This window comes from Mobula birostris, chromosome 5, assembly GCF_030028105.1.
Source record: "Mobula birostris isolate sMobBir1 chromosome 5, sMobBir1.hap1, whole genome shotgun sequence".
Lineage (NCBI taxonomy): Eukaryota > Metazoa > Chordata > Chondrichthyes > Myliobatiformes > Myliobatidae > Mobula > Mobula birostris.
The window spans coordinates 8870250-9014428 of record NC_092374.1 but is presented as its reverse complement, the minus strand read 5'-3'; the positions used below and the strand labels follow the sequence as shown (position 1 = coordinate 9014428).

The following is a 144179-nucleotide window of genomic DNA, read 5'->3' as shown; positions in this document are numbered from 1 at the left end:
GCAGCGCCTGAAAAAGGTATATAAATTACGTTACTTTATACCTTATTGTCGCCAAACAATTGATACTAGAACATACAATCATCACACCGATATTTGATTCTGCGCTTCCTGCTCCCTGGATTACAAATCGATAGTAAACATTAAAAATTTAAATTATAAATCATAAATAGAAAATAGAAAACTGGAAAGTAAGATAGTGTAAAAAAAAACCGAGAGGCAGGTCCGGATATTTGGAGGGTACGGCCCAGATCCGGGTCAGGATCCGTTCTGCAGTTTTATCACAGTTGGAACGAAGCTGTTCCCAAATCTGGCCGTCCGAGTCTTCAAGCTCCTGAGCCTTCTGCCGGAGGGAAGAGGGACGAAAAGTGTGTTGGCTGGGTGGGTCGTGTCCTTGATTATCCTGGCAGCACCGCTCCGACAGCGTGCGGTGTAAAGTGAGTCCAAGGACGGAAGATTGGTTTGTGTGATGTGCTGCGCCGTGTTCACGATCTTCTGCAGCTTCTTCCGGTCTTGGACAGGACAACTTCCAAAGCAGGTTGTGATGCACTCCAGAAGAATGCCTTCTTTGTTTATATATTTAGGTAATATAATCATTTTTATAGAGTTAATTCGACCAATTAATGATAACGAAAGAGGTGACCAATTTAATAGTATTCTTTTTACATGATTCAACAGAGTAAGAAAATTTTCTTTAAGTAGACACTTACAATTTCTAGTTATTGTTACACCTAAATAAGTACATTGGTTTCTTACAATTTTAAAAGGAAGGTTAGAATTTGTTGGTGTCAAATTGTTCAAAGGGGAAGGTTCGCTTTTATGTAAGTTTAATTTATAACTTGAAAGCTGGCTAAAGCAGGAGAGTAAAGAAAGCACATGGGTAATGAAGTCTCAACATTAGAAATAAAAAGCAGCAGATCATCAGCGTACAGCGAGACTTTATGAATAGTGTCTTTCCATAAAATACCGGTGATATCATTAGATTCTCGAAAATCAATGGCTAAAGGTTCTAAGGTCAGATCAAAAAGCAAAGGGCTCAACGGACAGCCTTGTCTGGTGCCACGTTGAAGCTTAAATGGTTTGCAATTATGAGAATTAGTGATAACCCTAGCAGAAGGGGCTAAATAAAGTAATTTAATCTATTGAATGAAAACTGGTCCAAAATTAAATTTTCTAAAGTTCTAAATAAATAATTCCATTCAACTCTGTTGAAAGCTTTCTCAGCCTCTAGGGATACCACACATTCCGATACCAGGTTAGAAGGAGAATAAATAATATTTAATAACCGGCGAATATTAAAGTGAGAATATCAATTTCTGATAAATCCGGTTTGGTTATCAGAAATGACAGATGGTAAAATATTTTCAATCTTATGGGCCAAAACTTTAGATAAGATCTTAGCATCAACATTAAGTAAAGAAATTGGTCTATAAGAACAGCATTCAGTTTGATCCTTATTCCTTTTAAGAATGAGCGAAATGGAAGCCTCATAAGAAGATTGAGGGAGTCTGACCGACTTAAACGAATCCGAAAAAATTGAACAGAAATGAGGTATTAGCAGTGAGGAAAAGGTCTTATAAAATTCTTCAGAAAATCCGTCTGGACCTGGAGCTTTCCTCAAATGTAATGAGCGCACAGTTTCAACAATTTCCTCAAAAGAAATAGGTTGTTCCAACAATTTTCTGTTGTCGGCAGAAACTGTAGGAATACTTAATTGATCTAAAAAAGTGTTCATTCTAAGTGTTAGAAGATTCAGAACTCTAAAGTTTAAAATAAAATTCAATGAAAGTATCATTTATTTCTAAATAATCAGTTGTCCTGTCATCGTTAGCTTTGCATATTTCTTTAATCTGTTGTTTGGTTCCAAAGGTTTTAATTTGATCAGCCAATAATTTACCTGTTTTATCTCCATGAATATAAAATTGACTATTATCTTTTAGGAGTTGGGTTTCAATTGGATTCGTTAAAAGAAGATCATATTTAGTTTTAATTTCAACACGTCTTTTATATAAAGCAGGTTCTGGAGCCAAAGCATACTGTTTCAGCGGATTAGCTATATCACTTCTCTCTTTATTAGCTTTCTTCTTAATACTTGCAGTAGAAGAAATAATTTGTCCTCTAATATACGCCTTAAAGGCATCCCATCTGATAATAGTAGAAGTCTCCTCTAATGTATTCTCTTAAAAAAATGTAATTTGTCTCTCCATAAACTTTAAAAAATCTTTATCAGATAACAAAGTTAGAATAAATCGCCAAAATCTATTTGTTTGAAGAAGACCAGGAAGATTTAAACATAGGAACACAGGAGCGTGATCTGAAACAGCAATCTTTTTATATTCACAGGATCGAACTAACGGAATCAGTTGGCTATCAATAAAAAAAAATCAATCCGGGAATATGTATGATGAACATGGGGGAAAAAAGCCAATATTCCTTATCTACTGGATGAAAAAAATGCCAGACACCAACAATGCCACATTTCATTAAAAAAAGATTTAATAAACACAGCTGATATATTTGGTATCATTGGTTTAAAAGATAGAAACACAGAAACATAGAAAATAGGTGCAGGAGTAGGCCATTCGGCCCTTCGAGCCTGCACCGCCATTCAGTATGATCATGGCTGATCATCCAACTCAGAACCCTGCACCAGCCTTCCCTCCATACCCTCTGATCCCCCTAGCCACAAGGGCCATATCTAACTCCCTCTTAAATATAGCCAATGAACTGGCCTCAACTGTTGCCTGTGGCAGAGAATTCCACAGATTCACCACTCTCTGTGTGAAGAAGTTTTTCCTACTCTCAGTCCTAAAAGGCTTTGCCTTTATCCTCAAACCGTGACCCCTCGTTCTGGACACCCCCCCCCCAACATCGGGAACAATCTTCCTGCATCTAGCCTGTCCAATCCCTTTAGGATTTTATACGTTTCAATCAGATCCCCCCTCAATCTTCTAAATTCCAACGAGTACAAGCCTAGTTCATCCAGTCTTTCTTCATATGAAAGTCCTGCTATCCCAGGAGTCAATCTGGTGAACCTTCTTTGTACTCCCTCTATGGCAAGGATGTCTTTCCTCAGATTAGGGGACCAAAACTGCACACAATACTCCAGGTGTGGTCTCACCAAGGCCTTGTATAACTGCAGTAGTACCTCCCTGCTCCTGTACTCGAATTCTCTTGCTATGAATGCCAGCATACCATTTGCCTTTTTCACCGCCTGCTGTACCTGCATGCTCACTTTCAATGACTGGTGTATAATGACACCCAGGTCTCGTTGCACCTCCCCTTTTCCTAATCAGCCACCATTCAGATAATAATCTGTTTTCCTATTTTTGCCACAAAAGTGGATAACTTCACATTTATCCACATTAAATTGCATCTGCCATGAATTTGCCCACTCACCTAACCTATCCAAGTCACGCTGCATCCTCTTAGCATCCTCCTCACAGCTAACACTGCCGCCCAGCTTTGTGTCATCCGCAAACTTGGAGATGCTGCATTTAATTCCCTCATCCAAGTCATTAATATATATTGTAAACAACTGGGGTCCCAGCACTGAGCCTTGCGGTACCCCACTAGTCACTGCCTGCCATTCTGAAAAGGTCCCGTTTATTCTTACTCTTTGTTTCCTGTCTGCTAACCAACTCTCCACCCACACCAATACCTTACCCCCAATACCATGTGCTTTAAGTTTGCACACTAATCTCCTGTGTGGGACCTTGTCAAAAGCCTTCTGAAAATCCAAATATACCACATCCACTGGTTCTCCCCTATCCACTCTACTAGTTACATCCTCAAAAAATTCTATGAGATTCGTCAGACATGATTTTCCTTTCACAAATCCATGCTGACTTTGTCGGATGATTTCACCGCTTTCCAAATGTGCTGTTATCACATCCTTGATAACTGACTCCAGCAGTTTCCCCACCACCGACGTTAGGCTAACCGGTCTATAATTCCCCGGTTTCTCTCTCCCTCCTTTTTTAAAAAGTGGGGTTACATTAACCACCCTCCAATCCTCAGGAACTAGTCCCAAATCTAACGAGATCTAAAATGAACGATCTAAAACTGGATTTAGGAAACAATTAAAGTCTCCACCCATCAGCAAGGAGTACGGACTTAGATCTGGCAAAAAAAATTTCAAAAACGCTCAAAGAAACCTGGGTGATCTATATTCGGAGCATATACATTGGCAAATACCATTAATTTGTTATTTAGTTTCCCTGATACTATAAAAAAATGCCCATTAGTATCAGAAATTACTTTATGTTGAACAAAGGGAACTTTATTATCTATAAGGATCGAAACCACTCTTGCTTTGGCCTGAAATGAAGAATGAAAATGAGATCCTCTCCATTGATAAAAAAGCATGAATTGTCACAATTACGTACAAGTGTTTCTTGAAGAATAACAATGGGTACCTTAAGTTTTTTAATATAGGCAAAAATCTTATTTCTTTTCACAGAGTGATTTAGTCCTTTTACTTTAAACTAAGTAAATTAATACTTCAATCCATTTTAAGGCTCTTTATAAGAAAGATTAAAATAGCAATCAGAAAAATGTATATCAAACCCAAATAATAAACCTTGAAATATATTAACTAAGCAACAGAATTGACTAAATTCCCAAATCAGCTGGAAGAAAAAAAGACTCTCCATCCCTCCCCCCCCCCAAAAGAAAGAAACTCGGTCATAGGGCAACCGGTATCTACTTCCTCTAAACACATTCTCTTAGAAAGCCTGTTGGAACCACTCCAAGAATTCAATGTTATTTACTTTCCAATCTAGACTAAATAATACAGTGAGAAACAAGCTTAGACGGGTTTATGAAACAGAAATAACAATTATTCATACTAAAAATATTAAACAATAATTTTTTAATATGTAGTATTTCTGCTTTTGCAAGATTTTTAGTCTATTCAATATATATACAATCATTCACTTCTTTTAAAGGCTAAAGATTCTTGCGCCTGTTCCTTCGTATAAAACCATTTAAATGATCCGTCTTCCAGTGTAATCCTCAGTCAAGCCGGAGAACGAAGAGAGGCTTTAAAATTTTGACTGTATAACTCCATCATAACTTTTTTGAACTTAGCACGTTCTACCATAACTTCTGAATAAAAATCTTGAACAATACGTATCCTTTGATCTTGATAGTCAGTCATACCTTCTCCACGGGCAGCACGAATCAGCCGATCCTTTATTTGAAATTCATGGAAACATATAAAGACTGATCTTGGTTTAGATTTTGAAGCCGATTGGTAGATAGGTGACCTGTGAGCATGACAAATCAAAGGCAGAGACTTTATAATATCAGAGAATAATTCCATCAAAAGATTTGCAAAGAATTCTTCAGGATTATCTCCTTCCGTTTGTTCTTTAAATGCCAGGATTCGTAAATTGTTCCTCCTACTTCTGTTTTCCAAATCAATAATCTTCCGTCTCATCATTTCATTGGTCTTAAATTGTTTTTCATATAGCTTTTACATACCATTCATTCTCCCGACCAGTAAAGTAATAACATCTTCATTTTCCTTTATCTTCCTATCATGTTCGGTTAGAATTGCTTGAATATCTTCTAGTTCCGTACCTATTTGTTTAATTTCAGTGCTGGTTTCTTTTCTAAACTTTCAATATTTGATAGGTTTCAGTGAGGTCATCCCCTCATTCTTCTGAACTCCATGGAGTACACGCCCTGCTTAAGGAGAGACTTCCTGCTGCTGAATCGGCGTTTCAGTTCCCTATTCTGCCACTGAGATTACTGGCGCGGTGTTGCAAGGTCCACAGCCGACCTGGGTACCCTTCATCCACCTTCAGCATGAACGGTCACCGTGGGAACTATTACAATCAGGATCCAGTCTGATTGCTGATGGAATATCTCACTCCAGTTTAGCTTACCACAGTAGTGTAGTGGTTTGCGTGATTCTATTACAGCTCGGTGTGTCGGAGTTCAGAGTTCAGTCCCAGTGTCCTCCGTAAGGAGTATGTACGTCCTCCCTGTGGAATGCAGCGGGTTCCTCCGGGTGCTCTAGTTTCTTCCCACAGGCCAAGATGTACCAATTAGTAGGTTAATTGCCCTGTGATTATGTTTGTGGTAAATTGGGGTTGTCAGGGTTTGCTGGGCGGTATGGCTGGAAGGGTGGTATGGCCTATTCCACGCTGTATCTCTAAAATTACGTCTCTACAAAGGAGGTGTAAGGAGCTCCGGCCCTCTGCTCGTCTGCAGATCACCCTCGGGCAAGGTGTAGAAGCTGGTTAGCCACCCTAACAGCCCCCCCTCCAAATCTGGAGCAGGTGGTGGATGGTCGTACAAGCAGCTGGTGCAGATCACAAACCCTGGTTATTCAAACAATGACACCAAGCAGACAATCTCTGAACAGTATTGATAATGTCTGGGGTCACCCATCTTTTAAAGACACTTCCCAGAAGAAGGCACCTAGGCAGAAAACTTTGTGAAGACCAATCATGAACATGATACCATGATCACCCAGGTCCTGCGACACGTCACATAATGAAGTTGACGTTTTCTAAAATAAAAATTGTCAAAATTTCAATGAATTTAATTTGATTTTCTTTCCTCCCCCAAGTCCCGGCCACCATCCTGAGTCTAACTCTTGTGACTGATGATACTGGAGCCACCCTCGTGTGCAAGGCTGAAGGGAACCCCCCTGCAAACATCACGTGGATTGACCTTGAGAACAGCACACTGCCCATGAGCAGCAGCGAGATGAGAGTCACCGGAGATCTGGAGAGTGTGGGAAAGCTGGTACTGCCCAGGCCGAGAGGGAGCTACCGCTGTGTGGCTGCGAATCAGCACGGAAATGACACCCGCGAGATCCACCTAGCCAAGAGGAGAACAAGTGCTTTGATGCTGGCTCGCTACATTGTAGTGTCCACTTTAGCAGTCGTTAATTTGGTTGTTTTTGTTGCCTGGTCTTTGAAGAAAGGTGATAAATCCAGTGAGTGGTCCATCCTTCCTGGGTCTGGGACATTTCAGAGGCCATTCAGTCCATTAACCCAGTTCCACCATACTGATGGCCCATATCTATTTTACGTCCTGTCAGCCCCTTGGTTCTGAGCACAAATGCAACGGCTCATGGAAACATCCACTCATCACAATTTATAAATTCTCCTATCAGGTGTGGAGAGAGTCCAACTACAGAAAAAAGAAACAGAAGGGAAACTAGAATCCACCTACCTCAGTGAGAGGAAGAGCTTCCTGCCCTACCTCTGGATGGACTGGATCTGGTCCATAGTCATTCCCCTTTGATCTGAAATCTATGTCACAAATGCAACTATCTCACGTTCTCTCTTTCACGCTCTGTCTCTCTCTTTTGCTCTTTCTCCCAGGCGCAATCTCACTCATGCACGTTCTATCTCTCTCTCATTCTCGCTGTCTCTCTTTCTCTCTTTCTCCGTCGCTCTCTTGTTTTCTTGCAGTCTCTCTCTCTCTCTTTCTCACACTCTATCTCTCTGTCTCTTGCTCTCTCTCTCGGGAATGTTTTCTTATGCATGCTCTCTCTCTCTCTCTCTCTCTCTCTCGCTCCCCCTTCAGCCCTTCCCTTCCTGCCCCCCTTTCATCCAATTGGCTATACACTCCCCGTGGGTTTTTATCGATATGGAAACAAGTTTGATACATGCATAGCAACACACAAAGTGCTGGAGGAGCTCAGCAGATCAGGCAGCATCTATAGATGGGAATAAACAGTCGATGTTTCGGGGTGAGACCCTTCCTCAGGACTGGAAAGAGAAGGGGCAAGAAGTCTGAATAAGAAAGTTCGGGGAGCTATGGAAGTCGTACATGGTGGCCGATGATAGGTGAAACCTGAGGAAGGGATGGGGTGAAGTGAAGAGCTGGGAAGTTGGTTGGTGAACGAGATAAAGAGCTGCAGAAGGGGAATCTGACAGGAGAGGGTCGAAGACCATGAAAGAAACGGCAGGGGGAGAAGTAGAATTAGAATTGACTTTATTTTTAACATCCTTTGCATACAAAAGGAGTAAAAATTTTTATATTACGTCTCTGTTTAAATATGCAGTGTGCAATCATAGTAATGTATAATTTATAGTAAATAGAACAGTCAATGTAACATAGAAATACACTGAAATCAGCGTGAGTTAATAAGTCTGATGGCCTGGTGGAAGAGGCTGTCCCGGAGACTGTTGTTGCTGGCTTTTATGCTGCGGTACCGTTTCCCAGATGGTAGCAGCTGGAATAGACCGTGGTTGGGGTGACTCAGGTCCCCAATGATTCTTCGGGCCCTTTTTACACACCTGTCTTTGTAAATGTCCTGAATCATGGGAAGTTCACAACTACAGATGCGCTGGGCTGTCCACACCACTCTCTGCAGAGCCCTGCGGTTAAGGGAGGTACAGTTCCCATACCAGGCAGTGATGCAGCCAGTCAGGATGCTCTCAATTGTGCCCCTGTAGAAAGTTCTTGGGTTTTGGGGGAGCCCATACCAAACTTCCTCAACCGTCTGAGGTGAAAGAGGGGTGGAGGTGAGGGAGCCGGTGATCTGACAGGAGGTCCAGGATCCAGGTGCACAAGACAGGGTGAAGGCAGAGGTCTCTGAGCTTCTTGTCGCGCCTGGATGGAATTATGGTGTTGAATGCTGAACTGTAGTCCAAGAACAGCATTCTCACGTAAGCATCCTTCTTCTCCAGATGTATAAGGACGGTATGTAGAGCAGTGGCTAGTGAGTCGTCTGTCGGTCGGTTGTGTCGACAGGCAAATTGTAGGGGGTCCATTTTGGGTGGTAACAAGCTGCAGATGTAGTCCTTGACCAGCCTCTCAAAGTATTTGCTTATTATTAAGGTGAGAGTGACAAGACGCCGGTCTTTCAGTCTTTTTGGTATAGGGACAATGGTGGATGTTTTGAAGCAGGAGGGCACTCGACACTGGGAGAGGGAGAGATTAAAAATGTCTGTAAACACACCTGCCAGTTGTGCTGCTCACATCCCGAGTACTCGCCCTGGGATGCCGTCCGGTCCTGCAGCCTTGCGACTGTCCACTCGTTGGAAACAGCTGCGTACCTCAGCCTCAGAGATGACCAGGTTGCAAGTTGCAGCGGCGGCTTTCCTCGGAGGCTCAGAGTTAGCGTCATCGAACCGAGCGTAAAAGCGATTGAGCTCAGCTGGGAGACAGGCCGCGATGTTGGAGGCACCACTACGTTTGGCTTTGAAGTCGGCGATCATGTTAAACCCCCGGCACAAGTCCCGTGTGCTATTCATTGTGAATCTTGACTTAATCTTGTCCCTGTATTGTTGTTTCGCAGCCCTGATAGCTTTGCGCAGATCGTAGCTGCTTTTCTTGAGCTCCTGCTGATTGCCGGCAGTGTAAGCTCTAAGTCGCGCGGTCAGTTCTGCTCACACAGAACTATTGATCCAGGGTTTCTGGTTCGGGAAGACCCCGACCGACTTCTGGGGGACAACGTCATCGATCCACTTCCGCATGAGGCACGTGACTCCATCCATGAACTGGGGGACATCTCAACATAGAAGACATTCCAGTCGACATCATCGAAGCAGTCCTGCAGCTTGGAGACCGACTGGTCGGACCAACAGTGGACGGTTTTAACTATGGCCGCCTCTTGTTTCAGCTTCTGTTTGTAGATCGGCAAAAGCAGGATCGAAGAGTGATCTGATTTTCCAAAAGCTGGGCGAAGGAGAGCTTTGTAAGCGTTGCTGAAGGGAGCGTAGCGGTGGTCAAGTGTCCTATCTCCACGTGCGCTCACCTGGATGTGCTGACAAAACTTCGGAGAGAATTTCGTCAGCGACACTTGATTAAAGTCACCAGAGACGATGAAGGCAACCTCTGGGTGTGCACACTCCAGCATGTTGATTGTCTCGTACAGTTCCTTGAGAGCCAGGTCAGTATCAGCCTATGGCGGAATGTACACCGCTCTGATGATAATAGCCGTGAACTCCCTAGCCAGCCAGTACGGTCTGCACAGCAGCACCAGGGTATTCCAGGTCTGGGGATCAAAATCATTTGAGGGCATGCGCATTCTGGGGGTCGCACAAGCATTGTTGACCGCCATGCATGCTCCACCTACTTTACTTTTCCCAGAGTGATTTTTTGATCTGTCCACCTGAAACGGGGAGAAATCCAAGGGCTCGATAGCGTGGTCCGGTATCTCCTCCATCAGCCAGGTCTTCACGAGGCACGTGGAGCTGACGGGCAGGTAAGAAGAAGAGGTGCAGGAGGGGATCAAAAATGGGGAATAGTGAAGGAAAGTGGGGGGGGGGCAATTGCTGGAAGTTCAAGAAGTCGATGTTCATGCCATCAGGTTAGAGGTAAGCCAGACAGGAGATAGGGTGTTACTCCTCCAACCTGAGTGTGCCCTCAGCGTACTAGTATGGGAGGCCATGGACTGACATGTTGGAATGGGATTGGGAAGTAGAATTGAAATGGGTGGCTCCCGGGAGATCCTGACGTTTCCTGCGGGCAGAGTGTAGGAGTTCGGCGAAGTTGTCTCCTAATCTACGTTGGGTCTCAGCGATTTATAGGAAGCCACACCGGGAGCACCAGGAATAGTAGATGACCCCAACTGACTCACAGATGAAGTATTTCTTCACCTGGCAGGATTGTGAGAGAAGAGATGTAGGGGCAAGTGTGCCACTTGCTATACATGCAAGGAGAGGTGCCAGAAGGCAGATCAGTCGGGAGGGACGAGTGGACAAGGGAGTTGTGTAGGGACTGATCTCTGCGGCAAGTGGGTGGGAGGGAAAGATGTGCTCAGTGGTGTGATCCGTTGGCGATGGTGGACCTTACAGAGAATGATATGCTAGATGTGAAGGCTTTTGAAGTGATAGCTGAGGACAAGAGGAACCCTATCCCCGGTGTGGCGACGGTGGGATGAGGTGAGGGCAGATGTGCATGAAATGGAAGAGATGCAAGAGAAGGCGGGTTTAAGGTGGAGGAAGGGACACCCCTTTCTTTGACGTAGGACATCTCAGTTTTTCTGGAAGGTAAAGCTTCAACGTGCAATGCAGTGGATACAGAGAAACTGAGCAAGGGGAATAGTATTTTTACAAGTGACTGGTTGTGAAGAGATATAGTCAAGACAGCTGTGAGAGTCAATGGGTTTGTAAAATATAACATCTTCCAGTAGATAGCTGGGACCCATGCAAGTGCTCATGGCTACACCTCGGGTTTGAAAGAAGTGGGGGAGCCGAAGGAGAAATTGTTGAGGGTGAGGAGCAGTTCCGCCAGATGCAGAAGAGTGGTGCTGGAGCGGAACTAGTTGGGTTTGCTGTCCAGAAAGAAATTGAGCGCTTTACAGTCCTCTGGGAAACTTACAGGCTGTCGATAGAGTAGCAGCGTTTTTATAGTTGCTCCTACTCTACTTAATTTACTGTTTCCAACTTGTTTTGAAAACTTACTTTTAAACGCAATATTGTTTTACTATGAGGGGTGCCAAAGCTACTAAAAAGAAGAGTACCCTCCTATAACTTTGGATCTATTATGGAGACAATTCGGAAACATAAAAATGAACTTTCGGAGAAGTTCCAGCAGAAATTCTGGCAACTCAGCGCTGAATTTAATGAATGGATGTAAAATTGGATTCTATTCAAAAAACTTTGTGAACACGAGAAATGGATAAAAAAGAATGAAGACACTTTGACGATGTTGGATGCGAAGACTGATGACCTGGAAAAGATCCGTGATAAACAGTCAAAGGTTAACGAAAAATTAAGACAGAAGATTATCGACTTAGATAATAGAATCAGAAGAAATAACATATGAATTCTGGGTTTTAAAGAGGTAGTGGAAGGCAATCAGCCTTTGGAATTTTTTGCAAACCTTACGGCTAACTTATTTCCGAATATTTTAAAATCTCCACCTAAAATAAACTGAGCTCAGTACCAAGAGAACGTTCTCCTCCAGGAGAACGACCCCGTTCAGTGGTAATTTGTCTTCACGACTTTTAAACAAAGGAATTTTTAATTCGTGAATCTCGTCAGAAAGGTATGATTGATTATGAAGGCCAGAAGATCAGAATTGTGGAGGATTTTTCGCCCGAGGTGTTGAATGAACACTTCAAGTTTAAAAAGGTTATGTCGGAATTGTATAATAAAGTTTTTAAATCCTCTCCTCGTTACCCTAGTTGTCTTAGAATCATTTCTAAAAATGGCTCTCAGAAACGGTTCCATTCGACTCGAGAGGTGCAGGATTTTTTAATTTCCGAATCAGTATCAGAAGTTTAACTGTTCAATAATTGCCTACATAAATGTATATTCCGTCTGCCTAATGGATTCTTTTTTCAGAATCAGCAGTCTAACTTTTCATTACTTTCTTTTATGAACATTTTTTTAAACTTTTGGTATACCTTCATATCTAATTTTTTATGCTTTAATTTCTTTGCTTAGAAAATTAAGGATTTAACATCAGTAAGCTTTCATTGAGTTAATACTTCCCAGATTAATATGTTCTGAATTTTTAGTTCTTTTAAATATTTTATACTATATTTTTTCATGAGTTTTTTTAATAAATTTAATTTTGCTCTGTTTTTTTTTGTTCTGTCTTGTTGGAATGCAGGTAGCCTTGAAATTTTTTGGAGCTCAACCAGTAGATTGTTTTGGGAGCGTAATGTTGGTAGGCTTAGCTGTTGACTACCCTCTGGTCGACTTTCTCTCTTTGGGTGGGGGGGGTGAGAGGTGGGTTTCTTATTTTCTATCAGCTGTTTGGTTCCCGTAGCTTCATTTGTTGCTTGGTTACTTTATCTTAAAGCTCATTGTTTGGATTTAATATACATTCCAGCGATTTTTATTCTAACCTCTCTTTTAAGCAATATTTTAAATGGACCATACTATTAATTTACTTAGTTTTAATGTGAAAGGATTAAGCAATCCTGTGAAATGTAGTAAGATATTTAATTATATTAAGAAATTGAATGTCTCAATTTTTTTTTACAAGAAACACATGTTCGTAAATGTGATAATTTACGTCTTTTCAGCCATTGGAAGGGCTTATTTTTTTCATTCCTCCTTTCAGGCTAAGGCCAGAGGATTTTCGATTTTTATTGACAATTTAGTTTCTTACGTTCAACATAATGTTGTGTCTGATACCAATGGGCATTTTGTTATAGTGTCAGGGAAATTAAATACTAAATTAATGGTTTTTGCTAATTTGTATACCCTGAATATAGATGTTCCAGGCCTTTTTGAACGCTTTTTTTTTCACTTTTACCAGTCTATATTCTCTGGTTTTAGGAGGAGACTTCAACTGTTGTTTAGACCCTGTTTTAGATCGCTCATCTTTCAAACGATTCACTTTTAGTAGATCTGCCTCTTTTATCCAATCTTTTCTAATGAAATGTGATATTGTTGATGTTTGGCGCTTTTTGTATCCAACAGATAAAGAGTACTCATTTTTTTTGCATGTTCATCATGCGCATTCCAGAATTGATTATTTTTTTGTTGATAGTCAATTGATTCCATTGGTTCGATCCTGTGAATATAAAGAAACTGCTGTTTCAGATCATGCTCCTGTGTTTTTATCTTTAAATCTTCCAGGTGTCTCCCAAATAAACAGATTCTGGCATTTTAATCCAACTCTGTAATCTGATAAGGATTTTTAAAAAATTTTGGAGAGACAAATTCCTCTTTTTTTGGAGAGAATACGCTAGAAGAGTCTTATTTTATGGGATGCTTTTAAGGCTTATATTAGGGGACAAATTATTTCTTTTACCACAAGCGGTAAGAAAAAAAGCTCATAAGGAGAGAATTGAATTAGCCAATCATTTGAAACAATTAGACCAAAAATATGCTTTGGCTCCAGGTTCTGTTTTATATAAAAGACATGTTGAAATTAAAACTAAATATGATCTGCTTTTAACTTATCCAATGGAAACTGAACTTTTAAAAGATAAAAGTCAGTTTTATGTTCATGGAGATAAAACGGGTAAACTATTGGCTAATCAATGAAAGGCCTTTATAGTTAAACGCCAAATTAAAGAAATTTGTAAAGCTAATGGTGTTAAGAGGCCCCATGTGTCACCTAGGCACTAAGGGTTCAGATGACGAATGGTGATAAAACACCTGATCATTTAGAAATAAGCGATACTTTTAGAAAATTCTATTCTAAACTTTATAGTTCTTATCCTCCTAAGGATAATACTGTAATGAATAATTTCTTAGATCGATTAAACATTCCTACACTTTCTGATGATAATCGAAAATTACTGGATCAACCCATTTCTTATGAGGAAATTGCTGAGGTTGTTCACTCTTCGCACTCGGAGAAGGCTCAGGGTCCTGATAGATTTTCTGGAGAGTTTTATAAGGCTTTTCCTCTTTGCTTATACCTCACTTATATTCAGTCCTTTCGGACCTTTTACATTAGGTAGGTTGCCACAATCTTTTTATGATGCCTCTATTTCGCTTATTCTTAAAAAGAATAAGGATTCAACTGAATGTTCTTCTTATAGACCAATTTCTTTACTTACTCTTGATGCTAAAATTTTATCTAAACTTTTGGTTCGTAGGATTGAAAATATTTTGCCATCTATTATTTCTGTTGATCAGACTGGATCTATCAAAAATCAATTCTCCCACTTTAATATTCATCGTTTATTGAATGTTATTTATTCTCCTTCTAAAGAGATATTGGAATGTATGATAGATTTTGAGAAAGCCTTTGATCGGTTTGAATGGAATTATTTATTTAAAACTTAGAAAAATTTAACTTTGGGCCCGATTTTAATCAATGGATTAAATTACTTTATTTATCTCCCTTCGCTCAGGTTCTTATTAACTCTCAGAATTCTAAACCATTTAAACTTCAACGTGGAACTAGACAAGGTTGTCCTTTGAGTCCTTTGCTTTTTGATTTGTTCTTAGAACCTTTAGTTATTGCTTTCCAGGAATCTAATGATATCACTGGTATTTTTGTATTCATTTCTTTTAATCTTTTTTAATTACAAACAAAAAAACAACAAAAAAAGCACATCTACAAAAAGCCCGACCTTAACAAAATCTAATTAAATATTGAGCAGCAAAAGGGAGAAAAACATAAAGGCAAAAATAAACATACAGAGCCGAGGTGCACCGCACCAAAAAACCTCAGTCCTCACCCCATGAGAAAGTCCAATACAGGGCCCCATATCCTTTCAAAGATGTCTCCTCTGTCCTCATTACATAGTCTCAGTCTCTCCAAATGTAAAGTATTTGCCAGTTCTCTCAGCCACAGATCGTACGTAGGCACAGAGTCCATTTTCCACATTTGCAGGATTAACTTCTTAGCAATCACCATGCCAAAGAATACAGCCTTTTTTTCATACTTTTTGCCTGAAGATAGGGAGCTTGTTGCTCCAAGGATGACTATAAGTGGGCCTGGTTCCCACCGCTTGCCAAAAGCCTCAGAGAAACTGTGAAAAATACTTTTCCAGTATGTATAAAGCTTACAAGATGACCAGAATGAATGTGACAAGTTACTGTTCACAGATTTACATCTATTATAAACTGGTGAAACATCAGGGTAGAAACTGTGCAACTTTGCTTTGGAGTAATGTATTGTTTTAAACTGTATAAGTCTGTGTCTGGCTTTGACCGAACAATCACGAACACTCTTTAAACACTCATCCCAGACCTCCTCTGTCAGTTCTGTACCCAATTCATCCACCCATGCCTGTTTAAGACCTGCAGTATTCACCCGAGCTCCATTGTGTAGGATCTGATAAAAACAGGATACCGCACTATGAGTAACAGGATCAAATTTATTTATTGCCTCCAGGGACTCATGTTTGTCTAAAATTTTGAAGTAAGGTATATATTTCCTAACAATCTCGAGTTTGTAAATATCTAAAAAAAAACTAGATGTAGGGATATTGTAAACTGCTTGTAACTGCGCAAATGAGGCAAATTTTCCATTAATATATAGGTCACCTACACTCCAGATGCCTCTCTGTTTCCAGGTAGAAAAAAATAGTATCATTCAGGCCAGGCAAAAAGGAATGATTGTTACAAATCAGAGTATTAATATAAGTTTTTGGAGCCTTAATGTGTAGTTGAATCTGCTTCCAAATTCTTATAGTGCTGCCAACCACGAAGCTGTTACTAAAATGTGACTTATTAACTGCAGTGGGGCTATTAAGGAGAGCTGGTAAGGAAGTCTTCTTACAAAGCACTCGCTCTATGAGTAACCATGCTGGGCATGAGTCTTAGGTAGAGGGTGGGCCTTTTTTCCACCATGCAAGAATGGATAGGTGGGCAGCCCAGTAATACATTTTAATGTCCAGTAGGGCAAAACCACCTGCTTCCTTGGGCTTTGATAAGTGCTTTTTAGTAATTCCAATGGCTTTATAATTCCAAATGAAGAGTATAATAATTGAATCCAATGGCTTAAAATATGACAGAAGAATAAAATGTGGAATTGACTTGAAAAGATGAAGAAATCGTGGCGGTACAATCATCTTGATTGCGTTAACCCTCCCCACCAAAGAAATTGGAAGGGTTTTCCAAAAGTCAATATTGCACTTAACCTGCTCAACTTTGTTTCGTCAATTTACTTGAAAAAGGTCATCTGGGTTTTTTGTAATAGTCACACCAAGATAGGAAAAATTATCATAAGTTATTTTAAAGGGAATGGACTGTAAACACACTGTATTAACCTCTGCAGTAACTGGCATTAGTTCACTCTTACCCCAATTAATAGAGAAACCTGAGAAACTACCAAAATTATTAATTATTGACAGAAGGGCGGGTATTGATGTTTGTGGGCTTGAAATATATAAAAGGACATCGTCAGCATATAACTAAAGGTGATGTTAATGTCCATGCATATCAATGGGAGATATCAAAGGGTCCTGTCTGATGCTGACAGCCAATGGCTCAATGATAACTGCAACCAAAGACGGAGAAGGGGGCAGCCTTGACGAGTCCCACGATGAATTGCAAAAGGGGAGGAAATATTCTGATTCGTGATAATAGAAGCAGATGGGTGTGAATAAATTATCTCAATCCATTTAATGAAAGATGGTCCAAATCCAAATTTCTTAAGTGCAAACATTATATATGGCCATTCCACTTGGTCAAACACATGTTGCGCATCTAATGATATGACTACAGCCTCTTCTGCATGTTGTGTATATAAAATATTGAAAAGATGACGCAAATTAAAATGCATATGTCTACCTGGCATTCAAAGGTAAAAATTCACTCTTATGAAAGTTTAGTTTATATCCTGAAAACTGAGTAAAGCAGGAGAGTAAAGAAAGTACAGAAGGTAAAGAAGACTCCACATTAGAAATGTAGAGCAAAAGGTCATCAGCATAAAGCGAAACTTTGTTGGTAATTCCCCTCCTTAAAATCACGGGTATCTGAGATGCAAAGGGATTTGGGAATCCCTCCGAAGAACACCCGAAAGGTTACCTTGCAGTTTGAGTCAGTGGTGAGGAAGGCAAATGCAATGTTAGCATTCATTTCATGAGGGCTAGAATACAAGAGCAAGCATGTGATACTGAGGCAAATTTGGCAGAACAGTGACAGAAGAACTTAAGAAGTGTGAAGTAATGCACTCTGCGCCTCATTCTTCACTTTCTCCCTTGACCCAGTCTCCTCTCCTACCAATTTCCTTCTTCAGCCCTTACCTTTTCCAGCTACCACCTCCCAGAGTCTCACTTCATCCTCCTCCCCTTCCTACCTGTTCTCATCTCTCACCTGCCAAATTGTACTCCTTTCTACCCCCACCTTCTTATTTTGGATTCTTCCTCCTTCCTTTCCAGTCCTGATGAAGGATCTTGGCGTAAAACGTTGACCATTTATTTTTGCAATAGATGCAACCTGACCTGCTGAGTTCCTTGGGATTTTAAGAATAGAACAGAACTTCATTTTGCTGAAAGACAACAAATTTTCCAAGATCCATGTCTGCAATCGCCGTTTTTTTGACTTTGTCATGTTAGGCAAAGATCGCAAGATTATATATCTGCAGACCCCCCGCTGGCCCTGACGCTAGCAGGCATGAACTTCAGATTGCGGCTTCTGCCATTGATCTCGCCGGCTCCAGCACTTCAGGGCATGTTCAAAACCCGGACTCCAGCAACGACCATGGACACCTTCAAAGCGATTGCGCAACCACCAACTGCGACTCCAGCCTTGAACTCCAGGCCGGGTCTTTATCTGCTGCTATTGTGACTACCGTCTCCCCTTTCCCCACCACCACTCTGCAACCCCGTCTCCCTCAGATCCCACCGTCAGCTCTTGGGTACTCAAAGGCTCCATCTTCCTCTCACCCCAACCCTCCCCTCTCCATTGACACCCCCAGCCTCCCCCTCCCTCCTCTGATCCCAGCTCTCATCCGTGCCAGGTCTTTACCATCCCCTCCGACCTTCAACTGTTTGAGGCAGAACGCTGTGTCCTCAGTAAGGGCCTCACCTTTGTCCCTGTTCGCCCACACCTCAGCGAGTTCCGTGTTCGCCATGATGCGGAACTTTTCTTCCACCGTCTCCGTCTCCGAGCCTACTTCTTCTGCAAACACTCTTCCACCCCCACCGATGACCCCTTCTCCCGTCTTCAACCCTCCTCCTCTTCATGGACAGCCCGCTCTGGTATTCTGCCTGCCTTGGATCTCTTTATTGCTAACTGCCGACGGGACATCAACCGTCTCGACTTCACCGCACTTTGTCCCCATTCCAACCTTACTCCTTCGGAACGCTCTGCTCTCCACTCCCTCCGCACTAATCCTAACCTTACTATTAAACCCGACGATAAGGGGGGTGCTGTTGTAGTCTGGCGTACTGACCTCTACCTTGCCGAGGCACAGGGACAACTCGTGGATACCTCCTCTTATTTACCTCTCGAATGTGACCCCACTAAGGAGCACCAGGCCATTGTCTCCCACACCATCACCGACTTTATCCGTTCAGGGGATCTCCCATCCACTGCTACCAACCTTATAGTTCCCACACCTCGCACTTCCCGTTTCTACCTCCTACCCAAGATCCACAAACCTGCCTGTCCTGGCAGACCTATTGTCTCAGCTTGCTCCTGCCCTACCGGACTCGTTTCTGCATACCTCGACACGGTTTTATCCCCCTTTGTTCAATCCCTTCCTACCTATGTTTGTGACACTTCTCACGCTCTTAAACTTTTCGATGATTTTAAGTTCCCTGGCGCCCACCGCTTTACTTTCGCCATGGATGTCCAGTCCCTATATACTTCCATCCCCCAATAAGAAGGTCTCAAAGCTCTCCGCTTCTTTTTGGATTCCAGACCTAATCAGTTCCCCTCTACCACCGCTCTGCCCCGTCTCGCGGAATTAGCCCGTTTCCGACACCTCCCTCCCCTTTCTAGATCTTTCTGTCTCTGTCTCTGGAGACAGCTTATCTACTGATGTCTACTATAAGCCTACTGACTCTCACAACTGCCTGGACTATTCCTCTTCTCACCCTGTCTCTTGCAAAAATACCATCCCCTTCTCGCAATTCCTCTGTCTCCGCCGCGTCTGCTCTCAGGATGAGGCTTTTCATTCCAGGACGAGGGAGATGTCCTCCTTTTTTAAAGAAAGGGGCTTCCCTTCCTCCACCATCAACTCTGCTCTCAAACACATCTCCCCCATTTCACGCACATCTGCTCTCACTCCATCCTCCCACCACCCCACTAGGAATAGGGTTCCCCTGGTTCTCACCTACCACCCAACTAGCCTCTGGGTCCAACATATTATTCTCCGTAACTTCCGCCACCTCCAACGGGAACCCACCACTAAGCACATCTTTCCCCCTCTGCCCCCACCCCGCTTTCCGCGGGGATCGCTCCCTACGCGACTCCCTTGTCCATTCGTCCCCCCCATCCCTCCCCACTGATCTCCCTCCTGGCACTTATCCTTGTAAGCGGAACAAGTGCTACACATGCCCTTACACTTCCCCCCTTACCACCATTCAGGACCCCAAACAGTCCTTCCAGGTGAGGCGACACTTCACCTGTGAGTCAGCTGGGGTGATATACTGCATCCGGTGCTCCCGATGTGGCCTCCTATATATTGGCAAGACCCAATGCAGACTAGGAGCTCGTTTTGCTGAACACCTACGCTCCGTCCGCCAGAGAAAGCACGATCTCCCAGTGGCCACACATTTTAATTCCACATCCCATTCTCATTCTGACATGTCTATCCACGGCCTCCTCTACTGTAAAGATGAAGCCACACTCAGGTTGGAGGAACAACACCTTATATTCCGTCTGGGTAGCCTCCAACCTGATGGCATGAACATTGACTTCTCCAACTTCAGCTAATGCCCCACCTCCCCCTCGTACCCCATCTGTTATTTATTTATATACACACATTCTTTCTCTCTCTCTCCTTTTTCTCCCTCTATCCCTCTCATTATACCCCTTGCCCATCCTCTGGGTTTCCCCCCCGTCCCCCTTTTCCTTCTCCCTGGGCCTCCTGTCCCATGATCCTCTCATATCCCTTTTGCCAATCACCTGTCCAGCTCTTGGCTCCATCCCTCCCCCTCCTGTCTTCTCCTATCATTTTGGATCTCCCCCTCCCCCTCCCACTTTCAAATCTCTTACTAGCTCTTCCTTCAGTTAGTCCTGAGGAAGGGTCTCGGCCCGAAACATCAACTGTACCTCTTCCTTGAGATGCTGCCTGGCCTGCTGCGTTCACCAGCAACTTTGATGTGTGTTGCTTGAAATTCCAGCATCTGCAGAATTCCTCGCGTTTTTGAAAGTTTCCAAGATTCTGGGCGGTGTCCATATAAGACAGGTGACCCCAGCTATTATCGATACTCTACAGAGATTGTCTGCCTGGTGTCAGAGGTCACATAACCAGGAATTCTGATATGCTCCAGTTGCTCATTCAACCATCCAGCACTTCCTCCCATGGCTTCATGTGACCCTGATCACGGGCTAAGCAGCTGTTGCCCAAGGGTGACCTGCAAGCAAGTGGAGGGAAGGAGCATCTTACACCTCCTTGGGTAGAGACTTATCCCTACTCGGCCACCTAAGTATTAGTATGTTCCCACTTATTTTCACAGAGACCATTGTTCCTCCTTTGCTTGGGAACCATTCAAAACAAGGTTCTGAGCTTTCTGACTTAATCCTGGGCTAGTTATCATTAAGTTCCCATTTACTTTCACATCATCTGCTAACTGGCCCAAGGTTGAGTACACATGCTCAGAACATCTTTTGGAATTGTTCCAAGGCAAAGGAGGGAAAAAGAACTGAGATTTGAGGGCAGAAACCACAATAGGATATGACTAGAAGGACATGGATGGGAAGGGGATGTGTTGGCCTTGATCTCATCACAGCATGACAAAGAATGGGAAATATTGCTTTTGTTATACACAAGTCAGTGTTACACAGCTGAGGGAAGAGACTTGGACACAAGACCATGAGTCATAGGGGCAGAAATGAGCCATTCAGTCCAGCATGTGTTCTCTGCCGTTCCTTTATGACCAATTTATTAACCATCTCAACCCTCATTCTCTGATTTGCCCCAGTAACATTTGACACCCAAACTAGTCATGACCCTGTCAATCTCTGCTTTGTCCATACCCAACCATTTAGTCACCACAGCCATCTGTGATGATGAATTCCACAGATTAACCACCCTTTGGTTAAATAAATTATTCTTCAACTCTGTCCTCATTGGTCATTCTTGTATTTTGAGGCTCTGTTCTGCCCTCTTGTCCTAGATTATCCCACTACTGCAAACATCCCTTCTATGTCCACTCTACTTACGACTTTCAACATTCAATACGTTTCAATGGGAACTTCCATCACTCTTCTAAGCTCCAGTGAGTACAGGCCCAGAACCAACAAATGCTCCTAATACATTAATTGTTTCATTCATAGGATCGTTCTCGTGAACCTCCTCTGAACCCTCTCCAAGGTGCAAAGCAAATCTCCAAGAAAAGAACGAAGAACATTGAGCCATGAACTCTGGTGCCAAAGCAAATCAATCCCATCGACCTGAACATGGTCTACTTCTCTCCATTCCCTGCCTTTTCAGGCGCCCACTTGAATATCCCAAATGCCATATCTTGTCTGGTTCTAAAACATCACTGGGGCAGTGCATTTCAGGCACCCCCCGCTGAAGGGTCTCGGCCCCAAACGTCAATTCTTTATTCCTCTCCTGCTCGTTTCTGCAGCACTTTATGTGTGTTCCTCAAGACTTCTAGCATCTGCACAATCTCTTGTGTTTATCTTTTAAATCTTCTTTGAACTTTCCATCTCTCACCTCACCCTCGCATGTTTCATGCCAATCCTGGGAAAAAGAACTTTACAGCTTATCCCATCTATGCCAGTCATAAATCTATATTCTTCTATCAGGTTACGTCTCGGCCTCTTATTCTCCAGAGCAATAAATAAAGTTTGTCCAGCCTCTCTTTAGAGATATTACTCTCTAATCCAGGCAGCATCCTGGTGAACCTCTTCTGCACTCTGTGCAAAGCCTCCACATACTTCCTGTAATGTGGCAACCAGAACTACATACAATTCTCCAAATATGATCCAACCTAACTTTTATACTCGATGTCCTGACTGATGAAGGCAAGCATGCCTTATACTTTCCTCACTCTATTTATCTGACCGGGTGCATGACATCCTGGTACGAGAGGGAAAGCAACCAGAAGTCATGATACATGTTGGTACCAATGACATAGACAGGAGGAGGGATGAGGTCCTGAAATGTGAGTTTCGGGAACTAGGCAGAAGGCTGAAGAACAGGACCTCAAGCGTAACGTTCTCAGGATTGCTGCCAGTGCTACGTGACAGTGATGGTAAGAATTGGAGGAGATGGCAGTTGAATGCGTGGCTGAGGAATTGACGCAGGGGGCAGGGTTTAAGATTTTTGGATCACTGGGATCTCTTCTGGGGAAGGTGGGACCTGTACAGATTGGATGGGTTGCACCTGAACTCAAGGGGGAGAACTATCCTTGCAGGTAGGTTTGCTAGCATGGTTCGGGAGGGTTTAAACGAATTTGCAAGTGGGATGGGACCTGGAGCGATAGAGCAGGGGAAGAAGTGCATGGAGTAAAGCCAGATCTGACATATAAAGAATCTTTGAGGAAAGAGAAGCAGAATAAATGGTGTAAAGGTAGTAAGGTAGAAGAGCTAAAGAGCGTGTACTTCAATGCAAGAAGCATCAGGAACAACGGTGATGAACTGAGAGCTTGGATACATACATGGAATTATGATGTAGTGGCCATTACAGAGACTTGGCTGGCACCAGGGCAGGAATGGATTCTCAATATTCCTGGATTTCAGTGCTTTAAAAGGGATAGAGAGGGCAGAAAAAGGGAAGGAGGGGTGGCATTACTGGTCAGAGATACTATTACAGCTACTGAAAGGGTGGGTAATGTAACAGGATCCCCTTTTGAGTCAGTATGGATGGAAGTCCAGGTTGTTAATAAAAATCATGAAAAGTGGAGGTCCCAGAACCGATCCTTGTTCTGGGAAGGGAGCAGTTACTCTATTGGGAGTATTCTATAGGCCCCCTGGTGGCAGCAGAGATACCGAGGAGCAGATTGGGAGACAGAATACCAAAGATTTCCAACAGGTTCGTAAGGCAAGATTTTCCCTTAAGAAACCATTCTGACTTTGTCTTATCTTGTCCTGTGTCACCAAGTACTCCATAACCTCATCCTTGACAATTGACTCCAACATCTTCCCAACCAGGCTAACTGGTCGATTGTTTCTTTTCTGCTGACTTCCTCTTTTCTTAAAGAGTGGGGTGACATTTGCAATTTTTAGTCCTCTGGCACCAGGCTTTTGATTTTTGAAAGGTCATTACTAATGCCTCCACAATTTCTACCACTACCTCTTTCAGAATCATAGCATGCAGTTCCTCTGGTCCAGGTGACTTATGTACCCTTAGGTCTTTCAGCTTTTCTTTCACTTTCTCCCTTGTAATAGTAACTGCCTCTCTTCTCTTCCCTCACACCCTTCAACATCTGGCATACTGCTGGTGTCCTCCACAGTGAAGACAAATGCAATATACTCATTTAGTTCATCTACCATCTGCTTGTCCCCAGTTATTTTTTTTGTCTGGCCTCATTTTCTAGTGGTCCATTATCCACTCTCTTCTCTTGTTTTATTTTTTACATACTTGAAAAAGCTTTTACTATCCACTTTGATATTTTTTGCTAGCTTGCTTTCATATTTCATCTTTTCCCTCCTAATGATTCTTTCAGTTGCTTTCTGTAGGTTTTAAAAGCTTCCCAATCCTCTACCTTCCCACTAATTTTTGCTTTGTTTTATGTCGTCTCTTTTGCATTTACATTAGCTTTGACTTTGCTTGTCACCCACAGATGTAATATTTTGCCATTGAGTATTTATTTCTTTTTGGAATACGTATATCCTGCACAGTCCTCATTTTTCTCAGAAACTCATTCCATTGCTGCTCTGTTGTCATTCCTGCCAGTAACTCCTTCCAATTTACTTTGGCCAACTCCTCTCTCATATAACTGTAATTTCCTTTACTCCACTAAAATACTGATACGTCAGACTTTACTTTCTCCCTATCAAATTTCAAGTTCAATTCAATCATATTTTGATCACTGTCTCCTAAGGGTTCTTTTACCTTAAGCTGCCTGATAAGTATAGCTGATCCCCTAGTAGACTTAACAACAAACTGCTCTAAAATGCCACCTCTTAGGCATTCAACAAACCTACTCTCTTGAGACCCAATACCAACCTGATGGCAGTAAGAGTAATGCTATTAGCACCAGTGACCTGGCTTCAATTCCACGGCTGCTTGTGAGGAGTTTGTATGTTCTCCCCATGACTGCATGGATTTCCACCGGGTACTCAGTTTCCTCCCACAGTCACCGCCCACAGACGTACAGGTTAACAGGTTAATTGGCCACGTGGGTGTTAAAGAGTGGAACAGACATGTTCAGCCAGAAGGGCCTGTTACCATGCTGTATCACTAAAGAAGAAATATTAAAAAACACAGCTTGGATGCCATCTGCCCTGACTTTCAGTACCAGAATGTGCAACTTGTTCTGAGGCTTTGCTTAAGTCCATGTAAAACATGTTTACTGCCCAGCCTTCATCGACTTTCTTAGCTAAAAATACTTGGATTTGCGACAAATCTTTCCCTCTGAACTAAAGCATGTTGATTTCTCTTTACCAGTCCATGCACTTCCAGGTGAATGTATATTCTGTCTCTTAGGTCCTTTTCCTGTCATTACCAGACTACTGATGTAAGGCTGAGTGGCATGTAGTTTAAAGAAAGAGCATTATCTATTCAACTGCCGTTTGGGACCTCAGGTGTTTCTCATGAAGATGCAAGAACGAATGTGGAGCCTCCGTCTTCTCCCTTGCTTTTCATAGCATCCTGAGAAAATCCCATCAGGCCCTGGGGATTTGGTCACGTTAATGTGTGCCAACACCATGGAGGTCTAGCAGTTAGCATGATGCTATTACAGCTCGGGGTCTTCCAGATTTCAGAGCACAATTCCAGCTCCATCGGTAAGGGGTGTGTACATTCTTCCCACTAACCACGTGGGTTTCCCTCAGGGCTCCTGTTTCCTCCCACAGTCCAAAGACAGACTGCTCAGTACATTAGTTGGTCACTGTAAATTGTCCTGTGATGAGGCTAGTGTTAAATAGGCGTGTTGCTGGATGGTGTGGCTCCTTGGGCAGGAAAGGCCTGTTCTGAGCCTTATCGCTAAATAAGATATATAAGTGAGATCTCCTCCTTCCTTCTAGAGACATGTTCCAAAGGCTCAGTGTACTCTTCCCCTAACTCTCCACCCTCCACATCCTTCCCTCTGGTGGAAACCAATGTACGGGTCTTTCTTTTTGTTAAATTTAAAATGGCTTCTCTTGTTATGTTATACTGAGGAATGCTAGAAAGTCTCTAGCTAGACATTTGCTTGGGATATTAGAGATAGCAGGGTGCTATTAGCCAATGGGTGGTCATGTATCGTTTTGTTTTCGGATACAATGCTGTATCATATGATTGGGGACGGGGTTTTTGGCGGGGAGTCGGAGGAGAGACTGGGAGGACGGAGGAGAGACGGGGAGTCGGTGGAGAGACGAGGAGGACGGCGGGCGTGCGGGGGTTTTGGGGGGAGTCGGAGGAGAGACGGGGAGGACGGCGGACGTGCGAAAGGGTCCGGTCGATCACTCCGGGTGGTCCTGATCCGTGAGTCGACAGGATCCAGGTGGTCGTCTGAATTGGATTGAGCTCCAACAGCAGCGCGCGAAGAACTTGGACTTTGATAAGTGTTGGCGCCTTTTTTATATTTTTTTGTATCAAGTGTATATTAATGTCATAGAATTAATGTCATAAAGATACAAATGTGATGTGTTGGAGAAGGTGCGGCTCCAAGGAGGCAAATTATTTTCATATTTTTTGGGATTGCCCTAAATTAAGTCTATTTTGGGAAGGTATTCATAGAAAATTAGTTAAGGTACTTAGGTCCCAGATACCTCTGAACTTTGAGACGCTCTATTTGGGGCATGTATTGTTTCTTGAACAGAAGGAAGATATAAAGTTGCTGCAGGCCCTCTTAGCGGCAAGTAAGAAATCAATCACTAGAAAATGGCTAAATCCAATACCACCTACATTAGAAGATTGGTACGAAATTATCTTGGAAATATTTAAAATGGAAAAGTTGACTTACTCCCTGAGATCTCAAAAAGAAAAATTATATCAAATCTGGAATAAATGGATTGAATATATAACCCCAATGCGAGCAGACTTTAGATGACTCTCCTAATGATTTAAACTGTTCTTCTTATCAACACAGTAATATTGCTAACGTAAGCACCCCTAGTCTAAATGTTTGTTTTTTTTTTGTTTTCTTTTGGAAAATAGAGAATTAACACAAGTAAAGGGAAAGATTTGGGAAAGGGATGAAAAAATTAAGTAAATAAGTACATAGGGATTGGATAATTATGTCTGCGGGCAGGAGCAAGCATGAACAAATTAGGATATAAACACCTACAATGGTTGATACATAGGCTTATATACAACATTTTGGATCAGTGGAAATGGTCCAGAAGGGTTATATGGAAACTATTATTACCATTTTTCTTAACAACTAATTCCATTACTTAGCCTAATAGGTTAGATTTACCACAGTACATAATTATCTATTTAAATGTTTATTTTCCTTTTATATCATCTCAATGTGTACTTAAGAATGTATAAATAATTGTTGTTTTATACATATAAAAAATGGAAAAGGTTATATGTGTGAAAAAAGTACATGATATTTGTGAATTCCTTATCCAAATAAAAATAAAATTAAAAAAAAAGAATTAGTAATATCTATAAAGTGTATTTGTTAAAATTTACTGGGTGTGCTGGCTGATGACTGATGTTTAGGATTGATTCGGGCGGCGACCGACACTGTGGGAAGTGTTGAGGCAGGTGCTGGGCGGGATTTCCCCTAGACATATACGAGCCAATATAACGGAACGTTACAAGTGGGGGCTACCGTCCTGGATTTGGATTTTCGGTAAAGTTGTACTTGTCGTTGCGGTAAGTAGTGTGAAGATGGATCGAGATAGGATTGTAACTTGGTGTGAATTGGAGGAGGTACCGGTGAATCATGCGTGCGTGTTAACTGGGGTCGATTATCGCATTCCAGCAGATGTACTGGTGCGAGGGTTGAGTCTGATTAAAGGTATCGGGCAGGTAGAGCTTGTAGCTAGAAGGTGTGGGAAAGAACTGGAGTCCAGCTGGAAGTTGGTGCAGACGAGTGCCGACGTCATGACGTTGGAACTACCAGCGACAGTCTACGTCCAGCGGGAGGCAGGGCCGTGGGATCTCCACACCCTCCCGGAGGACGAAAGTGAGGAGGTGCCGGAGGAGGAGCTAGATGACGCCCCAGGAGAGGTGCCAGTAGCCAGGGTTGGAGGTGTGGAGTGGGAAGGTTTGGCCAGGCCCCGTCCCCATGGACGTGCTGAGACTGCCAAGTTAGCGGCTGCCATTACCTCCCTGGCGAGAAGGGTTGAGGGGACCCGCCCGAAGCTGAGAATTTTCTCGGAAGCCAGGCCCACCCCGGAAGGGGAGGAGGAATATGAGACCTGGGTTGAGGATACATCCCAGTTGTTAGAGGTGTGGCCAGTTTTGGATGAGGAAAGGAGACAGCGATTGATGGAAAGCTTAAGGGGCGGGGCGGCCCGTGTTTCCCCGCGATTTGGGAGCGGAACGCCCTTCGGCTTCCCTATCGGAGTGCTTGGACGCTTTGGAGGAAGTGTTTGGACTGTCGGGAGATCCCTGGAAACATTTAGCGGGGTTTCAACAAATGGGGCAGAGAAGAGGGGAAAAGCTCTCAGAATAAGTTTTCCGGCTGGAAGGGAAGCTTACGGGGCTGCGGTGCCGAGGGGTAGTGAGGGCGGACGAAGTGGCGAAGTTGAGGATGAGCCAGATATGTAGAGGTTCCCGGGAGGATGACAGGGTGGCTTGGAGTATCCGGCAGTCATTTAAGCGGAGCCCCCCTCCATCATTCGGGCAGCTGACTAGAGAGGTACGGGCAGAGGAGAGTGCTTCGGGCCGACCAGGGGGCTCGGACCCCTGGGCCAGGGCTTCAGCGGTTCAGGAGGTGGTAGCCGGGGTGAGATCAGAGAAATCCAAGGGGTCCCGGGGGGGGGGGCGTATCAGGAGGAGAGAGGCGGCAGGTAGCGGGTGCTATAACTGTGGGAGAGAGGGGCATTTCCGGCGGGAATGTGAGTGGCCGGGGGTGTGCTACCGCTGTGGGGAAGCGGGTCATTTGCGGAGGGATTGTGAGAGACGAGATGCTCCGAGGGGGGAGGGCTCCCGGGCCACTAAGAAGGGAGAGGTGTCGGGAAACTTAGGAGAGGCTCAGTGAGGGAACGGACTGGAGTCTCGGGAGGAACACGTTCCCAGAAAACAGCTATGGAACCCCAGAAAGAACAAGCCCAAATTCCTGATGGACTGGTGGGACCCCGTTCCAGCGTGTCCCTACGGATAGAGGGAATCTTTGCGAAAGCCATCCTTGACACCGGGTCGCAGGTTACCTTACTGTACCGGTCATTCTACAACAAATATCTGAAGCATTTGCCAGTAACTCCGTTTAATGCATTGGAGATTTGGGGCATAAGTGATGGTGATTACCCGTACGATGGATACTTGTCAGTGAGATTGGAATTTTCGGAGGGAGATGTGGGAGTGTCGGAAGCCTTTGAGACGCTGGTGTTGGTTTGTCCGGACCCGGTGGAAACCGGTGGCGCTGCCCTGCTAGTGGGGACTAACTCCCCTCTGGTGCGACGGCTTTTGGGAGCTTGTAAGGAGAAGGCGGGGGAGAACTTTCTGGAGACCCTCTCGGTACACCCAGTGTTCCGAGTGGTGTACGAAGGAGTGGGTGACCCCCAGGGTCTGGATCCTGAGTGCAAACGAGGGCGGTGTGGTGCACTCAGGCGAGGCCTAAGGTGATACGGCCAGGGGAGGCGGCATTAGTGATGGGGACTCCCAGATTCCCCGGATTACCGCCGGGCGAGGCCCTGCTAGTAGACGCCCCCGACGACTTGGAAGGGGAGTCCCGGTTCCCGGCTGGGGCGCTGGTGAGACCTGAATTGCAGAGGCCCTCAGCTGTACAGGCACGGCGGATGGGGGCGATTGTAAGGAACATTACGGAGCGGGAGATCACCTTTAACCGCGGGATGCCCCTCGCGCACTTGTTCCCGGTGACGGTGATGTCCAGCGCCCCCGTGAAGCCCACTGGAGGAAAACTATTGGGAAACGAGGGGGCGGCTGACCGAGAAGGCCTTTAATTTTGAAGACTCCCCTGTACCGCCGGCGTATAAGAGCAGGCTGGTGAAGATGCTGAAGTTAAGGGATGTCTTTTCTCAGGACGAGTTTGATGTAGGGTGTTCCAAGAGCACTCGGCACACTATTCGGGTGACAAATGACACCCCGTTTAGGGAGAGGTCGCGGCGGTTGGCCCCAGCAGATGTGGAAGATGTGCGGCAGCTGAAAGACGTAGGGATTATTGCGGAGTCCCGAAGCCCCTATGCGCCCCCATAGTGGTGGCAAGGAAGAAAAATGGGAAGGTACGCATGTGCATGGACTACAGGACCCTGAACCGGCGCACTGTTCCCGACCAATATACGGTCCCGAGGGTGGAAGATGCCTTGGCCTGTCTGAGTGGGGCGCCGTGGTTCAGCGTATTGGATTTGCGGAGTGGGTATTACCAGATTCCGATGAGTGAGATCGATAAAAAGAAAACGGCCTTTATCAGCCCCCTGGGGTTTTTCCAGTTTGAACGAATGCCCTAAGGCATCTCGGGGACCCCAGCCACCTTCCAGCAGCGCATGGAGCGGACAGTATGGGACATGAACCTGCTGGAGGTATTGGTGTACCTGGACGACCTGATAGTGTTTGGATCTACGTTGGAGGAACATGAGGAGCGGCTGCTGAAGGTGCTGAGTCGGCTGAAGGAGGAAGGGTTAAAACTTTCCCTGGATAAATGTCAGTTCTGCAAGACGTCAGTCAGTTATGTCGGGTACATAATCTCGTGCAATGGAGTGGCCACTGATCCGGGTAAGATAGCCGCAGTCACCACCTGGCCGAGACCTCAGAAGGTGAGCGCCTTACGCTCGTTTTGGGGGTTTTGTGGATACTACCGGCGATTCGTGAAAGGAAATGCGAAAATGAGTCATCCATTGAACCAGCTGTTGTGTGGCTATCCACCAGTGGGGAGAAAGAGGAAGGGAGACCGAGGGCCGGAGGTAGGAGGATACTTGAACCCGGGGGAGCCTTTTGGATTGAGGTGGGATGCTCAATGTGAGGAGGCGTTCCAATCTCTGAAAAGGGTGCTGACACAGGCCCCAGTGTTGGCATTTGCTGATCCCCGGAAGCCGTATGTTCTACACACTGATGCCAGTCACGAGGGTCTGGGGGCTGTCCTGTACCAGGAACAGGGCAATGGATTGAGGCCGGTGGCGTTTGTCAGTCGGAGTTTGTCGCCATCTGAGAGAAACTATCCCACTCACAAGCTGGAGTTCTTGGTGTTGAAGTGGGCGGTGGTGGACAAGTTGAGTGACTACCTATACGGGGCCCAGTTTGAGGTGAGAACTGATAACAACCCCTTCACTTATATCCTGACCTCGGCGAAGCTGGAGGCTACTGGGCACCGGTGGTTAGCAGCCTTGTCTGCCTATGAGTTCAGCCTGAAGTACCGCCCGGGGAGTCGGAACATCGATGCAGATGCCCTGTCTCGTCGGGCACGGCCGAGGAGTGGAAGAGTGTCCCTGCCCAGGGAGTAAAGGCCATGTGTCAAGTTGGAAGCGACGGGGAAGTAGGAGCACAGATGGGAACGGATCGGGCAGTAGATCAACTGGGGGCTGACGGTGACGCGCTACCCACTGTTTACTGTAATGTGACTGCTCTGAGGAACAGGCGGCTGCCGGAGCTGAGTCCCCAGGAAGTGGAGGCGGCTCAGCGTGATGACCCGAGCATTGGCGCTATCTGGTACGCCGTTAGCCAGGGTGATATGGGGCAGGTGTAGAAGGCGAAGCATGCCTCCGTTCCCCTACTACTGAAGGAGTGGCCTCGGTTGAAGCTGAAGAACCACGTCCTGTACCAGGTCACGTCGCCTCCGGACCACCCCCGGCACTGGCAGCTGGTCATGCCTGAGAAGTATCAGAAGACTGTGCTCCAGGCTCTACATGATGATTCTGGGCACTTAGGGGTAGAGAAGACCTATGGATTAGTCAAGGACCGGGTTTACTGGCCCCAGATGAGGGGGGAGGTGGAAGAATACTGTAAGACCTGTAGTCGTTGCATCAGGAGGAAGACCTTGCCTCCGCAGGTGGCTCCTCTGTCCCACTTGCAGAGTGCAGGACCCATGGACCTGGTATGTATGGATTTCCTGTCTATTGAGCCGGACACCAGCAATACCGCGAATGTTTTGGTCCTCACGAATCACTACACTAGATATGCGCAGGCTTTTCCTACTAAGGATCAGAAAGCGACTACAGTGGCGAAGGTGTTGTGGGAGAAGTACTTTGTTCATTATGGCCTTCCCCGGCGGATCCACAGTGATCAGGGACGGGACTTCGAGAGCAGGCTTATCCATGAATTACTGGATATGCTTGGGGTTGAGAAATCCAGAGCCACCCCCTATCACCCGCAGGGTGATCCTCAGCCCGAGAGGTTTAACCGGACCCTGCTGGACATGCTCGACACCTTGGAGATTGGACAGAAGAGTAAGTGGAGTCAGCACATTGCCCATTTGGTTCATTGTTACAATTGTACTCGCAATGATGCTACGGGGTACTCGCCCTACTATCTGATGTTCGGACGGGAAGCGAGGTTGCCTACTGATCTGTGTTTTGGGACTGGAGCGGGTGAAATACCTTCGAAGCCATGTCTGATGTACGTGTCCGATACGAGGAGAGAGTTGAAAAGGGTGTACGAGTTGGCTGAGGCGGCAGCCACCAAGCAGAACCAGCGGAATAAGAAGAGGTATGATCAGAAAGTAAAGTTCGTCCAGCTATTGACGGGAGACCGAGTCCTTATCCGGAATTTAGGACTACCTGGTAAGCACAAGTTGGCGGACTGTTGGGCAGCCACCCCCTATGTGGTAGAGAGTCAGATGCCGAATCTCCCTGTTTACCGGGTGAGACCTGAGGATGGGGAGGGGCCTGTCAAGGTACTCCATCGGAACCACCTGTTGCCTCTGCGTCGAGAGGTGAAGGTAGACTCAGAGCTCGAATGGGAGTTTACGCCTAGTACGAGGACTCTGCGAGGGCGCGGGGCGAGGGAAGAGCCCGCTGTGAAGGAGACGGGGCCGATCCCCACCTCGAGAAGGGATACGTCATCGGAAGATGATGATTCAGACGTGTGGTACCTGTTTCCATTCGTTGATTCCCCAGTGCCGGGAGAAGAGACTCCTGGCCCTTCCATCACTGAGTTAGGGGAACCGAGGGAGGGTGTTGCAGAGCCGCTTGTATTACAGCCGGGATTGGGGGAGGAGAGGGTGGAACCAGAACCTGAGGCAGAGGGCTCACAGGGGCTGAGGGGTCCCGGTGAGGGGGAGGGTCCGACAGATAGGCCCGGGAGGTCACCTGGGGTGTCTGAACAGGGAGAGTCAGCAGAGGAAGTCCAGAGGCCTCAGAGGCGTAGACATCCCCCGGAGAGACTGACTTATACAGCGCCGGGAGAGCAGGGTGTGATCTCTACTGCCCTGGGAGGTTATGTCACTGCTTTGTGCACCTGGGTTGGGTTTTGTGTTTTACAAGGAGCACTGGTGAACTCTGTTAACGTCATGAGGGCATGACTTTTATTGGTGGGGGGAGAGTGTACGGGGTCTTTCTTTTTGTTAAATTTAAAATGGTTTATTTTGTTATGTTATACTGGGGAATGCTGAGACAGTCTCTAACTAGACATTTGCTTGGGTTATTAGAGATAGCAGGGTGCTATCAGCCAATGGGTGGTCATGTGTCATTTTGTTTTCCGATACAATGCTGTATCATATGACTGGGAACGGGGTTTTTGGGGAAGGAGTCAGAGGAGAGACGGGGAATCGGAGGAGAGACGAGGAGGACGGTGGGGAGACGGGGAGTCAGAGGAGAGACGGGGAGGACGACGGGGAGATGGGGAGTCGGAGGAGAGACGGGGAGTCGGAGGAGAGACGGGGAGGACGGAGGAGAGACAGGGAGTCGGAGGAGAGATGGGGAGGACGGAGGATGGAGGAGAGACGGGGAGTCGGGGGAGAGATGGGGAGGACGGAGGATGGAGGAGAGACGAGTCGAAGGAGGGACGGGGAGTCGGAGGAGGGACGGGGAGTCGGAAGAGGGACGGGGAGGACGGCGGAAAGACGGGGAGGACGGGGGAGAGACGGGGAGTCGGGGGAGAGACGGGGAGGATGGAGGAGAGACGGGGAGTCGGGGGAGAGACGGGGAGGACGGAGGAGAGATGGGGAGGACGGAGGAGAGACGGGGAGGACGGTGGAGAGACGGGGAGTCGGAGGAGAGACGGGGAGTCGGAGGAGAGATGGGGAGGACAGTGGAGAGACGGGGAGTCGGAGGAGAGACGAGGAGTCGGAGGAGAGACGGGGAGGACGGAGGAGAGACGGGGAGGACGGCGGAGAGACGGGGAGGATGGAGGACGGAGGAGAGACGGGGAGGACGGCGGAGAGACGGGGAGGACGGCGGAGAGACGGGGAAGACAGTGGAGAGACGGGGAGGATGGAGGACGGAGGAGAGACGGGGAGGACGGTGGAGAGATGGGGAGTCGGAGGAGAGACGGGGAGGATGGAGGACGGAGGAGAGACGGGGAGGACGGTGGAGAGACGGGGGGTCGGAGGAGAGATGGGGAGTCGGTGGAGAGACGGGGAGTCAGGGGAGAGACGGGGAGTCGGAGGAGAGACGGGGAGTCGGAGGAGAGACGGGGAGGACGGTGGACGTGCGGGGGTTTTTGACGGGGAGTCAGAGGAGAGACGGGGAGTCGGAGGAGAGATGGGGAGTCGGGGGAGAGACGGGGAGTCGGAGGAGAGACGAGGAGGACGGCGGACGCGCAAAAGGCTCCAGTCGATCACTCCGGGTGATCCTGAGCCGTGAGTCGACAGGATCCGGGTGGTCGTCAGGAATCGATTGAGCTCCAACGGTAGCGCGCGAAGAACTTGGACTTGGATAAGTGTTGGCGCTTTTTTTTTCATTACTTTCCTCTCTGTATCAAATTTATATTAATGTCATAGAACTAGTAATATCTATAAAGTTTATTTGTTAAAATTTACTGGGTGTGCTGGCTGATGACTGATGTTTAGGATTGATTTGGGCGGCGACCGACACTGTGGGGAGTGTTGAGGCAGGTGCTGGGCAGGATTTCCCCTGGACATATAGGAGCCAATATAACAGAACGATACACCAATAAGAAGTATTCATTTACCTGGAACCCAACTCATCGGGGTTTCCCTTTACGTCCCTGAAGGAATCTTCTCATTTCTTAGCCACTCTCTTACTCCCCATGAACCAGTCAATAGTTGTGGGATGTCCATTATACTGACTGCCAGCATTTCAAATCCTATTTTTATTCCCTCCCAATTTCTTTCTGAAATTCTCTTTAGTAGATGTGAGTGCATTCCAACATGCTATTGTCCTCTGATGTACCCGAGCAGACACAGGAATGAGCAACAACAACATCCAGCCCTGCTTGTGACACCCAGACCTCAGGAGTGAGGGAGGACAAACTGTAGTCAGTAATCTCTTCAGCAGATTTCAGATGCAATTACTCCTCACCTGTTACTTTGATGTTTCCATGAGCAATTTCATATTTTCCTGCCTTTTGTGAAATCGACATGACAATATTACGTCTTTCCTTCTGTCTTCTTTATTTAGTTATTAGATGGGATTATTTGAAGCATTGTTCTCCCATGGGTCCCCCAGAGGTTGGTAGCGATCATCTTTGTTCTCCACGATCTGATTTGTCAACCTACATCCTGATGGATAATTTATGTAATTGAAAAGTGTCAATTCCCATTCTTCCAGATGATGCTGATGTTCCCCTTGTATTCATGGAAAGGGGCAGTGAAAGAGCAGAACAGAACCAAGGAATTCTCTTGTCTCCTTATCACCTTGCCGGAAATCTCCATGATCCATCTATTATTGTCAGCGGCTGTGAAGACAGAAGTGTGGTGTTAACACTGAGCTGAGGCCACAGACACTTTAGGAGTCATACTATAAGACCATAAGACACAGGAGCAAAATTAGATCATTTGTCCCATCGACTCTGCTCCACGATTCCACTATGGGTGATTTATGTGCCCACCCTGGGTCACTGCCCTGTTGAAAGAGGGCTGAATTATCAGAGAGTTGTGTTGTGTCACATTCAATAGATAGTGAATGAATCGAATTGAATTGAATTGACTTTATTTCTTACATCCTTCGTATACAGGAGGAGTAAAAACCTTTATGTTACGGCTCCGTCTGAATGTGCAATGTGCAAATTATAGTAATTTGTAATAAATAGTATGTAGAGTAAGATATACAACAGAACAATCAAAAAAGCTTAGAAATACAATTGTGTCAGTGTGAATTAATCAGTCTGATGGCCTGGTGGAAGAAGCTGTCCCTGAGCCTGTTGGTCCTGGCTTTTATGCTGGTGTACCGATTTCCAGATGGAAGCAGCTGGAAGAGTTTGTTGGTTGGGGTGACTCGGGTCCCCAATGATCCTTCGGGCCCTTTTTATACACCTGTCCTGAATATTGGGAAGTTCACATCTACAGATGCACTGGGCTGTCCGCACCACTCTCTGCAGAGTTCTGTGATTGAGGGAAGTACAGTTCCCATACCAGGCAGTGATACAGCCAGTCAGGATGCTCTCAATTGTGCCCCAGCAGAAAGTCCTATGATTTGGGGGCCCATACCAAACTTCTTCAACCATCTGAAGTGAAAGAGGAGCTGTTGTTTTTTTTGCAACACAGCTGGTATGTATAGACGTCGTAAGATCCTCGGTCGTATGTTTACCGAGGAACTTGAAGCTGTTCACCCTCTCAACCCCAGATCCATTGATGTCAATAGGGTTGAGCTTGTCTCCGTTCCTCCTGTAGTCCACAACCAGCTCCTTTGTTTTTGCAACATTGAGGGAGAGGTTGTCTTCTTGACACCACTGTGTCAGGGTGATAACTTTTTCTTTGTAGGCTGCCTCATTATTATTTGAATTTAGGCCAATCAATGTAGTATTGTTAGCAAAATTAACTGGAGCTGTGGGTGGCGACACAGTCATTGGTGTACAAAGAGTAAAGGTTGGGGAGGGGCTTAGGACACATCCCTGGGGGGCTTCTGTGTCGAGAGTCAGAGGGGCAGAGGTGAGGGAGCCCATTTTTACCACCTGCCAGTGATCTGATAGGAAGTCCAGGATCCAGCTGCATAAACATAGAAACATAGAAAATAGGTGCAGGAGTAGGCCATTCGGCCATTCGAGCCTGCACCGCCATTCAGTATGATCATGGCTGATCATCCAACTCAGAACCCTGAACCAGCCTTCCCTCCATACCCCCTGATCCCTTCAGCCACAAGGGCCATATCTAACTCCCTCTTAAATATAGCCAATGAACTGGCCTCAACTGTTTCCTGTGGCAGAGAATTCCACAGATTCACCACTCTCTGTGTGAAGAAGTTTTTCCTCATCTCGGTCCTAAAAGGCTTCCCCTTTATCCTCAAACCGTGACCCCTCGTTCTGGACACCCCCCCGCCCAACATCGGGAACAATCTTCCTGCATCTAGCCTGTCCAATCCCTTCAGGATTTTATACATTTTAATCAGATCCCCCCTCAATCTTCTAAATTCCAACGAGTACAAGCCCAGTTCATCCAGTCTTTCTTCATATGAAAGTCCTGCCATCCCAGGAATAAATCTGGTGAACCTTCTTTGTACTCCCTCTATGGCAAGGATGTCTTTCCTCAGATTAGGGGACCAAAACTGCACACAATACTCCAGGTGTGGTCTCACCAAGGCCTTGTACAACTGCAGTAGTACCTCCCTGCTCCTGTACTCGAATCCTCTCGCTATAAATGCCAGCATACCATTCGCCTTTTTCACTGCCTGCTGTACCTGCATGCCTACTTTCAATGACTGGTGTATAATGACACCCAGGTCTCGTTGCACCTCCCCTTTTCCTAATCGGCCACCATTCAGATAATAATCTGTTTTCCTGTTTTAGCCACCAAAGTGGATAACTTCACATTTATCCACATTAAATTGCATCTGCCATGAATTTGCCCACTCACCTAACCTATCCAAGTCACCCTGCATCCTCTTAGCATCCTCTTCACAGCCAACACTGCTGCCCAGCTTCGTGTCATCCGCAAACTTGGAGATGTTGTATTTAATTCCCTCATCCAAGTCATTAATATATATTGTAAACAACTGGGGTCCCAGCACTGAGCCTTGCGGTACCCCACTAGTCACTGCCTGCCATTCTGAAAAGGTCCCGTTTATTCCCACTCTTTGCTTCCTGTCTGCCAACCAATTCTCTATCCACATCAATACCTTACCCCCAATACCGTGTGCTTTAAGTTTGCGCACTAATCTCCTGTGTGGGACCTTGTCAAAAGCCTTTTGAAAATCCAAATATACCACATCCACTGGTTCTCCCCTATCCACTCTACTAGTTACATCCTCAAAAAATTCTATGAGATTTGTCAGACATTTCACCGCTTTCCAAATGTGCTGTTATCACATCTTTGATAACTGACTCTAGCAGTTTCCCCACCACCGATGTTAGGCTAACCGGTCTATAATTCCTTGGTTTCTCTTTCCCTCCTTTTTTAAAAGGTGGAGTTACATTAGCCACCCTCCAATCCTCAGGAACTAGTCCAGAATCTAAAGAGTTTTGAAACATTATCACTAATGCATCCACTATTTCTTGGGCTACTTCCTTAAGCACTCTGGGATGCAGACCATCTGGCCCTGGGGATTTATCTGCCTTTAATCCCTTCAATTTACCTAACACCACTTCCCTACTAACATGTATTTCCCTCAGTTCCTCCATCTCACTGGACCCTCTGTCCCCTACTATTTCCGGAAGATTATTTATGTCCTCCCTAGTGAAGACAGAACCAAAGTAATTATTCAATTGGTCTCCCATGTCCTTGCTCCCCATAATCAATTCACCTGTTTCTGTCTGTAGGAGACCTACATTTGTCTTAACCAATCTTTTTCTTTTCACATATCTATAAAAGCTTTTACAGTCAGTTTTTATGTTCCCTGCCAGTTTTCTCTCAAAATCTTTTCTCCCCTTCCTAATTAAGCCCTTTGTCCTCCTCTGCTGAACTCTGAATTTCTCCCAGTCCTCAGGTGAGCCACTTTTTCTGGCTAATTTATATGCTGCTTCTTTGGAGTTGGTACTATCCCTAATTTCCCTTGTCAGCCATGGGTGCACTACCTTCCTTGATTTATTCTTTTGCCAAACTGGGATGAACAATTGTTGTAGTTCATCCATGCAACCTTTAAATGCTTGCCATTGCATATCCACCGTCAATCCTTTAAGTGTCATTTGCCAGTCTATCTTAGCTAATTCACGTTTCATACCTTCAAAGTTACCCTTCTTTAAGTTCAGAACCTTTGTTTCTGAATTAACTATGTCACTCTCCATCTTAATGAAGAATTCCACCATATTATGGTCACTCTTACCCAAGGGGCCTCTCACAACAAGATTGCTAATTAACCCTTCCTCATTGCTCAATACCCAGTCTAGAATAGCCTGCTCTCTGGTTGGTTCCTCGACATGTTGGTTCAAAAAACCATCCCGCATACATTCCAAGAAATCCTCTTCCTCAGCACCCTTACCAATTTGGTTCACCCAATCTACATGTAGGTTGAAGTCACCCATTATAACTGCTGTTCCTTTATTGCACACATTTCTAATTTCCTGTTTAATACCATCCCCAACCTCACTACTACTGTTAGGTGGCCTGTACACAACTCCCACCAGCGTTTTCTGCCCCTTAGTGTTATGCAGCTCTACCCATATCAATTCCACATCTTCCAGGCTTATGTCCTTCCTTTCTATTGCGTTAATCTCCTCTCTAACCAGCAACGCCACCCCACCTCCTTTTCTTTCATGTCTATCCCTCCTGAATTTTGAATATCCCTGAATGTTGAGCTCCCATCCTTGGTCACCCTGGAGCCATGTCTCTGTGATCCCAACTATATCATAATCATTAATAACAATCTGCACTTTTAATTCACCCACCTTGTTATGAATGCTCCTTGCATTGACACACAAAGCCTTCAGGCACGCTTTTACAACTCTCTTAGCCCTTATACAATTATGTTGAAAAGTGGTCCTTTTTAATGCTTGCCCTGGATTTGTCGGCCTGCCACTTTTACTTTTCACCTTACTACTTTTTGCTTCTACCCTCATTTTACACCCCTCTGTCTCTCTGCACTGGTTCCCATCCACCTGTTGTGAACTAACCTCCTCTCTCCTAGTCTCTTTAATTTGATTCCCACCCCCCAACCATTTTAGTTTAAAGTCACCTCAGTAGCCCTCGCTAATCTCCCTGCCAGGATATTGGTCCCCCTAGGATTCAAGTGTAACCCGTCCTTTTTGTACAGGTCACGCCTGCGCCAAAAGAGGTCCCAATGATCCAAAAACTTGAATCCCTGCCCCCTGCTCCAATCCTTCCGCCACGCATTTATCCTCCACCTCATCGCATTCCTACTCTCACTGTCACGTGGCACAGGCAGTAATCCCGAGATTACTACCTTTGCGGTCCTTTTTCTCAACTCTCTTCCTAGCTCCCTATATTCTCCTTTCAGGGCCTCTTACGTTGTCCTACCTATGTCATTGGTACCTATATGTACCACGACCTCTGGCTCCTCACCCTCCCACTTCAGGATATCTTGGACACGATCAGAAATATCCCGGACCCTGGCACCAGGGAGGCAAACTACCATCCGGGTCTCTGGACTGCGTCCACAGAATAGCCTATCTGACCCCCTTACTATCGAGTTCCCTATTACAACTGCTCTCCTCTTCTTTTCTCTACCCTTCTGAGCTACAGGGCCAGACTCTGTGCCGGAGGCACGGCCACTATCTCTTCCCCCAGGTAAACTGTCCCCCCCCCCAAAAGTACTCAAACAGGAGTACCTATTGTCAAGAGGCACAGCCACCGGGGTACTCTCTATTACCTGACTCTTCCCCTTCCCCCTCCTAACCGTGACCCACTGGTCTGCCTCCCGTGGCCCCGGTGTGACCACCTGCTTGTAACCCCTATCAACTCCTCACTCTCCCTGACCAGACGAAGGTCATCGAGCTGCAGCTCCAGTTCCCTAACGCGGTCCCTTAGGAGCTGCATTTCAGCGCACCTGACGCAGATGTGGACGTCCGGGAGGCTTGGAGACTCCAGGGCCTCCCACATCTGACACCGAGAACAGCAAACTGCCCTCACACTCATACTGCCCCTCTCCACAAATAACAACAAAAAATGAATATCAAACCTTCCTCGCCTTGCCCGTTTCCGCCTAAGCCTGGTGAGCCGAAGCCCTTAAGCCTTCACTCTACTCCCGGCACTCCGCCGCCCGCAAATTCCGCTGCCCGCTGTATGAGGCTCTGTTCCTTTTAAAGCTTCCGCGCTTCACTGCCCGACGTCACACGCCTGCGCAGTCCCGCCTCTCTGAACGCCGATGGGAAAAAAACGAAAAATTCAAAAATGGCTTCCTCCGCACTCCTGCTCCAACTCTCAGACTTCCTTCTTTGAATCCTGCGAAAGGGTGAAGGCCAAGGTCTCTGAGCTTCTTGTCGAGCCTGGAGGGAATTATGGTGTTGAATGCTGAACTGTAACCCAAGAACAGCATTCACACATAAGCATCCCTCCTCTCCAGGTGTGCAAGGACAGTGTGTAGAGCTGCATCTTTTGCGTTATCTGCCAATCGGTTGTGTCAGTAGGCGAATTAAAGAGGGTCCAGTGTGGGTGGAAGCAAGCTGCAGATGTAGTCCTTGACCAGCCTCTCAAAACCTTAGCTTATTATTGAGATGAGTGTGACAGCACGCCAGTTGTTCAGACATGTTACCTGGGTCTTTTTTGGTACAGGGATAATGCAGAGAAATAGAATGGGAGACAGCAGCACCCAAGGAGGTTCTCCTTGCCTGGGCTATGCTAGCTCTTCACTGGAACCATGGTTCTCACAGCTCAAAGCTGAGATGAAATGAAGACTCAGTGTGACGGAGAGCACCTGGCAAGCATACTCCTTATACATACACACACACAAACACAAATACAGAGTGACACACAGACACATACACACACAAACAGCCACATACAGACACAGACACACACCCACAGACAGATACAGACACACACGCTGTGCAATCTGTGACCCTGTTACTAATCAGTGCCACAAAACAAAAGACTATACACTGCATACAATTAAAAGATCATATTTATGATTCTTAATCTGACTGAAGGGTTAGTAAAGAAAAGAACAAAAAAAGGGCCCATTTTAATGAAACAGCCAAATGTGCGCAAGTTGGAGCTCCTAGTTTCTCCAAAGTCACCGACCCTCAATCGATCTTGCTCCTGGCTTCGTTGAATCATGGCCCTGCTCTGGGTCGAATCCGACAACCTCTTCTCTCCTGTATCTTCCCTCTTCACCCCTCTCGTACAAAAGCCCCAAGCCCAACTTTAGTGTCCGTCACCCGAGAAACCTCACCTTAATTCGACCATCTTAATTGCATGGCACACATTTCTCCTCATCTCTTTTCTTCAACAATAACCCGAACAAGCTGAAAACAGAACAGACTGCTCTCACAGAATTGCTAAATGAAATACATACAGCATAACAATAAAAATATGAACCAGGGCATTACAGGAAGCATCCTCTCCACATCCACTCTGTCTAGGCATTTCAACATTCAATAAGTTTCAATGAGATCTCCCCATCCCCCATTCTTCTAAATTCCAGCAAGTACAGACACAGAACCATCAATCACTCCACAGGTGAAAAGCCTTTCGATCCCAGAATCATTTTTGTGAATTAATATTATCAGCACATCTTTCTTACAAAAGAGGTTATTGTAGGTTACAGGGAGATGTTGATCAGTTATGGAAACGGGCTGATGAGTGACAAATGGATTTCAAGACAGGTGAGTATACATAGAATATAGAATAGTTCAGCATAGTACAGGCCCTTCAGCCCACATTGTTGTGCCAACCCTCAAACCCTGCCTCCCATATAACACCTCACCTTAAATTCCTCCATATACCTGTCTAGTAGTCTCTTAAATCTCACTAGTGTATCTGCCTCTACCACTGACTCAGGCAGTGCATTCCATGCACCAACTACTCTCTGAGTAAAAAACCTTCCTCTAATATCCCCCTTGAACTTCCCACCCCTTACCTTAAAGCCATGTCCCCTTGTATTGAGCAGTGGTGCCCTGGGGAAGAGGTGCTGGCTATCCACTCTATCTATTCCTCTTATTATCTTGTACGCCTCTATCATGTCTCCTCTCATCCACTTCTCTCCAAAGAATAAAGCCCGAGCTCCCTTAATCCCTGATCATAATGCATACGCTCTAAACCAGGCAGCATCTTGGTAAGTCTCCTCTGTCCCTTTTCAATGCTTCCACATCCTTCCTATAGTGAGGTGACCAGAACTGGACACAGTACAGTACTCCAAGTGTGGCCTAACCAGAGTTTTATAGAGCTGCATCATTACCTCGCGACTCTTAAACTCTATCCCTCGACTTATGAAAGCTAACACCCCATAAGCTTTCTTAACTACCCTTTTCATTGTGAGACAACTTTCAGGGATCTGTGGACATGTACCCCCAGATCCCTCTGCTCCTCCACACTACCAAGTATCCTGCCATTTACTTTGTACTCTGCCTTGGAGTTTGTCCTTCCAAAGTGTACCACCTCACACTTCTCCGGGCTGAACTCCATCTGCCACTTCTCAGCCCACTTCTGCAACCTATCAATATCTCTCTGCAATCTTTGACAATCCTCTACACTATCTACAATACCACCAACCTTTGTGTCGTCTGCAAACTTGCCAACCCACCCTTCTACCCCCACATCCAGGTCGTTAATAAAATCCACGAAAAGTGGACATCCCAGAACTGATCCTTGTGGGACACCACTAGTCACAATCCTCCAATCTGAATGTACTCCCTCCACCACGACCCTCTGCCTTCTGCAGGAAAACCAATTCTGAATCCACCTGGCTAAACTTCCCTGGATCCCATGCTTTCTGACTTTCTGAATAAGCCTACTGTGTGGAACCTTGTCAAATGCCTTACTAAAATCCATATAGATCACATCCACTGCACTACCCTCATCTGTATGCATGGTCACCTCCTCAAAGAACTCTATCAGGCTTGTAAAACACGATCTTCCCTTCACAAAGCCATGCCGACTGTCCCTGATCAGACCATGACTCTCTAAATGCTCATAGATCCTATCTCTAAGAATCTTTTCCAACAGCTTTCCCACCACAGACGTAAGGCTCACTGGTCTATAATTACCCGGACTATCCCTACTACCCTTTTTGAACAAGCGGACAACATTCGCCTCCCTCCAATCTTCCGGTACCATTCTGTTGACAACGAGGACATAAAGATCCTAGCCAGAGGCTCAGTAATGTCTTCCCTCACCTCGTGGAGCAGCCTGGGAAATGTTCCTTCAGGCCCCAGGGACTTACCCATCCTAATGTATTTTAATAATTCCAACACCTCCTCTCCCGTAATATCAACATGCTCCAGAACATCAACCTCACTCATATTGTCCTCACCATCATCAAGTTCCCTCTCATTGGTGAATACCGAACAGAAGTATTCATTGAGGACCTCGCTCACTTCCACAGCCTCCAGGCACATCTTCCCACCTTTATCTCTAATCAGTCCTAGCTTCACTCCTGTCATCCTTTCGTTCTTCACATAATTGAAGAATGCCTTGGGGTTTTCCTTTACCCTACTCGCCAAGGCCTTCTCATGCCCCCTTCTTAAGCTCCTTTCTTGCTACCCTATATTCCTCAATAGACCCAACTGATCCTTGCTTCCTAAACCTCATGTATGCTGCCTTCTTGCACCGGACTAGATTTTCCACCTCACTTGTCACCCATGGTTCCTTCACCCTACCATTCTTTATCTTCCTCACCGGGACAAATTTATCCCTTACATCCCGCAAGAGATCTCTAAAGATCAACCACATGTCCATAGTACATTTCCCTGCAAAAACATCATCCCAATTCACACCCGCAAGTTCTAGCCTTATAGCCTCATAATTTTCCCTTCCCTAATTAAAAGTTTTCCTGTCCTCTCTGATTCTATCCTTTTCCATGATAATGCTAAAGGCCAGGGAGCGGTGGTCACTGTCCCCCAGATGCTCACCCACTGAGAGATCTGTGAGCTAACCCGGTTCATTACCTACTAGATCTAGTATGGCGTCCCCCTGGTCGGCCTGTCCACACACTGTGAAGTGAAGTAAATGAAGTGATAAATTATGGAAAGTCAAACCAGATAAATGGTAGTTCACTAGGGAGGGCCATGGTACAGACGGACCTAATATATTGCAAGCAGCATCTCAGGTAGACGGGGCGGTTAAACATGTGTTTAGTATGCAGTCCTTCACCAGTCAGGGCATTGCTTTCAGGAGTTGGGGTATTTATGTTGGAGTTGTATTTGTCATCGGTGAAGCCACACTTCAAGTATTGTGCATAGCTTTCATCACACTGTTATAGAAAAAGATGTGCTTGAATTTTAAAGAGTGCAGAAAAGATTTACGAGGATATTGCCAGCAAAAGAGGGCTCTATAACAGGAAAGTTATAGAGAAATGTGGCATTAGCAGCCAACCACTTGATTCGCAGAAAGAGAGCGCTTCGCACAGATCAGGAAGAGAAGTTTGAAAGAGGAGCATTTTGCGGGACTCGGTGCATTAGTGGCAAACCAATCAATTCACAGATAGAGAGAAAGAGCTTTGCATAAGTCGGGGAGAAGAGTATAAAAAAGGAGCATTTCATGGACTCAGCGCATTGGCAGTGGACCAATCGATTTGCAGAGAGAGAGAGCTTCGCACAGGTCGGGAGAAGAGTTTTTTTGCGGGGTTTGACGTATTAGTGGCAGACCAGTCAATTCACGATTAATTTGCAGGAGCAAATAAAAGTAAAGCAGGGTCTAAGCATAGCGGCCATTGTGTGAGTGGACCAGTATAGGAGTGGGAACTTCTGGCTTCAGCGAGGAGGCACAGGTAAGTAGCAGGTAAGGCTTTTTTTTTAATAAAAAGACACTAAATTACAGCTAATTAAATGTAGGGATGATGCACACTCAGGAGATGTGCTGTAGCTGCACGATGTGGGAGCTGGTGGACTCCATTGTGGTTCCTGCTGACCACATCTGCAGCAAGTGTTGGCTGCTCGAGGAACTCAGGCTCAAAGTTGATGACCTGGAATCTGAGCCTCAAACACTGTGGCACATCAGGGAGGGGGAGAACTGCCTGGATTCTCTGTTTCAAGAGGTTATTCACCCATTAAATTAGCTACCTCAAATTCGGTCTGTGGTCAGGGACAAGAGGGTGTCACTGTGAGTGAGATGGTTAGTGAGATCCAAAAGAGAGTTCTGGACAGCTTTAGCCCTCAAATTTATCCAACAGGTGAACCACCTCACACTTACCTGGGTTAAACTCCATCTGCCACTTCTCAGCCCAGTTTTGCATCCTATCAATGTCCTGTTGTAACCTCTGACAGCCCTCTACACTATCCACAACACTCCCAACCTTTGTGTCATCATCAAATTTACTAACCCATCCCTCCACTTCCTCATCCAGGTCAATTATAAAAATCACGAAGAGTAAGGGTCCCAGAACAGATCCCTGAGGAACTCCACTGGTCACCAGCCTCCATGCAGAATATGACCCATCTACAACCACTCTTTGCCTTCTATGGGCAAGGTAGTTCTGGATCCACAAAGCGATGTCCCCTTGGATCCCATGCCTCCTTACTTTCTCAATAAGCCTTGCATGGGATACCTTATCAAATGCCTTGCTGAAGTTCATATACACTACATCTATGTCTCTACTTTCATCAATATGTTTTGTCAAATCCTCAAAAATTTCAATCAGGCTCATAAGGCATGACCTGCCTTTGACAAAGCCATGCTGACTATTCCTAATCATACTATGGCTCTCCAAATGTTCATAAATACTGCCTCTCAGGATCTTCTCCATCAACTTACCAACTACTGAAGTAAGACTCACTGATCTACAATTTCCTGGGCTATTTCTACTCCCTTTCTTGAATATGGGAACAACATCTGCAACCCTCCAATCCTCCGGAACCTCTCCCATCCCCATTGATGATGCAAAGATCATTGCCAGAGGCTCAGCAATCTCCTTCCTCACCTCCCACCTGAGGTACATCTCATCCAGTCCCGGAGACTTATCCAACTTGATGCTTTCCAAAAGCTCCAGCACATCCTCTTCTTTAATATCTACATGCTTAAGCTTTTCAGTCAGCTGTTAGTCAGCCCTACAATTGGCAAGATTCTTTTCCGTCTTGAATACTGAAGCAATGTATTCATTAAGTACTTCTGCTGTCTCCTCCGGTTCCATGCACACTTTCCCAGTGTCACACTTGATAGATCCTATTCTCTCACGTCTTAGCCTCTTGCTCTTCACATACTTGCAGAATGCCTTGGGATTTTCCTTAATCCAGTCCGCCAAGGCCTTCTCATGGCCCCTTCTGGCTCTCCTAATTTCATTCTTAAGCTCCTTCCTGCTAGCCCTATAATTTTCTAGACCTCTATCTGTCACAATGGGGTGCTGGAAACAGACCCAAATGCAAAACACAGACACTGAAGTACAAGGAACAGGACTTGACTAGAGTAGGGACGTGACAGGATTCGGGCAAGGAGCAGGGACAAGAACGCAGACTTGGGCTAGGGAAAGCGGGACCAGGACTAGGAACCATGGACTAGGAGACAAGGTATGGACTCCGAGCTCGAGACTGGATAAGGACCCAGTACCTGGGTCTTGCCTCGGTTTCGGACCCCGGAACCAGGCAAGGACATGACATGGCTTCAGAACAGGATGTGGCTGGGGTCTAGAGGTGTGAGCTTGGAGACAGGCTAGGGTCTTCGCTCTTGAGGATTGAGGCTTGGGTTCCTGGGTCTGGAACTGGGTGGCGGGATCCTGGGTCTGGAGCTGGGCTGTGGGATCCTTGAGGCTCGGGTTCTTGGAGCTTGGCTGCGGGATCCTCGAGGCTCGGGTTCCTGGAGCTTGGCTGCGGGATCCTCGAGCCTAGGGTTCTTGGAGCTTGGCTGCGGGATCCTCGAGGCTCAGGTTCTTGGAGCTTGGCTGCGGGATCCTCGAGGCTCAGGTTCTTGGAGCTTGGCTGCGGGATCCTCGAGGCTCGGGTTCTTGGAGCTTGGCTGCGGGATCCTCGAGGCTCGGGTTCTTGGAGCTTGGCTGCGGGATCCTCGAGCCTAGGGTTCTTGGAGCTTGGCTGCGGGATCCTCGAGGCCTGGGTTCTTGGAGCTTGGCTGTGGGATCCTCGAGGCTCGGGTTCTTGGAGTTTGGCTGCGGGATCCTCGAGGCTCGGGTTCTTGGGTCTATGGCAGCATCTATGGAGTGGAATAAACAGCCGGTGTTTTGGGCTATTTGTTGGGCTTTTCCGAAATACGGAGTTTCTGCAGCATTTTGTGTGTGTTACAAATGAGAAAATTTGCAGGTGCTGGAAATCTGAGCAACACACACAGGAATGCTGGAGGAACTCAGCAGGCCAGGCAGCATCTGTGGAAAAGATTCAGCCTGTGACCCTTGGTCCCTGAGGAATGTTGTTTTGTTTAGCTGTATACGTGTGCAGTTGAATAACGATACACTTGGACCTGAGCTTCGTGTGTGCCACTGCGAGATGCAAATCTGTTTAGTTTAGTACTGTCACATGCACCAAAGTACAGTAAAAAACTTTGTTTCCAATGCCATCTATAAAGGCCATTTCATTACAAGGCAGTACAAGGGAAAACAGTAATGCAGAATGTAGTTACAGAGAAACGAATTGCGGGCAAACAAGAATGTGTGATGTCATAACGACCTAGACCTGAGGTCAAGAGTCCATCGTATCGTACTAGATAACTGTTCAATCATCTTATAACAGCGGGATAGACTTGCCTTTGAGCCTGGCGGTACGTGCTTTCAGGCTTTTGTATCTTCTGCCCAATGGAAGAGGGGAGAAGACAGAGAGCCCAGTGTGGGTAGGATCTTTGATTATGTTGACTGCTTTACTGAGACGGTGGGAGGTATCGAGCAAGTCCATGCAGGAGAGGCTGGTTTCACTGATATCCTGAACTGTGTGCACCACTTGTTGCAGTTTCCTACCATGCTGTTATGTGTCAGATAGGATGCCTTCTTTGATGCATCAATAAATATCGGTGAGGGTCAGCAGGTAAATGCCATATTTCTGTAGCCTCCTGAGGACATCTCCCAAGCTCCACTTCCATCCAGGACACACAACAGTGTCACTGTGTTCGCAGAGCCCTCAACATTGTCAAGGACTCCTCCCATCCGTCCCATAATCTTTCTGACCTCCTACTGTCAGGAGCAAGGGCTGTTAGGCTGGGGAAGAGCTTCCTTCCCAGGCTGTGAGACTTCTGAATCCCCTGTTGCCACCCAGTACACATTATTTATCGCAGTGCCAGTAACAGTAATACAGTTGTATATTTAATTATATGTCGTGTATGCACTTTATATCAACTTGTACATCTACAGAATACCTTAATCTTCTGATATTATTGTGTTAATATTATTTTCTCTGCTGTTTGTGATATATGAACTCTGTTTTGGTCCCTGAGGAACATTGCTTCAGTTAGCTGTAAACATGTATAGTTGAATGACAGTATACTTGGACTTCAAGTTGAGGGTTTGGAGGACTTTCTTGGCTATGGCTTCTACATGGTTAGAGCAGGACACACCATTGGTAAAGGTCACTCCCGGGGGCTTGAAACTTTTGGCTCTCTTAACCCCAGCACTGTTGATGTAAACAAGAGCCTGTGCACCCCCCCCCCCCCGAAGGCGATAACCAGTTTTTTAGTTTGTTGGTATTGAATGAGAGATTATTATCATGACACCATGTCACAGAGCTCTCTATCTCCCTCCTGAGATCCTGCCCACCGCAGTGATATTATCTGCTAACTTGTAGGACAGGGGTTCCCAGGCTTTTTTACACCATGGACCCCTACTATTAAGCAAGGGGTCTGTGGAGCCCAGGTTGGGAACCCCCATTAGAGGGAGTTGAGCAGAATTTGGCCACACAGTCCTGAGTACACAGGGAGCGGGGGTGGGGGGTAGGGGGGCTGAGGACGCAACCTTTTAGAGCATTGGTGTTGAGGATAACAGTGGCAAAGGTATTGTTGCCATCTTTAATGATGGCAGTCTGTTGGTCAGGAAGTCAAAATTTGTTGCAAAGGGGTGGGATATTGAGTTGCAGAGTCTCGGAGTTTAGAAATGGAGGAAATAAGATGCAGGACAGATGGAGGAAAAACTATCCACATGACTACATGAACATCAGCTAACCGTAAGCAGACATGATCCTCTGTCACTCATTTCAGCACATGAAAACCAAGAAGGATACAAGTTTATCTGAGAAACTACAAAAATCCTGCCAGAAGCACAGGAGAATTTTTAGAAGTGAAAGACACGTCTGACCATGGGAACCCATTAGAGTCGGAATAAGTACATGGATGGGAGGGGTATGGTCCAGGTGAGGGTCCACTGGACTAGGTAGAATAGATGGGCTGAAGGGTCTGTTTCTGAGCTATAGCACTCTCTGACTCATAACCAATAACGTTCTTTATTTCTGTTCACCTGTCAAACATCGTCCCGCTAATACCTGTACAGAACAGAAATGTCTTGCACTAACATTTCTGAGTGAGCAGCAGTTAACGATGAGTTCAAGTTACAACAGTGCAGTGGGTACAATCCAATATTATCACCCAGTAGAAGAACCCCATTCCACACAAACACAAAAGTCGGTGGCACAGTTGCTTTTATAGTGTCAGTGACTTGGGTTCAATTCTGGCGTCTGTAAGAAGTCTGCACGCTCACCCCGTGACCGTCTGGGTTTCCTCCCACATCACAAAGACAGACGGAACTGGGTGGCACGAGCTCACTGGGCCTGTTACCATGCTCATTCTCTAAATGAAAAACTAATCAAAAAGACAAAGGCCATTGGCTTGTGAAGGGAGGGTCTGCTTTATGCATTGTTTGGAATGTCTTTGAGAAAACCCAAACATTTTTCAGAAGTTTTCCCAGTGCTGAATGCCAAAGAAATAAATAAATAATGAATGAAACACACCAAGAATTAAATATTTGACACCCAGAGGAAGTTTTGTTCAACTGAAAAGCGGGTGAATGGAAATATATTAATCTTTGGGGTGGTCTCGAAGCGGAAACACTTTTGCTAGTAACTAAATTATCTATATGTGGTGCATTGAACTCCAGCGAGTACAGGCTCAGAGCCACCAGATGCACCTCATATGTTAACCCTTCCATTCCTGAACTGATTCTCATGAACCTCCTCTGGACTCTCTCCCACACCCGTAAATCCTATCTTTGATAAGGGACCCAAAACTGCTCAGAATGCTCCAAATGTGGTCTGAACGTTGAAATTCAGTTTCCACTGGGAGGAATTTTTTTTTTAAAACACCTAGAAGCTGCAGAAGTTGTTAGAGAACTCTCATCTGGCCGCTTTCTCCTTAGGTCTGATGTCTGGCACTCTGGCTCCACTCAGCCAAGGCTCACCAGCATCTTCCCACAGGGATCAATTCTGGCCAGATCCTGCAGAAGTTTGCAACCTGTCTACCAAGCTCTGGAACCACACCGCTGGGCAGGACGTCACATCCTGCTAGGGTAGAATCTATGTTCTGTGGGAAACCGCTTCACCGCTCCACGTGTGTCCACTCGTCCACTTACTTCAAGGATCTTAAAAGCAGTCGTTCATCCTCAGCACTCTCTGTGCTCACACACACTTAAATATGCACACAGTGATGTACCCACTGGGAAACAGCTCACTGAAATACAGTACACACAGATAGAAATGCACTGATATACTGATAAATACACACACACACACACACACCTGTAAACAGCTCACTGAAATACAGTACACACAGATAGAAATGCACCGATATACTGATAAATACACACACACACACACACACACACACGCACGCGTAAACAGCTCACTGAAATACGCACAGATACAAATGCAGCTATATACTGATAAATACACACACACACTCATACTCACTCTCACACATTCATACTCACACTCACACACACATGACATGCTTGTAAACAGCTCACTGACGTACACTGACTGATATAGAAACACACTCTCACTGACATGCATAGGCTGGTAAGTAGGTTTATTGACATACATATACTCTCAGACACACATCATGAACACAGATGTGCATCTACATATGCACACACACACTGGTAAATGTACACATGCTCTTCATACACACTCACAGACACTCATTACAGATGTGTTCATTTATACACACACACGCTGACATACTCACAGGTAAACCCACACGCAGACATGCTCATATACACATACACACTAACATTCACACTCAGTCTCTCTCATACACCGTTTGTCCTGAAAGTAGATTCGATTTGGCTGAAGTAGTCTCTGCAGCATTAACTCAGCGTTAGTTTGGCCACTCATTTATCGCTAACCTCCGTGTCCTGCTCAGGCACACAGGACACTGCCACAAGCGAGTCATTGTCTTCAGTCACGTTCGCTTCAGGCGTGCAGGTCTGCGCAGTAAGAAAGGCGCTCTCCTCAGTTGCGTTCGGTTCTGGCGTCTGGGACACCGCCTGAGAGGCGTCTTCTGTGACTGAATTCTCCTCAGGCGTCTGGGACACCGCCATAGGAGAGGCGTTTTCTGTGACTGGATTCTCCTCAGGCGTCTGGGACACCGCCACAGGAGAGGCGTTTTCTGTGACTGAATTCTCCTCAGGCGTCTGGGACACCGCCTGAGAGGCATCTTCTGTGACTGGATTCTCCTCAGGCGTCTGAGACACCGCCTGAGAGGCTTTTTCTGTGACTGGATTCTCCTCAGGCGTCTGGGACACCGCCGTAAGAGAGGCGTTTTCTGCGATTGAATTCTCTTCAGGCGTCCGGGGCACTGCCACAAGAGAGCCGTTTTCAATCACGTTCACTTCAGGCATCCAGGTCTGCGCGGTAAGAGAGACGCTCTCTTCAGTCGCATTCGGTTCAGGCATAAGGGGCACCACCTCAAGAGAGCCGTTCTCTTTGGTCCTGTTTACCACTGCAAGAGAGGAATTCTCTTCAGAACAGATTATCTCAGAAAATGGGGAGGAATCACAGAGCCCCAACCTTCCTCCGCACCACCCCCAGCACCACCTTCCAACTTCTACCCCCGCCTTACCTCCCCCACTCCACACCTGAGCTCACAAAGTCAATAGTGAGATTCCACACCCTACCCTCCGCACTCTACCCCCCGTCTCCGGGCTCAGTCCATCCACTCCCGGCAACTCCCGCGTACATTCTGTCCTTTCCTCCACACCTTCCACCTGCATTACGCTCCCCCTTGAAATTTACCAAATACTTTTTCCCGGCACTTTCTACCACAGAATACTCTGTTTAAGGAACTGTGGAGCGGTTTAATTGTTAAACCAGGTTACCTGGTGACGTCTGCTGCAGGCGCACACTAGCTCTTGAATACTCTGATGAATTTGGCTGGGCCCTGGGTGATAAGCAAGAAACCGAATTAAACCTTCATTGCTGTGTGGGGCACACAATATCCCTCGTTACCCTGAGACCAGTGCTATTTCGGGCTCATAAACCTCGCTGTATTCCAAGCACCACGCCTCAGGTAAAGACACAGTAACGGTTAGCGTAACGCTATTACAGAGTCAGTGACAGGAGTCCAATTCCAGCCGCTGCTGTCTGCAAGGAGTGTGTTTTCCAAGGGACCGTGTGGGTTTCCTCCCACATCTCAAAGACCTACGGGTTAGCAGGTAAATTGGTCACACGGGTGTAACAGGGCGGCAAAGGGGCCAAAAGGGCCTGTTACCCTGCTGGATCTCTAAATAAATAAATAAAATAAATCTTGCTATAGGTGAAGAGGCATCTCGGTTTCTCGGCATGTGAACCCAGCAAACTAGCAGGCAGGTGCAACGAGGTGTCAAGAAGACAAATTGGCCTTTGTTGGAAAGGGATTTGCGTTTAAACGCAGAGAGCTTTTGTTAAGTTGCACAGAGTTGGTGAGGCCACAGCTGGAATACTATGCAATGCTGTGGTCCCTCTAGTCCAAAAAAACAGGGATAGAGTAATGTTGGGCGCAATGCCGAAGAGATTCACCAGGCTCATTCTGGACACAAAAGGGTTGTCCTATTTAGAGAAGTTAGGCAGTTTGGGTTTTTAATGCTTTAAGTTTAAAAGGAAGGGTGTTGTTATTGATCCTGAGAGGCTTGATGGGAAGATGGTACGTAGAAAGTGAGACATTTTAACCAATGGGATATCTTAAACAAGGGGACCTATTTACAAGAAAAGGGGCTGCTCACTTAAAAGAAGGTTCTTTTTTTTTTATCAAGGGCAATGAATCTCTGGAACCCTCTACCCAGGAGGTTTAGGGAGATTGTCATTAGAGTTATTTAAGTTCTGATGCAGATGATAAAGATTAGCTTTATGTTTCGAACATCAAAAGGTACAGTGAAGTGCATTGCCTTGTGTCAGATCAAATCAGACAGGACTGTGCCGGGCAGCCTGCAAGTGTCACCATGCTTCTGGTGCCAACATACCATGCCCATAACTCATTGGCCCTAACTCATACATCTTTGAACTGTGGGAGGAAACTGGAGCAGCCAGGGGAAACTCACATGATCTTTAGGAACTGCATGCTAACCACAATGCTACTGTTCCGCCCATAAGAGCTGACTGCGGACTAGAGGGAACAGGAGCAGGAGAGGGGTTGAGGCCACTAGGGATCAGTAATGATCATGTTGAGAGGTGGGGCTTGAGGGGCCGAGTGGCCCACTGGTGCTCCTACTGTCATGCGACACGTGGTCTTGTTTTCATTTTAGTGCTGAAATACACCTGACAAATATTCGCCTTGGTCAACACAGGTGAATTGGAGTTATTGACGCAAGACTCAGTCTACCAGGTAGGTTGGAAGAATGCTCCTGTGAGAGCAGTGACTAAGTCATTAGAGTTACTTAACATTGAACATTGAAATTCCTAGATAACCTACTAAACACTGAAAGGCCTAGATGGATTGGATGGACAGGATGCCTCCTATAGTGGGTGAGCCTAGGACCAGAAGGCACAGCCTCAGAATAGAGGGACATCCATTTAGAACAGATAAGGAGGGATTTCTTTCGTGAAGCTGTGGAATTCATTACACAGGCGGCTGTGGAGGCCAAGTCATTGGGTATATTTAAAGGGAAGGTTGATAGGTTCTTGAATAGTCAGCGTGTCAAAGGTTATGGGGAGAAGGCAGGAGAATGGAGTTGCGAGGGGTGATAAATCAGCCGCGACAGAATGGCAGAGCAGGCTCGATGGGCTGAATGGCCTACTTCGGCCCCTTTGTCCTGCGGTCTTATGAAGTGGAGAGCAGAGAAACTTGACGCTGGGAATCCAGACATAGCACTCCCACAGATGGGCGTGCGTTGCTCAGAGCAGATTGGTGTGGATTGTGACGGTGTGCTGAGGGCCCTCAAAGGTGCAGTTTGAGCAGGGTCTACACGACGACTGAGAACCCTTAACCATGGGTGTAGGAGCCAGAGAGGTGGGTGAGTGGGCTGCGTCACGAGTTCTGGTGAGCCATGTACTGGGTGATTAGAAGACAAAGTCAGCAAGGAGACAAATTAAATAATTGAGTCTGGAGGTAGCCGTAGAGATAGATGGGGGTTTCAGGAGTGGACTGCCTGGGCTACACGACAGTGGAGAGGACCCAGTGTAAGGGGGAGACTTTTAACTGGGTATACATCTCATAGGATCAGGTTTGTTATGTTATACAATGTTACATCACACAAGATATATGGTTAGTGGCCACTTTAATAGGTACACCTGTACACCTGCTCATTTCTACTAATATCTAATCAGCCAATCATATGGCACTAACTCAATGCATAAAAGCATGCAAACATGGTCAAGAATTTCAGTTGTTGTTCAGACTCAAAATCAGAATTGGGAAGAAATGTGATCTAAATGGCTTTGACTGTGGAATGATTGTTGATATCAGAAGGGGTGGTTTGAGTATCTCAGTAACTGCTGATCTCCTGGGATTTCTACACACAACTGTCTCTAGAGTTTACAGGCAATGGTGTGAAAAACAATAAAACATCCAGATATGTGGGTGAAAATGCCTTGTTTATGAGAGAGGACAGAGGAGAATGGCCAGACTGGTTCAAGCTGACAGGAAGGCAATAGTAACTCAAATAACCGCACATTACAAAGTGATGTGCTGAAGAACTGAACAGATATTTGCATGAATGGACAGGTGTACAGGTGTACCTGATGAACAGGTGAACAGAACGTGATGTCAGAGGGCTGGCTCACAATGCCTCCTCCCTGCTAATCCATTTGGAGGCACAGTGGGAGCCACCACACCGATGGAACACTCTCTATAATTCCCACTCTTACTGATCCCCAAGGTATTCTCCATAAAGTGTGTCCAGTTCTATTAGTACGTTGCTCCCGACATTCTGCCCCTCTGATGACCCTGATTAGCAGATTGATTCCATTCCCATGAAGCCAGTTGAGTAGCACCTTTCCCTTGGTAATTCCTAATTTGGTACATTAATTTAACTTCAACAACAGTTTGGTACACAACAGAGAAAGATGACGATTTTTGCTTCATACCTTCTGCGCGTTGGGTTAAACTCTGCTCTTCCTGGAAGAAGAAAGGAGAGATTGTATTGTAAGTATAATCTTACTACTGATTACACATAGAAACATAGAAAACCCCCAGCGCAATACAGGCCCTTCGGCCCACAATGCTGTGCCGAACATGTACTTACTTTAGAAATTACCTAGGGTTACCCACAGCCCTCTATTTTTCTAAGCTCTATGTACCTATCCAGGAGTCTCTTGAAAGACTCCATCGTATCCGACACAACCACCGCTGCCCGCAGCCCTTTCCGCGCACTCACCAATCTCTGCATAAAAAACTTGTCCCTGACATCTCCTCTTGCCCCTGACATGTCAATGTACCACATGTTCACCCTGGTGACTTAACTTGGTGCATCAAATGTTCGTAGTTGAAGAGAAGGAGATAAAGATGAGCTTTATTTGCCATGTGTGCATTGTGTCAAAGACCAACAGTCTGCGGTTATACTGGGGTCAGCCGGCAAGTGTCACCGTGCTTCTGACGCCAACATAGCGTGCTCACAACTGACTCCAACCCATGCGCTGGCGCAGTGTGATGGCGTAGTTAGTGCAGCGGTGAGTGTCACGCTTTGCTGCACGAGCTGTAGGACCAGGGTTGATTCCCGCCGCTGTCTCGAAGGAGTTTGTATCACCTCCCCATGACCGTGTGGGTTTTCTCTGGGTGCTCTGGCTTCCGCCCGCGATCCACACACATCCGAGTTAGGGTTGCTGAATTGTGGGAATGCCATGCTGGTGCCAGAAGCATGGTGACATCTGCAGGCTGCCCAGCAGAATCGTCGCAGATTTGATTTGACACAAACAATGCCTTTCACTGTACGTTTCAAAGTCAAATAAAGCTAATCTTTTAACCTTTATCTTTGGACTATGGGAGGAAACTAGAGCACTCTGAGGAACCCCAGGCATACATGGGAAGAATGTATAAACTCCTAACAGTCAGCAGTGGGAATTGTACCTGGGTCGCTGATGCTGTGAAGCACTGTGCTATTTTACTGCACTACCCATATATGTCTGGCCAGACATACAATACTGTGCAAAGGTCTTAGACATATATGTACTGTATGGCTCTAGTGCCTAACCTTTGCACAGTACTGTAGTAATCTTATGTACTGCACTGTACGGCTGCCACGAGAAAACAAATTTCATGACACATGTGAGTGATGATAAACCTGATTCTGATACGGGTCTCTGTTGTGGACTGAGAGTGGGAAGGGGGCAGGGAGAGGGGAATCATGGTTAGGAAAAGGGGAAGGGAGAGGGGAGGGAGTGGGAAGCACCAGAGAGACATTCTGTAATGATCAACAAACCAATTGTTTGGAATCAAATGACCGTGCCTCATGACTTGGGACTGGAGGTGCCTGCGCCCATGCCACCCTCCACCCCTGGCACTCCTTCTCTGCCACCTGTCCCACACCCCTCCCGTGACGTTCCACCCTCATCATTCCCAACGTCCTTTGCTCCCACCAGAGTTACAAAATCTCTACACATAGTACTGTGCAAAAATCTTGGGCACCTGAGCTATATATATGTGTCCAAGTCTTTTGCACAGTGCTGTATGAGAAATGAATCCCAGAAAGTGGGTTAGATTAGTATCCTTTGGGAAATAACTTACTTCACAGCACCCAAAGCCCCTCCACCAGCAGGACACAACCAGTCACAAGTCTGATGGGATAGATTCCTCTTGTCTGAGGAGTGCAGCGCCAAAAGGACTTAAGAAGCTTGCGACCAACCCAGAACAAAGGAGCCCACTATCCACAATGAACCCTATCCACTACCTCCACCACTAAAGTGCACCCTTTGCCCCCTCCCTCCCTCACTTTTTAGCCACACCAACTCATTCCTCCGAGGTACTTGATGCAGAGGGTGGTGAATCTGTGTAACTCTTTGCCCCAAGGGCTGGTAGAGGCTGGCTCACTGGAAGTATTTAAAGTGGAGGTGGATAATTTTTTTCATTTTTATTTATTGAGCTGGAGCATGGAACAGGTCCTCTGGGCCCTTTGAGCCAAGCCGCTCAGCAGTGCCGACTTAACCCTGGCCAATCACGGGACACTTTACAATGACCAATTAACCCACCACCTGGTCGGTCTTTGGACTGTGGGAGGAAATTGGAACACCCGGAGGAAACCCACACGGTCATGGGGAGAACGTGCAGGCGATGGTGGGAATTGAACTGGGTTGCTAGTACTGTAAAACACTGCACTAGCCACCATGTTACCATGCTGATAGAGAACTAGAGGAGTATGGAGAAATGGCACAGAAAAGGACAGCTTAGCTCAGCTACAGTCAGATTAAATATTGGGGCCAAGTTGCCGGCACTGGCTCTTATGTTTCTGGTGTGCTTTCCCCTTGCTCCTCTACTCTACCCACCACTCTCCATCCTCTCTCCTCCTCTTTCCTCTCTGGGTCTCCTATTTCCCAATGACCATGCGACTCGATTTCCTCCCTCCAATTTCTTTGGTCAGAGGCTAGTGAATCTGTGGAGTTCATTGTCACAGACGGCTGTGGAGGCCAAGTCAACGGGTACATTTAAGACAGAGGTTGATAGATTCTTGATTAGTCAGGGCATGTAGGGATATGGGGAGAAGGTAGGAGATTGGGACCGAGAGGGAATTGGATCAGCCATGCTGAAATGACAAAGCAGACTCGATGGGCCAAATGATCTAATTCTGCTCCTATATCTTAATAGTCTCATGGTCAATTCATGCACTATCACCACACTCCCATTCATCCAACACAAATTCCCCAACCCCACTTGCCTATTCCCAGCCATTCCCAAGTCCTTTCCAATTTATCAGATTCCACCTAGGAATCCCTCCCATTTCCCACACCTAGGTCCCTTCCTCCTGGTCTTCACTTCGTCCATCGTTCCTCCACACTTCCCCCCCCCCCCACCCTTCTTCACCGGCCACCCCAGGCCCTCCCTTATATTTCTTCCTCTTCACTCCTTCCCCTTGACTCCAATCACTCCTGTAACCCGGAGCCTCTCTTCCCTGCCCTCCCCATCCAGAAGTGTGCATTCACAGAACCCTCAGCATCGTCAGGGAGCCCTCCCTTCTGTTTAACAATCTCTTTGATCTACCATCAGGCAGAGGGTATCGTAGTGTAACAACAAGCACCGTTAAGCTGGGTAACAGGTTGTGAGACTCCTGAATGTCCTGTTACCACCCAGCACACCTTATTTATCAAAGTTGTATACTTAACGTTCTTTTGTAGATGCACTTTATATCAATTATGAATTATTAAATTATCTCTTAATATTATTCTATATGCTCTGTGTGACTGTATGGACTGTGCTTTGTAACTTGGTCCCTGAGGAACTTTGATTTGTTTGGCTGTCTACATGTGCATTGTTGAATGACAATAAACTTCAACTTGAACCAACTCTTCCTTCCAAACCATATTCACCATCTAAAACGTATCTTTGAAATAAATCCAGTGTGACCTGACCCTCTGGTGAGGTTGTCAGCTCCCAGATCCCTTGCCCCCTACAAAAAGTAACTCACCGCTCCTCCTCCTCAGGATCACTAAGACAATAACAATCAGAATTATCGCGAAGATGCTTCCGACCAGAATTCCGATGATGTAAATGAGCCGGTGTTGGCTCTGCGCGGTTTTGGGCAGGTGGACGGACTCCGTGTTGTTTCCTTGGTCGTTTACCACCAGGCAGGTGTAATTTCCCCCCAGCTTTGGGTGACGTAGCTCTCCCAGGGTCTGATACTTTCCCGGTCCTGGTGTGACGGGAGTGTCGCTGCCATTCACTGGAAGCCTCTTGTTGTGGGGGTCGATCCAAATGATGTTTGGGGAGGGTTGCCCCTCTGCCAGGCATTCTAGAGTAGAATGGGTGGTGTTGATTACGTTAACTGAGACATGCAGGATGATAGGGGCACCTGCGAAAGGAAGAACACAGGGTTAATATTTAACTACATAAAATATTCAAATCATTGTTTACTTAACAATTCCTGTAGAACCGTTGTACTAACGTGCAAGGCACATGCCTCTGCTCACAACAGGAATTCTGCAGATGCTGGAAATTCAAGCAACACATATCAAGTTGCTAGTGCAGATGCTGGAAATTCAAGCAACACACATCAAAGTTGCTGGTGAAGGGTCTCAACCTGAAACATCGACTGTACCTCTTCCTAGAGATGCTGCCTGGCCTGCTGCGTTCACCAGCAACTTTGATGTGTGTTACATGCCTCTGCTTTCTGGGGAGGCTGTGGAGAGCTAGACTGTGCATATCCATACTCGCGTCATTCTACAGATGGGCAGTAGAGGGCACCCTAACAAGCTACAGAAAGGGTGGGTAATGTAGCAGGATCCTCTTTTGAGTCAGTATGGGTGGAAGTCAGGAACAGGAAGGGAGCAGTTACTCTATTGGGGGTATTCTATAGGCCCCATGGTAGCAGCAGAGATAACGAGGAGCAGATTGGGAGGCAGATTTTGGAAGGGTGCAAAAATAACAGGGTTGTTATCATGGGTGACTTTAACTTCCCTAATATTGATTGGCACCTGATTAGTTCCAAGGGTTTAGATGGGGCAGAGTTTGTTAAGTGTGTCCAGGATGGATTCCTGTCACAGTATGTGGACAGGCTGACCAGGGGGAATGCCATACTAGATCTAGTAGGTAATGAACTGGGTCAGGTCACAGATCTCTCAGTGGGTGAGCATCTGGGGAACAACCACCGCTCCCTGGCCTTTATAATTATCATGGAAAAGGATAAAATCAGAGAGGACAGGAAAACTTTTAATTAGGGAAGGGAAAATTATGAGGCTATAAGGCTAGAACTTGCGGGTGTGAATTGGGATGATGTTTTTGCAGGGAAATGTACTATGGACATGTGGTTGATGTTTAGAGATCTCTTGCGGGATGTAAGGGATAAATTTGTCCCTGTGAGGAAGATAAAGAATGGTAGGGTGAAGGAACCATGGGTGACAAGTGAGATGGAAAATCTAGTCAGGTGGAAGAAGGCAGCATACATGAGGTTTAGGAAGCAAGGATCAGATGGGTCTATTGAGGAATATAGGGAAGCAAGAAAGGAGCTTAAGAAGGGGCTGAGAAGAGCAAGAAGGGGGCATGAGAAGGCCTTGGCGAGTAGGGTAAAGGAAAACCCCAAGGCATTCTTCAATTATGTGAAGAAAAAAAGGATGACAGGAATGAAGGTAGGACCGATTAGGGATAAAGGTGGGAAGATGTGCCTGGAGGCTGTGGAAGTGAGCGAGGTCCTCAATGAATACTTCTCTTCGGTATTCACCAATGAGAGGGAACTTGATGATGGTGAGGACAATATGAGTGAGGTTGATGTTCTGGAGCATGTTGATATTAAGGGAGAGGAGGTGTTGGAGTTGTTAAAAATACATTAGGACAGATAAGTCCCCGGGGCCTGATGGAATATTCCCCAGGCTGCTCCACGAGGCGAGAGAAGAGATTGCTGAGCCTCTGGCTAGGATCTTTATGTCCTCGTTGTCCACAGGAATGGCACCAGAGGACTGGAGGGAGGCGAATGTTGTTCCCTTGTTCAAAAAAGGTAGTAGGGATAGTCTGGGTAATTATAGACCAGCGAGCCTTACGTCTGTGGCGGGAAAGCTGTTGGAAAAGATTCTTAGAGATAGGATCTATAGGCATTTAGAGAATCATGGTCTGATCAGGGGCAGTCAGCATGGCTTTGTGAAGGGCAGATCGTGTCTAACAAGCCTGATAGAGTTCTTTGAGGAGGTGACCAGGCATATAGATGAGGGTAGTGCAGTGGATGTGATCTATATGGATTTTAGTAAGGCATTTGACAAGGTTCCACACGGTAGGCTTATTCAGAAAGTTAGAAGGCATGGGATCCAGGGAAGTTTAGCCAGGTGGATTTAGAATTGGCTTGCCTGCAGAAGGCAGAGGGTGGTGGTGGAGGGGGTACATTCAGATTGGAGGATTGTGACTAGTGGTGTCCCACAAGGATCTGTTCTGGGACCTCTACTTTTCGTGATTTTTATTAACGACCTGGATGTGGGGGTAGAAGGGTGGGTTGGCAAGTTTGCAGACGACACAAAGGTTGGTGGTGTTGTGGATAGTGTAGAGGATTGTCAAAGATTGCAGAGAGACATTGATAGGATGCAGAAGTGGGCTGAGAAGTGGCAGATGGAGTTCAGCCCGGAGAAGTGTGAGGTGGTACACTTTGGAAGGACAAACTCCAAGGCAGAGTACAAAGTAAATGGCAGGATACTTGGTAGTGTGGAGGAGCAGAGGGATCTGGGGGTACATGTCCACAGATCCCTGAAAGTTGCCTCACAATGAAAAGGGTAGTTAAGAAAGCTTATGGGGTGTTAGCTTTCATAAGTCGAGGGATAGAGTTTAAGAGTCGCGAGGTAATGATGCAGCTCTATAAAACTCTGGTTAGGCCACACTTGGAGTACTGTGTCCAGCTCTGGTCACCTCACTATAGGAAGGATGTGGAAGCATTGGAAAGTGTACAGAGGAGATTTACCAGGATGCTGCCTGGTTTAGAAAGTATGCATTATGATCAGAGATTAAGGGAGCTAGGGCTTTACTCTTTGGAGAGAAGGAAGATGAGAGGAGACATGATAGAGGTGTACAAGATAATAAGAGGAATAGACAGAGTGGATAGCCAGCGCCTCTTCCCCAGGGCACCACTGCTCAATACAAGAGGATATGGCTTTAAGGTAAGGGGTGGGAAGTTCAAGGGGGATATTAGAGGAAAGTTTTTCACTCAGAGAGTGGTGGGTGCATGGAATGCACTGCCTGAGTCAGTGGTGGAGGCAGATACACTAGTGAAGTTTAAGAGACTACTAGACAGGTATATGGAGGAATCTAAGGTGGGGACTTATATGGGAGGCAGAGTTTGAGGGTCGGCACAACATTGTGGGCTGAAGGGCCTGTACTGTGCTGTACTATTCTATGTTCTATAAGTTGCATTGCTACATGGTACGGAAATTGCACTGCAGTGGACAGGGAGGCTCGACAATGGTTAGATCTGTGAGGGGATCCTGGAGTGCCCCAATTAACTGTTTGGAGAGAGACGTTCATCATTGTTGGTTTGTCTGGGAAGGAGAGAGAGACAGAGTTAATTACCACCGATATGTTGCTTTTGAAAAGAGAGAGAGAGAGAGATGAAGATTAACTGTTGGACTGTCACTTTAAGGCATTGGAAGTAACTTCGGATTTCTACTGAGTTTGGAGTTGGAGACAGCACTGAGCAGCTCAAAGGTTGCTATGGTGACCAAAGGCAGATTGTTGATGTTACTTTCAAGGACTTGTTGCCTGCTTGTGCACTGCTTTACAGACAAAGGAGGGAGGGACTCTTTGAGTGACAGGTGATGCTCAGCCTGGTGAAATAAATAGGGGGTCAGATGATACAGACCTCAGACACATGATCTGGACACTGAATGAGCATTGTTCTGCCCGCAGAGAAAGTGGGTTTTGGAGGATCGATCAGGTGGATCGATTCCAAATTGCCATTCCAGTTTGAGGAGAAGGGGTTGACCGGTGGGGAGTTGTCTATGTGTCCACCCTTGCCGGGGTGATAGCTCCACCACAGAAGACCGGTCCCGCTGGTTAAAGTCACAGTCGGTGACTTGTAAAGGATTTCAGAGGACGATGAGAAGATTGACGGCATCAGCTCACCTGAGGACTCAACTCACTCTCTCTCTCTCTCCATCACTGCTCAACTAAATACCACGACCTGAACTGAACTGAACTTTACTCAACATCGTAAGACTGTATCTTTTTACCCCAGACTTAAAGAAGCTTGGTTTTTTTATACATATATATTCCACACTTACTTTTATATATAATCATTGCTAACCTGTTTGATTTATCTACATTTATATTACTGTATTGCGTAGTTACTAATAAATATTATTAGTTGCTAGCAATACGAGACTCCAAAGTGTTTTCCATCTGTGCTGGTTCTTTATTCCCGTCATAGGGTACATGACAGATCAAAACTGTGTAAAGCATCACTGGCACCATCTTACCTGCTATCAAGGACGTGTATACAGAAAGGTGCAGGGAAAAGGCCAGTAATATCATGAAGGATCCCACCCACCCTGCTCATAGACTGTTTGTCCCACTCCCATCAGAGAGGAGGTTATGTAGCATCCACTCCAGAACCACCAGACTTAAAAACAGTTACTTTCCCGAAGCAGTAAGGCTGATCAACATCACCACCCACTAACCCACCCCCCACCACCACTACTTTATCATCTCCTGTCAGAGTCACCTTATGTCCAGACATTCCTGTGCCTAGCATAACTTTATGGACATAGTCAATCTATGTATATAATCTGTCCTATGCATTTATATTTATTGTGCTTTTTATTATTGTCTTCTTTATTTTATTGTGGTTTTTGTGCTGCATCAGATCTGGAGTAATGATTATTTTGTTCCCCTTTACACTTGTGTACAGGAAATGACATAAAACAGAAACGAGGAAATCTGCAGATCCTCGAAATCTGAGCAACACACACACAAAATGCCAGAGGAACTCAGCAGACCAGGCAGCATCTGTGACCTAAAGCAGTCTTGAATCCTGACCAGTTAATTTTATGAATCTAATACAGAGGTATAAAAATTGGATTGCATCTATTTTTGATGTGCTAAAATATTGTTACTCTTTAAACTGAATTTACTTAAAAATAGTGATAAGTGTCAGAGTTCAGCACAGAAACAGGCCATTTGGCCCACTTAGTCCATGCTGAAAACATTGATCTGGACTGGGACTATCACCCTCCATAACCATACTATCCATGTACCTATCTAACCTTCTCTTAGACACTGAAATCGAGCTCGCATGCACCACTTGTGCTGGCAGCTCATTCCACACTCTCATCACCTGAGTGAAGAAATTTCCCCTCTTGTTTCCCTGAAACTTCTCACCCTTCACCTTCCCATGAACTCAGGCTGTAGTACCACCCAAGCTCAGAAGAAAAGGTCTGTTTGCTTCTACCCTAGCCCTCATAAATCTGTGTACCTCTATCAAATCTCCTCTCAATCTTCTACATTGCAAGAAATAAAATCCTAACCTATTCAATCTTTACTTACAACTCAGGTCCACTTAGGTCCTCCAGACCCAGCAACATCCTTGTAAATTTTCTCTGTACTCTTTCAACCTTACGTACATCTTTTCTGCAGGTAGGTAAACAAAACTGCACACAATACTTCAAATTAGGCCTCAACAACGTCTTGTACAACTTCAACATAATATCCCAACTCCTGTACTCAATGTCCTGACGAAGGGTCTCGGCCCGAAACGTCGACTGTACCTCTTCCTAGAGATGCTGCCTGGCCTGCTGCGTTCACCAGCAACTTTGATGTGTGTTGCTTGAATTTCCAGCATCTGCAGAATTCCTCGTGTTCCTGTACTCAATGCATTGATTTATGGCCAATGTACCAAAAGCTTTCTTTACAACCCTATCTACCCATGAAATTTGTCACTTTCAATGAATTATGGACCTGTATTCCCAGGTCCCCTTGTTCTACCACACTCCTCAGAGCCCCACTATTCACTTTGTGATCTACCATGGTTTAGGGGAAACGTGGATTATCCTGATGTAGGGTAAAGGTAGTTGAGTAATTATATCCCCATTGAATTGGTTCACAATATGCATGTTCACTGCCATGAGTCTTGCTGCATCATTACACTGAGGCCTAATTTGTAGTATTGTGTGCGGTTTTAGTCACCTACCTACAGGAAAGATATCTATAACAGGGGTGTATCGACGGAAAATAGTGCCTATGGCAAGCACTAAAATTCCGCCACTGTCCAAACATCTGACACCCATCTTCTAAATAAATTTACCATAATATCAGTTCAAAAATACAAGTCAAGCTCGTTAATCATTTAGTTAACAAATTATGGCACTACGTGAAAATTAGAACTGCACCTTCCTTGCTTTCACTGATGCAAATTGGTCTATGATGTGATCAAAGTCAGTTTTTTCATCAGAGCAAGATCACAGAGTCTGCTTTGACCCATGGAGGCTCTCAAATATGAAAGTATTAGTTTTAACTTGCTGAATGATCTCTCACAGCTGGCGATGGTAACTGTGATGGTTAGCATTATCTGAATAGCAATGCGAAGATTGGGGAAGATGCTCTCATCTCCACACTGAACAATAAATTCATGAAACTCTTCAGGTCTTGATATTTTCATGTTGACCGGCCTTGATAGCAACATTCTGCAATCCAAAATTTCTTCATATAGCTGCTGTCCATCAACATCAGAGCTGTACAATTCACCCAAATTTTCACACTTCTTCTTTAGGTCGTTACCGTCGGCACCGTAACACAGTCCCTCAACATCGAGAAGGAACCCAAACTTGGTGTCAGTGTTGTGCAAATGAGCGAACCTTTCGTCCATTTCTCTGTGAAGATGGTCGAGTGTTCCCTTCATGACTCTTTCCATTTCCTCCTTAGCTGTTAACCCAGCGTCTCTCGAGTTCTCATCAGCCATTCGTTTCTTTCATCTCTGACATCTTTCAACTTCAATATTCCATTCTTGACAGAGACCGACTCCTTCTTCGAGTGACTCACTGACCAACACTTCTCTTTCATCATAAAAATTATCTTGGAGTGCTTTCAAATCCGGGGCAGCATCGTGGAAGTTCATGCTAGGATCCTGCAACCTGTTTTGAATATGGTCAATGCGAATGAGCACTTTGTTCCAAAATCCTAGCAAAATCAGAAAATCGTAACTCAACATGCGGTTGTACAGCTGCCTTGCATCACTTCTTGATTCACTGGACTCATTTTCATTGTCTATCATGTCCTGGAGAACTTGAAGTATCTCAAGGTACTTGTTGACGGGCTTCACTGCTTCTGTCCTTGCACTCCACCTGGTTTCGGACTCGGACTTAACACCCACAGGCACGGCGTTTTTGAGTTTTTCCCAGCGCTGTGTTGAACGAGAGAAAAACACTTATAGAGCTTTGATGGTTCCAAAAAACGTGACCATCATTGTATCCTGCTTGGCTGCATGTACACCCACCAAATTGAGTGAGTGATTGTCGCAACTCACAAACACTGCCAGCGTTGTCATAGCTCTGTGACCGACAATCTTGTAGCTCCATTTCATCCTTCTCTAGCTGTTTCAAGAAGTCTTCAACCAGGCTCTCAGCATCCTTCTGGCTTATCTGGATAAAACCAAGGAAGGACTCAAACACGGACAGTTTTCCTCTCAAAATCAACTTCCACATACCTCACTACTTCTGACATCTGCCCACGGTGTGCCTGATCAGGAGTTGAGTCGAACATGAGACCATAGTACTTGGCTTTACGAATGCTTCTCAGTTAACTCTGGAGAACGGTGGATGCCATCATGTGGATGAATTCATTCTGGACACCCGGTGAAAGATAAGACATGGGTCCAGGATGACTTTCCAAATGAGTGAGGTGTTCCTTTATGACAGGGTCAAAGATGGCCTATAGTTTCAGTAAGCCAAAGAAATTTCCCACATTGGAGTCACCGTCTAGCTGAAGTAACTCCTTGTGTCGTCGCAAAGCCAGGTTCTGAGTCGCAAGGAATTTTATGCAGCCAAGGATTCTTGTCAAGGTATCACACCACTTCTGCTTTTCCTTCTCAATCTGTGACTGAAATTCCGCATCAATAACTCCTCTGTTTCCAGCTAAATTTCTTTCCACTGTGTGAAGCATTCCCGATGATTCTTAGCATTTTCATGAACATTAATCCTTTCAGGTGCTTTCCACAGGTTGAATCCACTTTCCTTCTCCAATGAGGATGGATGGTCTGACTGGGAATAGAGAAGACAACAGACACAAAATGCAGACTTCTTAGAAGGGGAATAGACCAGCCACGAGCGAATCACTTCCTCACCACGACCATTTCCCAATTTCCTCTTGAACCAAGTTTTGTTCATTGAACGGTTACTTGTTGGTAGGAAAGGCCCCTCACTGTTCTGAAAATACTTTGAACCCAGCTTTATTATTTCTGTTCTCATGCGTCAGGCAGAATTGCTTTTCCAGTATCCTTGTGGAACTTCAGAAGTCCAATGTCATGCTGTTCAGTCACCTCTGGTAAGACAGTTCGAGGCTCTTTGACACCATCCAGTTCACTAGGTTCAATGTTGCCCAGGTTCAATCTCATCAGGTAAAATCTCGTCAATAAACTCAACATCACCACCACCATCGTCTTCCCCTCCTGTCATGTCCATGTTCTCTGTGGCAGCTTCACTCTTAATCTCGTCATACTCGGATTTATCTGACTCGACTTCCTCCTCAGCTTGTGACCCATTTGTACTTGATCCACCTTCGGATTCTAACAAACTTGTAGCAGGTGCAGGCGACTCCGTGGAATGTGTTGAACTACTTGTTCCAGGCTTTTCAAAGAAAGGCATGAAGAATTTGCTCGACTTCTTGGCTTCCTCCGCCTCCAACTTTCGTCTCTTCCATCCTTCAGCTCCGCTTTCCTTCTTCTTCATGAAGAAATGTTTCACAGTCTTCTTACACAATGCTCTGAAATAAGGCCATCCTAGTGCTTCTCACCCATGATAATCAAAGACAGATCATACATCTGAAGAAAGCTCTTTTTTCACTATCCGAGGATGGCTTGTCTGACTTTAATACAAACTGCTCAGTGGCGCCCCCCCCCCACTTCAAGTGGTGCCCAGGGCACGTGCCATACCTGCCATACCTCAGAGACGCCACTGATCTATAAGATTTAAGGAGTACAAAGGAAATTAAAATAATTTTCCCATGACTTGAGAATCTGAGTTATAGGTTAGGACTTTATTCCATAGAGCATAAGAGAATGAGGTGAGATTGAATAGAAATACATAAGATTATGAGAGCTATAGATAAGGTAGTGGCCAAGTGGTTAAGGCATTGGACTAGTGACCTGAAGGTCGTGAGTTCGAGCCCCAGCCGAGGCAACGTGTTGTGTCCTTGAGCAAGGCACTTAATCACACATTGCTCTGTGACGACACTGGTGCCAAGCTGTATGGGTCCTAATGCCCTTCCCTTGGACAACATCAGTGTTGTGGAGAGGGGAGACTTGCAGCATGGGCAACTGCTGGTCTTCCATACAACCTTGCCCAGGCCTGCGCCCTGGAGAGCGAAAGCTTTCCAGGCACAGATCCATGGTCTCGCAAGACTAACGGATGCCTTTAGAGAAGGTAAATGCAGACAGGGTTTTTCACTGAGGTTGGTTGGGACTAAAACTAGAGGAGTGAAAGATGAAATATTTAAGGGGAACATACAGGTAACTTCTGCAGTCAGAGGGTAGTGAGTGCGTGGAATATGTGGCCAGTGGATGTGCTTTCGATTTTAACATTTAAGTGAAATTTGGATAAGTACGTAGGTGGGAGGGATATGAAGGTCTTTATAATAATGCTTTTCTAAGTTATGTGTCTAAACGGAAGGTTGTAAGAGAAGAGGGTGGAGACCAGTACCACCACGTATTGGGGAAGCCTGGTGTTAGAGAAGAGATCTTGCAGGAGCAGCTTCTTTGTGCAAGAGGGGAATGTTCTCTTAAGCCGAGTCACAACTAGGGATAGTGCCAGGAGTTGGAGACAGGGACAAGAATGGAGAAGGAGAGAGGGAGAGACAGGGAGACAAGGTGAGGGGGGAGAAAGAGAAAACGGTTGCATGAAATACTGTCAGATACCCGGCATTGCAGAGATCGGCTTATTACGTGTATGATAACTGCTGCGTTGTTTTCAGAACTCCTCCCTCATTAATCGTAAACATGAGGAATTTTGCAGATGCTGGAAATCCAAAGCAGCAGACAAAATGATGGAGGAATTCAACGGGTCAGGCCACATCTACTGAACGGAAGAAACAGTCAAAGTTTCAGGCCGAGACCCTCTAATCAGGACTGGAACAGTAGGGGGAAGAAATCAGAACAAGAATGTGGAGGGAGGGGAAGAAGTACAGGCTGTCAAGGGTTAGGTGAGACCAGGAGAGGAGAAGATAGGTGGTTGGGGGAGGGCTCGATGAAGTGAGAAGCTGGGAGGGGATAGGTGGAAAAGGTAAAGGGCTGGAGAGGAAGGAATCTGATAGGAGAGGAGAGTGGACCTTGGGAGAAAGGGAAGGAAGACGGGGATAGCAGCAGCAAAGTGGACAGTGGAAGAAAAGGAAGGATGCAATGAGCTCATCAGAGGCTGACACTTTCTCAGATGTTGCAATTCAACTAACGCCTGATCTACCCCCTTGGTGAGCGATCCTGATTCCTTTCTCTGTGCCCCACTCTAACAACTTTCTACAGGGGTATCACTGAGAGTGTCCTGCCTGGCTATGTCATTGTGTGGTACTGGAGCTGCAAGGCATCAGACCGCAAGACCCTACAAAGGATAGTGAAAAGCACCAAGAGGATCAGTGGGGTCCCCCTTTCCTCTATTTGTAACAGTTACCGGGGGTGTGGGACAGCAGGGGCCCAAAGTATCATTGAGGGTCCCTACCACCCATCCTGCAATCTCTTTGACCCACTACCATCGGGCGGGGGGGGGGGGTAGTACAGGAACATCAGGACTAGCACTACCAGAGTGGGTAACAGCTTCTTCCCTTCACCTATGACACTAGTGAATGCCCTGTCACCACTGATGTCTCATCACCAGGAGAGCCAGCTGTTTACTGTTTACCTGTGCTGTGCACTACATGCATTTTGAATTATATTTTATTAACTTATCTGTGGTAATATTTTGTTTTATGTGCTGTGTGTGATATATGTATTGTGGGAAGACCATGGTCCAAAGCAATGTTGTATACATGCACAATCAGGTGACAATAGACTTGAACTGACAGAGTGGATGAGAACCTGGTTCTTCCCAGTTTCCAGGGCAGCACCTATTCCTCATCACTAAAGAAAACCATCATCTGCTCAATGACTCGTTTCTAAATTGGTGGATTAGTTTACTATTGTCACATAAAGATAAAGATTAGTATTATTTGTCACATACAGTGAAAAACATCCTATCAAATCCGCGAGAATTGATCGTGATGAGGGCCGTCCATATGTGTCGCCACACTTCCACTGCCAACAAACTTCCCCACAACTTACTAAATCTAAACGGTACACCTTTGGAATGTGAGAGGAAACCAGAGCACCCGGAGGAAACCCTCGCAGAAAGGGGAGAACCAGGGCTGGACTTTAGGCAGGGAGAGGCTGGGCTGCAGCCCAGGGGCTAGAGCTGCAGAGGGGCCCCAAAATAATTAGCTATCGTCATGGCAGACAAAAAAAAATATGAGAGTGGAGCACAGAAAAGAAAAAAGAAAGAAAAAGAGGACCGTGAGAAAGAAGCATTAAAAAGACATTGAAATTGACGGAATTTTTTAAACCTGTTCTCGATGATGCAGCAGCACCATCGCTCTTGTCACAGTCTGAGACCGGTGGACAAATGGAGACTTGTTCAACAGCTAGTGCTAGCACCAGTGTTAGCACAGGACCACCGTCCTCGCCACAGTCAGCAGCTAACGTTGAAGACGCAGAGAGCATGACTTTGGAATTCCCGACCACAGAGGCCTCCGAACAACCAAGTTGGGCCGCCATTAATGTTAACATTACCGCTATTGAGGATCCTTACAGCACTGATCCTGCTCGCTGGGGAAAGGAAACGTTAGATGATTCAGTCCGAGTGTACTGGGCTAAGAAAGGGCCGGAGTCCTGCCAGAATAAGGATGTGGATATCAAAGCTTTGGAATGAGTATACAAACAGCAGAGACTTTTATTCTCCGAATTTCACTTCAAACGCAAGCTCGTAAATGGTGAGCACATATCACGGCGATGGCTTTTATATTCCCCTTCCACGGCTGTGTGTTTTGTTTTGCATGCTGCATCTTCAGTGATGGTAACTGTCAGTCCATCTTCGAAACTGGCTTTAGCGACTGGAAACATGCCGCTGAGCACACAGCAGAGCATGAAAATAGCGAACACGACAGGAAAGCAAGACTGACCTATGTTACACTAGTGCCTGACAGCAGAAGAATAGATACAGAACTGCAAAAACAATATCCCTTCTCTCTCTGTACAAGATCTGCACAAGAGAGCGTCTGATCTCCAAAGCTGACCTGGAGTTAGACTTTGTGGAGGAGATTGTCCATTTCAGGGAAATTGTAAGTGGCAAAGATATTTCATCTGCAACAGAGCTTTTATGCTTCCTCAGAGAAAAACACTTGCAGGTCATCTTCCCAAATGTGTGCATTGCTTTGAGGCTTTACCCGACTCCCCCTGTCACAAATACAAGTGGTGAGCGATCTTTCTCCAAGCTCAAGCTAGTGAAGAATAGGCTCAGATTCACAATGGGACAGGACAAGCTGAGTCATCTTACTCTGATGTCACTTGAAAGTGATCTTGTTCGGAAACTGGATTTTAGTGATCTGATCAAGGACTTTGCTGCAAAGAAATCCAGAAGAACTAGGCTTTAATTTTGAAAAACAAGCATCTGACTTTGTAAACTCTAAGCTTGTGTGTCAGTGCTGTTCCTGTTTTTGTGGCAGTAGGCTAATAGTTGACTGTTTACAAACCTAGTAAGTAATAAGTGCTCTTTACTCTGCAAGCCACGCACAGTACAGCAATAGGTTAGTATGTGCTTGATCTCATTTTTCAAAAAGAGTGTTGGGGTATTGTCAAGTTTCCTAGTTTGCCACAGTGCCATCTCCCTTGGCCTTTTTGTCTCTCAATTCCATTTTACTTTCTCAGAACACACGTTTGAGAAAAATACCTAGATAAAAATGCTTTGACATTGTTCGAGAAATAAGGCCTATGGTATGTGCAGCAATAGCTAAATAAAGATTTAAGATTGGGTACATCATACTTCGTCTCCCTCATAACTTTACTAAGCCAACTAAGCCTAGGTCAATTTTTGAGTGCTTTAGATGCTGTCCTTCAAACTAAGAATCTGCGTTACTTTCTGTCCTCCCTCTTAAGGCCTGTAAGCTTATAGCCTACGTATTGTACTAAACCAATGTCTTGGTCCACAGTTTTGATATTTAGACCAGTACGACCTTTGCTCTTGTTCTTGCCTTTTTTTGCTTGGTACAGCAGCATTTTATGGTGTCAGCAGGGGCCCATCAGGGCCTCCAGCCCAGGGGCCCTGGGGAGAACGTACAAGCTCCTTACAGACAGGATTTGAACTTCGATCAGTGTTCGCTGATGCTGTAATAACGCTATGCTAACTGCTTTGTTACTGTGCCGACCTGTACCGAGGTACAGCGAAAACTTTATTTTGCATACCATCCATACAGATCATTTCATCACATCAGTGCATTGAGGTAGAACATGGGAAAAAATAACGGAATGCAGAATAAAGTGTTACAGTTACAGAGAAAGTGCAGTGCAGCCAAACCACAAGGTCAAGTGTCCAACTGTCATTCAATAATTGTATATTTCTCAAAACTTTCTGTGTATAAAAGACAGGTGAATTCACACAGTTTCTTGTTTTCTGCCCTCAGCGCTGGGGAATCAAGAACTAGAGGGCGAAGGTTTAAGGTGAGAGGGGAGAGATTTAATAGGAACCTGAAGGACATCTTGTTCACCAGGATGGTGGTCAGTATGTAGACTGAGCTGTCAAGGTGGTTACTTCAACAACGTTTAAAAGATACTTGGACAAATGCAAGGATAGGAAAGGTTTAGAGAGATATGAGTTAAGTTCAGACAAACGGGATGAGATAGTCAGCACAGACTGGTTGGGCTGAAGGGCCGGTTTCTGTGCCGTATGACTCAGACACGTTGGCTGCTTGGTTTGCCAAAACTGGAAACCTCGGCTCCGATACATCCCTCAGGCAAGAGTTCTCATGCAGTGAGAATGGGGGATCCCATAAGTTGGGGCCTTGACCACTGGAGCCCCACTCTGACCCTCCACGTCCGCACAGACACAGACACACCCTATCCACTCTCATTGACTGGATACAGTATCCGGAGGAGGCCAGACACATGACCTCTGATGATGGTAGTGTGGGGAATCTACCTGGCACTAGAAAGAGTGCAGAGAATATTTACGAGGATGTTGCCGGGACTTGAGGGCCTGAGTTATAGGGAAAGGTTGAAAAGGTTAGAACTTTATTCCCTGGAGCGTAGGAGAACGAGGGGAGATCTCACAGAGGTACACAAGATTATGAAGGGTATCGATAGGGTGAATGCTTGCAGGCTTTTTCCTCTTATGTTAGGTGAGACTAGAACTAGACATTATAGGTTTGAGGTGAAAGATGAAGTATTTAAATGGAATCTGAGGTGGAACCTCTTCACTCAGAGGGTGGTGCAAGTGTGGAACAAGCTGACGGTGAAAGTGGTAGATCTAAGTTCAATTGTAACATTCAAGGGAAGTTTGAAGAGCTACAATACATGGATGGGAGAGAAACGGGTTGATATGGTCTGGGTGTAGGTAAACGGAACAAGGAAGAAAACTGGGCTGGCATGGTCAAGATGGGCCAAAGAGTCTGTTTCTGTGCACCATAACTAATAGTTGTTATATTTTCTTGATATGGAGTAGTTTGCTGCACTGTTTTAGAAGGCAGCCACAGGTCAGTCACATGAAGTCGAGACTGCTAATAAACAGAAGACTTCCTTCCCTGTAGGATATTAGTTATAGTCATAGTCATTGAGTACTACCCCAACAGAAACAGGACTTTCAGTCCATGTGGTTCTTGTCAAATTGTTATCCTGTTTAGTCCCAGTGACCCACATCTGGACCATCGCCCTCCATACCCCTCCCCTCCATGTACCTATCCAAAATCCTCTTAAATGTTGAAATTAAACCGTCCCACCACTTCCACCGGCAGCTCGTTCCACACTCTCACCACCCTCTGAGTGAAGAAGTTCCCCTGAAACGACCCAGATTGGATTTTTTTTTAGGACAATCGATTTCTTTCTTGACTTTTGTAAAGATTTACTGAAATAACTGAATTTAAGTTCCATGGCTGTTGGGTTACGTTTGAGTTTCCATTGTTGGAGGACTGTCTCAGGACTGTAGCTGCTGTGTTAATGAAGGCTGGAGGACGAGCAGTGTGGAACGATCGAGCCTGGAGTGAGGCAGGCATGGCGCCTGATGCAGATGATGGAAGCGTCTCATGGTGGTAGAAGCAGTCGACCTTTGGACTGACTTGGAAGCTGAATGATATTGAGTGAGTCCTTCAGATGCATACAGCTCACACGCCGGACACAAGAGGCAGGGAGGGGTCCTGGTGGAAGCCAGGGCTCAGAGGTCATGGTAGGAGGAAGGGATTTTACCTTTTGTCCATAAGACCATACAACACAGATGCACAATTAGATCATTTGGCCCATTGAGTCTGCTCCGCCATTCCATCATGGCTGACTTATTACCCCTTCCAACCCCATTCTTCTGCCTTCTACCTTAACTTTTGATGCCCTGACTAACCAACAGTCCATCACAATTCACTTTAAATATGCCCAGTAACTTGGCCTCCACAATGGTCTGTAGCAATGAATTTCAGATTCACTAAAATAAATTCCATCTAATCTCTGTTGTAAAAGGATGTCCCTCTGTTCTGAAGCTGTGCCCCAGTCCTGGACTCTGGCAGTATATGAAGCATCCTTTCTGCAACACAATCATTCTTTTTCTTTCTAGGCCTTGCAACATTAGGTTTCAATGACGCCCTCCCCTCCCCCAGTCGTTCTTCAGAACTCCAGGAAGTAGAGGCCCAGAGCCATCAAACACTTATCTGTTAACCCTTTTGCTCCCAGGATTATACTTTATCCACGTCAGCACATCCTTTCTTAGATATGGGAGAGGGGAGAGGGAGGGGGAAAAGAGAAAGAGGAGAGAGGGAGGAGAGGGGGAGAGGGGACAGGGGGAGAGGGGACAGGGGGGAAGGGGAGGGGGGAAGGGGAGGGGGAGAGGGAAGGGGAGAGGGAAGGGGGAGAGGGAAGGGGGAGAGGGAAGGGGGAGAGGGAAGGGGGTTGAGGGGGAGAGGGGGAGAGGGGGAGAGGGGGAGAGGGGGAGAGGGGGAGAGGGGGAGAGGGGGAGAGGGGGAGAGAAGGGAGAGAGGGGGAGGGAGAGAGAGGGGGTAGAGAGTGTGAGTGGAGAGAGAGGGAGAGAATATGAATGAGAATGAATATATCCAACATCTATGATATTTACCCAATATTTCCAGTGTGATCCCAGGGTTGGACTCAGCCTTGAAGGTGCCCAGGCCCTGCCGTTTAATTTCCACACGGCAGAAGTATTGATCGCTGTCATCCAGCGTAGCATTCTGCAGCTCCAGGGCGGCATTTCCCTTTCTCGGGTCCCCAGCCAGTTTGTACCGGCCTTTGATATTTGTGTGAACTTCATTCTCAAACTCCTTGCTGCCCTTGCTCCTGTTAGTCACGTTGAACAATACCGGCCCTTCGTAAAACACCTTTATCTTCCAGATGATGACAATCTCAATGGTCGTGTACTCAGTGTAGGGAGACTTTAAAGTGCAGGGCAAAACCACCGAATGTCCGACAGTACCTTTCACTCTCTTCGGGACCTCCACAGACACGGAGGCTGGGTCTCCTGTAGGGATAAAGAGTCTGAGCATAAAGGACATCTCACCTTGGACAATCAACAATGTCACAATGCAAGAAGAACACAAACAACAGAACTACAGTACATGATAAACAAATCAAACTCCAAGTTCAAGTTTATTGCCATTTAGCTGTTCATCACCAGGCGAAACAATGTTCCTCCTGACCAAGGTGGACAACGCAGTACTTACGACCAAAGGAAGAAGCTGTTTCCTATCCTAACAGTCCTTGTCCTAATGCTACAGTACCTCATGCTTGATGGTAGGGGTGTTCAAAGAGATTGTTGGACGGATGGGAGGGACCGCTGACAAAGCTAAGGGCCCTGCACACACAGTGCTCCAGATAAACATCTCGGATGGGTGTAAGAGAGACCCTGATGATCCTCTCAGCTGTCCTCACAATCCTGTGTAGGGACTTGAGGTCAGGTGTCTTGCAATTCCTGTACCAGACAGTGATGCAGCTGGTCAGAACACATCTCAATGTTCTGTAAAGGTTCTGGTGACTCTTCTGTCCAAGATCACAGGACATTGAAGGGAGTTGTGAACACAGTCCAGCCCAACACACAAACCAGCCTCTCCTCCCTGTACTCCATCCACATGCTTGATTTTCAGCATCTGCAGGTTTTTTCCCAATGAAGCTGGGACCAATTCCTGAATGTAGAGTTGAGATAAAACATGGACATACAGACACACAGCATGGGAACACACCCACCTCCAGCTTTCCATCAACTCCCCCCTTGATTCTACAATCCTCCTACACACTACACAGACTAGAGGCAATATGTAGTGGCCGATTAACCAATCAACCTGCACGTCTTTGGGATGTAGGAAGAAATAGGAACTTCCAGGGGAAAGACCATAAGACATGGGAGAAAATTATGCCATTTGGCCCAACAATTCTTTTCCACCATTCCACCTTAGCTGATTTATTGTCCTACCTTCTCCTCATAGCTTTTGATATACTTACGAATCAAGAATCTATCAAACCCCACTTTAAATACACCCAATGACATGGCCTCCAAGAGCTGTCTGTGGCAATGAATTCCACAGATTCATCACCCTCTGTCTAAAGACATTCCTCCTCATCTCTGTACTAAAGGGACGCCCTTCTATTCTGAGGCTGTGCCCTTTGATCCTAGACTCTCCCACTATTGGAAACATCTTCTCCCTGTCCACTCAATCCAGGCCTTTCAATGTTCAATAGATTCCAATGAGATTTCCCCCGCAACCCACCGCTCATTCCTCTAAACTGCAGTGAGTACAGGCCCAGAAATATCAAATGTTTCTCACATGTTAACCCTTTCATTCCTAGGATCATTCTCGTGAACCTCCTCTGGACCTTCTCCAAGGCCAGCACATGCTTTCTCAGATAAGGGCCCAAAACTGCTCACAATATTCCAAGTGTTGTCTGACCAATGCCTTAGAAATTCCACACAAGCAGCACCAGAGGTCAGGATTAAATCCTGGTCACCTGAACTGTGGAGCAGTGCACCAGGTGTACTACTGTGATGTTCGGAGAAAGAGGCTGAGGCAGATACAATTCTAACGCATAAAGATATCTGGATGAGTAAATGGATTGCTTTATTATTATCACGTGTCCCAAGATATAGTGAAAATCTTTTGTTTGCGTGCAATCCCCAGAGATCATTCCATACACAAGTACAAAAGGGAAAAGAGAGAGCAGACTAGCTCGGAGTTTTGGAGTTGGGAAGTTACGTTATGGGTATTGGATGACACAGATGTTCGGGGTGTTGTGGATAGTTGGGAGAGCTGTCGGAGGTTACAGCGGGACATCGATAGGACGCAGAACTGGGCTGAGAAGTGGCAGAAGGAGTTCAACCCAGATAAGTGTGAAGTGGTTCATTTTGGTAGATCCCATTTGAAGACAGAATATATTATAAATGGTAAGACTCTTGGCAGTGTGGAGGATCTGAGAGATCTTGGAATCCATGTCGATAGGACACTCAAAGCTGCTGCGCAGGTGGACATTGTTGTTAAGAAAGCCTATGGAGTGTTGGCATTCATCAACCATGGAACTGAGCTCAGGAGCCGTGAGGTAATGTTAGGGCTATATAAGACCTTCGTCAGATCTCACCTGGAGTACTGTGTTCAGTTCTGGTCACCTCATTACAGGAAGGATGTGGATACTACAGAGAGAGTGCAGAGGAGACTTACAAGGATGTTGCCTGGACTGGAGGGCGTAGCTTATGAGAATAGGTTGAGTGTACTTGGCCTTTTCTCCTTGGAGCGACAGAGGATGAGAGATGACCTGATAGAGGTGTATAAGATGATGAGAGGCATTGATCATGTGGGTAGCCAGAAGCTTTCTCCCAGGGCCGAAATGTCTAACGCAAAGGGGCATAGTTTTTTGGTGCTTGAAAACAGGTATTGAGGGGATGTCAGGGGTAAGTTTTTCACGCAGAGAGTGGTGGGTGCGTGGAATGCACTGCCAGCAGCAGTGGTGGAAGTGGATACAATAGGGTCTTTTAAGAGCCTCTTAGACAGGTACCTGGAGCTTAGGAAAATGGAGGGCTATGTGCTAGGGAAATTCTAGGCAGTCTCTAGAGCAGACTACATGGTCAGCAGAACATTGTGGGCTGAAGGGCCTGTAATGTGCTGTAAATTTCTATGTTCTATATATAAAACATCGGTGAGACCTGTCTTGGAGTACCTTGTACAGGCGAATAAACTTCTCAGCCTTCCAGCTGGGTACAGGTATCAATTATAACCGAAGTTTCGATGACAAACTCTGCCATCAGGGATGAAGATGGCAGGGTTTGCCATCGAAAGGTCGCTACTTGTACCGGGCTGGAAGCCCGAGACGAGTTACTTGTCATATATGCCAGAAAAGCACTAGATCCTTTTTACTTTCTACAGGAAAGATAGTATTAAACTAGAAAGAGTGCATAAAAGATTTCTCAGGATGGCACCTGGAATTGAAGGTCTGACTTACAAGATGTTCCATAGACTAGGACTTTATTTCCTGGAACGTAGAAGATCGAGGGGGTGACCTGATAGAGGTACACAAGGTCATGAGGGGCATAGACAGAGTGAGGGGCTACCAAAAACAAGACAGAATAGGATTAAGATCAGAGGCAAGAACTTTAAAAGGAACATGAGGGCAGCTCTTTACAGAAAAACTGGTGTGTATTTGGAATGAGTTGTCAGAAATAGTGGTTGAGGTGGACACCCATGCAAAATTTAAAAGCTATCCAGATAAGTACATGGGTAGGGGAGGTTTAGAGAGATCTGGGCCGAATGCAGGCAGATGGGACGAGCTCTCAGGGCAACGCATTCCGGATGGACAAGGCATAATCAGGTTTAATATCACTGGTAGATGTCGTGAAATTTATTGTTTTACATTGCAATACGTAAAAATAAACAGAAACTACAAATCTGAATAAAATATATCAAAAATTTAATTAAGTAAGCAGTGCTGAAAAGAGCAAAAAACAGGGAAAACTAGTGAGGTAGTGCACGTGGGTTCATGGTCCATTCAGAAATCTGATGGGGAGGGGAAGAGGCTGTTTCTGAAATGTTGAGCACAGGTGTTTTGGGCCGAATGGTCTGTTTCCCTGCTCTAGACTGTATGGCTTTAATAAAGTGTGGAAGCTACGGAGAAAGTGCAATGGGTAGGGGTGGAGTATAGGGCCATGGCCCTAATGCGGGCACTCAGGTTCAGAGCAGGCAGGCAAAGCCGTTTCTCTGCTGTATCTTTCTGAGAGTCATGGACTAAATATGGCAAGAGGTTGAGTCATGGGGAACTTAGAATGAGTTCCTGTGACTGACAGCCCATGCTTTATTCAGCGTGTTCTGCGGGTTGCTAATCACAAGACGCGACTTGGATAGGAAACTCCCACAAACTCCCAGCTGCACTGAGGCATTCCGAGGACCTGCAATGACTCAGAAAGCTTTTCTCTTGAGGAAAGGATTTTCCCCACTGCTCGCGTCAGTCTCTCTTTTTCTCTCTCTCTCTCTCTCTCTCTCTCTCTCACACACAGCTTTTCTCTTGAGGAAAGGATTTCCCCCACTGCTCTTGTTAGTCACTCTTCCTTTAACACACTTTCTTTCCTGCTCCTCAGTGCACCGTGTTGGTGAAACGGCCCTCGTAAACTTCCACGGGTCCCACAGTTAGGAAAACCACAAGTGGCTTCCGGTTTAATCTAACTCCACGGCCTGGCCAACGTTTCCATTCTCATTATTTGACCCCTGATCCCAACCTCTCCCCACCAGCCAGGGGCCATAAGACATAGCAAGAGAATTCGGCCATTCAGCCCATCAAGTCTGCACCAATATTCCATCATAGCTGATTCCATAGATGTATAGTGGAGTGTATAGTGACTGGCCGTGTCACAGCCTGGCACGGAAACACCAATGCCCTTGAATGGAAAACCCTACACAAAGTAGATCAGCCCAGTCCATCACGGGTAAAGCCCTCCCCACCATTAGGCACATCTACACAATATGATGTCGCAGCCTTCTATCATCAAGTAACCACCCAGGCCTATGCTCTCTTCTCACTGCTGTCATCGGGAAGAAGGTACGGGAGCTCAGGACCCACACCGCCACATTCAGGAGCAGTTATTACCCCCTCAATCATCAGGCTCTTGAACCAAAGAGAATAACTCCACTCAACTTTACTCATCCATCACTGAACTGTTCCCACCAACAATGGATGCACTTTCAGGGACTCTGCATCCTAACCCTAACACTTACTGCTTATTTATATTTTATTACTTTTTTTCTGTTTTATATTTGCACAGTTTGTTGTAATTTGCACATTGGTTGTTTGTCCGTCCTGTTGGGTGTGGTCTTTCATTGATTTTATTGTGTTCTTGGATTTACTGTATATTGTATGCCTGCAAGGAAACAAATCTCAGGGTTGTATAGGGTAACATATACATACTCTGATAATAAATTTACTTTGTACTTCGTACTCACAACTCCATTCTCTTGTCTTCTCCTTGTAACCTTTGACACCCTTACTTATCAAGAATTTATTAACCTCCACCTTAAAGATACCCAAAGACTTGGCTTCCACATCTATCTGTGGCTATGAATTCCACAGATTCACCACCCTCTGGCTAAAGAAATTCCTCCTCATCTCTGTTCTAAAAGAACATCTTTCTATCGGATGTGCCCTCTGGTCCTTGACTCCCCCACTATAGAAAACATCCTCTCCATGTTCCCCTGCTATAGGAAATATCCCCTCCATGTCCACTGTAAATATTTGATAGGTTTCAATGAGATTCCCCCCTTCTAAACTCCAGCTGAGTACAGGCCCAGAGCCATCAGTACATCAGCCGTAGTGCAGGGCTATGATAGGAAACTTTGTCACATGGTGTGAGCAGAATTACCTGCAGCTTAATGTGAAAAAGACTAAGGAGCTGGTGGTAGACCTGAGGAGGGCTAAGGCACCGGTGACCCCTGTTTCCATCCAGGGGGTCAGTGTGGACATGGTGGAGGATTACAAATACCTGGGGATACGAATTGACAATAAACTGGACTGGTCAAAGAACACTGAGGCTGTCTACAAGAAGGGTCAGAGCCGTCTCTATTTCCTGAAGAGACTGAGGTCCTTTAACATCTGTCGGACGATGCTGAGGATGTTCTACGAGTCTGTGGTGGCCAGTGCTATCATGTTTGCTGTTGTATGCTGGGGCAGCAGGCTGAGGGTGGCAGACACCAACAGAATCAACAAACTCATTCGTAAGGCCAGTGATGTCGTGGGGATGGAACTGGACTCTCTGACGGTGGTGTCTGAAAAGAGGATGCTGTCCAAGTTGCATGCCATCTCAGACAATGTCTCCCATCCACTACATAATGTACTGGGTAGGCACAGGAGTACATTCAGCCAGAGACTCATTCCACCGAGATGCAACACAGAGCGTCATAGGAAGACATTCCTGCCTGTGGCCATCAAACTTTACAACTCCTCCCTTGGACAGTCAGACACCCTGAGCCAATAGACTGGTCCTGGACTTTTATCCTGGCATAATTTACATATTATTATTTAATTATTTATGGTTTTATATTGCTATATTTATATTCTATTCTTGGTTAGAGCAACTGTAATGAAAATCAGTTTCCCTCGGGATCAGTAAAGTATGACTATGACTATGACAATGATCAGACGCCCCTCACGTGTCCTTTCATTCCTGGAATCATTCTCATGAACCTCCTCTGGACCCTCTCCAATGTTAGCACATCCTTTCCTAGATAAAGGGCTGAAAACTACTCACAAAACTCCAAGTGCAGTCTGACCAATGCCTCAGAATGCCTCAGCATTACATCCCACATTCTAGTCCTCGGTGAAAAAGGACCAAAGTAGGTCATGGTGAATTTTAACAGTGGAATAAAATAAGAGGTTGCTGGGAACTTGGAGACTTTCCCCAAGCTTTCCCTCATACTCCAAGCACGTGCTTGAGAGGAGTCTTTTGCAGTTCTACACGCAGACCGAGGCTGCCCGTGGAGTGATGCACCCCTTCAAATCCGTCGTACCAATGCCCCTCACTCACTGAACATAGAACAGTCACAAACAAGAGAAAATCTGCAGATGCTGAAAATCTGAGCAACACACACAAAATGCCGGAGGAACTCAGCAGGCCAGGCAGCATCTATGGGAAAGAGTATAGCCGATGTCTCAGGCCGAGACCCTTCATCAGGACTGGAACACAGTTGAAGCATTCCTGCGCGGGTCTGGAGCAGAACTTGAAAAACCCAGTCCCCATAAAAGAGAGATACCGCCTAGTGGAGTGCCCATCATGGAAGTGTTCTGAGTCAGAATGGTTAGGCTTTGGCTCAACAGGCTTTGGCAAGAACAGGCGAAGGCGAGGTAAGTTTATTTCCTTTTCTTATTTAACTCTTGAAAGTATAGGGGGTATGTCTGCAGGGTCAGTGTTTTGTTCTGGGTGTCAGATGTGGGATTTCCAGGAGACTTTCCGCCTCCCTGATGGCCACATCTGCGCCAGGTGCATGGAGGAGCAGCTCCTTAGGGACAATGTTAAGGAATCAGAGCTGCAATTCGCTAACCTTTGGCTTGTTAGGGAAAATAAGGGGATGATAGACAGGAGTTACAGGGAGATAGCCACCTGAAGACTACAGGAGATAGATACATGGGTGACTGTGAAGAGAAGGAAAGGAAAACGTCAGATAGTGGACAGCACCCCTGTGGCCGCCCCCTCAACAATAAGTACTCCATTTTGAGTACTGTGTACCTGAGGGAAGCAACAGTGGCTGTGCCTCTGGGACTGAGATTGGCCCTGTGGCTCAGATGGGTAGGGAATGGAAGAGGATAGCAGCAGTAATAGGGGGCTCTATAGTTAGGGGACAAATAGGCGATTCTGTGGACGCAAAAAAGAAACACGAATGGTAGTTTGCCTCCCAGGTGCCAGGGTCTGGGATGTTTCTGAACATGTCCACAATATCCTGAAAAGGGAAGGTGAACAGCCAGAGGCCATGGTACATATTGGAACCAACAATATAGGTAGGAAGAGGGAGGAGGTCCTGAAAACAGACTACAGGGAGTTAGGAAGGAAGCTGAGAAGCAGGACCTCGAGGGTGGTAACCTCAGGATTATTTCCTGTGGCACGCCACAGTGCGGATTGGAATAGAATGAGGTGGCAGATAAATGCGAGGCTGAAGAATTGGAGCAGGGGGCAGGGATTCAGATTTCTGGATCACTGGAACCTCTTCTGGGGTAGGTGTGACTTTTTCAAACGGGATGGATAGCATTTGAATCTGAGGGGTCCAATATTGAGAGTGGTTTAAACTAATTTGGCAGAAGGGTGGGAACCAGTATGATTGAGCTGAGGATGAGCCAGCAGGTTTACAAGTAGATGATGTCATCTGTAATATGAATGTAGGGGACAAGCCATTGATGGGGTACAAATGCAGATAGTGCAAAGAGTTAAGTTGTACCACAGTTAAAAATTCAAAAGGGCGAAGAATGCAGGACTGAAGGTGACTGTCAGGAGAGGGAAGGGGAATAGACAGAATGAGCAGAGCACCCCTGTGGCCGATCCCATCAATAATAAGTACATCGTTTTGGATACTGTTGATGGGGATGATCTACCAGGGACAAGTTGCAGTGGTTGCGTCTCTGGCACCGAGACTGGACCCTCAGCTCAGAAGGGAAGGAGGGAAAAGAGGAGAGCAGTAGTGATAGGGGATTTGATAGTTAGGGGGACAGATAAGAGGTTCAGTGAAAGAGATCGAGAATCCTGGAGATGGTCGGTTGCCTCCCTGGTGCTGGTCCGCGATATCTTGGATCGAGTTCTAGGTATTCTCAAGAGGGAGGGTGAGCAGCCAGATGTCGTGGTCCATGTAGGGACCAATGACGTGGGTAGGAAGAGTGAGGAAGTCCTGAAAGGTGAGTTTAGGGAGTTAGGCACCAAGTTAAAGGACAGGACCTCCAGGATAGCAATGTCAGGATTGCTACCAGTGCCACGTGTAGGCGGGTTTAGAAATAGTAAGATAGCGCAGATCAACACGTGGCTGAAGACATGGTGCAGGAGGGAGGGCTTCAGATTTATCGATAATTGGGCAGTTTTCCAGGGAAGGTGGGACCTGTTCCAGCAGGACGGTTTACATCTGAACTGGAGGGGGACAAATATTCTTGCAGGTAGGTTTGCTAGAGAGTCTCCGGTGGATTTAAACTAGATACAAGGGGGGAGGGGAACCATAGTGTTGGAACAGGTGTAGGGGAGAAGGAAGAAAAAGAAAATAGTAAAGTTGTTTGCACTGTCAGTGTTAAACAGAGAGTAAGAGGTGGAAAATTTCTTAAATGCATTTATTTTAATGCCAGGAGCATTATAAGAAAGATGGAGAGCTTAATGCATGGATTGATACCTGGAAGTATGATGTGGTAGCAATTAGTGAAACATGGTTACAGGAGGGGTGTGATTGGCAACTAAATATTCCTGGATTTAAGTGCTTCAGGTGTGATAGAATCGGAGGGACAAGAGGAGGAGGTGTTGCATTGCTTGTCAGAGAAAATATTACGGCGGTGCTCTGGCAGGATACATTAGAGGGCTCATCTAGAGAGGCTACTTGGGTGGAACTGAGGAATGAGAAAGGTGCAGTAACACTTATAGGGGTATATTATAGACCCCAAATGGGGACCGAGAATTGAAGGAGGAAATTTGTAAGGAGATAGCAGATATCTGTAGTAAGCATAAGGTCGTGATTGTGGGAGATGTTAATTTTTCACACATAGACAGGGAAGCCCATACTGTAAAAGGGCTGGATGGTTTGGAGTTTGTAAAATGTGTGCAGGATAGTTTTTTGCTGCAATACATTGAGGTACCAAATAGAGAAGGGGAAGTGTTGGTTTTCCTGTTAGGGAATGAGATAGGTCAGGTCACGGAGGTATGTGTTGGGGAGCACTTCGGGTCCAGTGATCACAATGCTATCAGTTTCAGTATAATTATGGAGAAGGATAGATCTGGACCCAGGGTTGAGATTTTTGATTGGAGAAAGGCTAACTTTGAGATACAAAAGGATTCAGAAGGAGTGGATTGGGACAATTTGTTTTATGGGAAGAATGTAACAGAGAAATGGAGGTCATTTAAAGGTGAAATTTTGAGGGTACAGAATCATTATGTTCCTGTTCGGTTGAAAGGAAAGATTAAAAGTTTGAGAGAGCCATGATTTTCAAGGGATATTGGAAACTTCGTTCGGAAAAAGAGAGATATCTACAATAAATACAGGCAGCATGGAGTAAATGAGGTGCTCGAGGAATATAAAGAATGTAAAATGAATCTTAAGAAAGGAATCAGAAAAGCTAAAAGAAGATATGAGGTTGCTTTGGCAAGTAAGGTGAAAATAAATCCCAAGGGTTTCTACAGTTATATTAATAGCAAAGGGACAGCGAGGGATAAAATTGGTCCCGTAGAGAATCAGAGTGGATGGCTATGTGTGAAGTCAAAAGAGAAAGGGAAGATTCTGAACAATTTCTTTTCTTCGGTATTCACTAAGGAGAAGGATATTGAATTGTGTAAGATAAAGGAAACAGGTAGAGAAGTTATGGAAACTATGATGATTAAAGAACAGGAAGTACTGGAGCTTTTAAGGAATATAAAAGTGGATAAGTCTCTGGGTCCTGACAGGATATTCCCTAGGACCTTGAGGGAAGTTAGTGTGGAAATAGCAGGGGCTCTGACAGAAATATTTCGAATGTCATTAGAAACGGGGATGGTGCCGGAGGATTGGCATATTGCTCGTGTTGTTCCATTGTTTTAAAAGGGTTCTAAGAGTAAACCGAGCAATTATCGGCCTGTGAGTTTGATGTCAGTGGTGGGTAAATTGATGGAAGGTATTCTTAGAGATGGTATATATCATTATCTGGATAGACAGGGTCTGATTGGGAACAGTCAACATGGATTTGTGCATGGAAGGTCATGTTTGACAAATCTTATTGAATTTTTTGAAGAGGTTACTAGGAAAGTTGATGAGGGTAAAGCGGTGGATGTTGTCTATATGGACTTCAGTAAGGCCTTTGACAAGGTTCCACACGGAAGGTTAGTTAGGAAGGTTCAATCGTTAGGTATTAATATTGAAGTAGTAAAATGGATTCAGCAGTGGCTGGATGGGAGACGCCAGAGAGTAGTGGTGGAAACTGTTTGTCAGATTGGAGGCCGGTGACTAGTGGTGTGCCTCAGGGATCTGTACTGGGTCCAATGTTGTTTGTCATATACATTAATGATCTGGATGATGGGGTGGTAAATTGGAGTAGTAAGTATGCAGATGATACTAAGATAGGTGGAGTTGTGGATAATGAAGTAGGTTTTCAAAGCTTGCAGAGAGATTTAGGCCAGTTAGAAGAGTGGGCTGAAAGATGGCAGATGGAGTTTAATGCTGATAAATGTGAGGTGCTACATTTTAGTAGGACTAATCAAAATAGGACATACATAGTAAATGGTAGGGCATTGAAGAATGCAGTAGAACAGCGGGATCTAGGAATAATGGTGCATAGTTCCCTGAAGGTGGAATCTCATACGGATAGGGTGGTGAAGAAAGTTTTTGGTATGCTGGCCTTTATAAATCAGAGCATTGAGTATAGGAGTTGGGATTTAATGTTGAAATTGTACAAGGCATTGGTAAGGCCAAACTTGGAGTATTGTGTACAGTTTTGGTCAGCAAATTATAGGAAAGATGTCAACCAAATCAAGAGAGTACAGAGAAGATTTACTAGAATGCTACCTGGGTTTCATCACCTAAGTTACAGAGAAAAAACAAGTTGGGTCTCTATTCTTTGGAAAGTAGAATGTTGAGTGGGGACCTGATAGAGGTATTTAAAATTATGAGGGGGATAGATAAAGTTGACGTGGATAGGCTTTTTCCATTGAGAGTGGGGGAGATTCAAACAAGAGGACATGAGTTGAGAGTTAAAGGGCAAAAGTTTAGGGGTAAGATGAGGAGGCAGGTTTGATGTTGTCATTTAAAGTTAAATTGGATAGCTATATGGACAGGATAGGAATGAAGGGTTATGGGCTGAGTGCAGGTCGGTGGGACTAGGTGAGAGTAAGAGTTCAGCACGGACTAGAAGGGCTGAGATGGCCTGTTTCCGTGCTGTAATTGTTATATGGTTATATATGGTTATTTAAATGTAGGCAGTATTCGGAATAAAGTGGACGAACTCGTGGTGCAATTACAGATTGGTCAGTATGACATTATGGGCATCACTGAGTCATGGCTGAAAGAAGGACAGGCAGGAGGGCATAGGCTCTGTTGGTAAGAGATGGAATTACATCTTTAGAAAGAGGTTACATAGGGTCAGAGAATGTCGAATCTTGTTGGTGCAAGGGTGAAAAAAGATTATGGGAATCATATATAGGCCTCCAAATAGTAGCCAAAATGTGGGGTTGAGATTGCAAACGGAGCTGGAAAGGGTAATAAGGGTAATGTGACAATTATAATGGGGGACTTCAATATGCAAGGGGATTGGGAAAATCAGGTTGGTGTCAGACCGCGAGAGGGGAAATCTGTCTACGAAATGGCTTTTTTACTTCAGTTTGTGCTTGAGCCTACTCAGGGAAGGCTATCTGAGACTGGGTGTTGTGTGATAATCCGGATTTTACTAGGGAGTTTAAGGTAAAGAAATACTTGGGAGGCAATGATCATAATATGATTGAATTCATACTGCAGTTTGAGAGGGGAAAGGTAAGGCAGACGGAGTAAAGGGAATGACAGAGGCACGGAGAGGAGCTTGCCCAGGTGGAATGGAGGGGAATACTGGCAGGGATGACAGCAGGGATAAGAAGTTTTCTGGTAATAGTTCGCAAAATGCAGGATAGGTATGTCCCACAGAGGAAGAAGTTCTCAAATGGCAGGGCTAGGCAACAGTGGCTGACAAGGGAAGTTAAGGACTGCATAAAAGCCAAGGATAGGGCATATAATCTAGCAAAAGTGAGTGGGAAGATGGATGATTGGAAAGTTTTTAAAATTCAACAAAAGGCAACTAAAAAATGCCGTAAGGGAAAAGATGAAATATGAGGGGAAACTAGCCAATAATATAAGGCAGGATACCAAAAGCTTTTTCAGTTATATAGAGAGTAAAAGGGAGGTGAGAGGTGATATTGGACTGGAAAATGATGCTGCTGAGGTAGTAATGGGGATAAAGAAATGGCAGATGAACTTAAATTGTACTTTGCATCAGTCTTCACTGTGGAAGACACTAGCAGTGTACCAGAGGTCTGTGAGTGTCAGGGAGCAGGAGTGAGTGCCATTGCTATTACAAAGGAGAAAGTGCCAGGCAAACTGAAAGGTCTTAAGGTGGATAAGTCACCTGGACCAGATGGACTACATCCCAGAATCCACAGAGAGGTTGCTGAAGAGATAACAGATGCGTTGGTCATGATCTTTCGACAATCACTTGATTCTGGCATGGTTCCAGAGGACTGGAAAATTGCAAATCTCTCTCCGCTCTTTAAGAAGGGAGGAAGGCAAAAGAAAGGAAATTATAGGCCAGTTAGCCTAACCTCAGTGGTTGGGAACGTGTTAGAGTCCATTATTAAGGATGAGGTTTCAAGGTACTTCGAGACTAATAATAAAATAAGTCAAAGTCAGCAAGGTTCCTGTAAAGGGAAATCTTGCCTGACAAATCTTTTAGAGTTCTTTGAGGAAGTAACAAGCAGGGTGGACAAAGGAGAGGCAGTAGATGTCATTTACTTGGACTTTCAGAAGGCATTTGATAAGGTGCCACACATGAGACTACTTAACGAGATGAAATCCCATGGCATTACGGGAAAGATACTGACATGGACAGAGGAATGGCTGACAGGCAGAAACAGCCAGTGGGAATAAAAAGGGCCTTTTCTGCTTGGCTGCCAGTGACTAGTGATGTTGCTCAGGGGACAGTTTTGGGACTGCTACTTGCCACATTGTTTGTCAGTGATTTAGATGACGAAATTGATGGCTTTGTTGCAAAGTTTGCAGATGATACAGAAGTAGGCGGAGGGGGTAGGAAGTGCTGAGGAAATCATGCATTTGCAGAAGGACCTGGACAAATTGGAAGAATGGGCAAAAAAGTGGTAGATGGAGTACAGTATTGGGAACAAATGTGTAGACTATTATCTAAATGGGGAGAAAATTCAGAGGTGCAAAAGGACTTAGGAGTCCTCATGCAAGACTCCCAGCAGGTTGAGCCTGTGGTAAAGAAGGCAAATGCAATGTGGCATTTATTTCAGGGGTAACAGAATATAAAAGCAAGGAGATATTGCTGAGGCTTTATATGACACCGGTCAGGCCACACTTTGTCAACAGATTTGGGGCCCATATCTCAAAAAGGATGTGCTGTCATTGGAGAGAGTCCAGAGGAGGCTCACGAAAATGATCCTGGGAATGAAGGGGCTAACATATGTGGAGCGTTTGACAGCTTTGGGCCTGTTCTCACTGGAACTTAGAAGAATGCGGAAGGATCTCATTGAAACCTAATGAATGTTGGAAGTGCTAGATAAGGTTGATATGGAGAGGACATCTCCTCTGGTGGGGGAGTCTAAGATTAGAGCAGACAACCTCAGAATACAGGGATGTACATTTAGAATGGTGATGAGGAGTAAGTTCTTTAGATAGGGAGTGGTGAAACTGTGGAATTTGTTGCCACATGCGCTGTGGAGGCCAAGTCATTGGGTATATTTAAGGCAGGTGTTGATACATTCTTAATTAGAACTAGAGGGTACAGGCTCGAAATTGTTGGGCAATCCTTTAGAACCGAGGTAAGGAGGAATTTTCTAGCCAGAGAGCAGTGAATCTGGGGAATGCTCTGTCACGACTGCTGTAGAGGCGAAGACTGTAGGTACATTCAAGGCAAAAATTGATAGTCTCCTGATTTGTCGGGGAATCAAGGGTTATGGCAAGAAGTCATATGTAAGGGATCAGCCATGATGGAATGACGGAGCAGACTAGATGGGCTGAATGGCCTGATTTGGCTCCTATGTCTTATGGTCTAAAAGATGAGCAGTCAGAGTAAGGGGGGGGTGGGGGTGGGAAGAGAGAAAGACATAGGGTGATAGGTGAAACAGGTGAAGTCAAGAGCTGGGAAGTAAATTGGTGAAAGAGATATGGGGCTGGAAAAGGGGGAATCTGATAGGAGAGGACAGAAGGCCATGGAAGAAAGAAAAGGGGGGAGGAGCACCAGAGGGAGGTGATGGGCAGGTAATGAGATAAGGTGAGAGAGGGAAATGGGAATGCAGAATGGTGATGGTGGGGGGTGGGGAAGGCTTTACAGAAAGTTCAAGAAATCGATGTTTGGGCCATCAGATTGGCGGCCACCCAGACAGACTATAATGTGTTGTTTCTCTAACGTGTGTGGCCTCATCACGACCATAAAGGGGACCATGGACTGACGTGTCAGAATGGGAATGGGAAATGGAATTAAAATGACTGGCCACTTGGAAATCCTGCTTTTTCTGGCGGGTGGAGCATAGGTGCCCGGTGAAGCGGTCTCCCACTCTGTATCAGGTCGCACTGAAATACAGGAGACCACGCCAGGAGCAGCATATACAGTAGATGGCCCCAACACACCACAACTGTCCAGGTAGACCCATTGTTTTTGCTTGTTCCTTCCCCCCTGAGCTCATATCTGCATACCCCAACTCAGTCCCCTCCTACCTACATCCATGGCACTTCACATGCTCTTGATCTTTTCAATGATTTCAAGTTCCCTGGCCCCCATCATCTTATTTTTACTATGGATGTCCAGTCCTCATACATCCCCATTCCCCACCAGGAAGGCCTCAAAGCTTCTCCATTTCTTTCTGGACACCAGACCCAACCAGTTCTGCTTCACCTCTCTCCTCCATTTGTCGGAACTTGTCCTGACTCTTAATAATTTCTCCTTCAGCTACTCCCACCTCCTTCGAACAAGAAGTGTAACCATGGGCACTCGCATGGGTCCCAGCTATGCCTGCACCCATGCCAAGCTTGTCAACTTTATTAACTTTGCCTCCAACTTCCACCCTGCCTTCAAATTTACCCGGTCCATTTCCGACACCTCCCTTCCCTTTCTTGATCTCTCTGTCTCTATCTCTGGAGACAGCTTATCTACTGATGTCTATTATAAATCCACTGACTCCCACAGCTACCTGGACTATACCTCTTCCCAACCTGTTACTTGTAAAAATGCCATCCCTGTCTCTAATTCCTCCATATCTGCCATATCTGCTCTCAGGATGAGGCTTTTCATTCCAGAACTAAGGGGATGTCCACCTTCTTCAAAGAAAGGAGCTTCTCTTTCTCCACCATCAATGCTGCCCTCAACTGTATCTCTTCCATTTTGTGCACATCTGCCCTCATCCCATCCTCCCACCATGCCACAAGCGATAGGGTTCCTCTTGTCCTCACCTACCACCCCATCTGTCACCGTGTCCAGCACATAATTCTCTATAATGTCCATCATCTCCAGCAAGATCCCTCCACCAAGCACATCTTTCTCTCCCCCTACTTTCTGCTGGATTTGCTTCCAGTGCAACTCCCTCCCCATTGATCTCCCTCCTGGCACTTTTCCCTGCAAGCAGAACAGGTGCTACACCTGCCCTTACACCTCCTCCCTCACCACCATTCAGGGCCCCAAACAGTCCTTCCAGGTGAGGTAACATTTCACCTGTGAGTCTGTTGGTACCATCTACTGTATCCGGTGCTGCTGGTGTGGCCCGGGAGACCCGACGCAGATTGGGAGACTGCTTTGCCGAGAGCCTGTGTTCCGTCTGCCAGAAAAAGTGGATCTCCTAGTGGCTACCCATTTTAATTCCAATTCCCATTCCCATTCCGACATAGACAGTCAGCTGTTGTGATGAGGCCATACCCAGGTTAGAGGAGCAATATCTTATATTCTGTCTGGGTAGCCTCCAACCTGATGGCATAAGTAAACATCAATTTCTCAAACTTCCCCCCTACACCATTCCCAGTTCCCTCTCTCACCTATTTCCTTACCTGCCTATCACCTCCCTTTGGTGCTCCTCCCCCTTTTTACTTCCATGGCCTTCTGTCCTATCCTAGCACACTCGACCTTCTCCAGCCCTGTACCTCTTTCACCAATTTACTTCCCAGCTCTTTACTTCACCCCTCCCCCACCTCCTGGTTTCACCCGTCACGTTGTGGTTCTTTCTCCCCTCCCCCCACTTTCTTAATCTGACCCCTCATCTTTTCTTCCTGGCCCGAAACGTTGACTGTACCCTTTTTCCGGAGATGCTGCCTGGCCTGCTGAGTTCCTCCAGCATTTTGTGTGCCTTGATTGAACATGGAACAGTGTTGTGTCCACCTTTTAACCCATTCCCAGATTGTTCTAAACCTTTCCTCCCACATAGCCCTCCATTTTTTCTATCATCCATGTGCCTATCTAAGAGTCTCTTAAATGTCCCTAACTCATCTGCCTCTACCTCGATCCATGGCACCCACACTCTGTGTAAAAAAAAATACCTCTGACATCCACCCCCCACCATACCTTCCTCCAATCACCTTAAAATTACATCCCCTTTTACAAGCCTGGATTGGTTGCTGTGATAATAATGGAAACAGGCTGCTTGGTGGATTTTAAGAAGTTTTTAGACAGACCAATGAATAAGAAGGGGATGGAGGGATATGGGGAGGCCATTTAGTAAATAACCAGAGATTCTGCAGATGCTGGAAATCCTGAGCAACACACACACAACACTGGAGGAACTCAGCAGGTCAGGCAGTATCAATGGAGAAGAATAATCAGTTGACTTTTGGACCTAAACCTTTCATCATGGCTCCTAATATAAATTGGCAGCGGGATCAGCACAACATAGTGAGATGAATGGCCTGTCAGTGTGGTGCTGCTTTCTGCCCTGAGTTTTAGCAGAGACACAGAGTGGTTTAGAATTCTACAACTCTGAACTCACGGTTCTAATTTGAACCAATTTTTGATCCCACCCCTGTTGCCCCGAGGATATGTATTTTATCACAGTCTCTCGCCTCAAAGGCAAGAAAATCACGGTCACCACATGACACACACCGTGGGCATGAAAGGGTAACCTTTATGCCAGTTCTGTGTGGTGTGTGGCCTTCACGGGTCCTTTAAGTTCTATGTGGAAAGATACGACGGGAATTAAAACGGAGTTGGGGAGCGGGGAGAGAGAGGGGGAGGGAGAGAGGTTTGGAGGGAGGGAGGGAGGGAGGGAGAGAGGTTTGGAGGGAGGGAGGGAGGGAGGGAGAGGGAGAGAGGGAGGGAGGGAGGGAGAGGGAGAGAGGGAGGGAGGGAGGGAGAGGGAGAGAGGGAGGGAGAGGGAGAGAGGGAGGGAGGGAGAGGGAGAGAGGGAGGGAGGGAGGGAGAGGGAGAGAGGGAGGGAGGGAGGGAGAGGGAGAGAGGGAGGGAGGGAGGGAGAGGGAGAGAGGGAGGGAGGGAGGGAGAGGGAGAGAGGGAGGGAGGGAGGGAGGGAGGGAGAGGGAGAGAGGGAGGGAGAGGGAGAGAGGGAGAGATAGATAGATAGATCTTACTTCCCGGTATCCATGTTTTATCTAGTTACCGACCATGAGCCTGAGAGAGAGAGAGCGGGGAAAGGAACCTACCTGAGATGACCACCGCGGTCAGGAGTATTAGGAAGAGCAGGAGGGGAGGGAAGGTCATCCTCACACCGTGGACTCGGGCGCGCTGTCTCGGAGACTCGGCGACTATGCAGGGCGGCAAACTGCGTCGCTCTCTTCCCCTCTCTGATGTCGCAAAAACCGAAAGTGAAGCTGCTGTCAGCTTCCTGTGTCTTGTGTGAAGTCCCCCGTTTAACTCCCGGTGAAGGGTGAAAGACTGGTCAAGTGCCCCACCTCCACGCGGGACTGATCCGACCGGCTCCGTCGCTGATATCGGCACTGCCCGAGAGCGAGACTCTTCCGGCCTCTCCAACTCTCCCCGCTTCCCTCAAAATAAAAAGCAACTGTGGCCGGCTGAACGCGCGGCAACTCCGGAGACTTTCCTGTCTCCAGGGCGTTCAGGAATTCTGAAGTGCAAAACCAAAGGGTAACCTAACCTTATCTAACTCCTCCAAAGATAGAATGTGCGATACAGTCTTCCTCTTCGGAAATTCCAAGGGTAATTTTTCTTAAACTGTTTAAAACAGGAAGCAGGTCAGGTAACGTGTGCAACATTACCTCATTAATTTCAAGCCATTCTGTCTGCCACGAGGAACGAGGGGAGAAACCTTCAGGGGAAAAAACATTGCATTCAGAAGAAAGTGGATCTCAGAGGATGAGGCTTTCTATACAATCGCAGAGGTCACTGGGTCTGAAGGTGAAGGGAAAATCCAGCGGGATGATTGATAGTAGGGAACCCAGAGTAGATGGTCAGGAACCTTTAGGAATCTCCAATCCAGTAATCCCTTCAACAGAATTCAGCACGGATATAGACCCTTCGGCCCAACGACCACCTTCTGGTCCCAATTTATAAACACAAGGGATTGGGCAGATGCTGGAACTCCAGAGTGAGGAGCTCAAAATGCTGGAGGAGCTCAACAAGATGGGCAGCATCTATGGAGAGGGAATAAACAGTCGATGTTTTGGGCCGGGGAAAAGTCCTTAGTACGTTGTAAGCGTTCTCTGGTCCCAATTTCCTGCGTTGGTCCCATATCCAGGCGCATCCCCGTTCCATGTACCTATCCAAATGCTTCTTAAATGATACTATTTTACCCCCTCAACCTCTTCCTCTTAAAGCTGAAACTCAAAAAGTTGCCCCTCGGGCCCCTTTCAAATGTTACCCCTCTGACAGTGAACCCCGCCATCTAGTCTTGGAATATTTTACGCTGGGGGAAAAAAAAACTATTACTGTCCATCTTAACTAACCGGAAACAATAGGTGTACAAAGTTCATAGTAAATTTATTGTTGGAGTGCATTATTACACCCCTGAGATTCATTTTTTTGTGGAGTGGGAGGTGTTTCTCACTCGGCAGATGTTGCCTGAACTGCCAGCTGTTTGCAGCATTTACAGAGGCGAGATAAAACCCAACACAATCTCTTTGACTCCCCACCATTAGGCAGGAGGTACCGTAGCATTAGGGCAGGGCCTGTTAGTATGGGAAACAGCTCCTTCCCCCCAAGGCCGTGAGACTACTGAACCGCCTGCCACCACCCACGTCTCATCACGTATGAAGCGCCAGTAAGGTCATACTGTGTACATTTGAACTTGTATCTTATATGCACCTTGAGATTTGTTGTTATTTATAGTAATGTTACTTTATGTGTTTTGTGTGCGAGTTATACGTTGTGTCCATAGGTTCGGAGGAACGTTGTTTCGTTTGGCGGCGTTCATTTGTACAGTTGAAAGAACTTGAAGACAAGATTGCTCTCGACAGCGCATGTGAAAGCTTTCAATGGCAGCAGTGACTGCAGCGTACAAGCCCCTGTCTCATAACTCGAGGGAACCAGGTCGGGAACTGTTTGCGCGTCCAGCGGTTAATTTATTTGTTGATGACACTCCCCGTTAGAAGGAACTCCTAATCTTGATGTACCAGTTTTCTGATTATTTTTGTTTGGCGTCCTGAGTTTAGCAAACACTGCATGGGGCACGCGACAGGGCGCGCCTGAATGGGGAAACCCCATTGAGGGGAACCCCACTCATCAGCGACCCCAGCCTGGCTTCTGAAAGGCAAGTGGCGTGAAATCCCCGCCACTGCCCTCTCCCAGCTCCCCGGAGCCCTGGCGGTATTTTGTTTTGTGTCAAAACCAATCTCAGCAATAACATTTTCCTCCCACGTACGTTCAGCCCGCCGTCTAACATTCAAATTTGGGTAAGTCCAGACAATTCGTAGGCGGGAATAGGTTTCTGCAGACTTCAAATCACTTCAGAATCAATCAAATTTCTCTCACAATATAGAAAACCAACAGGAAACTGTCAGGTCGGCAGAAAAGGTCATTGGCTGCAGTTTACCGTCACTGCAGGACTTGTGTATGCCCAGGATAAAGAAACAGGCAGGAAAAATCATTGCAAACAAACTGCTTTTTCCAAAAGCTCCCTATTGGAAAATACTGTAGGGCTATTAAAACAAAAACTTAATGTCATTTTAAAAGCTTCTCCCTCAGACAGTTAATCTGGTCGACCATTCAACTTCTATCCTGTGAACACCTTAAACCACCTTTTATAGTGTTGTCTACATTGTAAACACAGTACCTACTGGTATTTATGAAAACAAATATTCCATACCTGTAGTTTAATGTCTAACTTCATTTTATATAATTTTTTTTTTTATAATTATTGAAAGTTGTCTTTGGTTGCATGTTGGGCCCTGATCAACACAGCCCGTCGGGACCATACCCAGCCGTCGCTGACAGAGAGGAGCAATGCCCGCGGGAGCTATGCAGCAGCAAGTGGGAGACACGCTGCAGTGAGCACAGAAGCCTAGGCCCCGGAGGAGCTGCTATAGCTGCGAACCTTGGTGGTAGTAGCAAATGTTCTAACCGGAACACTGAAGACAGAAACAATTGTATCTGTTTGATGAGATTTGGTATAAGACCGTAAGAATTAGGCCATTTTGGCTCATTGTTTCTTCTCCGCAATTTTATCAAGGCTGATCCAATTTTCCTCTCAACCCCAGTCTCCTGCCTTCTCCCAATATGTCTTCATGCCCAGAACAATTAAGAATCTATCAACCTCTGCCTTAAATATACATAGATACGTGGCCTTCACTACAACCTGTGACAAAGAATTCCACAGATTCACCACTCTCTAGTTAAAGAAATGCCTTCTCATCTCCATAAAATGTCCCTCCATTCTGGGGCTGTGTCCCCTGGTCTTAGACTCTCCCAACATAAGAAACATTCTCTCTACATCCACTCTATCAAAGCCTTACATCATTAGATAGGCTTCAATGAGGTCACTCCTCATTCTTCTGAAGGCTTCAATGAGGTCACTCCTCATTCTTCTGAATTCTAGTGAACACAGGCTCAGAGCTGTCAGACGCTCTTCATATGACAAGCCATTCATTCCTGGAATCATCTTCATGAACCTCCTTTGAACCCTCTCCAGTTTCAGCACATCCTTTCTCAGATAAGGGGCCCAAACCTGCTCATAATACTCCGTGAGGTCTCATCAGGGCTTTATAAAGTTTCAACATTGCATCCTTGCTTTTATATTCTAGTCCTCTTGAAATGAATGCTAGCATTACATTTGCCTTCCTCACCACAGACTCAACCTGCAAATTAACCTTCAGGGAATCCTGCACAAGGACTCCCAAGTCCCTTTGCACCTCACTTTTTTTTTTGTATTTTCTCTCCACTTAGAAAATAGTCAACCCTTTCATTTCTTCTACCAAAGTGCAGACCATACACTTACCAACACTGTATTCCATCTGCCATTTCTTTGCCCATTTTCTTAATCTAAGTCCTTCTGTGGTTTCTACTTCCTCATGACTACCTGCCCCTCTACCGACCTCCATATCATCGCAAGCTTTGCAATAAAGCCATCAATTTCACCATGCAAATCACTGACATAAAACGTAGAAAGAATCAGTCCCAACACAGACTCCTGTAGAACACCACTAGTCACCGGCAGCGAGTCAGAAAAGGTTCCCTTCATTCCCATTCTTTACCTCCTGCCAATCAATCACTGCTTTATCTACTCTAGAAACTTTCCTGCAATACCATGGACTTGTAGCTTATTAAGCAGCCTCATGTCCAGCACCTTGTCAAAGGCCTTCTGAATATCCAAGTACACAACATGAAGCGATTCTCCTTTGTCTATCCTGCCTGTTATTTCATCAAAGAATTCCAATAGATTTGTTAGGCAAGATTTTCCCTGAGGAAACCATGCTGACTACGGCCTATTTTATCATGTGCCTCCAAGTACCCCGAGACCTCATCATCAATAATCGATTCCAACATCTTCCCAACCACTGAGTTAAGACCAACTGGTCTATAGTTTCCTTTCTTCTGCCTTTCTCTCTTCTTGAAGAGTGGAGTGCCATTCGCAATTTTCCAGTCTTCCGGGACCATTCCAGAATCTAGGGATTCTTGAACGATCATTACTAATGCCTCCATGATCTCTTCAGCCACCTCTTTCAGAACTCTGGGGTGTACACCATCTGGTGCAGGTAACTTATCTACCTTCAGACTCTTCAGTTTCCCAAGAACGTTGTATCTAGTTTTGGTAATTTCACACACTTCATATCCCTTGGCACCTGGAACTTCCACCAGACTGCTAGTGTCTTCCACTCTGAAGACGGATGCAAAATACTTCTCAGTTCATCCGCCATTTCCTCATTCCCCATTACTACCTCTGTGGGACAGCTTCTTCCACCAGGCCATCAGATTGTTTAACTCATGCTGACACAACTGTATTTCTGTGTTATATTGATTATCCTGTTGTAAATACTATTTATTATAATTTACTATAAATTGCACATTGCATATTTAGATGGAGATGTAACGTAAAGATTTTTACTCCTCGTGTATATAAAGGTAATAAAGTCAATTCAATGCAATTCATCAAAAGGTGATGCTTGAAAAAGGTGGCATCCATCATTGGGGACCCAAACACCCAGGACATGCATCCTTCTTATTGTTACCATCAGAGGGGAGGTACAAAAGCCTGAAGACACACACCCAGTGATTCAGGAACAGCTTCTTCCCATCCACCATTCGATTTTTGAATGGTCCATGAACCAATCCATACCATCCACTATTTTGCTCTTTTTACACTACCTATTTATTTTTAAAAATTATACAGTATTTCTTATTGTAACTTAGTAACTTCCTATGCATTGTATTATACTGCTGCTCAGTCATTAAACTTTCTCATTCCACATAGACACCACTCTTTGTATAAAAGGGTTGCCCCTCAAGCCCCTAGCATAGTGGTTAGCATAACGCTTTACAGTACTAGCGACCTAAGTTCAATACCCACCACTGTCTGTAAGGTGCTCGCACTGTTCATCATCCCCGTGACTGCATGGATTTCCTTCGGGTGCTCAGGTTTCAACCCACAGTTTAAAGATGTACTGGTTGGTAGGTTAATTTGTTATTGTAAACTGTCCCATGATTAGGCTAGGATTATGTCGGGGGTTGCGGCCAGCGAGGCTTGAAGGGCCAGATAGGGCCTACTCCAGCTGTATCTCAATAAATAAATAAAAATAAATCTTTCCCCTCTCACCTTAAACCTATGCCCTTTATTTCTTTTAATTCTCCAGAGTGCAGCTTGAACCAATAGTCGAGAGGAAAGAGAAGGTTAGTGGCTCCTTCCCATGTAGCTCTCCCAGAGCACCCATTTCTGCTCATGTGACCCTGTCCTCAGCAAGCATCACTAGATCCACTGTTAGTCCCACAGAAACCACTTTCTTGCTGGGTGTTAACGTGCCCCCGGAAAGCACTGACATCACAAGTACCAACCAGGATCTCTGGTCCACCGGGATTACACAGAACAGTACAGCACAGGAGAAGGCCATTTGCCTCATGGTATCACTGCTGAGCACAATGCCAAATTAAACTAAATCCCTTCTATCTGCACATGACCTATATCCCCCCCCCCGCCCCCCGCCACCCCGTGTGTCTTGTCCAAAGCCTCTTAACACTATAAAACATAGAAGTCGTATTAGGCCATTTGGCCCATCGAGTCCACTCTGTTATTCCATCATGGCTGATTTATTATATCTCTCAAACCCATTTTTCTGCCTTCTCCCCCTAACCTTTGATGTCCGGACTAATCAAAAACCTATCAATCTCCGCTTTAAATATACTCGATAGTTTGGCCTCTGCCTTAAGCACCTCTATCTACTTTGACTCCTGACAGCCTGTTCTAAACACCCACCACTCTCTGTATAACAAAAACCCGCCTCTCACTATGTCCTCCAGTCCTTCCCATCTGCTCTGTATCTGACTACAGGAAACAGCAGAGAGTTGTGGTCACAGCTCAGCACCCACAAGAACCAGCCTCCTCTTTATGGACTCGGTCTGTACTTCTCGCTGCCTCAGTAAAGCAGCCAGCATAATCAAAGGTCCCACCCGCCCCAGACATTCTCTCTTCTCCCCTCTCCCATCGGGCAGAAGGGACAAAAGTCTGAAAGCACGTCCCACCAGCTTCACGTACAGTTTCTACTCCGCTGTTACCAGACACTGGAATGCATCACGTGTACAGTCTTGGCCTCACAATCTACCTCATCAAGATCTTGCATTTTATTGTTTACTGCACTGCACAGTTTTGGTAGCATTTACAGTTTATTCTGCATTGTCATTGTTTTACCTTGTTCTACTGCAATACAATATGATGTGTATAAACAATGTACAAGACAGGCTTTTCACTGCATCTTGGGACATGTGACTATAATATTAATTAACCAATACCAACAGTCACCGTGCGGAAGATTTTTGGTAGACAAGGATCTGGTATTAAACCAGTTTGCATTTCTGCAGTGTATAGAAAAACATGTAGATAATCATCTTTCTATTTAATGTTGACAAACATCCTTCACCATGATTTCCCTGCCAAATGTAAATGAGGATATCAGGGATGCAACAAGATCAGAGCTTTAGGTCAAAGTCTCATTGGCAAACCCACCTCTAGGCTTTTAACTTCCTGCAACAGAAGCACCCTTGCTTTGTCTGCAACATGGAGGGTTTCTTGGTGGCCACCCATTTTCACTCCACTCCCCATTCCCATTCCAGCATGTCGGTCCATGTCCTCCTCTACTCCTACAATGAGACCGCACTTGGGTTGGAGGAACATCACCTCATATTCCTCTTGGGTAACCTCCAACCTGGTGGCATGTGCATCAATTCTCCAACTTCCAATAATTTCTCCCCTTCCCCTTCTCTCATTATCCATCCCCAGTCTGGCTCCCCTCTTACCAGTTCTATTCTCCTCACCTACCTATCACCTCCCTCTGGTGCCCCTCCTCCTTCCCTTTCTCCCATGGTGCACTCTCCTGTCCTATCAGATTCATCTTTCTTCAGTCTTTTACCTCTTCCACCTATCACCTCCCAGCTGCTGACTTCATCCCCTTCCCCACTCACCCACCTTCCCCCTCACCTTGTCTCATCTCTCACTGCTAGTCCCTCCGCTCTGCCCACTTTCTTATTCTGATCCCTTTCTTTCACATTCTGAGGGAGGAGAAGATGGCGGCGCGCGTGGTCACTTCGGTGGTGATGTCTGTAATCTGTCAAGTAGGGGACCATGCACAATCCTGATTTGATGGAGACAGACGTGAGAGTACGGAGGAACATCTGGAAAACTTCTTAAATGCCTGCTTCCCTGCCGTTGCTACTGTGTGGTAACTGGAATCTCTGGAGCTGAAGGCCCTGAAATCCTCGGTTTTGCGTGTTTCAGCGGCCGGGGAGAGGTCGAAGGCGCTCGGCAGAGGATGGCGCTCGGGAGGCTGTATCGGAGAGGCTGGTCGGGAGCTTGAAGTTTTCGGACGGATGGACTCAGTGTCGGCTGTGGTCAGCTGCTTCCAAGGTATCGGCAAGTTGATGGTGCCTGGAGGTTTATGGCAGGGAGTTTCTCCCTTTTGCCGCCTGCTATCGGGGACTCGGGAGTCATTCGACTTGGAGACTTTGAGACTTTTTTTTACAGTTCCCATGGTTTGTTCTTCATCAAATTATGGTACTGCTTTGCACTGCTGTAACTATATGTTATAACTATGTGGTTCTGTCAGTGTTAGTCTTTGGTTTGTTCTGTTTTCTGTGATATTGCTCCGGAGAAACATTGTATCATTTCTTAATGCATGTATGCATTTCTAAATGACAATAAAAAGAGGACTGAGTGTTCTCATAATCTAATCTAATAAAGGGTCTTGGCCCAAAACATCGACTCTATTCCTCTCCGTGGATGATCTCTGTCTTGCTGGGTTCCTCTGGCACATTTTGTGTGGGCTAATCATCATGTTTACTGTTTCCCATGAGACAGGTTTTGGCTGCTTTCTTTGGAAAATGTAGCAGAACAAGTTTTAAAGTTAAGGTGAAATGCTGGAGGAAGTTGTTGCAGTCTCAGGAAATCAGAATCATTTTATTGCCAGTATGTGAGACATACTAGAGTTCATTGTGTTACAGTGCCAGGCATAACACCATGGGACACCACAAGACTATGACAACCAACAATACAGAAGACACAGGGAGAATGCTGGAGCAACACAGCAGGCCAGGCAGTATCTATGGAAAAGAGTAAACAGTCAACGTTTCGGGCCACGTTGACTGAAACTCGGCCCAAGTCTCGACTGTTTACTCTTTTCCAGAGATACTGCCTGGCCTGCTGAGATCCTCGGATGGTAGTTTGCCTCCCAGGTGCTAGGGTCCGGGATGTTTCAGATCGTGTCCAAGATACCCTGCAGTTGGAGGGAGAACAGCCAGAGGTGGTGGTACATATTGGTAGCAGCGGCATAGGAAGGAAAAGGGAAGAGGTCCTGAAAACAGACTAGAGGGAGTTAGGAAGGAAGTTGAGAAACAGGACCGCACAGGTAGTAATCTCGGAGTATCAGAGATTACTGCCTGTGCCACACAACAGTGAGTATAGGAATAGAATGAGGTGGAGGATAACTGCATGGCTGAGGGATTGGAGCAGGGGGCAGGGATTCAGATTTCTGGATCATTGGGACCTCTTTTGGGGCAGGTATGACATGTACAAAAAGGGCAGTTTGCTAAGGCTGCTGGGGAGAGTTTAAACTAGAACTGTTGGGGGGTGGGAACCGAACCGAAGAGAACTGGGGAAGAGGCGGTTGGCTCACAAATAGAGAAAGCTTGGAGACAGTGTGCGAGGGAGGACAGGCAGGTGATCGAGAAGGGACGCGCTCAGATGGACGGTTTGAGATGTGTCTATTTAATGCAAGGAGTATTGTGAACAAAGGGGATGAGCTTAGAGCGTGGATCAGTACTTGGAACTATGATGTGGTGGCCATTACAGCGACTTGGATGGCTCAGGGACAGGAATGGTTCCTTCAAGTGCCGGGTTTTAGATGTTTCAGAAAGGACAGGGAGGGAGGCAAAAGAGATGGGGCGTGGCACTGCTGATCAGAGATAGTGTCATGGCTGCAGAAAAGGTGGAAGTCATGGAGGGATTGTCTACGGAGTCTCTGTGGGTGGAGGTTAGGAACAGGAAGGGCCAATACCTTTACTGGGTGCTTTTTATAGGCTGCCCAATAGTAACAGGGATATCGAGGAGCAGATAGGGAAACAGACCCTGGAAAGCTGTAATAATAACAGAGTTGTCGTGATAGGAGATTTTCATTTCCCAAATATCGATTGGCATCTCCCTAGAGCAAGGGGTTTAGATAGGGTGGAGTTTGTTAGTTGTATTCAGGAAGGTTCCTTGACACAATATGTAGATAAGCCAACAAAAGGAGAGGCTGTACTTGATCTGGTATTGGGAAATGAACCTGGTCAGATGTCAGATCTCTCAGTGGGAGAGCATTTTGGAGATAGTGATCATAATCCTATCTCCTTTACAATAGCATTGGAGAGAGATAGGAACAGACAAGCTAGAAAAGCGTTTGTGTGGAGTTCTGCATAGGTACGCTCCAATGAGACGGGGAAGTTATGGTAGGGTACAGGAACCGTGGTGTACAAAGGCTGTAATAAATCTAGTCAAGAAGAAAAGAAAAGCTTATAAAAGGTTCAGAGAGCTAGGTAATGTTAGAGATCTAGAAGATTATAAGGCTAATAGGAAGGAGCTTAAGAAGGAAATTAGGAGAGCCAGAAGGGGCCATGAGAAGGCCTTGGCAGGCAGGATTAAGAAAAACCCCAAGGCATTCTACAAGTATATGAAGAGCAAGAGGATAAGACATGAAAGAATAGGACCTATCAAGTGTGACAGTGGGAAAGTGTGTATGGAGCCAGAGGAAATAGCAGAGGTACTTAATGAATACTTTACTTCAATATTTACTATGGAAAAGGATCTTAGTGATTGTAGTGATGACTTGCAGCAGACTGAAAAGCTTGAGGATGTAGATATTAAGAAAGAGAATGTGCTGGAGCTTTTGGAAAGCATCAAGTTGGATAAGTCGCCGGGCCCGAATGAGATGTACCCCAGGCTACTACAGGAGGCGGGGGAGGAGATTACTGAGCCTCTGGCGATGATCTTTGAATCATCAATGGGGACGGGAGAAGTTCTGGAGGATTGGATGTTGTTCCTTTATTCAAGAAAGGGAGTAGAGATAGTCCAGAAAATTATAGACCAGTGAGTCTTACTTCAGTGGTTGGTAAATTGATGGAGAAGATCCTGAGGGGCAAGATTTATGAACATTTGGAGAGGTATAATATTATAAGGAGTAGTCAGCATGGCTTTGTCAAAGGCAGGTCGTGCCTTGTGAGCCTGATTGAATTTTTTGAGGATGTGACTAAATACATTGATGAAGGCAGAGCTGTAGATGTAGTGTATATGGATTTCAGCAAGGCATTTGACAAGGTACCCATGCAAGGCTTATTGAGAAAGTAAGGAGGCATGGGATCCAAGGGGACATTGCTTTGTGGATCCAGAACTGGCTTGCCCACAGAAGGTAAAGAGTGGTTGTAGATGGGTTATTTTCTGCATGGAGGTCAGTGGAGTGCCTCAGGGATCTGTTCTGGGACCCTTACACTTCATGATTTTTATAAGTAACCTGGATGAGGAAGTGGAGGGATGTGTTAGTAAGTTTGCTGATGACGCAAAGGTTGGAAGTGTTGTGGATAGTGTGGAGGGCTGTCAGAGGTTACAGCGGGACATTGATAGGATGCAAAACTGGGCTGAGAAGTGGCAGATGGAGTTCAACCCAGATAAGTGTGAAGTGGTTCATTTTGGTAGGTCAAATATGATGGCAGAATATAGTATTTATTGGTAAGACTCTTGGCAGTGTAGAGGATCAGAGGGATCTTGGGGTCCCAGTCCACAGGACACTCAAAGCAGCTGCGCAGGTTGACTGTGTGGTTAAGAAGGCATATGGTGTATTGGCCTTCATTAATCGTGGAATTGAATTTAGGAGCCGAGAGGTAATGTTGCAGCTATATAGGACCCTGGTCAGACCCCACTTGGAGTACTGTGCTCACTTCTGGTCGCCTCACTACAGGAAGAATGTGGAAGCCATAGAAAGGGTGCAGAGGAGATTTCCAAGGATGTTACCTGGATTGGGGAGCATGCCTTATTAAAACAGGTTGAATGATTTTGGCCTTTTCTCCTTGGAGCGACGGAGGATGAGAGGTGACCTGATAGAAATATATAAGGTGATGAGAGGCATTGATCATGTGGATAGTCAGAGGCTTTTTCCCAGGGCTGAAATGGTTGCCACAAGAGGACACAGATTTAAGGTTCTGGGGAGTAGGTACAGAGGAGATATCAGGGGTAAGTTCTTTACGCAGAGAGTGGTGAGTGCATGGAATGGGCTGCCGGCAACGGTAGTGGATGAGGATACGATAGGGTCTTTTAAGAGACTCTTGGATAGGTACATGGAGCTTAGAAAAATAGAGTGCTATGGGTAAGCCTAGTAATTTCTAAAGTAGTGACATGTTCGGCACAACTTTGTGGGCCGAAAGGCCTGTATTGTGCTGTAGGTTTTCTATGTTTCTATGTTTTTGTCTGTATTGCCTGGATTTCCAGCATCTGCAGATTTTCTTGTGTTTGTGCATTTACAAGTCAAAAGTGCAAGCAGCTATGAGCAATTGACAATTAGCAGAATGGTCACATGCACAAATGTTAACAATCAGACTTAAATAAATGTGAACGTATGAACAGACTCAATAATTATCAACAGAACAAGGAGGGCAGGAGAGACAATTTAATGGATATTGCGCAGGGACAGTTAGGGTATTACACTTGAATGAGTTTTGTGAAGAAATTGGATAGCTACAGGAAAGAGGATTCAGAGATTATGTGTAGTCCTGGTGGTGATGGACTTGTAGCGTCTCCCTGATGGCAATCTGGTGAATAAGTGACTGCTAGGATGGGTGGAATCAGCAGCAATTTTTTCAGCTCTTTTCTCTGCTCTGGCAATGAACAGGTCTTCTAATGTTGGTAGCTGACAGCCAATGATCTCCTTCACTGAGTGGACCACGCACTGCAACCTGGACTTGGAGAGGAAGGAGCTAAACTTCCTGGATGTCATGACTCATGAACTAAAACTGACAGGAATGGACCTTTAACGAAGGGGATATTTAGAGATTAACAGTCTTCACAATGCACTTGTACAGCAGCAGTGAGCTGATGCTGTAATTAGGGAATCAGCTCAGCTTTGAACTGTAACATTTCTACCGGTAACTTTGTCATTAACAGTCCTCCCGCTACAGTTCACTATTCTCCATCCCATCACCAGGTGGAATGTATTCTAGCTGCAGGTCAGTGCCCAGTAGTGGTCTGCAGGGAGCTGTTCTGGGACCTCTGCTCTTTGAGAATTTTATAAATGACTTGGATGAGGAAGTGCAAGTGTGGGCTAGTCAGCTGCAGATGAGATGAAGGTTGCTGATGTCGTGGGTAGTGTTGAAGATTGTTGCAGGCAACATCAGGAGATTGATAGGATGCAAAGCTGGGCTGAGGAGCAGCGGATGGAGTTTCGAACTGAAAATGTGAACGTTGGAATGTCGAAAATTAAGGGATGACAAAGAAGTCAAAGATTGGAGTACAAAGAAGGTTCACCAGATTGATTCCTGGGATGGCAGGACTTTCATATGATGAAAGACTGGATCCACTAGGCTTATACTCATTGGAATTTAGAAGATTGAGGGGGGATCTTATTGAAACGTATAAAATCCTAAAGGGATTGGACAGGCTAGATGTAGGAAGATTGTTCCTGATGTTGGGGAAGTCCAGAACGAGGGGTCACAGTTTGAGGATAAAGGGGAAGCCTTTTAGGACCGAGATTAGGAAAAACTTCTTCACACAGAGAGTGGTGAATCTGTGGAATTCTCTGCCACAGGAAACAGTTGAGGCCAGTTCATTGGCTATATTTAAGAGGGAGTTAGATATGGCCCTTGTGGCTAAAGGGATCAGGGGGTATGGAGAGAAGGCAGGTACAGGGTTCTGAGTTGGATTCACCTCTTCTGGGGCAGGTGGGACCTGTACAAGAGAGACGGGTTACACTTGAACCACAGGGGGACCAATATCCTTTCAGGGAGGTTTGTTAGTGCTGTTGGGGAGGCTTTAAACTAGATTTGCAGGGGGATGGGAACCAGAGTGCCAGAGCTGACAGTGTGGCTGGGGTGAAAATAAATGATGTTGAAAGTTTAAGCAAATCCGCTGATAGAAAGGTTGTGAGTGGTGGTAAAAATCTTCTGAGGTGTATATATTTCAATGCTAGGAGTATTGCGGGGAAGGTGGATGAGTTGAGGGCGTGGATTGACACATGGAATTATGATGTTGTAGCAATTAGTGAAACTTGGCTTCAGGAGGGGCAGGACTGGCAGCTTAATATTCCAGGGTTCCGATGTTTCAGATGTGATCAAGGCAGAGGAATGAAAGGTGGAGGAGTAGCATTGCTTGTTAGGGAAAATATTACAGCAGTGCTCAGGCAGGACAGATTAGAGGGCTTGTCTACTGAGTCCTTATAGGTGGAGCTGAGAAACAGGAAAGGCATGGCCACATTAGTGGGATTGTATTACAAACCACCCAATAGTCAACGAGACTTGGAAGAGCAAATCTGCAGAGAGATAGCAGGCAACTGCAGGAAACATAAAGTTGTGGTGGTAGGGGATTTTAATTTTCCATACATTGATTGGGACTCCCATACTGTTAGGGGTCTAGATGGTTTAGAGTTTGTAAAATGTGTTCAGGAAAGTTTTCTAAATCAATATATAGAGGGACCAACTAGAGGGGATGCAATATTGGATCTCCTGTTAGGAAACAAATTAGGGCAAGTGACAGAAGTCTGTGTAGGGGAGCACTTTGGTTCCAGTGATCATAACACCATTAGTTTCAATTTGATCATGGACTAGGATAGATCTGGTCCTAGGGTTGAGGTTCTTAACTGGAAGAAGGCTAAATTTGAAGAAATGAGAAAGGATCTAAAAAGCGTGGATTGGGACAGGTTGTTCTCTGGCAAAGATGTGATTGGTAGGTGGGAAGCCTTCAAAGGGGAAATTTTGAGAGTGCAGAGTTTGTATGTTCCTGTCAGGATTAAAGGCAAATTGAATAGGAATAAGGAACCTTGGTTCTCAAGGGATATTGCAACTCTGATAAAGAAGAAGAGGGAGTTGTATGAAATGTATAGGAAACAGGGGGTAAATCAGGTGCTTGAGGAGTATAAGAAGTGCAAGAAAATACTTAAGAAAGAAATCAGGAGGGCTAAAAGAAGACATGAGGTTGCCTTGGCAGTCAAAGTGAAGGATAATCCAAAGAGCTTTTACAAGTATATTAAGAGCAAAAGGATTGTAAGGGATAAAATTGGTCCTCTTGAAGATCAGAGTGGTCGGCTTTGTGCGGAACCAAAGGAAGTGGGGGAGATCTTAAATAGGTTTTTTGCGTCTGTATTTACTAAGGAAGCTGGCATGAAATCTATGGAATTGAGGGAATCAAGTAGTGAGACCATGGAAACTGTACAGATTGAAAAGGAGGAGGTACTTGCTGTCTTGAGGAAAATTAAAGTGGATAAATCCCCGGGACCAGACAGAGTGTTCCCTTGGACCTTGAAGGAGACTAGTGTTGAAATTGCGGGGGCCCTGGCAGAAATATTTAAAATGTCGCTGTCTACGGGTGAAGTGCCGGAGGATTGGAGAATGGCTCATGTTGTTCCGTTGTTTAAAAAAGGATCGAAAAGTAATCCGGGAAATTATAGGCCGGTGAGTTTAACGTCAGTAGTAGGTAAGTTATTGGAGGGAGTACTAAGAGACAGAATCTACAAGCATTTGGATAGACAGGGACTTATTAGGGAGAGTCAACATGGCTTTGTGCACAGTAGGTTATGTTTGACCAATCTGATGGAGTTTTTCGAGGAGGTTACCAGGAAAGTGGATGAAGGGAAGGCAGTGAATATTGTCTACATGGACTTCAGTAAGGCCTTTGACAAGGTCCCGCATGGGAGGTTAGTTAGGAAAATTCAGTCGCTAGGTATACATGGAGAGGTGGTAAATTGGATTAGACATTGGATCGATGGAAGAAGCCAGAGAGTGGAGGCAGAGAATTGCTTCTCTGAGTGGAGGCCTGTGACTAGTGGTGTGCCACAGGGATCAGTGCTGGGTCCATTGTTATTTGTCATCTATATCAATGATCTGGATGATAATGTGGTAAATTGGATCAGCAAGTTTGCTGATGATACAAAGATTGAAGGTGTAGTAGACAGTGAGGAAGGTTTTCAGAGCCTGCAGAGGGACTTGGACCAGCTGGAAAAATGGGCTGAAAAATGGCAGATGGAGTTTAATACTGACAAGTGTGAGGTATTACACATTGGAAGGACAAACCAAGGTAGAACATACAGGGTTAATGGTAAGGCACTGAGGAGTGCAGTGGAACAGAGGGATCTGGGAATACAGATACAAAATTCCCTAAAAGTGTCGTCACAGGTAGATAGGGTCGTAAAGAGAGCTTTTGGTACATTGGCCTTTATTAATCGAAGTATTGAGTATAAGAGCTGGAATGTTATGATGAGGTTGTATAAGGCATTGGTGAGGCCGAATCTGGAGTATTGTGTTCGGTTTTGGTCACCAAATTACAGGAAGGATATAAATAAGGTTGAAAGAGTGCAGAGAAGGTTTACAAGGATGTTGCCGGGACTTGAGAAACTCAGTTACAGAGAAAGGTTGAATAGGTTAGGACTTTATTCCCTGGAGCGTAGAAGAATGAGGGGAGATTTGATAGAGGTATATAAAATTATGATGGGTATAGATAGAGTGAATGCAAGCAAGCTTTTTCCACTGAGGCAAGGGGAGAAAAAAATCAGAGGACATGGGTTAAGGGTGAGGGGGGAAAAGTTTAAAGGGAACATTAGGGGGGGCTTCTTCACACAGAGAGTGGTGGGAGTATGGAATGAGCTGCCAGATGAGGTGGTAAATGCGGGTTCTTTTTTAACACAAGAATAAATTGGACAGATACATGGATGGGAGGTGTATGGAGGGATATGGTTCGTGTGCAGGTCAGTGGGACTAGGCAGAAAATGGTTCGGCACAGCCAAGAAGGGCCAAAGGGCCTGTTTCTGTGCTGTAGTTTCTATGGTTCTATGGTTCTATCAGCCATGATCATACTGAATGGCGGTGCAGGCTCGAAGGGCCGAATGACCTACTCCTGCACCTATTTTCTATGTTTCTGTGTTTCTATGACACGGTTGAGGTGTTTAGGAATTAAAACAGACATGATAGAGCCCAGAATATACTTAAAATTCGAATCGACAAATAATGTCTTTGCAAGGCTGGTTAGGACCCTAACAGAATCTCAGTCAGTGCTTTAGACTGTAACGAGTTCAATAAAAGTTTTGTTCCCCAGGACGTAAACAGATATGGCACCTGGTGAAGGAATAGAGTTGGGATACAGCTCAGCCATCATCTCAATGGGCAAGGATTTGATTCGATGGCCTGAGTGGCTTGCCTTTACGTTCCAGCCCTTACTCTGGCCTTTCTTGAGTTCCCTTTCCTACTCTTGTCAATGGCTGTCTCTATTTAACATCTAACATTTAACCAGCAACCGTTATGGCTAGAAAATGTCCCTTACATTTAAAGTAATTTGGTTAAATGATATATGGTACAGACAGGTTTTTATTTTATTTATTTTTTACTTACTGTACAGCACAGTAACAGGCCCTTCTAGTTCAATGAACCTGCACTGCCCAATTGCACTGATGTGACTAATTAACCAACTAACCTATAAATCTTTTGACTATGGGAGGAAATCAAAGCACAAAGAGGAAACCCAAATGGTCATGGGGAGAACATACAAACTCCTAACAGGCAGTGGCAGGAATTGAACCCAGGTCACTGCCTCTGTAATAGCATTACACTAACTGCTAGGCTACCGTGCCACCCCTTAAAAAGACTTTCTTAAAATCAAGGGTTTGCTTGGTATTGGGAAGAGGTTTAAATATTACAGAAAGTGAGGGGTCGATGTGTAGGTGGGTGATAGTCACCACTCAGAGTGTGAGATTCACTTTAAAGAGCAGACGTGCTTATCTTCAATTCCTGGACATTATGAGTCAGAGCGTCCCGGTGCACAGGGCGTGATGGTGTATGAGGTGCCTGACAGAAACCTGGACTGAAAAAGAACCCAGAGAACTGAGTTCAAGTTTCGCCTGAGCTGCTGTGGAATTTTCATTTACATTATATGGAATTTACAAAGGTCATTAGCTTCAGAACCTAAATACGGGGGGACCTCTGAGTCACTGATTACCTGATTTACGAAAACCTGACTTTAGGCAAATTCTCTGATACATATTCAAAGCATTTTTCAATCTTGTATTAATAATAAAATAGTCATAGTCATACTTTATTGATCCCGGGGGAAATTGGTTTTCGTTACAGTTGCACCATAAATAATTAAATAGTAAAAAAACCATAAATAGTTAAATAGTAATATGTAAATTATGCCAGGAAATAAGTCCAGGACCAGCCTATTGGCTCAGGGTGTCTGACCCTCCAAGGGAGGATTATAAAGTTTGATGGCCACAGACAGGAATGACTTCCTATGACGCTCTGTGTTGCATCTCGGTGGAATGAGTCTCTGGCTGAATGTACTCCTGTGCCCAACCAGTACGTTATGTAGTGGATGGGAGACATTGTCCAAGATGGCATGCAACTTGGACAGCATCCTCTTTTTAGACACCACTGTCAGAGAGTCCAGTTCCATCCCCACAACATCAGTGGCCTTACGAATGAGTTTGTTGATTCTGTTGGTGTCTGCTACCCTCAGCCTGCTGCCCCAGCGCACAACAGCAAACATGATAGCACTGGCCACCACAGACTCATAGAACATCCTTAGCATCGTCTGGCAGATGTTAAAGGACCTCAGTCTCCTCAGGAAATAGAGACAGCTCTGACCCTTCTTGTAGACAGCCTCAGTGTTCTTTGACTAGTCCAGTTTATTGTCAATTCGTATCCCCAGGTATTTGTAATCCTCCACCATGACCACATTGAACCCCCGATGGAAACAGGGGTCACCGGTACCTTAGCTCTCCTCAGGTCTACCACCAGCTCCTTAGTCTTTTTCACCTTAAGCTGCAGATAATTCTGCTCACACCATGTGACAAAGTTTCCTACCGTAGCCGTGTACTCAACCTCATCTCCCTTGCTGATGCATCCAACTATGGCAGAGTCATCCAAAAACTTCTGAAGATGACAAGACTCTGTGCAGTAGTTGAAGTCCAAGGTGTAAATGGTGAAGAGAAAGGGAGACAAGACAGTCCCCTGTGGAGCCCCAGTGCTACTGATCACTCTGTCAGACACACAGTGTTGCAAGCACACATACTGTGGTCTGCCAGTCAGGTAATCAAGAATCCATGATACCAGGGAAGCATCCACCTGCATCGCTGTCAGCTTCTCCCCCAGCAGAGCAGGGCGGATGTTGTTGAACGCACTGGAGAAGTCAAAAAACATGACCCTCACACTGCTCGCTGGCTTGTCCAGGTGGGCGTAGACACAGTTCAGCAGGTAGACGATGGCATCCTCAACTCCTAGTCGGGGCTGGTAGGCGAACTGGAGGGGATCTAAGTGTGGCCTGACCATAGGCTGGAGCAGCTCCGGAACAAGTCTCTCCAGGGTCTTCATGATGTGGGAGGTCAATGCCACCAGTCTGTAGTCATTGAGGCCGTTGGGGCGCGGCGTCTTCAGCACAGGGACGAGGCAGGATGTCTTCCACAGTACAGGAACCCTCTGGAGCCTCAGGCTCATGTTGAATACATGGCGAAGTACTCCACATAGCTGAGGGGCACAGGCTTTGAGCACACTGGTACTGACACTATCCGGTCCTGCAGCCTTGCTTGGGTTGAGACATTTCAGCTGTCTTCTCACCTGTAGAGCTGTGAAGCCCACCATGGTGGTTTTTGTGGGGAAGGGGTATAGTCATGAGAGTAGGGTGGGGGACTGTGAGGAGACGTAGGAGGGGAGAGTGGAATATGTGTTGGTTGGGGGCCGACAACAGATGGCTCATGTGGGGAATGGGCAGGGGTCACAATGTCAAATCTGTTAAAGAACAGGTTAAGTTCGTTGGCCCTGTCCACACTGCCTTCAGCTCCTCTGTTGCTAGTTTGCTGGAACCCAGTGATGGTCCTCATCCCCCTCCAGACCTCTCTTCATGTTGTTCTGCTGGAGTTTCCACTCAAGCTTCCTCCTGTACCTGTCTTTAGCCTCCCTGATCCTGGCTTTCAGATCCCTCTGTATTGCCCTCAGCTCCTCCCTATTTCCATCTCTAAATGCCCTCTTTTTAGCGTTCAGGATGTCCTTAATGTCCTTTGTCACCCATGGCTTGTTATTTGAATAACAAAGGACAGTTCTTGTCGGAACATTGCTGTCCACACAGAAGTTGATGTAATCAGTGATGCATTCTGTGAGCCCATCAATATCCTCTCCTTGTGGCTCACAGAGTGCCTGCCAGTCTGTCACCTCAAAACAACCCTGGAGCGCTTCATAAGCCTCCTCCAACCATTTTCTCACTGTCCTCGAGGTTGCAGGTTTACTCTTCACCAGAGGCACGTAGCAGGGTTTTAGATGCACCAGGTTGTGATCTGACCTTCCCAATGGGGGGAGGGGAGAGGACCAGTATGCATCCTTAACGTTAGCGTACATCAAACCCAGAGTCCTCTCCCCTCTGGTTGTACAGCTCACATACTGCGTGAAGTTGGGCAGTGTTCTAGCCAGGGTAACCTGGTTGAAGTCACCTGAGATGGTAATGAGGGCACTCGGGTACTGGGTTTGTAGTCTGGCTATGACGGTGTAAATGATGTTACATGCCGACGTCGGGTTGGCAGAGGGAGGGATGTACACAACAACCACAATTGCATGCGAGATTTCCCTTGGCAAAGAATATGGTGTTAATGACAGGATATATTCTGTTAGGTCAATTATGGGTAGTGTTCAGATGTTTCTTAAATGAGAGATTTATAGCGTGTGTAATGTGATATGATCATGGTTACTATAGAACACGGAACACTACAGCCTTTCAGCCCACAATGTTGTGCCAGCCCTTTAACCTGCTCTAAGGTTAATCTAACCCTTCCCTCCCATGCCATCAAAAACGTATGGGTTAGGGTTAGTGAGTTGTGGGCAAGCTTTATTGGCATCGGAAGCATGGGAAGACTTGCCAATTTCCCTCAGTAGAGCCCCAGACTGCGTTGGTCATTGATGTAATTTCACTGTATGTCTTGATGGCTCAGTGTTCTAATGTGACAAATAAAGCTAATCTTTAATACCTTCTGAGGAGGAAACGTGGCATTGATCAAAGTTCAAAATAGGTTTCACTATCAGAGTACGGATATGTCACCACATACAACCCTGAGATTCATTTTCCTGCGGGAATATTTCTATGTCTCTATATTCAGCAAATCTATAGAATAGTAACTATACCAGAATCAATGAAAGATCAACCGGAGTGCAGAAGACAACAAACTGCAAATACAAATATAAGTAAATAGCAATAATTAATGAGGACATGAAAAAAGGAGAAATTTCTGGAATGCCCGGTTCGCTGCTGTTACTGTGTGATCGAGAATCTCCGGAGGGCAGGCCCCAAAATCCCCGGCTTTGCCTGCTGCTGGCGACCGAGGCTGAGGTCAAAACGTTTGGATAGAGATGGTGCTCGGTACTCGGTGTCGGAGAGCTGATCAGAGCTCAAAGTTTTCGGACGACTCAGAGTCGGACTGTGGTTGGGCATGGCAGGGAGAGTTTTCTTCCTTCTCCCATCTGCATGAGGTGTGGGACTTTCAAGAAACTTTGAACTTTTTTACTGTGCCATGGACTGTTCTTCATCAAGTTATGGTATTGTTGCACTGTTGTAACTATATGTTATAATTATGTGGTTTTGTTAGTTTTTCAGTCTTGGTCCGTCCTGTGTTTTTGTGATATCACACCAGAGGAATATTGTATCACTTCTTAATGCATGCGTTACTAAATGACAATAAAAGAGGGCTGCGTGTCCTCATAATCTAATCTAATCTAATAATCTAAAATAACAAGATAAAGAGACCTTAAAGTGAGATTATTGGTTGTGGGAACATCTCTATGAGTGGGCAAGTGAGTGTAGTTATCCCCTTTTGTTCAAGAGCTCAATCGTTGTGGGCTAGTAACTGTTCTTGAACCTGGTGATGCGAGTCCCTAGGCTCTTGTACCTTCTACCTGATGGCAGCAGCAGGACGAGAGCATGGTCTGGGCGGTGAGGATCTCTGATGATGGATGCTGCTTTTCATGTAGATGCGTTCAATAGTTGGGAGGTCTTTACCCGTGATGTACTGGGCTGAATCCACCATCTTTTGTAGGACTTTCCATTCAAGGGCACTGGTGTTTCCATACCAGGCCGTGATGCAGCCAGTCAATACACTCTCCACTACATATCTGTAGAAGTTTGTCAAAGTTTTTGAAGTCATGTTGAATCTGGTGTGAGCTCTCTTCAATTTTAGACCCACCAGTGTGGTTGTCTCTTAAGTGCCATCTAACTGGCCAGCAGCCACTGTTCAAGGAACAACTTTTTTCAGCATATAGATTTATATGTAGTGTCAGGAATTTGCTGTGGTGTGTTGTCAGGGTGTGACATGCAACAGAAACAACATTCAGTGATTACAAGGAATAAATAACTATATAAAAATAAACAGAGTTAAAGTACAGATATTGCAATAATATGTGCGTAAATACATAAATTCCAACATGTATTTAAACAGCTGTACAAAAAGTGGTTTAAAGTGCTTCCAGTGCAGTGGTAGAAATGATAGAGAGGGTGGCAGCTCAGGTCAACTGCCTGGGAGATGAAATTTGTAAAATGGTGTGAAGTTTTTGTTTTAATTGCCCTATAAAATTTTCCAGAAGGAAGCTCTTGGAAAAGGCAGTTTGCCTGGTGGGTAACAATTAGCAAAGAACATTAATTCCCAACCTTGGAAGAGGTGCCAATGTCCTGAATAATGAGTAAATAAAGGAATGTGGCAGTGGAACATCACTAATTGGGACCAATGGGTGTGGAAATCCAATCAATAAATAATAATATTAGCTATGGACAAGATTGCTTGTAACACTAAGGCTGAGTATACATGCCATTTCAGCAGCTGACAAATTTAATTTGCTCTTATTTCCCTCACTTCCCCTTTAACACATTACTACAATTCATCCCACTCACTTGGAAACCACTTCCACTTTCCTACTAAAACTCAGGTTAAGAAGTAAAATTCTCAATTCCTCTTTGGGACTTCTGGTAAATGTGTTTCCGGTGCCTGCTCTTGGAAACATTGCGTAATTATTAACCAATTCTATTGTTACTTTCTTTTATGTCCTGTTATTCTCTCAATAAACTACACATGATTGAACAAAAGTGTAAAAGCTACGTGATTTGACAAGGTGTATAAACTACACTCAATTGGACATAAGTGTAAAAGCTACATGATTGGACAAAGGTGTAAAACTACACCTGATTGGACAAAGATGTAAAAGCTACACATGATTGGACAAAGATGTAAAAGCTGCACATGATTGGATAAAGGTGTAAAAACTACAAACAAGAGAAAATCTGCAGATGGTGGAAATCCAAGCAACACACACAAAATGCTGGAGGATCTCAGCAGGCCAGGCAGCATCCCTGAAACATCGACTGTACTTTTTTCCATAGATGCTGCCTAGCCTGCTGAGTTCCTCCAGCATTTTGTGTAAAATCTACTCAAGATTGGACAAAGGTGTAAATACTGCACGTGATTGGACAAAGGTGTAAATACTGCACGTGATTGGACAAAAGTGTAATTACTGCACATGATTGGACAAGAGTGTGAACACTACATGATTGGACAAAGCCAGAGTGGGTCTCTGAAAGGGAGGTAATGCTTAAAGAATCTACTAGAACAATTTGAAGCTATATAAAGTTCAAAGTTCAAACTAAATTTATTATCAAAGTAGATATATGTCTCCATACATTAACTTGAAATTCATTTTCTTGCAGAAATTTATGGGGAAAAATTAGTACAATGGAAAAAGCTACACATAAATAGACAAGGATTGATAAATATAAACACAAGATATGCTGCAGTTGATGGAATTCCAGAGTAACACAAACAAAATGCTGAAGGAATTCAGCAGGTCAGGCAGCATCTATGGAGAGGAATAAACAGTTGACTTTCCAGGCTGAGACCTTTCATCAGGACTGGAAAAGAAGAAAGAAGAGGTCAAAACAAGAAGGTGAGAGGCGGGGTGGGAAAGAATACAAGCTGGCAGATGATAGGTGAGACCATGTGATGGGGACAGAGGTGGATGGGGAAGGTAGGCGGATAAGGAAGTCAGTGGATGGGGAAGTCAGTGGATGGGGAAGGCAGTGGGTGGGGAATGCAGCAGATGGGGAAAGCAGATGGATGGGGAATGTCGATGGATGGGGAATGTCGGTGGATGGGGAAGGCAGTAGATGGGGAATGTGGGCAGATGGGGAAGGCAGGCAGACTGGGACATCAGTGGATGGGAAAGTCAGTGGGTGGGGAATGTAGCAGATGGATGGGGAATGTCGGTGGACGGGGAAGGCAGACAGATGAGGAAGGTGGCGGATGGGAAGGCGGTGGATCAGGATAAAGTAAGAATCTCGGATCAATAGGTGGAGGAAGGAACCTGAAAGGAGAGGAGAGTGGACCATGGGAGAAAGAGAAGGAGAGGGGGAACCAGATGGACGAGATAGGCAGGGCAAAGTCAAAGTGGGTCTTTGATGGGAAGATCATGTCAACAGTAGAGCATTTTGAATCTGTACAAAATTTGAAGTAAATTGACTATCAAAGTGCACATATGTTACCATATGAACCTTGAGATTCATTTTCAGTGGGTGAAAATGTTGTCTCCCAGATTTCTATTTAATCTCTCTCCTCTCACCTTAAACCCATGCCGTCTGGTTTCAAAAGAGAGTGTGTGCGTTCACCTTGTCCATACCGCTGGTGGTACTCATTCATTTGTCTGTGGTGACAAAAAGGTCATTTGCACACATCAACACGAGAACTGCAGTCATTTTGATGACTGAGTCACACTGGAAAATGCATGGCAGGTAAAGGTTGAAGTGGATCAATTTGTGGTTATCCACTTCTGTTTTCAAAGCGGAAAGCTATTATTCCCAATGAAGTCCTTCTGATGAGCCCTAATGAAGGGTCTCGGCCCAAGTCATCGACTGTTTATTCCTGACCTGCTGAGTTCCTCCAGTATTGTGTGCGTGTTTCTCAAGATTTCCATTATCTGCAGAACCTCTTGTGTTTCAACTATTATTCTCTGCGTGGTGGTGGACTGGAAAGGGGAGATACAACATCCGCATCAGGCAGAAGGTACCACAGAATAAAAACAAAGAGTGTTCGGCTGGGTCACAGCTTCTTCTGGGCTGTGAGGCTTCTGAACACCTTGCTGTGACTCAGAGAGCCCCCGTACGTATACTTGAACTTACTAATGCTGAGGAGCTTGTTCATAAGTCAATTATTTATAACCTAAGGACAATCTGTACAAAAGGGAGATGTTCTTTTACATAGCATCCTCATGTCAGGACACTTTTTAAAGTTTTGGTAAACACAATTAGGGTTCACGTAGAAAAGATTATACCATTCACAGTTACACACACAAAATGCTGGAGGAACTCAGCAAGTCAGGCAGCATCAGCAGAGAGGTACAAAGAGTCAGGCCGAGACCCTTCATCCAGATTCAAACCTTCAAACTTTTCACAACATTCTCCAAAGATGTTCATTTTAGTAAAACCCCTAAGAATAGGTCAAAATAGAAGTGCTTGTGTTCCAGTGGATGCTGTGTTTTCCATGGTCCAGAATTGCCATGTCTTTTGAATTATAGTGTGTCAATAAGTAGAATCATTCCGTCAACATACAAGAAACCGCTCTCCCCAGGTGTTCAAACTCATTGTGAATGGGGATTGTTGTAAATGCACGAACCTTTCAGTTCTCTGGCAAGGGAACAAAAATTGGAAGACCAAGAGTTAATCAGTAAAATAAGGTAAAGATCTTACCTCGAAGACTAAAGATTAGCTTTATTTGTCACTTGTTCTTCGAAATATCAAACATACATATGTTGGTGCCGGCAGCAGGGCACATTTGGTAACTGTCTCTAGAACATGTTCAGACAGTGTTGGTCACTGACCCAAAAAGACATATTTCACTGCACTTAAAATACGTTATTTTGCATCAATGTGAACACAGTCCGAACAGATCCTGGAGGCAGCCAGCAAGCGTCGCCATGCTGCCAGCACCAAAACAGCATGACCACAACTTATTTACCCTAACCTGTACGTTTTTGGAATATGGGAGAAAACTGGAGCACCTAGAGGAAACAAACACAGGGACAGCAAACAAACTTACAGGCAACGGACAATATTTGACTGCAATCAATTGCCATGTAAAATGGGTAAAATTGCGATAATCGTGGAGGATTTCAGTATACAAGAAGACTGGGAAAATCAGGTTGGTGTTGGATTTCCAAGAGAGGGAATTTCTACGAGATAGCTTTGTGTTTGAACCCATTAGGGGAATGGCAACTGTGGACTGGGTGTTCTGTAATGACCTGGATTTGGTAAGAGAGCTTAAGGTAAAGGAACCCTTAGGAGACAGTGACCATGATATGATAGAATTCACCCTGCAGTTTGAGAAGAAGAAGCTAAAATTGGATATATCAGTATTACAGTGGAATAAAGGGAATACAGAGGCAAGAGAGAGGAGCTGGACAAAGTGGTTGGAAGGGGGCAGGAGCAGGGATATCAGCAGAATAGCAATGTCTGGAGTTTCCAAAGGGAAATTTGGGTGGTGCAGGATAGTTACATCCAAAACATGCTGCACACGAGGTTGCTTAACAGGTTAAGAGTCAATGGTATTGGAGGAAAGATACTAGCATGGATAGAGCATTGGATGATTGGCAGGAGGCAAAGAGTGGGAATAACGGGGATTTTTTCTAGTTGGCTGCCAGTGACTAGTAACGTGCTCAGAGGTTGGTGTTAGGTTCACTTCTTTTCACATCACATGTCAATGATTTGAATGAAGGAATTGATGGCCTCATGGCTAAGTTTGCAGATGATACAAAGATAGATGGAGGGACAGATAGTGTTGAGGAAGCAGGGAATCTGCAGAAGGACTTAGACTGATTGGGAGAATGGGGAAAGTGGCAGGTGAAATATAACATAGGGAAGTGCATGGTCATGCACTTTGGTAGACAGAATAAAGGGATGGACTATTTTCTTAATGGGGAGTAAATTCAAAAATCAGAGGTGCAAAGAAACTTGGGAGTCCTCATGTAAGATTCCCTAAAGGTTAACTTGGAGTATGAGATGGTGGTACGGAAGGCAATCTTAATGTTAGCATTCATTTTAAGAGGACTAGAATGTAAAAGCAGGGATGTAACGCTGAGGCTTTATAATGCATTGGTCAGACCTCACATGGAGTATTGTGAGCATTTTAGTGTCCCTTATCTAAGAAAAAATGTGCTGGCATTGGAGAGGAGGTTTACGAGAATGATCCCAGGAATGAAAAGGTTAAAGTATGAGGGTTGTTTGATGGTTCTGGGCCTGTACTTACTGGAGTTTAGGAGAATGAGGATCTCATTGAAGCCTATCGAATACTGAACGGCCAAGACAGAGTGGAGGTGGAGAGGATGTTTCCTATAGTGGGTAAGTCTAGGACCAGAGGGCACCACCTCAGCACTGAGGGAGATCCATTTAGAAGGAAGATAAGGAGGATTTTTTTTTTGCCAGAGCATGGTGAATCTGTGGAATTCATTGCCACAGGCGGCTGTGGAGGCCAAGTCATTGGGTATACTTAAGGCAGAGTTTGATAGGTTCTTCATTAGGAAGGGTATCAAAGGTCCCAGGCCCAAGGCAGGAGAATGGGGTTGTGAGGGATAATAAATCAGACAGAGGGCATGTCCTGGGTGATGGGGACCCTTAACGATGGATGCCGCCTTTTTGAGGCATCGCCTTTTGAAGATGTCCTCACTGCTGGGGAGGCCAGCGCCCATGATGGAGCCGGCTGAATTTACAACTTTCTTCAGCATTTTCAGATCCTGTGCGGCAGCCTCTCCTGCATACCAGGCAGTGATGCAACCAGTTAGAATGCTCTCTACAGCCCATAAGAGGGGGCATGATTTTAAGGTGATTCAGGATGATAGAGTTAAGTTTTTCTACACGTGCATGGAATGCCCTGCCAGGGGTGGTGGTAGAGGAAGACACATTGGGGGCATTTAGGGGACTTAGGCATATGGATGATAGGAAAATGGAGACTATGTGGGAGGGAAAGTTTAGATTGATATTAGAGTAGGTGAGAGGATCGGCACAGCATTGTGGGCTGAAGGACTGGTTCCGTGCTGTAATATTCTATGTTCTGTGATGGCTAACTGCCTCACTTCTCACTCGCTTTAAAACAAATAGATGAGGCCTGAGGTACCTTTTATCTTAATGAAGAGAATGATGCCTGTTATCAGAAGGAGAAGAAACTTAATCAGTGGAATCAGGCACAGCATTCCGATGATGAAATTCGAGTAACTGTTATCTGTGGCGGACAGGTCAATCTCACGCGTGTCTCTTCCGTGTCCATTCTCAGCCACGCAGTGGTAGCTTCCTCCCGTCCTGGGGTGGGAAAGCTCCCCAACAACCTGATGTCGCTCTGGATCTCGCGTGAATCTCATCTCACTACCGTTGGCGGGCAGTGCGCTGTTCTCAGGGCCGATCCACGTGATGCTTGCAGGGGGTTCTCCTTCAGCCCTGCACACCAGAGTCTCTCTGTCATCATCAGTCACAAGAGACAGCTCCAGGATGGTGGCCGGGACTCGAGGAGAAACAAAAATTGATTAAATTAATGTGTGTGTGTGTGTGTGTGTGTGTGTGTGTGTGTGATTGAGGAAGGGTTTAGAACATAAGACATAGGAACAGATTTAGGCCATTGATTATGCTCCATCATGGCTGATGTATTATCCTTCTCAACCTTGTTTTTCTATCTTCTCCCCAAAACCTTTGATGCCCTGATTAATCAAAAACCTATATAAAAACTTCAGTTTTAAACATATTCAATGACATGTTCTCCACAAATATCCATGGCAATGAATTCTACAGATTTACCACCCTTTGTCTGAAGAGATTCCTCCTCATCTCTGTTCTAAATGGATCGTCCCTCTATTCTGAGGCTGTGCCTTCCCCCACTGTAGGACACATCCCCTCCGCGTCCACTCTATCTTGTCCTTTCAATATTTGATAGGTTCCAATGAGATCCCCCACCGTTATTCTAAACTCCAGGGAGTCCAGGCCCAGAGGCATCGAACGATCCTTATGCGTTAACCCTTTCATTCCCAGAACCATTCTCGTGAACCTCCTCTGGACCCATTCCAATGCCAGCACATCTTGTCTCAGATAAGAGGCCCAATGCTGCTTACAATACTCCAAGTGTGGTCTGTCCAAAGCTATAGAAAGCCTCAACATTACATCCTTGCTTTTATATTCGAGTCCTCTCAAAATGAATGCCAACATTGGATATGTTTATAACGAACATTAAGATCTTTTTACCCTTCCAGTTTCTTAACTCTACCCACGAGGATTCTACATCTCCTGATGCTACATCTCTTCTTTATAAAGATTTGTTTTCAGTTTTTACCTACAGAGAGAGCCCACCCCCTCTGCTTTCCTGTCTGTTCTTTCGATGGAATGTGTATCTTTGGATATTAAGCTCCGAGCTATAATCTTCATTCAGCCACGATTCAGTGGGATTCAGCCCTATCACACCAGTTCCCAAGCCCCCTGCCAAGTTCATTTGAATTCTCCCCAACAGCTCCAGCAAACCTGCCTGCAAGGATATTGGACCGCCTTGGGTTCAGTTCCAACCCGTCCTTTTTGTCCGGGTCATACCTTTCCCAGAAGGGGGAATCCTCATACTGTTTATATCACATATATGTCTCACGATATACAGAAACTAAAGCGAACTGTCAGGTCAGCAGTAAAGGCCATTGACTGCAGTCAACCATCACTGTTGTTCGTCCATCATTGACGTCAAAGAGGACCTCGACACCATTATGATGGTGTCGAGACTAGCGCATGATTTGGATTTAAGTGAGGGAGAGTTGCGCAGCGTCAGCCTCACTCTCTCTTCCCAATTCCCATCTATGTCCAGTGGCAAGACAGAGTCTAGACGGCTGGAGATGGGACTAGGCGCAGTGGATGACCAGGACGTCTCCTGTGTCTTGTCCTGCTCTACACGTTCCACGACGCTTGCAGAGACCGCCTTCTTGACCGTTGGGCCTTCCATTGGTCTCGTCCGCTCAATCCGCCGGAGTCTGTCTTCACATGCTGGGATAGACAACTCCCTATCTCACCGAGGGTTTGAGACCCGTCGGCTACCCTCACCTGGTTTAGCCCGCTTGTCGAAGCCGTTGCCCGGGTGTGGCCGCTGTCGCATGCAAACAGCTACGGGGAGCCACAGGTGAGAGCTGAGTGCCAGGTGGGGACCAAAGGTGGACTAACCGCCCTGAAAAGGACGCGACATGTTCCTCCACCAGAGGTGCTACCCCTCCTTGACACCCCATATACATCACTGTAGGACTTGTACGTGTCCAGAACAAAGGAGCAGGCAGGCTACATTATTGGACACTACCCATCCTGCAAACTGCCTTCTCCAAAAGCTCTCTTCTGGAAAGCACCATAGGGCAATTAAAACAAAAACTGCACACCATCTTAAAAGTTTCTTCCCCCAGGCAGTTAATCTGATCAACCTTCGTAGTTAGCACCCGTGGGTATTTATATATTTATGCACCTTTTATTCCATATGTTGTTTTTTTGTTACATGCTGCACCCTGACCAGCACACCACAACAAATTCTGAGTATATGTAAATGCATATGGCAAACAAAGGTGATCCTTGATACACTATCCTCTCACTTACACCACTGTGTCAGTCAGCCTGAGGGAATGACCGGTATAGGAAGCAGCCGTGTGGAGCTGACAGATAAGTTTCCTGTTCGCGCACTGCTCCACTGCTGTGGGAAGGGGAAGGAAACCCATGTGGCGATGGGAGAATGAGCAAACTCCTTACACATAGCGGTAAGGGATTGAACCCTGGTGACCTTTGGCACGGTCATGTGATTGCGTTAACTGGTGCGCTACCATGCAGTTTGTTTCTCCGCTGTATCTCAGTTCAGTTCAGAATGCTATTTGCTTTTGTTTATTGTTTTCATGATTTACTTTTCTCTCTGCAGTGTTTGACAGTCTGTTTCTGATGGGTTCTTTTGGGTTTCTTTGTTTAGTGGCTGCCTGTTAGGAGACGAATCTCAAGGTTGTATAATGTATACATACTTTGAAGTAAATGTATCTCGAACTTTGAATCAGGTCAGAATCACTGATATTGTCATGAGATAAAGCGACAGTAAATTTGACCTTTATCAAATGGCGGCGCCACGCAGCCGTTCCGAATTATGTCGTATGTGTTAACTAGGGGGCTGTGCACAATCCTGATTTGATGGAGACAGCCATGAGAATCACGGAGGAACATCTGGAGAAACTTCTGAAATGCCCACTTCGCTGCCGCTGCTACTGTGCGATCGAGAATATCCGGAGGGGAAGGCCCCAAATCCTCAGCTTTGCGTATTGCCTGTTGCTGAGGCTGGGGTCGAAGCGCTCGGCAGAGATGGTGCTCGATGCTCGGTGCCGGAGAGCTGGTCGGAGGCTCGGAGTTTTCAGACGGACTTGGAGTCGGACTGTGGTCGGATGCTTCCAGGATGCTGCATCGGCAAGTTGGCGGCGCTGGAGGTTCACCGTCTGCGTGAGATGATGGTACTTTCAAGAGACTTTGAGACTTTTTACCGTGCCCATGGTTTGTTCTTTATCAAATTACGGTACTGCTTTGCACTGTTGTAACTATATGTTATAATTATGTGGTTTTTGGTCAGTTTTTCAGTCGGTTTGTCATGTGTTTCTGTGATATCATTCTGGAGAAACATTGTATCATTTCTTAATGGATGCATACTAAATAACAATAAAAGAAAACTGCATGTCCTCATAATCTAATCTAATCTTTATGCCATTAGATATGTGCTCAATGGGGAATGATTGTGGCGCTCTGCAGATGAAGCAGGGAGTGGGCAATGCTTTCTAAATGGCAACAGAGACAAACAGGCCAAATAGCTTTGCTCTGTGTTGTAAAATTCCAGTAGTCTGCACTGAGGCTGCAGTTAACACCTTGCACAGTTTCTTTGCCAGCACCCGTCAGTCCCATGACGAACTTCTACCACCTTTGAATGACAGGCACAGAGAAATACTGTCAAGTTTCCCAGGCCAGTCCCTCTTCTTGCTACTACCGTCAGGAAAGAGGTACAGGAGCCTCAGGCCCCACACCATAACACTGAACTGATTCTACGACCTGCAGACTCTCTTTCAAGCACTCTTTGCAACTCGCGTTCACAGTATTGTTTTAATTTACATAGTCTGAATTCCCTTATGCATTGATTATTTGTCGGTCTTCCTTTATGTCTGGTATTTCATAAATTTTATTGCATTCTTACAAGCGTATTTTATTCTCTATTAATTATATAGTTCCAGTAATATCTATAAACTGTAAATCATTTAATCATATCTGGTGTATTCTCTGTTATTTGGGCGGGGTGGGGTACATCACACAGCATCCACACAAACTAATTACCCAGTTTGGCGGGGCCGAGGGCTGTTTCCCTAGACGACAGCGAGCTGAGGGACCCTGAGGCTGGCCGGGGGGCTACACAAGCTTACAAGAAAATGAATCTCGAGGTAGTACAGTTTGTTTTCTTTTGTACATTGAACATTTGCCAGTCTTTCTGGGAGCCCGCGGCATCCGATTACACCATGTGACAATTAACCTACTAACCGGTACACCTTTGGGACGTGGGAGGAAACTGGAGCACCCGGAGGAAACCCACACGGTCACAGGGAGAACATACAAACCCCTTACAGACAGCAGCAGAAATTGAACCCAGTTCACTGTAATAGTGTGATGCTAACTGCTAGGCTACCGTGACCCACCACCACCATTTCCTCCTGGAGTCCTCTGGGGCCCTTCCATGATGTTTTATTTAGAGATAGAGCAGGGTAACAGGCTGTTCTGGTTCAAAGACCCAGTGTCACCCATTTACGCCCATGTAACCAATTAACCTATTAATCCGGAGGAAAATGACGTGGTCACAGGAAGAAAGCAGAAACTCCTTACAGACTGGTCACTGGTGCTGTAATACTAACTTACATATAGTATTTTTTGTAAAAGTCTATTGCATTTCGTTTTCCCTGTAAATGTCTGTAAGCAAACAAATCTCAAGTTAGTACATGGTAACATACATGGTTTTTAATGGGAAATTTACTTTGAAAGTTGAAGTTGAGTGAAATTAATTTAAAGTTGATGTGGAATTTGAAACTGTGTAACTTTGAAGTTACACACCTCCCTGACCTGGAAACAAAATGCTGCCAATTCGATCTAAATTCTGGGAGCTTCTGCTCAGACGTGCTGGGGGAGCACCGTCACCACAGGGAGAGCAGCAGGTCAGACAGGGAGTCTGCCACCACTCTGCCGAGCAGAAGGGAGTGCAGATGGGTAAGAAATGCTGGTGCTAGCCACGATCTCCTTATGAATAAAGAGAAGCACTATCAAATCCACTCCAGGACAAACGATGCTAAGGCTCAAGAATTACGGCTGCTGTTCTCACTGACAAAGGTGTTTCCTTACCTATAACCTGGAGTCCTGTCTCGTCCTGAATCACCGTTTCCCATGTGGAATTCCTGACCCAAACACAACAGAAATAATCACCGGTGTCATTCATTCTGAGGTTCATCACCCCGATGGAGGCGTCTCCCTGCTTTGGGTTTCCCACCAGCTCATAGTGACCTCCTTCGTTTACAGTGATGGTGTAGGGAGGGCTGACGGAGCTGGAGTGAGTCTGATTGAAGACAGTGGACCCTTTCCAAGGATTCCCCTTCATCCAGAGGATAGTGATGGATGCAACTTTCTTATCAAGGGGACTGAAGGAACAGGGCAGTCTGGCAGAATCTCCCCTCTTCCCGATCACCGATGTTGCTTTGAAACCACCTTGGATAGAGAAGTGTTGCAAAGAATTATGTAATAACTTGGCTTCCACAGGCACCTGTGGCAATAAATTCCACAAATTCACAACCCTCTGGCTAAAGAAATACCACCTAAGCGGACATCTTTCTATTCTGAGCAACTCTCACAACACACTGGAGGAACTCAGTAGGTCAGGCAGCATCCGTGGAAACGATCAGTCGACGTTTCGGGCCGGAACCCTTCGTCAGGACTGTAGAGGGAAGGGGCAGAGGCCCTATAAAGAAGGTGGGGGGAGGGTGGGAAGGAGGAGGCTGGTAGGTTCCAGGTAAAAAACTAGTAAGGGGAAAGATAAAGGGGTGGGGGAGGGGAGGCAGGGAGGGGATAGACAGGAAAGGTGAAGAAAGAATAGGGGAAAACACAATGGGTAGTAGAAGGAGGCAGAACCATGAGGGAGGTGGTAGGCAGCTGGGGGAGGGGGCAGAGTGACATATGGATGGGGGAAGGGAGGGGGAGGGAATTACGGGAAGTTGGAGAATTCTATGTTCATACCAAGGGGCTGGAGACTACCTAGACGGTATATGAGGTGTTGCTCCTCCAACCTGAGTTTAGCCTCATCATGGCAGTAGAGGAGGCCATGTATGGACATATCTGAATGGGAGTTGAAGTGGATGGATCAGCCCTGTGGTTTCTGCCTTCGCCACATGCCGTCAGACGTCCTCGAGGTGAAGATCCTCCGACTCCCAGAGATGAGCTCGTTGGAGCTTTCGTTGGTATTTCTGTAGCTCTGGGGTGGGGTTGCCAGCCCCATGCACTACCCTCCTCCTTCTGCAGCTGAGCCTGCGACCGCCCATGGAAGAGTTTTCCTCATCCCTGCATCTCATCATATTGTACACCTCTCAGGTCTCCCCCCCTCCACCCAAATCGGTCCGGTCTTTCACTGATTCTATTATAGTTGTTATTCTATTATGGATTTACCGAGTATGCCTGCAAGAAAATGTATCTCAGGGTTGTATACAGCGACGTATATGTACTTTGATAATAAATTTACTTTGAACCAGAGATATTATTAGATCTTTGTGGTTGGCTCTGCTCGAGGCCAGTGGCAGACACTTCCTTCACCATAAGCCAAAAGTTCCCATCAGTGTTTGTCTGAAACTACTTTTTTTATAGGAATCCGTTAGTCTCGTGAGACCATGGATTTGTGCCTTGGAGGGTTTCCAGGGTGCAGGCCTGGGCAAGGTTGTATGGAAGACCAGCAGTTGCCCATGCTGCAAGTCTCCCCTCTCCACAACACTGATGTTGTCCAAGGGAAGAGCATTAGAACCCATACAGCTTGGCATCGGTGTCGTCGCAGAGCAGTGTGTGGTTGAGTGCCTTGCTCAAGGACATAACACGCTGCCTCAGCCAAGGCTCGAACTAGCGACCTTCAGATCACTAGGCGAACGCCTTAACCACTTGGCCACGTGCCAACGTCTGAAACTATTAACTGAAAGAGAAAGTGAGATCATATCACACCTAGCAGGGCAAATCCGTTGGGTCTGGGAAAAGTGGGAACTGAGCTCATTGAGATCTTCTAATTGCCTACCAAGGTAGATGGTAAGAGGATGTTCTCCATGTCTGAAGGGTCTTGAATCAGAGTGTGGGGTCCCCCAACAGATGGGAGGATTGTTTACAACCAAAGACAGGAATAGTCTCTTTACTCAGGGAGCTGTGAAATCAAGGTCACTATATTTTGAATAGACTTTTGGAGTCTGGAGGAGTCAATCGATATGAAGATCAGGAAATGATGAAGAACATAGAACAGTACAGTACAGGCCCTTCAGCCCACTTTGTTGTGCTAACCTTTTAACCTACTCCAAGACCAATCTAATTCTTCCCTGCCACATAACCCTCCATTTTTCTATCATCCATGTGCCTATCTAAGAATCTCTAAATGTCCCTAATTTATCTCTCTACCACTACCCCTTGCAGCACAGTCCATGCACTCACCACTGTCTGTGTAAAAATACCTTACATCTGACATCCCCCATATACTGTACTTTCCTCCAAAATCTCTTTAACATTATGCCCTCTTGTTTATACATTTATGGCCTGGGGAAAAGACTGTGGTTATCTACTCCCTATTTATGCCTTTTATCAACTTATCCACCCCTATCAAGTCACTTTTCATCCTCCTTTGCTTCAAAGAGAAAAGCCCTCGATCACTCAACCTGACCTCAAAAAACATACTCTCTAATCTAGGCAGTGTCCTGGTAAATCTCCTCTATACCCTCTGTAAATGTTCCACACCCTTCCTATAATGAAGCAACCAAACTGAACACAATACTCCAAAGTCTAACCAGAGTTTTATAGAGCAGCAACACTACCTCACAGCTGTAGAATTCAATACCCTGACTAATGAAAGCCAACACAACGTACACCTTCTCAATCAACCTATCAACTTGCATAGCAACTTTGAGGGGTCTATGGACGAGAAACCCAAGATCCATCTGTTCTTCCACACTGCTAAGAATCTTGACATTAACCCTGTGCTCTGCCTTCAAGTCCAAGCTTCTAAAGTGAATCACTTCACACTTTTCTGATTGAACAGCATCTGCCACTTTGCAGCCCAGCTCTCTAGCCTGTCAATGTCCTATTATAATCTACAACAAACTCCTACACTATCCACAACCAATCTACCACAAAGGTGACACATTATATTATTTCGCTGAACACCTACACTCTGTCCGCCAGAGAAAGCAGGACCTCCCAGTGGCCACACATTTTAATTCCACGTCCCATTCCCATTCTGATATGTCTATCCACGGCCTCTCTACTGTAAAGATGAAGCCACACTCAGGTTGGAGGAACAACACCTTATATTCCGTCTGGGTAGCCTCCAACCTGATTGCATGAACATTGATTTCTGAAACTTCCACTAATGCCGCGCCTCCCCCTCGTACCCCATCCGTTATTTATTTATTTATATACACACTTTCTTTTTCTCTCTCTCCTTTTTCTCCCTCTGTCCCTCTGACTATACTCCTTGCCCATCCTCTGGGCTTACCCCCTACCCCTTTTCTTTCTCCCTAGGCCTCATGATGCTCTCATATCCATTTTGCCAATCAACTGTCCAGCTCTTAAACATAAAACATAGAAACATAGAAAATAGGTGCAGGAGTAGGCCATTCGGCCCTTTGAGCCTGCACTGCCATTCAGTATGATCATGGCTGATCATCCAACTCAGAACCCTGTACCTGCCTTCTCTCCATACCCCCTTGATTCCATTAGCCACAAGGGCCATATCTAACTCCCTCTTAAATATAGCCAATGAACTGGCCTCAACTGTTCCATCCCTCCCCCTCCTGTCTTCTCCTATCATTTCGGATCTCCCCCTCCCCCTCCCCCTCCAACTTTCAAATCTCTTACTAGCTCTTCATTCAGTTAGTCCTGACGAAGGGTCTCGGCCCGAAACGTCGACTGTACCTCTTCCTAGAGATGCTGCCTGGCCTGCTGCATTCACCAGCAACTTTGATGTGTGTTGCTTTATATCATTGAATGGTGGAGCAGGTTGCAGGCTCCATTAGGTTGACTCCTGACCCTCGATTTTATGCTCTAAGGTGACCAAGAAGCACAGCAGACGTTCAGAAAGTTTCCACATCTAACAATAAAGCAGTAACACGTGAAAAGCTGGAGGAACTATGTGAGTCAGGAGGGAAATAGGCAGATGATGTTTTGGGTTGAGACCCTTCATCAGGACTGGAAATAAAGAGGAGAGATAGACAGTATAAAGAAATAAAGAGGAGGGGGAGGGATGGAACAAGAGCTGGTGGGTGACAGGTGAATGAGGTGCGATTGGCAGGTTAGGGATGGATATCACTGGCAATGATGCAAGAAGCTGCAGGTGAGAGGTAGAGATCATAAAGGGTTGAAAAGGATGGAATCTGTTAGGAGAGGACAGTGGACCATGAAACAAAGGGAAGGAAGTGAGGAGGAGAACTGGAGAGTGGAATGTGCGAGCAGGCAGGAAGAGTGATGAGGTTAGTAATTACTGATCAAAATGGGGCAGAGGGGAGTGGTTACCAGAAGCTAAAGAAAATGATGTTCATGCTTCAGGTTGGAGACTACCAAGGCAGGATATGAGGTGGTTGATCCTGGCAATAGTGGAGGCGATGAACAGACATATTGGTGTAGAAATGGGAATTGGAATTAAGTTGGCTGGCTGCGGCAGGGTCCTGGTGTGACAGCAGCAGGGAAGAAAGGAGTTCGGTGAAGTGGACCCCAATCTATGTTGGGTCTCCTGGATATAGAGGAGGCTGCATTTGATACAATACATGATACTGATGCATCGCCCTGTGAGAGACTGTTTCACCACCTGCACAGTAAAGTAAGGACAATGTCAACTGTTTTATTGATGTTGCTTAAGATATTGGCCGAGTCATCAGGAAGAAACCCTCTGCTGCTTTTGCAGATGGTACTATGGGGTCTTTTCTGATCACTTTAGTGAGCTAACTGGACCATAGTTTATCATCTCATCTGAAGGAAGCCACTTCCAATGGGGCAAGACTCTGCTCGTGTCTTTCAGTGTGGAGAGTGGGGGTAACTCTCTAGGGCAGGATTTGATGATAAGATAGCCAGTGTTCAGAGGTAGGACATCTTGAGTTGTGTCATTTGTAGGGCGGGGGATTGATGAGGGTAACTACAACTTAACACTTTCAAAACAGTTGGTGGCACAGTGGCATAGTGGTTAGCTTAATGCTTTACAGTGCCAGCGATTAGCGACTGCCGTTCAATTCCTGCCACTCTCTGTAAGGAATTGAACGTTCTCCCCTTGACCACAAGGGCTTCCTCTGGGTGCCCTGGTTTCCACCCACATTCCAAAGATGTTCAGGTGAGGGTTAGTAAGTTGTGGGCACTGTACTGTTGGTGGTGGAGGCATGGCGATACTTATAGGCTCCCCCAGCACAACTTTGGGCTGTGTTGGTTGTTAACAAAATTAGGCCAATTGGCCCATCAAGTCTGCTCCACAATTTCACCACTGCTCATTCATTTCCCTCTCAGCCCCAGTCTCCTACTTTCTCCCTGTAACCCTTCGTGCCCTGACTGATCAAGAATCTATTAACCCCTGTCTTGACTTGGCCCCCACAGCCAACTGTGGCAACAAATTCCACAGATTCACCACTCTCTGGCTGAAAAAAGTCCTCCTCACCTCCGTTCTAAAGGGATGTCCCTCTATCCTGAGGCTGTGTCCTCTGGACCTAGACTCCCCCACTATAGGAAACATCCTATCTTAAATCCACTCGATCGAGGCCTTTCAACGTTCGATAGGTTTCATTGAGATCACCCCTCATTCTTCTGCATTCCGATAACCCTTTCTATTTCACTGGATATTTTGGCAAATTAAGTTAATCTTCTTACTTATGAATTTTTGGCAGCATTCCAAAGAAAAATGTTAAAGTGGGATGGGAGACTTCATAGAGGATTGGACTTAATAACCATAAGGAGTATCCTTAAAGAAACTGGACATTACTGAGTGCCTCAAGCAGAACTGGACAAAGGACCAAATAAGGAGAGAATAAAAATGCAAGTGGCAGCTCAAAGAAAGATGTTCCTGTGATTGGGTTTGGACTTGGATGAGTTCCAATCGAGGGGAGGACAATGGGGGTGTGAAATTAATTGTATACTTTCAACGAATCAGTGGAAGCAGTAATATGTCTGTTAAGTGATGCTTTGTATTGAATAATCCACAAGCCAATTGGAACAGTTCCTCACCTGTTACCATGAGAAGTGTTTGGGAGAAGTTATGGGCTGTCTGATTCCTGTGCACCTGCAGCTCCACAAGGCAAGTATACTGCGTGTGGTCATCACAAGGTCTCAAACTCCTGATGATTATGGACACGTCGTTCCGCCGCGGACTCCCCACTAGTTGGTAGCGCTCCCCTGCACTCTCTTGGATCCAACTGGCAAACCCATTGCCCGAAGGGTAATTGGTGTAATTGAGAAACCACTTGCCCGTCTTCTCTTCCCTCCAGCTGACGCTGATGTTCCCTCTGTACGCATGGTGAGGGTGAGTGAACGTGCAGAACAGAACCACTGGCTTTCCTACCCTCCCTATCACCGTGTCCGGGCTCTCCACACTCCATGTCACCATATCCGGTCTCTCCAGGCTCCTGCCATTACGATGGAGGCCTGCAAAGTTCAAAGTAAATTAAATATTATCAAATTACATATATATGTCACCTTTATTAACCTGAGATTCAGTTTATTTAATTTTGTCTAGAGAGATAGCGTGGAATAGCCCTTTCCGATTCAGTGAGCCACACAGCCCAGAAACCCATCTATTTAACCAATAATCACAGGACAATTTATAATGACCAATTAACCTACTAACCAGCGTAATCACAGGACAATTTATAATGACCAATTAACCTACTAACCAGCATAACTGTGGAATGTGGGAAGAATATTCTTGCAAGCATTCACAATAAATACAAAGAAACAAAAGAGAATCAATGAAAAACTACAGACAAACAACCAATGTGTAAAAGACAACTTTTCAAAGTTCAAAGTAAATGTATTAGCAAAGTACATGTATGTCACCATGTACTGTAGAACCCTGAGATTCATTTTCTTGCTGGCATACGCAATAAATCCATAATAAAATAATAATAATTATAATTGAAACAATAAAAGAACACACAAACTTGAGTGTTTAATCAGTGTGCAAAAGATATAAATTATTCAAATACGAAAAAGAAAGAAATAATAAGTAAACAACAAATATCAAGAACATGAGATGAAAAGCCCTTGAAAGTGAGTCCATAAGCTGTGCAAACATTTCAACGATGAAATGAAGTTGAGTAAGGTTATCCCCTTTGGCTCCAGAGCCTGATAGCTGAGGGGTAATAGCGATTCCTAAACCTGGTGGTGAGAATCTTGATGCCCTGTACCTTCTTCCTGATGGCAGCAGCGGGAAGAGGGCATCTCCTGGACAGTGGTGAGCCTGATGACGGGTACTGCTTTCCTGCAACAGTGTTTCATATAGGCACGCTGAATGGTGGGGAGAGCTTTACCCGCAATGGACTGGGCCATATTCACTACTTTTTGTAGGATTTTCTGTTCCAGGGCATTGGTGTTTGCTCACCAGGCTGTGATGCAGCCAGTCAATATACTGTCCACCACATATCTATAGAAGTTTGTCAAAGTTTTAGATGTGATGCTGAATCTTTGCAAACTCCTAAGGAAGTAGAGGCACTGCTGTGCTTTCTTCATGATTGCACTTACGTGCTGGGTGTAAGACAGGTCATCCAGGATAAAAACACTGAGGAATTTAAAGTTGCTGACCCTCTCCAACCCTGATCCTCTGATGGACCTTTGGTTTCCTCCTCCTCAAGTCAATAACAGGCTCCTTAGTCTCGCTGACATTGAGTAAGAAGTTGTTGCGATGGCACCACTCGAACAGATTTTCAATCTCCCTCCTATACGCCGGTTCGTCACCACCTTTCTTTTTGTGTAAATACAAAAAGACAAACAAAGTAAGAATAATAATAGATAACCTATCCCTCAACGTCAGTAAGACAAAGGAATTGGTTGTTGACTTCAGAAGGAGTAGCGGACCGCACGACCCAATTTACATCGGTGGTGCACAAGTGGAACAGGTCAAAAGCTTTAAGCTCCTCGGGGTCAATATCACAAATGGCCTGACTTGGTCCAACCAAGCAGAGTTCACTGCCAAGAAGGCCCACCAGCGCCTTCACTTCCTGAGAAAACTAAAGAAATTTGGCCTGTCCCCTAAAACCCTCATTAATTTTTATAGATGCACCGTAGAAAGCATTCTTTTAGGGTGCATCACAACCTGGTATGGAAGTTGTCCTGTCCAAGACCGAAAGAAGCTGCAGAAGATCGTGAACACGGCGCAGCACATCACACAAACCAATCTTCTGGCCTTGGACTCACTTTACACCGCACGCTGTCTGAGCAGTGCTGCCAGGATAATCAAGGACACGACCCACCCAGCCAACACACTTTTTGTCCTTCTTCCCTCTGGGAGAAGGCTCAGGAGCTTGTAGACTTGTATGGCCAGATTTGGGAACAGCTTCTTTCCAACTGTGATAAGACTGTTGAATGGATCCTGACCCGGATCTGGGCCGTACCCTCCAAATATCCGGACCTGCCTCTCAGTTTTTTTGCACTACCTTACTTTCCATTTTTCTATTTTCTATTTATAATTTCAAATTTTAATATTTACTAATTTTTACTATTTTAAATATTTTTAATATTTAATATTTGTAATCCAGGGAGCAGGAAGTGCAAAATCAAATATCGCTGTGATGATTGTACGTTCTAGTATCAATTGTTTGGCGACAATAAAGTATAAAGTATAAAGATAAATAAGGAATAAATAATATTGAGAACATGAGTTGTAGTGACTTTGAAAGTGAGCTCATAGTCCTTCGGCAGAGCAGGAGAGGATTGGCACCAACCTTCAAACCATTGAGTTGAACTTCAAGTGATGCACTCCATCCTCTGCACAGTGTCCTGGGATCAATCCCATCCATTGCTGCATCAGATAGTCGTCCTGGAGTCTCTGTTTGGTCACTTAAACCGACTACATTCAGACTCAGAGGCAAGAATGGAACCCACTACTCAAAACTAGCTTCCTCTTATAACAGCAGCAAAATGTGTAGGAGAACACAAGAGACTGTAGGTGCTAAAATCTGGACCAACGCGCAATCTGCAGCAGGAACTCAACATTGGTCGGGGGAATCAAAGTTTGAAGCGTATTTATCAAAGTCTCTATATTATATAGAATCTTGAGATTTGTCTCCTTGCAGGCAGCCACAAAATAAAGAAACACAGTAGAACCAATTGAAGATGAAAACTGTCAAACACCCAATTGGCAAAAAAAATCGTGCAAACAATAAAAAGCAAATAACTAAAGTTCGCGAAAGTGAGCAACACACACAAAATGCTGGAGGAACTCAGCAGACCAGGCAGCATCTGTGGAAAAAAGTACAGTTGACGTTACAGGCCGAAACCCTTTGGCCGGACTGGAGTATGGTCTCAGCCCAAAACATGAACTGTACTTTTTTCCACAGATGCTGCCTGGTCCATTGAGTTCCTTCAGCATTTTGTGTGTTGCTCGGATTTCCAGCATCTGAAGATTTTCTCTTGTTCACAAAAGTGAGTTCACAGCTGCAGAGCCGGTTGTCACTGCGGCTGGCCCAATGAACTAAACATAAGACTATAAGGCATACTGTAGGAGCAGAATCAGGCTATTCGGCCCATCGAGTCTGCTCCACCATTCCATCATGGCCGGTTTATTATCCCTCTCAAACTCATTCTCCTGATAAACTTTACTAATCAAGTACCTGTCAAGCCCCTCTTTGAGTATGTCCATTGACAGCCTCCACAGCCATCTATCTGTAGCAATGTCTTCCACAGATTCATGACCATCTGGTGAAAGGAATTCCTCCTCAAGCAACACATATAAAAGTTGCTGGTGAACGCAGCAGGCCGGGCAGCATCTCTAGGAAGAGGTACAGCCAACGTCAAACTGTACCTCTTCCTAGAGATGCTGCCTGGCCTGCTGCGTTCACCAGCAACTTTTATATGTGTTGCTTGAAATTGCAGCATCTACAGATTTCCTCATGTTTGCGTTTTTAAGTTCCTCCTCTACTCTGTTTTATGGGGACACCCTTATATTCTGAAGCTGTGCCCTCCGGTCTCATCCACTATAGGAAACATCCTCTCCACATCCACTCTATCTAGATATTCGGCAGGTCTCAATGAAATTTCCCCCCTTATTCTTCTAAACTCCAGCAAGTACAGACCCAGAACCATCAAATTAACCCTTTCATTCTCGAATCATTCTCGTGAACCTCTTGTGGATCCTCTCCAATTCTAGCACATCCTTTCTTAAATATGGGGTCTAAAACTGCTCGCAATGGTTGAAATGCAGTCTGACCAATGCTTTATAAAGCGTCAGCATTACATCTTTGCTTTTATATTCCAGTCCAGTGCTCTCAAAATGAATGCTATTATTACATTTACCGTCCTTCCCACAGACTCATCCTTGAAGTTAACCTTCAGGGTTGAATCCCTGCAATCAGGTTTCAGAGTGGAGAGGGGAGGGGTCAGATAGCCGGTATGAAAAGGGGAGGCGGAGAAGGAGAAAGGGGCTAATAGGCTGGAGTGAGGGGCGGAGGGGAGAGATGGTGAAAGATGACAAACAAATCAAGCCACGCAAACACGAGGAATTCTGCAGATGCTGCGTTCACCAGCAACTTTGATGTGTGTTGCTTAAACAAATCAAGCCAGTTGGATTTACACTGTCATTTGTTCTTTTTGCATTACATTCTTAGGTTGTTTAATTTGTATTACTTACATACACACACACACGCGCGCACGCTCGGGATGATTGATAAGTTCGTGGCCTAAGGTAGAAGGAGATGAGTTATTAACTTCAAACTTCCTGCATTTTCACTCAAAGAGTTGAACTGCACGTGCATGTATCAAGAGCTGTATAACTGATCTCCTTCTACCCAAGGCCACGAACTTATCCATCACCCCTGCTGTGAACCACTTGTACAAGGAAGGGATCCCTATGCTCCACGATCGCTGGACTAAGTGTGTAAATGTAGGAGGGGACTGTGTTGAAAAGTAAATGTGCTAGGTTTTCTAAAATTGACTCCTTCTACCTTAGGCTACGAACTTATCAATCACCCCGTGTTTGTGTGTGTGAACACACACACACTCACTCTCTTTGTCTTTCTCCCTCCTCTCTCCCTCCCTCCCTCCCCTCTATCTCTCTCTCTCTCTCTCTCTCTCACACACACACACACAAGTTTCACATTACACGTCAGTGATATTAAACCTGATTACTGATTCTGATTCGGAACACTGCTGGTAGTGGGTGTGTGGAATGAGCTGCCAGAGGAAGTGGTAAAAGTAGGTAAAACTACAGTGTTTAAAAAAGCACTTGGACAGGTACACGGGGGCAGGAAAGGGTTGGAGTTACATGGATCAAATGCAGGCAAAAGGGACTAATTCAGACAGATATCTCAATCGGCACGTGCAAATTGGGCTGAAGGGCTTGTTTCCATGCTGTTTGCTTCAGGGAGAAAAGGAAAGAAGATCCTGTGATGGTGTTTGATGTAACTAACAGAGCAATGACTGACTGGGTTGAATGGTTTACTTCATTGCTGTGTGTTCCCCAGCCCCTCGATTATCAGTCATAAACCATTGTGGATTCCTCAGCCTGGTTGCCAGTGAATCATTAACCGGCTCCTAGTACACTTATCCATGGTTTGTTACCAGAATGCCGTCAAACAAAAGGACATGAGAGAAACAAGAATCTGAAGTGGGAATAACCTTTCCATCCCCTCAATTCTGACCTCCTGTTCAATAATATCACAGCCCATCTTTTATTTCTGCCCCACTTTCTCGCTCTAGCCCCATACCTCTCAATTACTTCAACATCCAGAAATCAATTCATTCCTCTCTCTAATGCTCTCGAATCCCTGTGCCCTCTGGGAGAAAGACTTCCGAAGTTTCTTCCCACTGGGAATGATGAAGTATCTTCTCACCCCATCCATCTAATGTTGAGACCCCTTCCCGCCTGCAGCATCTCAGGTTTCCCTCCACTGCTGCATTAGAAAGGCAAGAGATTTTCAAATCTCAGCACGGATTTCAAACGTTATGTTGGACTGCCCAGCTCGCCAAAGGGATTTGGTCGGTCCCAACACAGGGGGTTCTCAGCAAGTGAGTGAGCTGATGGGTGGGTTTAGTGCTAACATAGTCCAGGATAAGAGGGTTAAACTCTGACCACATTTACTCTGGAGTGGAATAAGTTTGTGCCTCACACTGTGAGATACTCACCCCCAGTGGAAAAAACACAGACGATTATACAGAGCAGGACAGCCAGCATTGTCCACTACTGCCCACCTCCAGGAGTCTGATCCTGGCTGCATTCCCTCTGCTTCTTCCTGAGCCACACCGTCAGTCATTTCTCCGCCTCTGTAACCCTGTAAGTGCCAGGCTGATGTGTGAACCAAACACTGTACACTTCAGCACCCATAGCTTCTATGTACAGAAGCACCATCGAAAGCTCTCTGTCTGGATGCATCAGGGCTTGGTGCGACAATGGCTCTGCCCGAGACCACAAGAAACTGCAGAGTTATGGACACAGTTCAGCACATCACAGACATCAGCTCCCCTCCATGGACTCTGTGTTCAAGTTTACTGCCATCTGACTGTACATGTATACAACCAAACAAAACAACATTCCTCCGGCCCGTGGTGTGCCCACAAACTTAGATCACACACAGCGCATTAAATAAAATACTGTCACAAATAAGTTAATAAAATATAATTCAAAATGCATGTAATGTGCAGCACAAGGATACATTAAACATCTCACTGTTCCAGTGACGAGATCTCAGTGGTGTCAGGGTATTCATTAGTCCCTCAGTCTGAGGGAAGAAGCTGTTACCCAGTCTGGAAATCTTAGTCCTGATGTCTAGTACCTCCTTCCTGATGTACCGGGTCAAAGAGATTGTGGATGTGTGGTAGGGATTCTCAACAATGCTTCAGACCCTTTGATTACAATGCTCCTGGAAAATGTCCCAAACTGGGGAGAGGGAGACCCTGGTGATACTCTCGCCAGTCTTTACTGCCCTCTGCAGGATCTTGCAGTCCAATGCCTTGCAGCTCCCGTACCACACAATGATGCAGCCAGACACGATATTCTCAATGGTGCTCCTGTAGAAAATTGTTAAAATACAGTGGGGCGTCTCCTCAGAAGGGGTAGATGCTGCTGTGCCTCCTTGACTAGTGAAGAGATGTTGTGGGTTGTGGGTCAAGGTTAGATTGTCCATTATGTGCGCGTCAAGGAACTTCACTCTCTCCAGGGCAGAGCTATTGATCTGCAATGGAAAGTGGTCAATCTGTGCCTTCCTGAAGTCCACAATCACCTCTTTTGCCTTGTCCACATTGTAACTCAGATTGTTGTTCTCACACCATTTCAGAAGACTCTCTACCACCTCTCTGTATGAGTCCAAAAGCCATATAACCACAAAATTACCATAAATAAGTTAATAAAATATAATTCACTCACTCACCTGTGGGTCAACAACCCTTTGTCCTTGGAACCTGCTGACCGCTGTCCTTAAGCAGCAGCATCACTGGTTTTGTCCTCCATGCCTGCAGACCAGACCCTCGGGTATTGCTAGCCTTCAACATCACAGCACTTCAACTTGAACTCTGAAAACAGGCTCCTGCCCCTGACTCTTCATTTATCACCCCTGACCTCTAACTCCCTCTCATCCCTGCCCCTGAACCCCACACTTCATAAAAGGCTTGGCAGGTGGAAGCAGGAAAAATGTTACAAAATTCCATAAACACTTCTGTTAAATCCATCCTTTTATTCCTAATTAAAATTAATACAAGTTCCCCAGTTACTATGGTGGGATTTGACCTTGTGTCGTTTGTTATTCCTGCCAGGGAGAAATAATAACATCAGTAACTTTGTTTTATTGTGCCTGGCCTGGGAGTAGTCACTCAGTAATTTTTAATGGCTTTCTCTGCTTAAAGCAGGTATTTTGAAGGCTTGCTGAGTGCAGGCAGAGGCCATTGTGCCCATCAGTACAATGGCAGCACTTTGCCTTGACAATTCCAACCAAATTCCACTGCCTGGGTTTCTTCCCTTAGTCTGCTCAATTTCTTAACCACCCTTGCACACCCAACTCCTTACTCAACAATGAGTGAATCAGATGGGATGGTTCCCATTCAATTCAGTTTCCAATGAGTGGGCAGGCCAGGGAAAGCAGACATGGAATTGTTACAACATTGAGAGGGGTTCCAGGCGATTGAGTCTGTCAGCTCCTGGTAGAACAGTTCTTCATCTGTCTCCATTACCCTGATAATGACTTTCACCCTGATCTATCTTATCCCCTGCAGAAAGTTCCAATCCCCACTTGAACATTCCAAGAATCACAGAGCCGTAGAGCAATCCAACATGAATACAGGCCCTTCAGCCCAACAAGACCATGCTGACCACCCTTCCAATCCCAACTTCCTGTACTCAGCCCACACCTCTACAAGCCTCACCCTTCTATGCACCAAAGTGATTCTTAAATGACTCTGGCAACACACATAAAAATTGCTGGTGAATGCAGCAGGCTGGGCAGCATCTATAGGAAGAGGTACAGTCGACGTTTCAGGCCGAGACCCTTCGTCAGGGCTCACTGAAAGAAGAGAAGAAAGTCTTAAATGACTACTGCAGCTGCTTCAGCCATTTCCTCTGGCAGCTCGTTCTATATATACCACCCTCTGGGTGAAAACCTCATCCTTCCCCTCTCACCCTAAACCGATGCCTCACAGTTACAGTCCAGCCAGTGAAGCACTTGACAAAGTATGTTGTAATTGTGGGATACCGGAATCACTCAGTGCTCTAACTCACCCACACATTCATTTGCAACTAAGCGTGCATCCACACCGAGCAAGAAGCAAGTTTCTCTTTTATGTTAAAGATTTAAAAGATTAGCTTTATTTGACACGTGTACATTGAACCATATAGTGAAATGAGTGGTTTGCATCGACGACCAACAAACCACGAGGATGTTCCACGGGGAGACCGCAAGAGTTAGCAGGCTTTCGGCATCAACTTAGTGTTTCCATAACTTACTCGCCCTGAAGTTTAAGAGACTACTAGACAGGTATATGGAGGAATTTAAAGTGTGTGTGTGTGTGTGTGTGTGTGTGTGTGTGTGTGTCTGTGTGTGTGTGTGTGTCTGTGTGTGTGTGTGTGTGTGTCTGTGTGTGTGTGTGTGGGGGGGGTTATATGGGAGGCAGGGTTTAAGGGTCGGCGCAACGTTTTGGGCCGAAGGGCCTGTACTGTGCTGTACTATTCTATGTTCTATGTTCTATGTTCTAACCCTGTGGAGTCTGTGGAGTATGGGAGAAATCCAGAGCACCGGAAGAAAATCCATGCTGTCTCGGGGAGAATGTACAAACGTTCACGTTATTGAGAGTTTCTGGTCGCTCCTTTTCTCGTTGCTGTTTTGTGCGATTTTGATCCGGACGGACGACCGCTGTCGCCAGCAAATAGCGGCGCAAGATTGACGTGAACTGAATACGCCTGGACTCTCAGGATGTCTTTGTGATTTCCTATTTTGCGTTCTGCGTGTCTCACTCTTTTTTGCCGTTTGCGCGATTTGTTCTTTTTTTGCTCATGGGGTTTGATGTTTTTCTTTAAATGGGCACCTGGGTTTCTTTGTTTCGTGGCTGTCTGCGGGGAAGAGGAATCTCAGAGTTGCGTACTGAATATATACTCCTATAATAAATGTACTGTGAATCTTGAACTCCTTGCGGACGGCAACGGGAATTTAACCCCGATCAGTGATCACTGGCGCTGTAAAGTGCTTGCTCTAACCACAATACTCCTTCAACACAACTCTGGGTATTTGCTGGACCGTGTCAAGAATTGAACCCGTGTCCCTGGCGCTGCAAAGTGCACCCTCAGCGCTATACAGTACTAGCGTGCCATTAATCATCCGTAGAGTGGCAAATGTTGGTTGGTTATGGTACGGTCTGATCATACAGATCGTCTGCCTCTGGTTCTCCGCTTGTCCTCAGGACATTGACTCAATGTTCTGCCGTACTGGAGTCACATGTCTGCCCAGGGCAGATCAGGCAGCCACCTTCCCGAAGGACACTCAGATCACCGAGGTTTTACAGCAATGTCACAGATTCACATGGTTGTTTTTTTTTAATATCAGATTTCAGCGGACGGACGGGTTACTGCACCATTTAGTTTTAATAGCGGCAGTAAAATGCACACGTGGATAGTTTAAGATCAGCCGAGAGCACTTCCACAGCGACACGGTCTGACTTAAAGGGTTAGATTCTCAGGGGACTGCAGGAAAAGCTGAGACACACTCGTTTTGGAAACAAAGACCTGTGCTCAA

At 45.6% G+C, this 144179-nt stretch overlaps 1 protein-coding gene across 2 annotated transcripts; it reads right to left on the bottom strand.

Annotated features, from left to right (window-relative positions):
* Positions 1 to 49816: 49816 nt before the first annotated feature.
* LOC140197527 (uncharacterized) lies at positions 49817 to 140196 on the bottom strand. 2 transcript variants are annotated; one of them, XM_072257571.1, is made up of 8 exons: positions 140092 to 140196; positions 133984 to 134400; positions 127897 to 128256; positions 76327 to 76725; positions 59778 to 60161; positions 56251 to 56281; positions 53070 to 53131; positions 49817 to 52693 (listed from the first exon to the last, which is right to left on the bottom strand). In XM_072257571.1, the coding sequence occupies exons 1-8, from the start codon at positions 140138 to 140140 to the stop codon at positions 52083 to 52085; spliced, it is 2313 nt and encodes a 770-aa protein (XP_072113672.1). In that variant the 5' UTR covers positions 140141 to 140196; the 3' UTR covers positions 49817 to 52082. The 2 variants fall into 2 exon arrangements, with proteins under 2 accessions (XP_072113672.1, XP_072113673.1); XM_072257572.1 differs by lacking the exons at positions 127897 to 128256; positions 133984 to 134400; positions 140092 to 140196 and adding an exon at positions 94766 to 95101 and having other exon boundaries at positions 49818 to 52693.
* Positions 140197 to 144179: the final 3983 nt, after the last annotated feature.

Coding starts and splice junctions, on each gene's coding strand:
- LOC140197527 (XM_072257571.1), bottom strand. CDS start 140,140: ATGCTGGCTGTCCTGCTCTGTATAATCGTCTGTGTTTTTTCCACTGGG. Junction 53,132..56,250: donor TTTAACCCAACGCGCAGAAG/GTATGAAGCAAA, acceptor CTTATCACCCAG/GGCCCAGCCAAATTCATCAG. Junction 52,694..53,069: donor CCTGCAGCAGACGTCACCAG/GTAACCTGGTTT, acceptor CCTCTCTTGCAG/TGGTAAACAGGACCAAAGAG.